Here is a 138,380-nt window from a genome sequence, read left to right on the forward strand (position 1 = left end):
GTAAAGCTATTTTTCTCTGTTATTGGCCTTTAACCAACAGACAAACATTGTTACTCTCAACAGAGGAGAGAGCTCATCAGTGAGTTTGACCCTGAGGGAGAGTCCATGAGCACCGAGTGGAGCGAGCTCTGCAACCTCTGACTAATAGGTTTGCATAACATTGATCGGACTGGCTGTCCATGGAAGAGCAATCTCCGACTCCACACACACACACCAACGAGGCCTGGTTTGCCACAGCTCAACTGCCAAGAGGCTTTGAACTGGGGGTGCCATCTTTTTAAATCAGCCGGCCCATGGCTCTACACGGGCTCTATCATTAGATAACAGCAGCTTTAGAGAAGGGGCTAAGTAGCTGGTGCTGGGGGGGGCAGCACACAGCAGAGAACCAATAGCCTCTTCTTACTGATTATCTGTTACTTAACCAGACAGAGCTAACCTTGTGCCGCTCGGAACCTGCCCAGGAGTGAGGCCAAAAGTTTTGAGGTGAGCTAAGCTCTCTGGCAGCCATTCACCGGTTGAGGATTGTGATATTATCAAGACAAAAGCCAGTGAGAGTCAAACACAGAGGGGTGCATGTTTCCCGTGTTGTGAGGGAACGCTCCATGATGTTTAATTGCCTGCACAACAACTTTTACTTCTTCAATTTGGCTCAAACCATTTATCAATATGCAACATGTTGGTCCTGCCGGCCAGTGGTCATAGACATCTCCATTTTTGCTGTGGGTCTTCCCTGTGTAATGAGAAAAAGCAAAGGTCAGGGGACACGAGAGAGGTGCAGGGGATCTTCCAGCTCTCGAGAGAACATGTCCAGCTCCACACTCAACCTGTGACTTAACGGCACAGGCCTGTGCGTCATGAGCAGCCGACTAATGCTCAGGCTGACTGGATTACCCAGCAGGTGACTTTATTCTCAAGCAGAACATGCTGGGAGTTGCGTGTTGAGCCTCTGCAGAACCATGAGAGAGACACAGGTGTCAACTCTGTGCATGGTCTCTAATGTTGCTGTATTTCAGCAACACGACAGCACCTGCAGGAGGGGAAATCCCATGAAGTTGTCCAGGACCAGTACACGAAAAACAAAAGTCTGAGTCACAGAGGACGTGTTGTTCTTATCACATAATCTGATGTGTTATCAGTCAGAACAATGTCCTGCAGATGTCCTCTGACAAGTTCAGCCAAAATGTGGTTGCACACAAATACAAAACAATACTAACAACAATATTTTCTGAATGTCAGAACATTGCTTTTGCAGGATTTCAGTGTTGAAATGATTATTTCAACATAAATGTAGAACTAAGTTTTAATGTTTGAATATAAAACCAAATTAAAACCAATATTAGATTTTACTCAAGCTGTACAATTTTGTGAATCTTGCACTTTACTTGGGTATTCCCATGTAATGACACTTTATACTTCTACTCCACTTCATTGAAGAGGAGAATAGTGTAGTTTTTACACACACATATATTGTAAGAGTAAAGTGCCAATCATGTTTCTTTAACACAACCTTAACTGTTACAGCCACATGCCTTATTTTTGAGTCTTTAAACATCACTTGCATTATCTTAACTACATGTTTTCCCACTGCAATTTGCTGCTGACAAAAACTACAAGAAAGTAGATGTGACACTGCAGCACAAACACCACTTATAAACCAGCAAAGTCATCTCCATTGTTTTTGGGAGTTATATCTTATCCCCTCAGAGGAGTGGATATACCTCGTCTTAGCTGAATCAATAAGCTGAGTCAGGATGAGTTTGTGGACTTACATCAGCAATCTATTAGAGTCTGAGCCAGAGTTCACTTATGGGCCTTTTCAATCACCTGTCTGCAAACATGACAGTGTGACATGCAACACGATCCAATCTGTCATACTGATGTAACGTGTCGATCAGCAGGAGGGATATCAGTAATGCTACTTGAGTGGAAACAATGACCAAACATGTCTTTAAAATACGAAAAAAAAAAATTGACCTCCTGATGTGACTATCATTTTTATTTATTGATCAGGGAAGAGCAATGACGACAAGATCCAAAATGCTGTGTAATGAAGCAGAGATATAATTGCTGGGTCTACCACGTGAGTCAGCACTTTTGCTAAAAGGCCACCTGCTGTTGGACGCAGCGGCAGATGGAACTGGAGCTTGGCTGGAGATCGGAGCTGGCTTAATGGAGAACTTAATGACTCCTGGCCCCGCACAGAGAGGAAAGGTTACAGCTTCATATATACTGTAGACAGCAGAAGGAGGTATGTCTGGGTGGAGAACAGCTGGTGGAGATCCAGAGAGAGAAGGGGAGGACAGGAGAGGCTGTAGCAGTGTCCATGCGGGAGAGGGGTAAGGAGGAGGTGAGGATGGTGGACACAGGTGTTGAGGAAGAGTCAAAGAACAGAGGGAGGAGAGGAGGAGGAGGAGGAGATAATAATGTTAAGGTGATGAGGTTATGCAACAGTGAAAAACCAGGTAAGCTGTTGATCGGTAGCACACATGGCCATCCCTGAAGCCTTGACTTGTTGCAGGTAAACTCATAAACACACACACACACTCACACACACACACACGCACACACACACGCACTTGCACTAAATATATCAGGGAGTTGTAAGATACAAGAAGAGGCAGAAAAGTGGCCCTACAACAGGTTTCCAGTGTGAACGATTGCAGCTGAATGAAAAGCTGCATTCATGCACAGCAAATGTTCTTTGCAAAAAACTCAAATTAAAACTTTAAATAATACTTTTGAAGTCTACGAAACTACTTTTAGTTCAGATGGTATTCATGCTGCACTTTTCCAATCTTATCCACCAAGTTTACAGTTCAAGATGCATTCTCACACACACATTCGTACAGAGCTTCTATATGCGTGACTGTCTTCTATCACAAACCATTCACACGCTGCCAGTACAACCATCAGGGGCAATTGTGAGCCCAATGTTTAAAAATGATAACACTTACAGAATACAGAGCGGAAGCGCTGGGGATCGAAACCCCCAACCTACTGACCACTGTAGAATATAATGGTTCTCTCAAGAGTGTTGTGGCCTCAGGCTTTTTTAACTTTCCTGTTGCAACACCCTTCAGGAGATTTCATGCTGCAAAGACATGGGTCGATGCGTTAGTGACATCTAGTGGTTAAATTATTCAACTGGTATTTCTACCCTTCTACATACAAAATGATGCAGTCACACAATCACACACAGGTCTTGTTTTTCTTGAAATATCTCATTGCATTCAATCCGCTCCCAGCCTCACTGTGCAGAAGACACATCCAGACACATGCAGTGTTACCACAGGAACTGATAACTCGAAGAAAACTTCTCCCAAAAAAATCAATCAATTGATGAGAACAGCTAACTAAAGGTGAGCAAATCTACAAGTAGAACGTTGTATGAAAACAAAATCTATATCCAGTTATTTATCTGTGAACTGTGTGTGTGTGTGTGTTTAAAAAATTAAACAGAAATAAAAGTTACCACCATGTTGCCATGGGGAAAGTTAGTGAACCATAGTCAGTCTCATGTACTGTCTCTTTATGGACACTGGGATGGTTACTGACCCTTGATCCAAGTCTCAGGGCTTCGTTTCGTTCACCAGTCATTGCCCTGCAGCTCCGGCTGAAGCCAGTTCACTTGTGTTTAATGAATTCCCAACCTCCTCTCCTCTCCATGTCCATGACTCTCTGTTCTGCTTCCAGATCAGCTTCTTATATGGAAGGTCATATTTGAGCATAGAGCAGCTGAACATCTTACTCTACCTGCTCCCTCCCAATCCACAGAGTGGACTCCAGAGTCAGAAAGCAGCACGGCTGAGAGAAGGTGAGAATTTCTGCTACTCTGATGAAAATAATAATTATTTATTGTTTTGTGTTCGAGCTCTTTTGGATTACTTGCACATCAAATAAGCTCTAAGTGTTTGTCTCGTTGTGTAACAAAATAAAATAAATTGACAACATAATAATAATTGAAAACATTGATATATTATCTATCAGAATGAGAAGTCTCTTCTATATCCGGTGTGTGAGGAAACTTTGGGGCTCAACTCAAGCATCCCGGACACTTAAATGGACAAACCTGCACACATCTGTACACCGACTGCAACATAAAAAGGTACAGTTAAATGTATTAATACTGGTACCTCTACCTTTTTAATTTAGCTCTGTTATTGTATTGCTTTTGTTTGTCCTAACCTCATGTTTAGAATTTAAAGTCAACACAATCTCAATTTATTTACACTGTAGAAGAGTCTCAATACTGAATTCAGTCTATGAACTGACAGTATGTGTCAAATGATCACAGTATATTTCAAAATAAAAGCTTTATAGAAAGCTTTTATTTTGAAATCCTACCCCAGAGTACTACTTCCTGGGTCAAAATCAAAGCGAAAACATCAGCGCGTGAGTGTGGTCCGGTTCATTCATAACTTCTGTGGCTGATTTCTCTTTATTCACGTGTGATGTTTACGTGCGTCACCGGATGTCATCAGCACGGTTAACCCCCCCCCCCCCCCCTTTACATTTACTGTTATATTTCAAATGAATTGTCTGATTTTACCCGGGTAGGACATATTGATAAATTATCTCTAATAAACTGGAACTATCATTAAATCTATTTAAGTAAAGTACAGACACATTAAAAATGGACGTATCGCTCATTTCCACCTTGTTTGTCGTTCCTCTCTTCACAGGTTATGGACGAGGACAAACCCTGGGCTCTGATCTCGGAGGTGGGCGAGCAGGGTTTCCTGGAAGAAGTCACAGATGTAATGAAACAGCACTTCCACATCGTCTGCCACAGAGACTTTTCACAGAACCCTCTGCTGTACGGTGATAAAATCCAGGCCGTGTTCGTGTGGAATACTCATCCTGCAGCTGAGCCTTCACTGCTCACCTCATTACCATCTCTGAAGGTGGTCGCCAACGGAGGAGTGGGCATCGACCACCTGGATGTGCCGTACATCTCCAGCCTCGGGGTGAAGGTGACCAACACGCCCGGCATCGTGAGCAATGCCACTGCTGACATGGCCATGGCTCTGCTGCTGGCATCGGCACGGAGGGTTGTTGAAGGTGAGGTCAAAGGTCGACTGGATGGTCAATTCTTTCGTACACAGAGGTAGGTGTTGTAAGGGGACATTCAAAACAACACAGAGACAAAATTAAATGAAATCAATTTCAAATCAGACAGCATGGTTTAAAAAAACCTTCAAATAGAAGGAGAAAGATGGTACTAATAAGTTAGACATAGTGTAAATGTTCCAAATAGTTGAATAGAAATAGAAAATAACATTGATGGTATGATCGGTCAAATGGTTAAGTTAAAGGCACTTGTGAATAAAAAAGTGATCAATCTGGTTTTAAAAAACAAGATCCAAAGTTTTTAAAACTAAAGTACTAAAAACTAAAACATGATATATTTTTAAATTGTCTCTAATTAATAAGGTAATAAATGGATATAATTGGTCTTCAAATGATGGACTAATGTGTGTAATGCATATCAGCATCTGTCATTGATCAGTCAGGTTTAGTTAGTTACTTGATTGCAGAGAGATGTTAAAGACTAGAAAGGAAATTGGAAAGCACATACCTCCACCAAGGCTTATCACCATATTGCATGTATCCATCCATTTATCTGGTGCTGCTTCAAAATGTTATGTCTCCTTCTTCGGGTCGTGTCCCAAAACGAAGCTTCATGGAAATCGGTAAAGTAGATTTTGAGTAATCCTGCTGACAGACGGACAAACGACAATCAAAACACGACCTCCTCAGCAGAGGTGATTTAAGTGTCTCGGCCCTTCTCTTCTTAGGTCACCAAGTAGCCGTCGACCCCAAGACGAGCCATTTACCACTATGCATGATGGGATTTGAAGTCACAGGGGCCACTCTGGGGATCATTGGAATGGGAGACATCGGATACAAAATAGCTCAGAGGAGCAAAGGATTTGACATGAAGATCTTGTATCACAACAGGAACAGAAGGTAAAGGTTTCCAGACAAATCAGTTAATTTAGAGACTTATTTCTTAACCCACTCAAAAATAAATACAATTGTGGAATATTTCATATTTCTAAATTAATTTGTAAATGTATTAAAGTTGCATATTTTGTCTTGAAGTTGTGTTAAAATTATGATAATTTTTCAAATGATAAAATGTCCAAACTTACTAATGCACAACCTTGAGGTATATTACTGCTGACACCAGACATTTAAAAACTTAACCATCAACCTAGTTTTGTTTGTTCAGGAGCGTTGAGGATGAGCGAGCTGTGGGAGCCAGTTACTGTCAGAACATGGACGACCTGCTGAAAGAGTCGGACTTTGTGATGCTGGCGGTCAACCTGACCCCTGAGACCACCGGTCTGATCAGCCACAGACAGCTTTCCCTCATGAAACGCACGGCGACGCTGGTCAACATCAGCAGAGGTGAGGACGATGTGAAGAGACCGAAGACAAACCTATGTTTCGTTATGTCTAACGTTTTATTTTGTGTCTCACTCAGGTCTGGTTGTGGACCAGGACGCTTTGGTTAAAGCTCTGCAGTGTGGGACGATCAGAGCTGCTGCGTTAGACGTGACTCATCCAGAACCTTTACCAAGGTCTCGTCTGTCTGAAAGAACCCACTCACTCACATTAAACATACAAAACTGATGGTTTGGAAATGAACTCCTCTTCTTCCTCTGGTGCAGGGATCATCCTCTACTCACTCTTCCTAACGTGCTGATCACCCCACACGTCGGCACCAACACTCACATGACAACCAGACGGATGGTGCAGAGGATGGTAGAAAACGCTGTGGCTGCAGTGAAAGGCCAACCTATCCCCAATGAAGTCAAGCCAAAATGAGAGTACATCATTTGTCTGAGTGTAGAAGCACTGAATTGTTGGTATTAGGGTCTCGACTAAGAAAAGTAATATAAAAAATGATTAAAAGTAAAATTACTTCCTCGTGTTTATTAATTAAGAAAATTGATTTATCAACTCAAATCACTTTTCTTAGATTAAGTGTTTGATATAAACTAACATCCGTCCATTATCTTTAAGGGTTGCAGGGAATCCTGACATGAAGACTTTAATGTTTAATGTAGATTAAAACTATTTTTATTAAATGACTGTTACAATCATATGTCAAGTTTGTATGTTAACTGTAACACAAAAACACATTCAGACTTAGTTCCTTGATATTTTGTCTTTACAATAAAAACACAATCTGTCTTGTCAGATCCTCACAATTATTAACTGTTATTACATCTATTAGGTGTAGGCCATGTGTTGGAATTTCTCTCAGACATTACTTACTTTTTGTGAATAATATTCCTAATCACATATTCTCTTTATACCACAACTTGAAAACAGGTCTCTCGGTTGTTTATGATCTTTTCTGTGTTTATGACAATGTATCACAGGCCAATATAGTAAGCTAATATAGTAAGTTCAGGCAGATTTAAATTTAACACCTAATGGAAAGACATTGTTGTCATTAAAAATATTTAAGCAGCACATGCATTTAAACATCACCAGCACCGACTCCATCTCTCATTTTATTCAAATATATCAAATGTATCCATGGTTTTATTTTTTTGGCACAACACTCACTTAAAGCATTTCCGATTTGCTAAATTCAAATCACAATCAGTTTACATTTTACTGCAGCCGATAAAATACTGTATTTTGCACAAGTTCTGTATATTTTTTGGCAAATAATTTACATATGAACATGTCATGGTGATATTATAGATGTTAAAACATTTGTATGTATTTTTCAGGATTTAAACGTTTGCTAAAAGACATTTTAAAGATATATACAAGTTATAATTGCAATTGTATTATTATTATTACTTTTATTGTTATTATTTTCTTGACTTCATTAACATGTGCTTCTTTCTTCAGGACACATGAGTTTGAAATCTGCGAAGCTGCAGTTTAGCTGTTTATATTCCTGATTAAAATTTAAAACAAAACTAAATACTATCAAATATATTGACCGCAAAAAAAACGTATTTACAGATGAACACAGGTTGTGAACGATGGTTTTACTATTTCAAGCCTTTATTTGTGTTTTTTTTATTAAAAATATACATCAGGCATCTACAGAGGCTACTAAAGCCTGTGAATCATCAGCAGCCGACGGGGAGTCTAGAAGGACCTCAACACCGGGCATGAAAATAAAAGTGAATCCAGTCTGAAGAACTTGTAGATTTAGTTGATTTATTAAACTCGGTGAGTTTTATCCTGGACGTCGCCATGTTTGTCTCCTCAGATGATTCTCCTCCGTCCCTCACAGACTTCACCCTCGTCATGGTGAGTCAAACATCTGTAGAACATAACGTAACTCATTTATATATATATATATATAAAAACAACCTCAGAACAAAAATCAGTATTTCTCTGGGTAAATGTCCTTTAGATTGTTTTACCAGTGGCTTTGTGTTACAGATGGACATATTTCTACTGTCCCACAGTTTGTCACGTTTGTGCAAGTCATGTAACTTTGATTTCTGCAACCGAGAAACACACGTTGATCATTCTGTTGTTTATTTCCTCAGTTCATATATTAATTGTCTGGTTTTCTTAACAGAAGTAAAGACTAGGGAATATTAATCACAGCTAAGGGTTAAAATGCTGTCAATGGTGATAATAACATTTAATTATAGCAGTTTTAAGGAGGATACATTTTCAGAAGGAGCCCTAAGTGTTAATAATAATTCTAACTACTACTATAGGTTTGCAATTCATGTTTATTCATCATGGATTGATCTGCTAATTATTTTCTCTGGGCATGTTTTAGTTATTTAGTTTGTATAACATCATTAAATATGGAAAAATACCCATTACACTTCACATCGCTTGTTCTGTCCAGACCAACAGGTTTTTTTTTAAGACAATAAAAGCGGCAACATCCTCACATATTTCCAAACTGAGCATTCAAAGTTGTTCCTTGTCCTTCCAGCCGGCTGTGGCTGTCGGTAACGTGGCTCAGCTGGCGGTGGACCTCATGGTGTCCACTCTCAACATGAAACGAGTGGGCTACATTCACACGGACTGTCTGATCCCGATGGCCGGGAACAACCCGTACTCCACCTGCAGAGAAGACGCCGAGGAGCTGCACACCCCTGCAGAAGGTGCCGTCTTTAAGCATCTTTTCACTTGATTTGGATTAAGCTGTTTCATTTGTTGCCGAGCGATGATGACTTTTCATTCTCTCAGTAAATCGTTGTCAAGGACTAGAATAAAAGACTGAATGATGTTTCTTTAACACGTAGATGAAAAAGTCTCAGTGACTGTTGGCACACTTTGAATAAACTGTGAAACAGTTCATCAGCAGCTTTATTTGTATCCACTGACAAGTCCAAAGAATTAATCTGTCTATTTTCTGTCATCCACAGTTTATACGGCGCCAGAACTGAAGTTGGCAGTTCTTCAGATCAGAGCTCCAATCATTCAGGTAAAACCACCGTCAACCTGTTTTTAAAACATATTCATATTATGATCCAAAGCATTAAGATGTGGAAGAAGGTGACATGAAGAAAAAATCTTTACTTTATAATTTTTTTTAGGTATGTTTTAATAGAGTAAACTACATTTCTGTGATTATGTAGTTTGTGTTTCCATAAAGCCATCAAGCTCTAACCTTAATCTTAATTGCAGACAAAATCCAAAAAGTTCCGTCAGCAGATCGTGTCCTGGATCAAAACCAGTGGCTTCTCTCGGACTGTGATTCTGTCCAGCAGCCACGCCTACCAAAGGGATGACCAACAGATGAAAGGGTAATAAAAAATAATATTAATAATATTCTTCACTGCATTTCTTTTCCTTTACAGCTCAAGTCTAATAGACATTGTATTTGTGTGAATTGTAGCACTCCTTTGAGGTACCTGGTCACTCCGTCGCTGCTGAAGGTGAGTGCAGACGCCTTGAAGGAGTTGGGCTGGAGGGAAATGGAGCGATTGCCGGCCTTCCCGGGACTGACGGACACCAACGCAGAGTTGCGCCTCAGCATCCCTGGAGGAGGCATCACCAAAGGACTCTACACAGACAGGTAGAGTTAAAGAGCTGCATCAGCCTAATGGTGAAATTCATACAGACCTCAAATCATGGTTGTACATAAATAAACATAAAGAGTAGAGGTCCAGTAAACGTTTTCTAATTTTACCATGTCTGCGTTTAAGAAGCAAAGAAATACACCGGTAACTGGTGTTTTTCTGTTCAACATGACTCATGGTTCTATGTAATGAACCAGTTACAGCAGCTGAACATGTGTGTTGAGTTGGCTGTGTAGCATTCTGGTGTAATACAATCATTAAATACAGTTATAATAGCACATGAGTTTTGTGAAACAAGATCTCTGCATTAAGTCTTAACTCGTATTGATATCTTTTCACCCCATAAACTTTGAAGAGGTTCATTCCAGATGCCTTTACATTTTCAGCTGGTTATCAGGAACACGTGTTGTTTTCCATACGATGGAGACAAAAAATGTTTTTTTTCCCTGAATTAAATAGATACAAGTATATGTTGTGATTATAGGTTTGTATATATATTCATCTGTGTGTGTTGAATGTTGTGTTTAGTTGTGCGGAGGATCTTCCCCTGGCTGTGATCTTGCTCTTCTGCTCTGAAGGCGACAACATACCAGACGCTTTCACCCTCGTCAACCACCTCAATGACTGGCTCCATCTGCTGGACAACCCTGTAAGTGACACATTGGAGCAAACCAGACGTTTCATACTGCAGTTTTGTTCATTGATCCAATAATCCTCAGTGCAATAAGAAAACGAACTTTCAGCGACTTGAAATTTGAACAAAAATATCTATTGACTTTATTTTACAACTTTAAGATTAAAATATCTAATCATGCGTTTGTCTGAATCCTGTTTCAGCGCCAAGAGCCCAACAAATGGAAGATCCCACCGTCCTGGAGTCTTCTGTTTGGCAGCGGCATCCCTCCTGCAATGTTCTAATTCACTTAGGTTTACTTTACAGCAAGAACGTATTTGTATTTCAGACATCTGCTTATCGAAAGCTTATTGTCTGATAATACTGGACGCTGTATTTTGAGTTACTCAGTCTGAACAAATAACCCGGTAACCCCATATTAAATTTCACACTTATCAGTTTCCTTTATTTGAATAATATTCCTTAGATGTACAAATATTACATTATGTACAGGGTATGACTCAGATGTGCACTTGTGAAATATTGTAGTTTTGCAGTATTTGAAAGTTTTTTTTCTCCAATAAATTTTTTTTAACATAAATCCAGTCTGAATGCTTCACAAAGATAAAGACTTTGTTTGTGTTACGGTCACTGGACCTCGCCTCCACCTACTTAACTGAAAGTGGTTGGCCAGATGCCACATTTTATTCCGAGCAGCCCCGCCTCTCTGTTATTTGATTCCTCTCTACGACATGTTTGACGTCTTACCTCGCGGTGACAGAAAGACAGAAGTGTGATTCATACTTTGACCTTGTGCCGCTGTTTTGCCAAGTGAGTGGTTTTCCGTGTTGGTCGTGTGAGAGGAATGTCCTGCCAGCTCGACTGAGGAACCATAAAATGAAAGTTTGGCTCTGAAAAGGGGAAATCCAACGCCTCATCCTAAATGTACTCAACAGAATACTTGTGTTGATTAAGCTATTAATCATGATTTACTTTAAAAAAGTTAAGCAAAATTCTCACAATATCTAGAAGAAATCCCTGACAGAGCTTTAGTTTTATGTTTTGGCAAATTACCTTACTGGCTTTCACATACAGCGTTTTAGTAAATGCTGTACAAAAACTGAAGTGTAATCTGAAATTGCAATCTTACAGCTTGTTGTGTGCTGGATTTAGCAGAGAGCAGAAACCAACTTAATCACCTTAACTCTCAAAACTAAATGACAGACCAACCTGAACCTTGAGAACCAAGTCTTTCAAACGCCCTTTGAAGGCAGGTCAGAAAATGAAGACTAGCCAAAAAGTCCTTCAATCAATCTGGTCAGAAAACTATATGAAGAGTCTATTGCCCTAAATCTCTGATTGCTGCTTTAATTTAAATCCTTCTTTAGGGATCAAGGTCTGAGGTGCTGCTCAAGACAACATATGATGAGGATTTGTGTTAAAGAAACAGTGAAACAGTTTGTTATATAAACTAGATGATACCAGTTTTATTTTTTGGATTACTCTAAGAGAGAGAAAAGCTTAAGACAAATTCATTTAAAAAGGAGAACGAGTCATCTTTCTACTGTATTCAAATCTGTAACATCGTGTGCCTTTTGTTGTTTTTGTTTTTTACAAGCAACAAAATAAGTCATTTTACACACATCTTTTAAAAAGAACACTATGTACATCATGAAAACATTACACGCCACTGAATTTCTCATGTGGGAGGAGCTTTTCGTTTAACCGACCCCCCCCCCCACTGTGAAAAGCTTCAAGTAATCTCTTATAAAAAATAGAACATTTATCATTTTTGTCTCTGAAAAAGGGTTTTCTAAAAATACACATATGAACACCGTTACAAATTGGCAATGCATAGCCACTGCTGTTATCTGTTCTAATGTTGTCATTGCAAAGAAGCTTAAGATGGCGAGAGACAAAGCTGTAAATAAAAATATTAAAGCCAAAAGAATAATTTCCTGACTCCAGGAGCAGCGAGGGTAGCGGTTGAGGTGTGGGCTGCGTGGGGGCTGGTGTGTTTGTCTTTTTCAAATGTCTGCTCTTCAAAGAATGTTAAAGTGTCAGCTGTAAACAGTTCAGAGAGGAAGAGGAGTTATGGGAAAGCTGTGAGGAGGATGTGGGAGTGACATGTTGCAATGAAAAGGGAGGCTGAATAATGCTGTTTGATGAGACACAAAGGGAAGCGATGGAAAATAAAGAGAGAGGAGAGCTGGCTGTTGAGGTGGAGATGAGGAGAGTGGTTTGGAGTCGAGGAAGAGGAGGACAGAGCTCCTTCAGAGGAGGGAGCTGGAGTTCCCTGCCGATGTTGGCTTTGCTGCCAGAGCTGTAGTCGCGTGGCCACAGGTGGAGGTGGTTAGCAGTCGCTGGTTTTCGCCCTGTCACAAGACACAGAATATTTCAAGAGGTTGAACTAGAGACTATTTTCTACCGAAAGTGTGAGTAAAGCTCAAGAGTGATCAAAGCAACTTGTGCCACAAATCAAGTTAGTGTCAGGGATAAAAACTTTTACCACAGGGAGTGTGAATCTAAAGGATGGGTGGCTCAGCTGATAGCAGGGGCGGTGGCAAAATCCAGTGTCTTAGATCACTTTGTCCAAATCATTAGATTGATTATCAGTGCAGCAAAAGCAGCCATTGTGTTTAAAAAGCAACATGTCACACTGTTCAGACGTTTTCAGATATACAGAAATTAAAAATTAAAAACGTTTCTCTCTTTATTGTGCAAATAATTAGATTGGATTATCCGTAAGCTAAACCAAGACTTGTTTCAGGGTGATGTGGAATGGTTTGTGGAGCTAGAACAGTTAATAAATCAATGAGTCCAACTTTGAGGCTAATCGTTCAAGTCAAATATGAAGCAAATATCTTGTGTGTATTGATCCATGTATGAGCCACTGGCTTTGGGAACTTAAGATGAGCACTGCTGCCTCCTGTACTGCCATCTTTAACTCAACAGATAATGGGGGGAAAAAGTTGTAGCCCTAAATATCAAGCATGATCAATTACAACAAGCAACAACATAAAGTTTCAACTGTTCAACAGATCATTCAGCATATTTAACATCAACAAAGACCCTTACAGACCTGACTATAACTCTCCTTGTGACAATCAAACACCAAAACTTCAATTCAAACTTCAACATCGCCATGCGAAGGATCTAAAGAAACACGGCGACCTCACAACAAAACTGTGGTTAGAGGAACCAGGAAAAACAAAACAGGAACATGCAACAAACCTTAATCAGCTCCAGTTCATTAGAAATGACTGACTGACAGCTTCAACCAGGACAAGGATTTACTCTTGAATGGTTTTAAAAGGAGACATAAGACGCTTTTTCATCTTTTCTTACACACAGATTCTCGTGAGTGATCCAGTCAATACGATAACAAAGCCAAGAGAAGCGAGAGAGGAGTCTGACATTTCTTACATGAGCTGGAAAATCAGAGCAGACTGTGCTTTATCTGGAGGAGGGGTCTTAAAGAGAGGAGCTAAAGACAAGTGTTTCAGACAGAGACTGAATGAGGAGCTGCAGCAACGGACAGAATAAGGAAAGTTAACACTAGAGCAGATAAAACTTTTCAAGTAATGACCCAAAATAAAATGATGACTCTGAACATGAGCATTACATGTATCCTTTAAGGACTTAACTTAATATGATTGTCAAGGGGTCATTAACAATTCTACACTCGGTCTTAGCCACCTGACTTTCCAACAAAATAGTCGTAGTTTCACGTTCAAATCAGTGGCTGTTGGTTGTAAACGTGTTTTGTGCTCACTCACTCAATAACATTCATTTAGAATTGTGCCACCAAATCCAACTATACTGTTTGATGCACAGTGGAGATTAGCATCTTATATTAATCCAGGTGAACCTGACATTTTAGAGCTTCAACAACCATTAGACCACAAATGTACAAACAGACACACACACACACACACACTCACACACACAAACACACCATGCTAGAGTGCAGCTAAAATCGACACACCTCCAAACCGCAGGAGCCAAGCGAATCACAAAGAGAAGAACAAAACCCCAAGAGAAAAACACAACAGACACCGAGTACACACAGGCACACGCACACACCTCAACGTACAAGAGTGGGAGTTCTTTTTAAAAGCTGTGGGCAAACTTCCTCCTCTAAATGTGCTCCTCGTGGTTGTTGTTGCTGTCTCAGAAGGGGGTAAAGATACGCTGCCCCCCGCTGGACAGGCCTGCTCTTGTCATGTGCAGCAAATGCAGCCCAAACTGTCCGAGAAGAACCACAACAGCAGAGTGAGACCTCGTCAGAAACGGTGCAGCTTTGGCTGTATTACTGGAACAACACTGACATGTCACACAACAAAGGGAAGGCTTCTCAGAAGTGACTTATTGAGCAGTTTTTTTTCTTTTTTGAGGTGCAGTCATCAGAAAGAAGTGTTTTCTCAGGTCTGACTTTCTCTAGCCTTTATATGAAAATGAGGCAAATGCTAAATAAGTGGCTTCACACTAAATGAAACAGAGGAAAAAACAGAATTAGAAATAGAAATAAAATGAAGCCTCAGTTCTGCAACTAGCATGATGAGTCATGCTCTGGAAAGTCTGGATTTCCTCTGTGAGGTTAAAAGACTCGAGGCTGGAAATTAACTCATGTCTTTTATTCTTTGACATTGAAAGAATTGAGGAAGACACTTGTCTGACAACAAAAGAAATAGTGTGATGGTGAATGACAAATCATCCTGGAATGCAATAATAACATGATACCTGGTTCACAAAAAACAATAGGAACTGGCTTCAATCCAGAGGATGTAATCACCTTTTTCTCTTCTTTTCTGACTCATTTGTCCTGGGCTTGCTTTGGGGTGTCTTGGCCGTCCCTGATTTAGAGATACTGTCTTCTCTGCGTCGCTTGCTGCAAAAAAACAAACAAGGGGAATGGGTGAAACAGCTCTGTTCAGCAACATTATGACATCAAAAGGAAATGCCCTCCAGGCACCTGTAGGTTGAGAGAACACAGACCTTATATTGAATGACAGAAATGTTGGTTAAAAAGAATTGCAATCTGGATCCGATCTGATCACAGGACAATTTTTAAACAAAATATAAAAAGTGAACTGTCTCTTTCAAATTACATGTCCCTAATGTTCTGAAATAAAATGGCTTTGGCTGATTATCATCAACAGACTGTGCTGAGTGTACTGACTGCGTTGTGCTGCTTTCCAGCTCCTGTTCCTTGCAGGGAGACTGTGCAGGTACTTTGGCGTCCTGCCTGTAGTCTCCTCCTTCCTCCAGCTGACCCCCTCGTTGGCTGCCGTTGAATCGCTCTGTCGGACATTTTGTCTGAGGCTGAGCGGAGAGCCGAGACTCTGATGACGGCTCCTGGTCTTCTCTGGACAACTCACGCCATCGGTTCTACATGGAGACAAGGACATTAAACAGGGAAGAGAGAAGTGTTTTTCTACTGATGCAAAAATAAACACAAAAACATTTCAGAGGGATCCATCAAAGACTTTTAAATTGCTTTGGATAATTTCATCAAATCACACCACCAGATTTGTGTTGACACTGATTAAAACAGCTTACAGTTGGTTCATTTGTTTATTACAAGATTTGGAAAATTCCCTGTGTGATAACGTTTATTTGCCTTATTGTGCAAGATCGTGAAGGTCACATGCTAACAACACTGTAGCTTGAGAAACAGAAATCACTGCTAAGTCAGTTCAGGACAGCGACTCATACAAAACACTATGATCTGAAACTTCCTTATTGACTTCTAACATTCTTGACTAAAGTCAATCAGCCAAGAAAAATAATTATCCTGTGAAGAGAGGCTTAATAGGAAGGAAGGCAATGGCAGAGAAAAAGAGAATATGACAGAGTCCCATTGTCACATTTAGGTTTAGATCATGATAAGGACCTTGTAATATATGAAAGAAAACTACTATACTTTATAAAGACAAGTGGGTGGAACAAAATGGGGCCAAAGGGGTTAAAAAATGACAGTAGCATCAAATTTCCTGGAAGCACATGTAAAACGTGTGTTTCTCTTCCTGTCTTCATCTTACAGGAAATAGTTGAGGGCAGTGACATAAGGCAAAGATGTAAACACGAGGCTGTGGACAGAGGGTATTTTTCCATTCAATATATAACACAAGACATTTTTGGGGACATGAACCCCAGGGCAATAATTGGTTCTTTACTTATGATGCAGGAGGGTTTCACCAAGTTTAATTTAAGAACTGCAATGAATGAAAATGAAGACCTATGTCAATAACAAAAAATGAGGGATAATATGGAGTTCCTGAATAACTAACACTTCCTTACTTGAAGAAGCCTAGTAGAGAATAACCCTCACTATCTCACAAACTACAGGCAGAGACAGTAGGTGTCCATATTCCTTTCCACAGCCAAGCCCAGTGTACTGTGATCAATTCTGACCGGGTTGATGTAGGTTAACAGTTATCATTTCCATGTTACTGTTTGTAGTTTTATTACAGCATGTGGATATCTGTAGCTTTGAGAAGGAAGTACAACACATAGAGATATCACAATTTACACTTACAGCCAAAATATTTCTCATGAATTAAAAAAATGAATGTAACAATGCAACGAAAGTAGCATTGAATGAACTTGAACATATTAAAGACCTACCAAAATGTCTTTAAAACCTAGAATGTAACATTATTTACATATTTCAGAGGCCTAAAATTCTTGAAATTTGTGAATTAAATGATCAACTGATTTAAATACCATGCAGCATAATCTTTCTTTTGCAAATCAACCTCAAGCAAACAGGTTAAACAGAAACTCCATGTGATACGATCTTTTTTGTCATAGGGGCATTCTTCTGTTTGGACATTTAAAAGGTGTCCTTGTCACGCACTGCCCTTTAGCTCTTTGTCTCCCATAAACAAGGTCTTTGCACCTGTAGTTTCTTCAGGTGTGTGACATGACAAAGTACTTGTATGATTGGTTATATATCTGTGTGTGTGTGCTGCGGGTACCTGTACGGAGGAGTCTCCCATAATGTACTTGGCTCCCTCAAGCACGGCCATGTAGGAGAAGCGTAGCTGGTCAGGGGTCTGGATCAGGCCCATGCGGTACTTCCTCATGTCCAACAGAATGCTTCTGATGTCCACTGATGACGAGTCTTTCCTCTTGTCCATCTGCAGAGGACGGCAGTTAAATTTGTCAAACAAGACAAAGTCTCATCTCGAAATATCTGGTGAGTCATTTGTTAGCAGTGACCAAAGTAAAACTCCGGAGATGAGGCTTACCAGGACGAGACATGTGTCGACTAATGAAAAAGTCCCTGAGCGTCCGATTCCAGCGCTGCAGTGCACCACAGCTGGTCCGTGGTCGACACCCAGCGCTCTTGACTCCCGAACCTTGAAAAGGAAGTTTAGGAAGGACGCTGGGGATTCTGGGACACCGAAATCGGGCCATGTGGTGTAATGAAAGTGGTAGATCTCTCTCTTCTCCCCTGTCTGTGAAAGACAAAAAATCCAGAGGTTATATTAGTGGGTAGAAAACTAATAAAACTTAAGTATTTGAAGTGAGACTCTCAAGACTGTTTTTATCAGTACTGGCTAAGGTCAATGAAAGTTATTTTAGAAATGACTGACACTTGAATAAACATTTATGACAGTTTCACTTTCAATTTAGGCGATAAACCAGGCTCTGAAAACCTGACACATCGAAACAGCAAATTAAGACACATGAACTTCTTTCTTGTTTTTCTTCTGATCATTCAGGCATTTTTTTCAGTTAAGGTTTTCTGTTTATATAATTAAAGTATTAATTTAAAATGTAAAAAACCAGGATTGAAAAAGAAGGCATTTTGCAAAATGTTGCTCAGGTTGAAAAATCTGTTTTTCTGCAATATCTGCATCTCATTGGCATTTTCTCACCACCTCCACAACTTTGATGTGTGAGATAGTGAAACTCTGGTAAGTGTTTGTTGAATCTGTCTGAAGGTCACTGCAAGGATGATTTCTGCTCTCAGAAGCCTCAGACACAGGTTTATGTGAAGTGTCTAGGTGTGACACTCCTGAACCATTTCAGTTCTCCTTTGCCACCTTTGCGATTATTTTACAGGAAGTTCCCCTCGTGTTTAACGATCCTCTGGCCTACATGAATATTCTGCAGCTCCAACACTCTGGTGGTGTAGTAAGACTTGGTATCCTCTGACAACAGTGTGACCATGAAGCGTGTGTCTCTGAAGGCCATCTCCCTCTCCTCAGATGTGGGCCAGTACTGAGCACACTTCTCCTGTGACGGGAGAAAAAACAGAAAAAATACAGTAAAAAAAAAAATCAATTGATTGGCCTTTTATTTATAGTTATTTACAACAAAATGTATAGTTACAGTTGCATTTCTTTGTCACACACACTTATGATATATCTATTCCTGCAACCAACACCTCACCATTTAGTGCTTTCCTAGTAAACAGAGAATGAGCAGAGGGTGAGTTCATGAAGGTAAGTCTGTTATGCAACCTCTGCAGGATTGGAGAGCTGGCCTACATAAAAGATCCTCGTGAGGTTAATAACATCATTGGAGTAGGTGCTCTATCTTTCTTATTTCCTTTCTTAAGAAAACACAGTCAAAGAATCTGATTACGCAGCAAGATCCACTCCAGCTGCTTTACTAAGAGTTTTCAGCTGCTCTACACATTGATTGACCCAATCCTCTTTGCCCTGCTCTCTCCCTGTCGGTCTCTCTCTCACACGCACACACGTTGAGAACAGACCTGACGGCCACAGTCAGATTGGCTAAAAACAACATCACGTTTGGTCTTTGCAAACAGCTCTGTCAATGTGTTTATTTGCATACAGAGCGGGGAAGTGAGATCAGATGTCAAGTGGTCACTCAAGTCACATGTAGAGACACGTTCTGATGCCAGGTGTGGACTGACGAACTTAGCGCCATCCACATGTGATCGGATTACCCCGAGATGGATGTTAAACGCAGGTCTGAACAGGTCGTCACATCGTATGATAATTTGAGTAAAGCTGGGATCAGAGTCAGACGACAGGAATTTCGGGCCGATTGAACCTCGACAATCAGAGGAGAAATCTGTTCTGGAGCCTTGGTCGGTACTGATGTTTGGCCCAGATTATATGGTAGTGTGAGGGGTTACAGAGCAGTTCCTAAACCTCCCGGAATGCCCACAGAGTCCTCGCATTTTCTGAACAAAACAACAACAGCCAATGAGAGAGACAGAGACCAGAGCAGCTGGTGTTGCAACTAAGCAACAGTAAACTTTCTGAGGCTAACATCAGCTAGCATACTACTTTTGAGAGATATTATAACTGACAGTTTAACTGACAGTTTAACTGTCACTTGAAGAATAGATACCCCTAGTTGACCTCTATTTGGTTTTATTTATTAACATTAGAAGTTGTTGCTCCAAGACGTTCTCCATTTACATCTGCTTCCCCATGACGTCACTTCAGACGTGAGGTGGTGTGTCACTGCCTCTGGAGAAATTCTCTTAATAATATCCTGTAGTGTGTGATGAAACAATACTTTCTAATCTTGTAGAAGTTGGACCTCATCCTTCTTCCTCAGTCTGTGAACCTGCATTAAAAACACTGAACTCCAGTAATCCTGCTGACAGGATAGAGAAGCTCTGAAATAAACCTTTCAAACTAAAATCAAGGTAACTTAAAAAAAGCTGCATTAAGAATTTTACTGTCATTAGGCAGTAAACTCTGAACAAGAGCCATGACTGTATGAGCATGAATGATAGGTGTGATATGATTGCTGGGGTCTAATTAGCATTTCTACAGTCTCTGTGTGTGGGTGTGTGCACACAAGACAAATGCCAGATGTCAAACCAGACAATAAGATCTGTGTTTTATTGTGAACTTACTGAGCCTTTCTCTATGACCCTGTTGAGCATGATGATCGCCTTCGACTTCTGCTCCCAGATCATGAGCCAAAAATGGCCACAAGTGCTTCTGAGAGGGCCCTGTGAACGACACACATACAGTTTGATCAGTTACGTGACGACAGTCAAACATGATAAGAGTGAACCTAAAAGCCAGTCCTGACAGTTTGGAAAGGTCAGCAGTGCAGACTGAAAAATACAAACCTACAAAACTTCCTGAAAGTTCTACAAGGAAATGTTTTCAGCCCAACTGCCAAAGTGATTTCTTATGTTGTGCATGAAGTCAAAAATACACATTTTGAAATTCTACTTTTTAAACTCCATCATCTCAAACTGCTTTACGTTAAGTGTATGAAACTATATAAAGAAGATAACATCATAAGAATCACACATCCACCAGCTCTATATTTGCACATACACAACTTGCAAAAGCTAAGCACACTCCTACGGTTGCCTTTTTTCCAGTGATGCTGGGACTTGAAATTAATCTGCAGTTATTTTGGTAACAAATTGATTGCTCAGTCTCCACATAATAGATCTGCATGGATGATTGTTATCTCTGACAGATACCCACCAAACTTGTTGGGGGAATGGGGCCTGAGCCTGGGGAGAACACATTTAAATTAAGGCGTGGATTAATTAAGGATCCAGGATTTTTCATTTTCTTTAACAGGCCATTTTTCATTTTTTTCAAAAATGTTCAGGGATGAGCTTACATGTAGATAAGAGTATAATAATTGTTACATTGATTTTCATGTCAAATAAATAATTTAGATTATCAGACCACGTCTCTATTCTGGTTTTATATTTCTACTATTAGAAGCAGACAATCATGTATAGGATTGTTCAGCCTTGGCAGGAGGGATGTACTTCACTTGGTGCTATTCTAGTTATTGCTGGAATAAAAAATCTTGCCTGAGTCAATATGTAACTTCTCTGGGCCTCCTCCATCACCACCAGACTTGCGTTGATGTAGTCGTTGTCTGTGTTCTCCAGCTTCACTCGACTGTGATCGACTGCAGGCGGAAAGAGAGGTTAAACTTTATTTGAGGAACAGTTGTAAATTGACAGAACAGTTAATGACTCAGGGGGACGTCACGTGCGTAAACAGTTTGACCTGTCCACAGATGTTTACTCACATGGACTGACATCTCTGTATCTGTTCCGGTTGCGATTCTCTGGATATCTGGCCACCTTGTAGGAGCACTCGTGGGACTGATTCCTGATATCCTGCAGAAAATAAAAGGAGGGTTTTTAATAGCAGGAAGTCACCACAGGTTTTTCTGTCAGGGGCTCAACTGCACCAATGCACTGGACAAACAGGAAACCAGTCACATCAAGCCCTGTGTGAAATGAGTTTGATAATCACAGTGGAGTGACACAGTTCAGCCTCAGATCTGATCATCACAACCTTTCCCGTTAAGATCCTGCTGAGGAGAATAAACGTTTTAATCTGACGAGAACCGCCAGAAAAGTGAGAAGCTAAATAAAGCAGCTGATCAGAAACAACCCACCGAATACTCAACATTACGACACTGACAACACGGTCACGTTTGCGTTGTCATGTGAAGCAGCAACTTAGAAACATCTCAAACAGACGAGAAACACAAACTTAACAACAACCGTCGCTCGTTAACACGTTACATGACAGATATGGGAGCTAGCCAAAGTGTTAGCTTGCTAAATCAACTGCGCGCCCCAGATACCGACTGTTAGCTTCGTGCTAGCGATGCTAACAGACTTACTAAGTAGAGTATCTGCCACCGGCCCTCGGAGTCTATGTCCTCAAACTCCTGGTCCATGTTCGCGGCGGGGCTGTCGGTGTTTTCCACACGAGGTTAGTGTAGTTATCTGTCCGGCTTTCTACCTCATTACTTTCCCGCAGCGCTCCGGAGCTTTTTGGGTCGAAGAGGCGACGCTTCCCTCTGATAGCGACCTGCGGCTAAACTGCGACCGAGCAGACAAGTATGCGCATGCGCGAGCCCTGGTCCTCTCAACGGCTGTCAGACAGAGAAGACACGAGTTCAACCGAAGAGTCCCAGAGTCTGAGGACAAAGACAAGAGTCCCAGAGTCTGAGGACAAAGACAAGAGTCCCAGAGTCTGAGGACAAAGGCAAGGGTCCCAGAGTCTGAGGACAAAGACAAGGGTCCCAGAGTCTGAGTGAGGACAAAGACAAGGGTCCCAGAGTCTGAGGACAAAGACAAGAGTCCCAGAGTCTGAGGACAAAGACAAGAGTCCCAGAGTCTGAGGACAGAGACAAGAGTCCCAGAGTCTGAGGACAAAGACAAGAGTCTGAGGACAAAGACAAGAGTCCCAGAGTCTGAGTGAGGACAAAGACAAGAGTCCCAGTCTGAGTGAGGACACAGACAAGAGTCCCAGAGTCTGAGGACAAAGACAAGAGTCCCAGTCTGAGTGAGGACACAGACAAGAGTCCCAGAGTCTGAGGACAGAGACAAGAGTCCCAGAGTCTGAGGACAAAGACAAGAGTCTGAGTCTGTGTGAATGGATCTGTATTTATTCTGATGATCTCTTTTTATTCAGATAAATTGAATAAAAAATGAATGTCCCTTTACTGTGTGCATGAGAAAGTACCATCCAATGGCCACATGGTGGCAGTATATCAACCAGTAGATAAACAGTAGTCAAGTCAGCAGTTGCTCTCAGGAGGAAATGGTCCGATTGAGTTTAACAAAATAAAGCACAATTTGATTGAACTCATGGATGCACAGCAGGGAAACATCATTATCATGGGGGGGGGGGATATATATATATATATATATATATATAATCTATGACATGTATCAAGGATTTTTATCAATAATGCCATATGTGCAGGACATACAGAGAATTGAAATTGCGTTTCCCTCTTATCCCCGGTGCAAACAGCATTAAACATGAAATATAAAATATAAGTAAGTAAAAGATATAAAATAAATATCAAAAAATATATACAGGAAAAAAGATATCTAAGAAAAAGACAGTGGCAAATCTAGATGATATAAAAAGTAATTATTAGTAAGTATTATTAACACATTTTCAGTAATGTACAATTTAAAGCATGCATACTTATAATTACATAATGTCCTTGAAGTGACTTTCTGTAAAATGAATTCATTTGGTTTACTTTTACTTAAAAGTACAAAGTATTAAGATCCAAACTTACCTAATTTACCAAGTGAACAAGGGATTTTTTTTTTTTTTACAGTTTTATTGCAAAGTAAATGCTGCTTTTCCCACTGATGTCTACTGAAACCCGGATGCATGTGCGTCTTATTATGAAAATCCAGCCGGAACCGCCATGTGTGCCTCCACGGTTCTCAGCCTCGGTAACAACACTCGGGGAATGTAGCCAGTTCGTCCTGCGAAGTTTCCTGTGACACATTCTTCTCACGGCTCCAGGAGACATGGAGGCAGCGGAGCTTCCTCTGTAGGGGAGGACAGTGAAGCCCGGTGGAAGCTGAACGTGAGTGTTTGTTCAAAAACAAGACATTTAAACCCAGAAGTCGCCATCGTTCGGTGACGAGATCGCAACAAACGAGAACTTCCTCCTCTGCGGGGCTTGACGAGAGGCTAGCAGCGTTTAGCTTCGTTAGCTTGTAAAGTCCCATCGTTGAAACTACAGGGGCGGCAGGAATCCCGCAGCTTTTACCCTCCGCGTGAAGTGTCCGCTGATGTAGACTCGGATCATGTTTGAGTGTCGATGTAATAATGTGATGAGCGAGTAAAAAGCCCGCAGCTCAGCCGGTGAGAAACTCTCTGGGCAGTTCAAGTTGCTCTCTTAGCTCCCTGCTAGCCAAATCTGGTTAGCTTAGCAGGCTAGCTGTTTAGCCAGGTGGAAAGTGTAAACAAAATGTGTGCGAGACTGTGTCGAGCATCAGATGACGTCTCTGCTCAACGATCTTCTCCTTCGTTGTGTTATTAGTGTGATTACTCCTAAAACAAGATGCGTTTAAAGCTCAATGGGTTCTTCTGTTGTTTTACTTGCTGAGATAGAATTTATCCTCTATACCGTCATGTCTTCAGTTTTATTACACTCACGGTTTAAGGATCAAATTCATTATACGTAAGACATGCAAACCTTCTTATGTATTTATTTATTATAATTTTCTGGAACAGGATCGTGCAACTCAGCTCTTATTATTCTTACTTTCATTATGAGTCCCCCATGTTTTAATGCATTTGTCAATAATCATGTGTGGTTATAGTATAATCATGTAATGGTTTAGAAATATTGTACATTGCGAAAGACCAAACGTTTTTATAGCTGCTTTACAAATTCATGACTAGTTTGTTAAAGGACACTTATTAAATGTTTATGAATGTTTGTCATCTATTTATGTCCATTTCATTCTCTTTTTTGTACTGATTAGTGTAACTTAAAAGCAAAGTCTGTTTTATTTAATATACTGTGAATGTTGGTGATGTTGTACAAAGTCAGAACTGTGAAAGCATCTCTCTTTATTAATGTTTAATATGTTATTTATACACTAATAATCAATTAATACTGGTTTTCATTCTTAATGGGGATGAGCTTCATGTAAAAAAAAATATTTTATTAAATTTCTGTCATGACTGTGATTGTGCCGTTGTTAAACTCAAGCATGCTTCAGTAAATTGAGATCATCACAGACAATGTTTTTCTGTTGTCACTTTCATGGCACAGTCAACATTGTTTTTTCCTGAATAGATATCCTATCAACTGCTGGGCACAGTCCGCCTGTATTTGCTGTGTGACTTTTACAGCTTGCATGCTAAATTTGTCCAAGCCTTCCTCACCTGAGCTTTCTGTCAATGAGTCACGATGCTTTGTTTCCTCCTGACAACGTGTTACTGTTTAACTTAACCAATCTCAGCCTCCCACTCAGCGAATGCAACTAAAATGAAATTCCATGCTTAGAAGTTTGGTGAAACCTTTATATTCGATCGAACTGATGTGTCTCACCATGTTTTTCATTTTCACTGCAGAAATTTTCTGCTTAAATTTACTTGCTAATATTAACATATAAGATGACTTTAAGCACCTTATATTGCTTTATATGCTAGAATATAAGCCCAGAATTATATTTCTTTGTATTTTAAATTCATATTTAAGCATTTGAATATACCAAAAAAATGGTTTATAAAACCATCACTGGCTGCCCACCCTCAGCCTGAACTAGTTAAAGGTTAACTGACCTAAATTTGGCGACCAGTTATGCAGGGGCCATTATCCACCTGTACAGAACAGTTCCAATTACTCTTTAGAGTCAAAATGTTTTATGTTAAGCTGTTTTTGTATGATCCAGTGCCCAACGCTCCTCTACAATCAGTGTGACATAGACACACAAGACCAATGGGCTGTGAACTGAAGCAAACATTTGCTTTTTTGCAATAATCTGCAAGCCCGGGTCCTGATCTAGACTTTGAATGTTTGCATGAGCTAGCAAACATTTGTGCACCAGGAACACATCTTTAGTTACGATTGGTCTGTAAAATATGTGCGGTTTTGTTATGTGGGACCAATTAGAAGAAGTTTGTGGTTATCTTGAAATTTTTGTAAACCTTGAACAGCTGCCCAGCCTCAGAGGCAACTAAAGATTTTCTGATTTCAACATGAAACGAGATGACTAATAAGATCAAAAAGCTCTTTTCGTTTCCCACACATCTCTTCAAATTCAAATTTTCTGGTTGAATTAATTCAAACACTTTCAAATCAGTGGCTTTGATTAAACCGTGAGACGAGTACTACTGGTGAATTGTGAATAGCTGTTGGTGTCTCTTTCCTCCTTCATTGTAGGACAGAATGGAGCAGGGCTGTCACCGCCATCACACCACCCATCAGCTTCCTACTCCCCTGCTGTTTGGGGTGAAAAGCCTGTTGCAGTAGAGAGCGTCATGGTGTGTGTTGATCTGAGTGGGGTCAGGTCGATGAGGGCTGATTATTGTGATGTAATAGATTTATCGTTATCTTTGCACAGCTCTGGATGGAGTGGATTCACCCACTACTCTTCTGTCTTATATGAAAATTAATTGAATCTAGCTTTTGGTGGTTTTCTGCAGGCAGGCATTATTCTAAATGGCTTGACTATTCTGGTTCAGACAAGGACAGTTAACCTAAGTCTGTATTGAGCGTAGACCACAGGGAGGTCACATGATGAATTTTCCACTGGGTGATATATATGTCCTGCCCCCTGCATGCTCCTGTTCCGTGTTCTTCATATGTAAAAGACAAACTCTGGACCCAATTTAGCGGACATTTTCCAGAATTCATGTCTGAAAATAGCTTAACATGCAAATGGAATTTCCTCATACAAACATAAATCAGAAGGTTTTATTTCGGTATTTGACATTTAATAGAGAAAATGTAAAATAATAACTTCCTGTTCGATTTGCTTTTTGACATGATAATCAATTTTTTAGTGCCATAAATATTTAATTTGCATCCTCACCATTAGTAACAGTGACATTTGAATAAAACTGTTGCCTCATCGGATACAGTGGAAAAGTACCATCCCCTGCTGGCTCTTAATCTGACTGTTTACTAAATAGTGCTAAAAGCAGCCTTAGAGGTATGCACTCCACTGTCTCCTGTCCCCACTATGTCCAACATCACACATTATTATTATATCGTGGCTGACAGTTGAAGGACTAAACAGAGATTCATTAAGCTACTTGGTTGTTTCGATGTCCCGCTGATAGAAAGTTGGCCTGATGAGTGCAGGCCAGTCTAACGATAACTTTTTATTGCTTTATGAATTTGCTCAGAGGAACGATGCTTTCAAATATTGTAACGGTTTAAAACACTTAAATATTACAGCTAGATAAACAAAATAATGTCAAAAGCGTTTGTTGTCCAGTCTCTGGGCTGTTCCTCTGTACATAGTTGTAATAAATGGATGCATTGTCATGATCAGGAAGTCTGTCCTCCAGCTGGAATGTCAGCGGAAATTAGTGTACGTGATGAACACTTTGCCGAAGAATACTTTTACTGGTTTGAAGTCGTGGAACCCGCTCATTGAACGAGTGATTGCTTTGAAAGTAGGAGTTTGTATATAGAATCCCACCTTCACTTATATTTAGACTGAGGCATTGAGAAACAGCAGAGCAGTTTTTTCTTTATAGACTTCCCACCAGACAGCACTGACATGTTTATTTATCAACTGTCAAATATCCTGCTGAGTATTTGTCACAGTTCTTTATTAACAAAAGTCTAAGCATAATGTTGTGTAGGTTCTATTAACATTTCAGATTCTAGTCATTCTTAAATATCAACTTTGGATTAAGAATACCAGTCTTGGACAGGTAATAATGGGTTTCAGGTCAGCATAAGGTTATATATTTTTTAATGCATGCTGCTATGTCTTCACTGCTGGCTTGTTTTGTTTAAGCTTCAGCTCTCCTGTTTACTTTGGAAATAATAAGCACTGCGTGCAACATTCTTAGTGTGAATATTCGGGAAAGGATGTTTCTTTTGGAGGCAGGCATGTTCTGTTTATGGCTTATTAATAGTCCTAAAAATGTTCAAATGCTGCTTGTGAAACTGGGTTAGACACACCAGCATGCAGTCATAGACCTGCAGCACAAATTGTTCCCTTGCATTTTGGTTATACACCTTATTGTCTCTTTGTGAAATTACAGGCAGTGGAAACCTGGATTTATTTAGTTTTTTGCAGTGCAGGAGCCAACATGTTATTGCTCTGTGGTCTGCAGGGCTAAACTTGTTAAAACCGTTACCACTGAAGACTCAGGTGACACATTTTGTTGCTATTTTTTCCCTCATCCATCTTGACACACAGATTTTAATGTGACTTCTTAAAAACCATAACATGCTGACCTTGCATTGACCTGTCTCTCCAGAAGAAAACCGCCAGTTTAAAGCACATTACACCGGTAATCATGATAATAGCATCAACCGAAGCAAACTCTTTGTAGAGCTGACAGAAGGTTGAAACCATTTATTCTGCTGCGGTAAGCTCCGTGCCCTGGGGTTGTCTCAGGAACTGGGACAACATCCCAGTGTGTGAGCCATGGTTGCATGTGATTGCCCCTGAGCCCTAGAACTTGAATACATGCATGGGCATACACACACAAAGACACAATGACACACTGACCACAGTCACATGGAAAGTCCCACTCACTTATTCGTAGTCAGTACAGAGCTGAGGCTTTTCCAGTTTAATTACTCCTGGGGAGTGTAATTTCACATCGACTTGTGGGTTGCTTGAAATTGCTCCTCAGTCTTGTTAAAGTTTCCTCTCATGCACATGATTTGGTGGTTTGAACTTTTATGATGAGCTTTGTTATGATGTTAAATTATAGTGTGAGGACATCACACTGCAAAGTTACCTTCATGCCTAACCAAACCAAACATCCTCTGGTTTTCTTGGTCATGATACAGCTCAGAGCCAGCATACTCATCTGTTGACTGTTGAGATCATTCTGATGGTATTTAAAGATTAAAGATGTTACCTGATCATCTGAAGATCTTATTTCATGAAGGTTGACAGGGGTCTCATCTACACCGTGAGACACAATGTGTCCAGTGGCATCAGAAGGTGGTTTCCCAGCAAAAGGTCCAAGAACATTTAATGTCCTGAGAAACGATGACCTCTTCATTTCCCTTGGGTGAAAGTTCCTCCAGCACATGGTGATTTGTGTTTCCACAGCGGGGCTGAAGTCGTGTGAATATTAAAGCAACTTATTTAGCTGACGTATTAAAAGCACAATCTTTTTTGTGCAATGCAGATATGGACAACAAAGCCTGAACTTCTGGTCCATCGGATCAAAAAACTCAGGCTGATTCATTTTGATCATTGACGGGCACAAACTAAAAGCAAAACAAAATGTTTGCAGACATATAACAGAGAGAAAACATTATCAGTCAGTTGACATTCAGTGCCGCAAGCCAAAATCAGGAAGTTCATGAGCCTTAAGAAAGTCTGGCCTCCCGAGCAGGGACTTTCTTTTGTTAAGGAGTAGAATCTCCCATGAACTTGATTTAGACTTTGGTTTCTTTAATATAAACTTTGATAGAAGAACTGATATTTCAAAAAAATTCCTTCTCCTCAGGGAAACTCCGATATGTGACGATATTGCCCCAGGGAGCTTGGCTCAGAGCCCTACAACTCGAGTGAAATAATTGAGTGAATGATAATACTTAATTGTCTGGCACATCTTAAGTTTGTCTTGTATCACAGCAGCAGCTTTTTACAACATAAAATACAAGAATTTAGACAAAACCTACTAAGGATACATACATTTATGAAGTGGATTCAATTGAGGTGGTGGATCCAGTAATTTCTTCACTTTAACATGGTATGATAGGGCATAAGCCTTGGCAGAGGCTTGCACTTTTCAAAGTGGCCCTCTAGGTACTTTTCGGATCGACTGGTGCACGAAAGAGTGTTTCAGTCTGACACTGTTAAATTGTGGAATCCTGTCTCTTCGGTTTAATGGTAACAATTCATATTCTCTGTTCAAAACATGATTATTCAACAGCCTTAAAATGTTAATGTGGTATCCTGAGTCATAGCGTTTCTCAAGGGGTTTTCCAAAAATCTTTGACCAGCTTTTCATTTGGCTTTCAAAGGCAAACTACTTTGTACCACGTAGTATTACAGTACTGTAAGACGCTCAAAATGACAAAAGTAACAAAACAAAACAAAAGAATTTTCCTACTCGCTCCAAATGACCTCAGATACTTTGTGGACGACAGATGGCCAACCGCACCCAAGTATTTGTATGAAGATAGCTTTTTTTATTTGGAGTTTTATTGGAAGCAGATGCACTCACTGTCTGATGTATCACCTCGTGGTTCCTCCATCGCTGAAATTTCAGATGTGCTGACTTCGGTTTTCAAATGTGACTTTGAAACTTTCAGAGCCATTTAAAACATTATTCTTTACAACTTGGCTTTGACGCTAATGGCTCGATGAGATGCAATTATGGTTGACAGGCTTTTTTCTTCAAGTTTATCTTTAGAACACAGTTAACTATGCACATTCCTCCAAGGCTCTTGGAACGACGAGGCCAACTTTTTAGTTTTTGTTGTACACGGAACACATTTGGGTGTAAGATCAAAAGATGAATGTGAATACAAGTTTAGAATTTCAGCTTTTATTTCCTGGAATAGTTGATGCAAAAACCAGTATACAAAGGGTTAACATACTTTCATCTCATATCTACATCTGTGTTACATGATAGGACAAATAGATATCTTCCTTTTACGCTGGCGGCCATATTTAGAGCTTCTCAATTGTGTCAAGAGGCAGTTTAGATGATCACATTTTACAACCAGCATCAGATGGACTCTCGAGTGCACATCAAGTGACCACTTGTGATAAGATCATGGCTCGACAGAAAAAAACAAATTAACACTCAGCTAGATAAAAGGATTGAAGTGGCATTTTGGTCCCTCAGCTTTGTCTGAGTTGTTTATTACACTCTTAAATATGAATACGTCCACACTTCACAGACCAGGCGTCAGACTAAAGGCCTCTGGCTGTGAAGTCCTTTAAAGAAAAAAAAAACTCTTAACACAGAAGTATCTGTAATTAAAGTTAACTGCTGTCTACTTGTCCTCACGAGGAAAGAAAAACCGCAGGCAGTCAGACAGGTTTTTAGGTTATGAGACTGAGCCGTTGCAGGATCGCTGCCCCTGTTTAGATTTACTGTCGGTCACCTCTTGGTTTCCTTGGTGCATAAGCAGAGAGAGAAGTCGGATAAAGTGAACATATTAAACATACATGAATGTTTAGAACCGGCCTAAAAAACAGACAGGTATTACAAGTAAAGTCAGTTATAGTTTTCATGCGTCAAGCTTTTTTTTTTACAACTGGAATCTTTGTGTTGTAAAAAGGATGATGCAATTTATTTTCAACATCTGTTTGGATTTTATAACCTTGAAAATGCACTTTCCTCTGTTCAGTGGTCTTATTGGCTAATTAGACTAACTATTAATCCTGAACCTGATTAAATTCACATATGCTGCACTTTCTACATTATTCTTGGCTGTAGCTCAAGAAATCCGGGGTTGTGTCCCTTTCCGAAACGCAATTTTTTTTTTAGCAGGGAATTTGTTCGTCAGTAATTGAAAGTCTGTAGTATGTCTAGTGTGGATGTATGTCCGCACTACAGAAACTCTGCCCTCGCAGATGATGAGTTATCCTGAAGGTTGTTCACATCATAAAATACGACCATGTGGGAGCACTTGAGTGTAGGTGCGGCCGCACAGCTGTGGCCACATGTGAGATCTATCGTGGAAGATTTTGACTTGTTTTGTCCAGCACTTGACTAACGCACACTCTGGGGAAAGCCTGCAGTTGTGTATGCAAGCAGGCCAATATGCGTACATGGAAGACATGACTGAACAAAGTGTTTGCAGTCTGCAAAAGCAAACTAAGACGAAGACTTTGCTGATTAGATTATTTCATATCTTAACTGTTGTATCCTCAGGAGATTAGTTGTTTTTCATCCTGAAGAACAGGTTTTGAATTTTACTTCCAAATGTTTCTGTTTTTTTAGCAGCACATTAAAACTTAATGCATTCAGCTGTGGTTCGGTATCTTATTTTCTGTTTTTCTTCTGTTCCTCTCAGGTTGGTGTCCCATATCCTCGCCCCTTCATCACTGTGGTTTACACCTGGGACAGACCATACCACGTTCTTCAAAACCTCCTATACTAGCTTCAAGCCGCTATGTCCTAGCTAACAGCAGCCCCACTCCCTTCCCCAAACACCTTGTCCCTTCAAACCCAATCCCTCTCTCCCCTCCGCTGTCCCACATCCCCTCTCCTGATGTGGTAATTTCTGGTGCTAACACAAGCATAGCCCCTTCTGGAATGATGAGCAGCCTGCACCAGCAACATCATGGCAGCACAGGCTCAGAGCGAGATCTTCAATCCGCCACCTCCTCTGTCAGCCTCCCTTCCATTAGAAAGACACCCAAGAAGCGCCGTCTGTCCCTACACACGCTGTTTGGTCGGCGGCGGCGGCCTGACCGCGACCCCAAGCGCAAGTCCAGGCCTCTGCAGACTGCAGCTGGAGTGGACGGTGTTGTCAGCACTGAAATTGTGCAGTCAGAGACTTTCCAAGATAAAACCTCAGACCACTCTGCACCAAGCGTAGCGTCAACTTCATCAGTGTCCGGGTCGACATCAGAGCTCCTGGAGTGCCCTCTGTGCCTGCTGCGCCATGGACGTGACCGCTTCCCGGACATCATGACCTGTCCCCACCGCTCGTGTGCGGACTGCCTGCGACAGTACCTGCGCATTGAGATCTCAGAGTCTCGCGTCAACATCAGCTGCCCTGAGTGTTCAGAGCGCTACAACCCCCACGACATCCGCATGATCCTGGGAGACAGAGCCCTCATGGAGAAGTATGAGGAGTTTATGCTGAGAAGGTGGCTGGTGGCTGAGCCTGACTGCCGCTGGTGTCCTGCCCCAGACTGTGGGTAAGAAATTGGATTATATAGTCCAGTCAGGGACTAGAATATTTGAACAACCTGCTCTTTACATAAAAAAGTACTTTCAAATATGATTTATACCAAGCAACAAAATGTACATCTATTTATTTAATCTATTTGAGCCAGTTTGCCACAAAGGTTTCAGGTCTGTGAGATTATTTCCACAAAATCCTTCAGAATCTGTTTTCCAATTACCCAAGATGTACTTGATGTTCTGATATGACCAACACACGAGTCCCAAAATAACAGTAAGCAGCAGCATCAAGGAAACTCAAAGGCTGTAATCTGTTCTCTTGAAGCTCATCCTGGCTTTTGCATTGATGCGTGAGTTATAAATAACTCATAGAAGTGAGAGAGCTGCGTATTCTGTCAGCCGAGTGAGTCATCCAAAACAGATCAGCAAGTGAATGACAAAGCGATGTCGTCATACCATTTTTGTACTGTTAATAGAATGTAGAGGGATTTTAAATACACAAGTATATCTAACGGTAATTCTGGGCTCAGACGGAGTTTGAATAGTGAAACATAAAATGTCATAAATAAGCATATTTACCAAAGTGGATAAAAACTACTGGATGTGAGTATTTGTCAGTGTAAATAATTGACTTGAGGTGAAATGACGTTCTGCTGCATGAGGGTGTAGTCGTTAGCGCTGTCATCAAAGAAAACTCCCTGTTTTGATCTTGGCTCGGCCGGGGTCATTCTGTGGCGAGTTCTCCCAGTGTCTATTTGAGATTTCTCCGGGTACTCCCAGATTCCGAAGACAGATTGGGGTTTGTTTAATTAGAGACTCTATATAATCTGAAGGTGTGAATGTGTGTGTGAATGGTTGATAGATAGATGGATGGACAGATAGATAGATAAAATGAGGTTCTGCATAGATTCCCTTTGCCACTTGATAAAAAAATACACAATTGACTCACTTGATACTTTAAGTCAGAAATGATTTATTTCTAACTAAGACTCTTTCACATGGAGGTGACGGTGGGGGTCAGTTCAGGGTCATGTGTGTTTGGTAGCGACACAAAGTTTGCTCAGAGCGGCCTCAGCTGAGGCTGACATAACCCATTCTCTGCTCAGTAGGTCACTCTGCTTCATGTTGCCCAGTGTACTCGAGCTGCTCATCCACACTTGCACCAGTCTGTGTGTTTTTTACCACAGGCGCTTGGACTGCTTTAATTAACACTACATATGTATTCACAAGTGCTGTGGTTCAGTCGTCCACTTTCCCTGTGTAAATGATGGCTGAATTCAGAAATGGTTTTACCCTTCACTCCCTCTCATGGCTTTGTCTCATCAACACTGCTGACCCTGTCTGTTAGAAGAATGGCTCTTTCATAAGCTGGTTCCAGCTCTTCTTGCTCTATTCCTCCAAACAGTTCAGCTTTGGCTCCCGGCCACACTCTCCACTGCTTAATGCTCTCGCTGATGATTCTTGTGTAATTGCACTCGCGACTTATTGGGCTTTGTTGTTCAGCTGTGCGGATATTAACTCCCAAGAATCCTCTGCATGAAGAAAGAAATCATATTTATGCACAGTCGAGTCTTGACTTTGCAGTGGTGTCACACTGTATGAAGTTGTTATGTTTTGGGGGTTGGCAGAAATGTAGTTGTTACACTGGAATATATGTGGGAAAACACCAGATAGTTTTTACACCAAAAGGTTCACTTGGAAGCTCTCCAGTCCAGTTACAACTGTCAAAACATTTGCCATCAGTTTGCTTCACCAAGGTGTTACTGCAGACTGTCTGGACTAAATGTTTTGAGCTACAACACACACAACATCCCCTGTACTGGACTGTCATATGTAATTTATCAGGGTGGGCACTGTGGAATTATGATTTAATATTAATAAATAGAAATAAATAAGACAAGATAAGAAGAGATTATGTTGAGTAAACTGATCTAAACTACCATCACTGATACAAGAAACCATGAAAACCAACAATATGATGAATAATGTTTTTATTTCTATCAGAGCATTTTATTTACCCCGATCTTACTTTTGTTTTATTAATTTGTTCCAGAGGAAGGAAGATACCTTGTGGTTGGAACCTGTTCAAATAAAATAAAAACATATATTTCGCTTCACATGCACCAAATCCCCTTGCCCAAATTTAAATGACCAATTCCTATGGATTTTATAGCACGAAGAACTGAGTAAAAATTCAGCACTTGACTTCTCACTCCTTGAAAAAAGTATAATTGAGTTTGTGTGATTTTATAGATAATATGAAATATTACGTGATGCATGGTCCAAGTCATGATGATGGGTCATGTTTTCTAATATCTTTTCTGAGTCACTGCTGACACACACTACCTGTTCTGTCTCACTGTTGCTTGTCTAGTATCACCTGAGCATGTCTGTTTGATTAAATACTTATCTCATTCTATGCATGATCTTTACCCTGTTGTGTATTTGTACATGGGTTGATGAACCCTCGTGTGTGTGTGTGTGTGTGTGTGTGTGTGTGTGTGTGTGTGTGTGTGTGTGTGTGTGTGTGTGTGTGTGTGTGTGTGTGTGTGTGTGTGTGTGTGTGTGTGTGTGTGTGTGTGAGCTGATGCAATCATTTCTATTTGTCCTAAATCATTTCCGGGGACGTCGTGGTGACTTGAATAAGCAGCTCTGTGTAGCTGTAGAAGTGAGGATAAGTCAATTTAATTCATAGCTGTAGATTTTGTGGTGGAGCACACAGTATCTGAGTGGATCAGATGAGGGCTTCATACACACACTGGGCCTCCGTCTCACTATAGAACCGTAACAAATTGTCCACTTGATCCGTCCGTCAGTGTTTGTTTTTCCTTATTGCCCGGTTCTAATTTTCCCATGATGACTCTGCCGTGGGAGCCTGAATGGCCACAACAGCATCAGGGTTTAGCTGAGGTTTGCACATACACATTATATTAATAGAGCAGGTGCTCCTCAGTCCTTCCCACAGTATCTATGGTGTTTGTTTCAACAACATAACTGTTAATGTCTCATTTTATCCAAACCAGTGAGACACAAGTCGCTTTATGAGTCAGCAAGCGAGAGGAAAAAGTTACTGCCGTTCATTTTATAGTTCAGAAAGTAATGACGTACTTTATGTGAAGCAATAATAGTGTGAGGATATGAAGGACTGCTATAACAATGGATTTTTGTGGTACCTGTTTGTCAAGCTGTGTTACAGTTTGTATGCTTACAATAATAAATCAGTTATTGGAAATACCCTCCACTCTGTCCTGCTGTGTGGTTTTCAATAACAGCTTTTCAATTGGCGGTTGTAATGATTGATGAGCGACACCATGGTTACATGCCGTCATGCAGAAGTGACTGTGCCCGTATTGATTAACTGTAACAGAGCTCATCATGGAAAGTGTGTAGCAGCTAATTTCCTGTGTTTATGTGACAAACACATTCCTGACAAACTGTCATCAACTGTGTAATCTTTTATTTATTTGAGATATTTTACCCACCCAGTTTAATCCTCCTGAACTGTTCCTGTACTTGTCATTTTACCCCTGCTGACCCCTAGTGTTGTGCTGAACTACTACACCCATGCACTCCTAGCAGCAACTATTTAAAACCTCATTGTCTGTATTGTTCCTCTCTCAGCTATGCAGTCATTGCGTTTGGGTGCGCCAGCTGCCCAAAGATCACCTGTGGACGCGAGGGCTGCGGGACGGAGTTCTGCTACCACTGCAAACAGCTGTGGCATCCCAACCAGACGTGTGATACGGCACGGCAACAGCGGGCCCAGCACCTCCGGCTGAGGAGTTTCAGGTCCTCGTCCCTCAGCTACAGCCAAGAGAGCGGAGCTGCAGGTAGTTTAGAAATAAAGGCCCTTAAAGCAAATAGACATGGACTAACATGGCCAGTTAGGAATTTAGACACATAAAAAATAATACCTATATTATACTGTACCCTCAGCTCACCGATCACACTTATCACTCATAGTGATGCATTAAAGGTTTCACAGTACACACTATGCACTGTAAATATCACCAAAGATGCTGCCTATAAAACTCTTCTCATCCTCTAGGTGACGACATCAAGCCATGTCCTCGGTGTGCCGCCTACATCATCAAGATGAATGATGGGAGCTGTAATCACATGACCTGTGCTGTATGCGGTTGTGAGTTTTGCTGGCTCTGCATGAAGGAGATCTCTGACCTGCACTATTTAAGGTGGGACAAACATAAAGCTGATGAAAACTGCCTTTTTATACCTTTTACCATTTTAACAATAAGTTACAGTGTATAATATACTCTCTCACACATGCATGCATTTCTGTTTCTCAGTTTTCCCCTGACAAATCTTCTCCTCTCTTTCTCTCTCTCTCCATCCTCTCAGTCCGTCAGGCTGCACCTTCTGGGGAAAGAAGCCCTGGAGCAGAAAGAAGAAGATTCTGTGGCAGCTCGGCACACTGGTCGGAGCTCCTGTGGGTATCGCCCTTATTGCCGGCATCGCCATCCCTGCAATGATCATTGGCATCCCAGTCTATGTGGGCAGAAAGGTGAGAGCTACCTCCAGACAGCGTAGGAATAACATCCACACCAAGAGCAAATACCTATAGATAGATTTTAAAGATCAACTCAAGTGGGTGGCTGATTCAACACCACAAATAAAACACCAGCAAGTGTGAATCATATTGTGAGAATTGCTTTCACTGCAATTTGATGAACGAAAGAATACAGAATACATCTGAATTTACTGGGTATCACATGTGAACACATGTTCAACATGGCAGATGAGATTGTGTATGTGTGTATATAATCTTAATCCAGTTTGTTATCAAGCCATATATCAGTTTTAGGATGTGAGAAACAAATTGTTTTTTAAAGACATGAACACTATGATCTTTTGTTGTTTCAAAGTCATACCTGCCTATTTTGTGATTTGACCCTTTAAGGCAATAAACACATGTCCTCCCCTCAGATCCATAACCGCTATGAGGGCAAAGACATTTCCAAACACAAGAGGAACTTAGTGATAGCAGGTGGTGTGACGCTGTCTGTGATCGTGTCGCCTGTGGTTGCTGCCGTCACTGTTGGTAAGAAAGAAGTGTTTTTGTTCTCTCTCTCTTTTCCCGCTTGTGTTTCTCCACCGCACCATCTGTTTCTCAACTCAACTACTACTAATGTCTTCCGACATTTTTTACTGTTTGTTAAGAAATATGTTGTAAACTGTACTTGGAGTTTTACAACTGACCCACAAGGAAACTTTTAAAGTGAGTGTTTACCCTGTGCTGTGTAGGCATCGGTGTTCCCATCATGCTGGCTTATGTCTATGGAGTCGTCCCCATCTCACTGTGTCGGAGCGGCGGCTGTGGCGTGTCAGCTGGCAACGGCAAAGGGGTGCGAATCGAGTTTGATGACGAAAATGACAACATAGGCAGTGGAGCTGCAGCCACAGGTAAGTTTACTGAGTCTGACAAATATACGCAATGAAAACATGTTGGGTGAAAAGAGAACTGCAAATACTTATCTGCTTCTATACATAGTTGTTCTCTTTCATTCATAAACATACATTTCCTGTAGACGTGTGACCTTTTTCTTTAGGTCTAAAATAAAACCTGTATCTGGAAAACACCAAGAGTTTTTAGCAACCAGGAGTTTTGGTATGTGTTTGCAGTGGCATGAAGAAATACACTTGCGTCCGCCAACGCCCTTTGTGTGCTTATGCAGATTATTCATAGCCCACAAAATGCCAGCAATGATGATAAGCAGATAAGTGTTGGGAGTCGTGTGATGGTGTGAAACGAGTGGTGTCAGTGGTTTCTCCTGTCAAGCGTGTGTTTGTCACCATCAACCTGGCGGCTGTGTGAGGTCGAGCCCCCGTTGCTTACTTCGTAGGTGCTTTAGAAAAGAGACCAGGTTTCTCACAGCTTTTCTGAATGATAATTAAAAATCCACGTGAAAGCAGAGAATCTGACTGTTTTCAGCAACAAGGTGTGAGACACGGTGGCACTTAATCACACCTTAGAATTTATCAATCTGTTGTTCCTGGGCTCTCTGTAAAGCCTGTGAAAAGTCATTGGTGAAAGTTAAAAGAATAAACTTTCATGAAAAAGATTTCATGTGTCACGCTTTGATCAGGGTCTGTGGCTTCATAGAGAGGTGAAGTTATTTTTATCAGATACACCAATCTGTGAATTAAATGAAATTACAAAATCCCTTTTCTGTCCTTTCCTCCACAGACACGACCTCTGTGGCAGAGACGCGGCTCAACAACCCCAGCCTTGGCGATGGTGCGAGCGTCGGCGGTCTGACGGGCCTGAGCCTCAGTGTCAGCGGGAGCCACATGGAGCGCTGTGGCATGAGCTCCGCTCAGCGTGACAACATGAGTGACAATGCCAGCACCACAGCGCTCGCCGGGACCAGCATCACTGGCAGCCTGTCTGGCAGCTGCTACAACAGGTGATGGACTGAACCTCTATGTCTCTGCCTGGTTCTACTTTTTTATGGTTTAAATTACAGCCACGAAAATTGATTGAATTATAAACATGCGCTTGATTTTGATCCGGACAAATGTTATTATATGACTAATAATTTCATCTTTAAAAACTAGCCTTTACGAAGTGGGTCAAATAAATACAAGAAACCAAAACAGTAAAGACAACAAGCAAAATATTACATTATCATGTTAAGTCATAGACAAATAAAATAATACATAATTTAAATGTTGGAAAGAGTGAAAAAGCATATTTCACTGTTCATGTTGTCTTTGAGAGTGTATACATATGTAAAAAGTATTAATCATTTTGTTCTCTCCCCAGGATGGAGGTGCAGGCTGATGTCCAGAAGGAGCGCTGCAGTCTGAGCGGAGAGTCGGCCACCGTCAGTCTCGGGACAATCAGTGACAATGCGAGCACAAAAGCCATGGCAGGATCCATCCTCAGTGCCTACATGCCTCTGGAAAGGTTGGTCAGAACAGTGCTGCCGGCACAACAGCTACAGTGTTAAAAAATCCTTGTCTAACCTTTTTTTTATGTATTTAAATACTGTTGGTTAAATGTGATTGGTTTTCTTTTGCAGAGATAATAGTCTGGAAGTCCAGGCAGACGTGGAGTCCAAACAGGAGAAGGTGAGACACTCCAGCGCCAGCAGTAGCCTGGATGAAGCTAGCTGTAGCAGTAGTACCACTGGTCTCAAAGGAGCTAGCGGTGGCTCGTGCTCATGTCCCTCCACCTGCTGCTGCGCTCAGCAAGACAACCCCTGCTGCCCCTCACCTCCCTGGTCGAAGGAACCCTCCACGCTGGGGGGCAAGAAGAGCAAAGGAAAGCTCTGGAAAAAAGCTAGCGGCAGCAAAGGAGAACGAAAAATGAATGAAACACAAGGAGATATGGATGCTCAGCTCCTGGAGCAGCGCAGCACCAACTCCTCTGAGTTTGATTCGCCGTCCCTGAGCGGCAGCCTGCCCTCGGTGGCCGACTCGCACTGTAGCCACTTCTCGTCAGAGCTCAGCTGCTCAGACCCAGAAACCTCAAGACCAGCTCATCCCCCCTGCTCCGCCCCCATGGACCCCCACTCTCATCACGGCGCCACCGCCGCCTTCATCGACGTCACCCTCACGCCCATGCCTGAGGTGGAGAACGACCGCCTGGAGCACTATCCATCTCAGAGCAGCCACGTGGCCTTCACGCACCGTCTGCTGTCTGCCTCTCCACCCGCTTCTCCAAAAGAGGGAGGCAGCGGGACGTTTCTGTACATCAGCGAGGAGAGCGTTGGTGCCGCCATGGACCCTGAGGTGGAAGAGAGCGTGAAAGAGAGCAGAAATAACACTGCAGCAGAGCCAGTGAGCCCGACGAGGAAGCACTGTATACAAACAGACATCTGAAGCATCGTCACCACTGCTCGCTCAGTTAGCCTTATCACCTAATTTCACTCTTAAACCGAAGCAGCCGATTCTTCTACGGAAGCTGGTGGTCGATATTATTATACAATATTTTTATCTGCTGCGGAGGCAGAAATATTACGTGAATGTGAGACTGTACAGTTACAGAGACGTTTGAGGTAGAGAGAGATTTGTGAATAACAAAGTGAACAGGAGCACAGTAAAGTCAAAGCAGGTTGTTTTGTGCCGTTGAGAGGCACGGTGTGTGAAGCTGGAGCAGCAGGTTCTATAGGAGGTAGCACTGAATGTAAGTGGACAGGTGTAAAGCAGGTTATCAAGGTGGTGAGATACTACAGGAGGCTGTTAATCTACCAAGCTAGTCCTTGGATTATTTTCTGAATCCAGCCTCCAGTTTCTATCTGGAGAGCTTCAGTAAATATCTGATATTCCTAGCAAACTGAGCTGCTATTATAAATAAAGCATCACCTTTTCTCCTTCTTCACGCCTGCAAAAAAACCAGGATTCCCTCCATGATTTTTGCTTGAATCAGGGAGGGAGACGCCATCACTGTGGTCCACCGCTGTGCCACCGCTTCATTCTGTGACTTCTTAATGGTGCGAAACACCACAGGTTAAAGAATTGTTCGATCCTCCATCAATTCGAGCGTCTAAACCTGAACCTGAGCGGGACCAGTCCGTACAGTAGCATATTTTATTTTTCCATAATCATCTATAAAGAACTGATTATTATTATTGCTTTTGTTTTAAAATGTGACCTGTGTGTTTTAGCTCTGTGTGTTTGCTTTATTTTCCATTTTGGGAAAGTTGGTTTTTAATGTTGAAGCCCTGTGTTGGGTCCAGTAAAACTTTAGTAAAATCGGGCAGGTATTAAGTTGAAAGACTCAAACCGTAGCCCTTAATTTTTATTTGTAGTTATTTTTTAGACTGTCTGAAGTGGTAAAAAATATTTGTGGTTGCATCTGTGCAAATGTAACCAATTTTTCACTACATTTATTTTTCACTGCCACTTTCATTCGAGAGGTGTATTCAAAAAAAAAGTCATTTTACATTATTCCTGAGAAATGCAAAAAACAAACTTTATGTAGGTGTAGCATTTCTTAAACATCACTTAAACTGGAACACTGTCCAAACAATATGTATTTGCAATAATAAAATAAAGCTTTCAAGATGTGGCTGATCAAAGAAACACATCTACACTTATTTCCAAAAAAGGTTTCTTGTGCCATGAGAAACTCTTCTTTAGTATGAGAGCACATCCATCTGTCAGTGGTTTAATCTTCACTAATGAATGTACAGTAATAATGTTACAACTTTGATTCTCCCTTATTAACATCTGAATCAAAATATTATTTTCTAAATCAGACCTCATGGTCTTTTCTTAATGATTGATGCAAATAATTTTGTATTTGATATTTGTTGGACCTACAGTGCCTTTCAAGGGGGAAAAAAAATCCTTTGTATAGTGTTTTTATTTTCATCTAAATTCCTCGTTCTGTGTGTCTTCAAATGATAAACATAAAAATCATAAAGAGTATGAAAAATTGGAAAATGTTTGAAAGGGCATAAAACCTGGTGCTAAATACCAGAGACTGTGCTCAGACCACTGCAGTGGTGGTATCTGAACGTTTTCCATTAAATCCACTTTAATACATGATGAGTTAAGTCCATGAGTCAAAAAGAAAAGACACAAGTTGACCTGATGATACAGCATTGGAGTAAAATCTAGTTTGGGGCATCACTGTAAATTTTACCACCAAAATGTGTTGTTAATTTTTCGGAACAATAATTTGGAGAACATTTCTCTAAAGTAGCCAAAGTCTCAGAGTTGATAGAGGCAATAAAACCTTTTTAACCAAAGCAATCAGCAGCGTGAGGTTAACTAAACTACAGCTTGTGTTCAGCCGCTGCAGTAAAGAGCTGATTATCTCCGCCCCAGCTGCAGGATATTCCCACTTTATTTATGTTTATGAAAACCAATGTTTGATTCCTGTGAGTTTTATATTATTATTTGAAGACGAGTGCCAGGTCTATTTTTCAACTTGGTCAAAATCAGCGTATGCTATTTCGAAAAGTATATATTTCCTAATTATTTGCTTTGTAATGTGCATGTTAATGCATATTCTTAAACAATAAAATCCTCAATCAAGCTTTGTTGTCTGTTTGTTCATTTGGACAAAGGATTAGACATTCACTCTTCACTCGGCTGTGCAGAATTACTGTTGATCTAAGAAGTTTAGATTGAGCAATTGTGGTTTAAGGAAAGAATCTTATCAGAGGAGAGAAAATCATAAACGTAACTGTATTTATTTTGACTCATTTCCTTTTAGCTGAACATTTAGTGAAATCAGAATTGAGTGAACTTTAAATAAGAAAGGCACATTAAAGCGTACACATTGCACTTTATTATTTACATCTGCATTCCAACTATTTACATACAGTACATGCTTTTACATTCCAAGAAGCAAGACAAACAATGTCTGGAACGCTGGAGCCTCACGTCAAGTGTTTTCATTTCTATTAGATTTTTATGCTTTTATTTGGACAACAAAAACAAGAAAATGAGATAAAGCCAGAAAGTTTAGGCTGGACATGAAAACGTCAACATAGAAAGCAGACGTGAAATAAAAGCTGTGGCACGTTGTGCTTTAAAAACATTCACACTTGAAAACCTGCTCCCTCACACAGGAGATTTCAATTGTAGTTAATCAGCTGCGACACTGGGCGGAGCTTTGTTAACTCCAGAGTGGATCAGGTACAGTGAGCGTTAACAGGAGGAGAAGCGTGTCTGTGTGGGGGCCTTTAAAATGCAGTCGGATCATAGAATGTACATAGAGATGGACGACATGACAGCCTCCCAAAACTCCCAAATTATCTTAATTACCCCACCTCCTCCATGTTAGTCGATGGAACATGGACCAAACTTAAAAAGTCAAAGTACACAACAAATACATTTTCTTAAAGATGTGTTCGGTTGTTTAAGGTAGTTCCAAGCTGATGTGTGTTCAAGTTTTCATTTTTCCAGTAAGTTTGGTTTTAATTAGTGTTTTTAAGCCAATAAATTAAGGGGACATTTTTTAACTCAAACTGAAAGAGCAAAGCCAGACTGAGGGTAAGGGGAGAAAAAAAGCTACTTGAGACAATATTGATCGAAAATGAGGACATTCAGCCAATTAATGAAGGAATGAAGTTCAGTTAATTCAGACTGAAATTAGCCTCCAAGGAACTTAACGCTCAATAAACTTTAAGGCAGAATCCCTGACTTCAGCCACTTCAGCTTCAGGAGTTTAACACTTTTGCTTGGAGTGGAATCAATAGTTTGGTTCTGTAGAGACGTATATTATCACTGTACAGTTATTTTCCTGTGATGTTCTTATAGGATTGTGAATGAATACAACCGAAACATGTTGCTTCTGTCCTTGTTGGAGCTGGGAGGTTGAAGATGAAGCAGGAGATTAGTCAACATTCACAACTGAACCTGAGACCTACGGTAAGTCTTACAGTACACGAGTGCACATTTATCTAAAACCAGTAAAGCGACAACCTCTTGATTGACTTATCACCGAGCGTATGCACCGAGCTCCTAATTGATTGGATATTCTAACTTCAATGACTATTTTACCATCTTATAATTCCAGTTAAGTCAGTGGTTTGTGGTGAGTTGTTGGCTTGTCTTCTTAAATTAGCAGCAGATGTCATAATAATCGTAAACGGTGACATGTCTTAAATCGTAGCTGGAAGAGTTTGAACCCTGGTTACAAAGAGAATGTACCAGATAATGACCTGCTGACCTTTTCCCATCTTTCTGGGCCTTCAGTATCCTGACGATAAAAATCCTATATTTTGTCATGATCTCAGTGAATCATTTTGAAACCAAACACAACGTCTTTAAAAACAATTCAGAGCAAAACTTTCTTGGCGTATTTCATCCCAACCGGTAGAAATCTCAATAAGGCACTCGTTAGTACACACTCTCTCTCTTTCCTCATTTGACTTAAACAAATAACAGTGCTCTGCAGCCTGGTACATGAATCAGTATGTACAGTATATTACATCATAATGAGAATGGTTTTATAGTGCAAGCAGGTCAAGTATTATGACATTAGCCTTTTTTTTTTTTTAACGAAGCTGCCCTCATTGCGTAAGGTTGTGCGCTCAGGAGTTATGGTGTGGTTTGAACACACGTTGCAGATGGTGCAGAGCTCAGTGGTTGTTCCAAGGAGCCTGTCGTTTCTGTTTTTCACACGTCTTACTCACTCGGGTTGATGGCTTTAAAAGAGTTTTTCTTCCAGAGCTGCTACAGTGCAGTGAGCGTCCACACCTTCATTCCTTTTCCTCTGCATTGATCCACAAAGGTCAAACCTATAGAGGACATCAGCAGAAGTTAGCCTTCCTGGAGGTTTTGTTACCTTCACCAAGGAGGTTATGTTTTCATTGCCGTTTGTTTGATTGTCTGACTATCAGCAGGATTACTCAAAAATAACTGAACAAATTTCCATTAAAGTATGTCGAGGCATGTGGCGTGACCAAAGGAAGAACCAGTTAAATTCTTGAGTGGCTGCAGATATTTTATTTCATTTTCTATAACATGGGGAGATGAGGCCTTAGCCATGCTGCAGCCATGCTGCAGGCATAGACTCTCCGAACACCTTCTAGTTGGTTGCTCGTCGTGAGATCATGTGTAACACACTTTAAATATGACCTTGTCTAGTGTGGGTTGTGGTGAGATAAATGTCAGAGCTACCAACATTAAATCCAGCCAGCAGTAAAGAAATGCAAATCACAGCTCTAGAAGTGTGTGTGTGTGTGTGTGTGTGTGTGTGTGTGTGTGTGTGTGTGTGTGTGTGTGTGTGTGTGTGTGTGTGTGTTAATGGCTCTCTCACCCTTGGTGTGTTTGCATTGCTGTCCATCAGACTCTGTCTCAGTAAACTTGTCACCGCTTCAAGCTCCTGCTCAGCCTCCCGGACATTTGGATCCATCTGGAGGACTTCCTGGAGGTCGGTGCTGGCTGACAGATAGTCCTGGGTTTGTGACACACAGAGAAAATAAATTAAGATATACTTAGATGTGCAAACGCTTCTTATCCAAAATCTTCAAAAGAAAAAGAGGAGTGACAGGCACCTGTAAACCTTTATGAGCCAGTGCTCGTCTGTAGAAGGCTTTCTTGTTTCCTGGCTCCAGCTGCAGAGCAGAGTCACAGTCCTGTTTGGCCTCTTGAAAATGATTCAGTTTCAGGAAGCAAATGGCTCTGGAATCAAACAGTGCAGTGTCAGGATTTTGCTGCAGTTAATGATATGTAGGACCAAGCTATATATGAGCTATCCCACACTACAATTTAAATGTCTTAGTCAGAAATCTATGCTATTAAAATGAGACTTTTCACACTCACACAAAATGTACTTAAATATCTGAATATTATTACATTGTATAATAATATTTTTGGGCCTGGTATAAGCCAGATTTAAGACGTTAACTGGTATCCTGTAATGCTCTACCTGTCACACACCCATACATCCTTGTTTTATTTATATGTTCTCTATTATTAATGCCTCAATCTGCAAAGTAACAGACGTCTTTCTTATTTGCAGGAGTCTATAATTAAAACTACATCCACTTCTCAAAACACAATTCACATTTAATTTTTGATAGACTTGTGTCCAGGGATCAACCAATTATAAAATGAGTGATAAAGTTGAAAAGGCTTCAACACCAGGGTGCTTTCCTTCCTACCTGTTTGTGTAGAGAGCACATTCGTCTGGTTTTAAGGCGAGACATTCACTGTACTTCTCCAGAGCCTCCTGAAAGTTGCCTTTCTTCACCAGATCGTTGCCTTTCTGCTTCAGTAAAGTAAACTGGGACTCTTTTTTTCTGACTGTTGAAAGAAAAATGTATTAAACACTGAACCCGCTGAGGGAAACTGCAGTGATATAATATTACTGTCTGTATAACAGTCAATATCCCTTTGATTGATCAAAAACAAATGGCAAGATGACAGAACTAGAAGCCATTAGAGGTCATGGATGGATAAAACATCAGGAGAAAATCGCATCGGATGCATTTGTCTTTAAAAGACGTTTCTGGCATCAGTTCAGCACACTGAGTTTTTCAAAGTATCGTCAATAAAGCCATCAGTCAATCAGCAACCTGCTCACGGAGCTCTGCACTGTGCTGAGGAAGCCAATACGTCCATTGAGTTGTGGGGGAAACACACACACACACACACACACACACACACACACACACACACACACGCACGCACGCACACGCACACCAGGCACTTAAACACCAGATCCATATGGATCTGTGTGTGAATACTACACACAGGTAGTCCAGGCCTAGCCTTTATCAATCGACCCATTTCTTGATATAAAGTCTAAATTATTTATCCAGTAAGACAAGACAGCTGACTCAACAAGGTGTGAAATGCTGGCTCATGTTAGTCGTACACACAGTCTGACAATAACAACACGTCTGAGACTTTCCATTCCAGAAAATAAAACCCTTGAGTTACAGTTCAACACTGCAACTGTTCCATGATAGTCAGTATTTCCAAAGTGTGCCTGTTTACGAACAATAAAATAAAACCACACACTTGTGGGATGTGAAATAAGTGGCGACAGAATAAGCCTCTTGCTTTGGCAAAGGGAAGGTTTTACTAAAGCAGGTATCAGGAGAGCAATATAATTTTAATAAAACCATCAGCTAAACCTCGGTGCTGTGTCTGTCTGTTTAAAGCACAACAATCTCCTGCATCAGCTTTAATCAAGAGAGCAGCAGAGCTAATTAACTCAGCTCCTTCCTTGGTGTAATTCTACAAACAGCCAATCAAGAGCTTCACCGTTGTTTTATGGGACCTATGCGGAAATTATTTTAATTTCATCCTCAATCTTCCTCAGTATTGTTGTTTGGATGGTTCTTTTTAAATGTTTTTATATGAAATATTATGCCTTCCACCGAGGAAGTTATGTTTTCACCTCTGTTTGTTCGTTTGTTGTTGATGGATGGGACATGGGCTAAGAAAAAGACAATCAAATGTTGACATGCGGCGAATCCCCCACATTTTTTTCCCTTTCATTTTTCATGTCACTGATTTCAGGGAATAATTCAACAGCTGGGTGCTATTCTGATATCTGTCCCCTGTATGTGCTAGAGTCCTGAGGTGTGTATGTATATGTGTGTCTGTGTTTGTCCTGTCCTACCAGTGTTATGATTTAAAACCTGTCTTTGGCATTTTGGGTGGTTAATACAAATAAGATGTATTTGCTGGTGTGTTTTCTGTTTTTATAGCTGTATACTACACTGTGTATATTTAAACATATTAAATATATATTATATAATGTATGAGACATGTCCTCTGGTCTGTGTGAGCAGCCGACAGGAAACCTGACCTGGATTGTTCCATTACAGCAGTATTACGCTCTGTGGAGATCGCCTTCCCCCTCTGCATTATTGATTGATAGTCCACACACACACACACACACACACACACACACACACACACACACACACACACACACACACACACACACACACACACACACACACACACACACACAGTTACTCAGCAGGGGTGCCTTCACTTAGAGTTCATGACCGACTTCTGCTGCTGCCTTATGATTCCATAGTTAAATGCTATCGTTTAAAACAACCCTGAATTCAAAAACTACAAATTATTTCATCCACATAAGAAGAAAAATAATAAACACACAAACCAGAAAATCACAATTATATAGAGTGAATGCTATAATTGCTTATTGTGTGCTGTGTACCATACATTTGTGAATGACTGAAGGGAAAACGAGGAGGTTAACACGGCCTTAACAGATGGTCACATTTAAAGCACATGTTTATGTAGTTCCCTGGAAGTGATGTCACTCACCTTCGTCCTGTGCAGCCCTGGCGGCTCGAGCCTGGGCCAGCTCAATGCTGACTGGTTTCTGTCTGTGCTGCTGCTGGACAGACAGAGGGACGGCAGGGATCTGCGGAAGCTTCTCTCTCCACTCCGGCCCGTCCTCCTCGATCAGCATCTTAGTGATTCTGGCAGAAAAGACAAGGAGCGCAAAAGATGAGCACAGGAACGACTCAAGTGTTGGTGAATGTTTGTGTTGTACTGTATTAATGCTGGGTTACATGGTGTTTCTATACTTGACGAATGTGCGCTCGTCTTGTTTCTGAACGTGTTGCCTCAACACGGGGCTGCAGCGCTGTGGTGGCCCACTATACAGACTAAGTGGCAGCCATCACTGCTACATGCGAGTGTAATCATTCATTTGCTTCAATAGCTACTACAGAAAATAACAGACTGCCCCATTTCAAAGACCTAAATGCAGCATTATTTGTGGTCACAGTGAGGTTAGGTTAGCCCTGCCCTCCCCTGCCCTCCTCAGCTGCTTTCTTTTCCTTCCAGGGCCAGAGTTAGAATATATATGTTTTCCTCTACTGTAGCATAGACCAATTGTTACTCACCACTTCCTATGATCATTAATGCTACAGCAGCCGATTTCAGGAGGAAATTCAGATAAGAACTGCCACATCCACAGAACCAAACAAGATAATAAGATTTTCAAGGATCATTAATTATTTCCTATGGAGACCGGTGTAAAAAATTATATATTCAACACACGCATGTCTGCTTGGCCTACTGAAGGCAGAAATTATGTCTTGAGTATGATTAATATTATATAAGTGAAATAAATGAAAATGCAGTGCAAGCTAAAACAGAATGTGACATTATAATGTGTTGGGGAAAAACACAATTGCCACTTTTGAATAAACTCAGAAACTGCATCGTGTAAATAGCTCCTCTTCTTTCATAAGGTTACATAAGGCACACGAGGGTGGTTCACTGTTAAGCTGACTTGAGCTGACCTGTGGACGCTGTCATGAGCCGCCTGCACCCCGGTGTCCATCTGCAGGACGGTCTTATAATCCACGTAGGCCTTTCTGTAGCGCTCCACTGACTCATAGGCCATAGCCCTGCGCAACAGGGGCTTCAGAGAGTAGGGCTGCAGCTCCAAAGCCCTAAGAGGATCAGAAAGACACAGAGACAGAGGATCAAACCCTCCATGCCTGCACAGGTGTGGCTGGGATGATCTGAAGCTTTCCATTCATAAACATGTGAGGGAGTGTTTGTTTGAGAAATTCCTGAAGCCGTGGAAGTGAAAAACAAACTCTGTTGACCCAAAACTATTCCATGAACCATTTATAACTATTAAAGATTCTGTGGAAATGCTGAACAATCTTCTGCTTGAGCTTGTGGCTCTGAGCTAAGCTCTGGTCTGTGATAATGCCACGGCGAGGGCATTGTAAACTAATTACAAAGCAAATATCCATTTTCTTCATGCACAGTAAGGATCTCCTGTCTGCTATTGTGCAGTGTATGGAAAAGCTAATTTAATTTATATCAAGTTCTCTATATATTCTTTTGTGAGGATAACGTGGTGTGAATGATGAGTTTAAATCAACAGCAGGGTCCTATGTGAGTAACATGTAAGTAAATGTAATAATGAACTCGTCGACATTTAGCCTTTCCAAACACCGTTCTCCATTACTTCTGAATGTAAACAGAAAATATAATTATTGTATAATTATATAAGAACTACACAGAAAAGCAATGTCTGCAAACATGCAGGAATATATGCAAATGCACACACACACAGAAACACTGATCACGTACTTGGTGCAGTCCTGTATGCAGTCTGTGCTGTTTCCGTCCTTCAGGTAGCAGGCAGCTCTGTTGGAGTAGAGAATACACACGTCTTCTGGACTATCGATGCCTGGAGGGGAACAAGCACAACCACTCAACTGAGAGACCAGATACAAAAAGAACACATCTGTGATCTGTCATCTGTGAGCTCAGTGTAAAACACTGTCTAACAGCTTCCCATGTGAAAGTAAAGATAGTATCCACAGCAGCTTGGACCTGGAGCTCCTGGCTACAGTGAGGTCAACACAAACAGTTCCATTTAAAAGCATTAGACTGTTCAGAGACGCTGAGAGGGGGAATGGTAGACACATGAATGGATGTGTCCTTCTGGCAGAGTCATTTTCTTCTCTGACCTTTCTTTCCTGAGCCTCCATTGCAGTTTCACAACAGTTAGCAGAGCATCAGTCACTACACACTGCTTCAGTCTGAAAACGAACATCAGCAGCGCTCATACTGAAAAAAGCCAACATCACACATTGTTGTCGGTCAGTCTCACCTGAAGCATCCTTCTGTGACATCATAATAGGTCTCCTCTAATTGTTTTGTCTCGGGTGCTGCCGAAGAAGCCATGACTCTGTGTGTCAGCTGTGAGACTAAAAGTTGGCCGCTTGTTCTGAAGCATGACATTCAATCTCACCTAAAAGCTCCTTGCTCCAACAAATGAATGGTTCTGTCTTGTGCCAACAATCCACTTCAATCACCAATGACCCCTCGTGTGTTAGATCATGTTTGGCTAAAAATGAAAGATTACCAGCTGTCCAAACAGACCTGTGACATATCTGAGAAGTGACATGCACATACTATGCTTCAGGTATTACATAGGATAGAGACTGGGTACATAAATGAAATTGTGCAGCATGGCAGACACTGACATGATGTGTTCATAACTGTGGATTATGGAGACAAATCACAATAATTCAACAATAATTCCCTTAGAGAGCAGATGTATACTGTAGAATAATCATTTTTTAAAGTAGAACATTAAATATGCAGCTGCAGAGATCTATTGATGACAAATCAACAGTTTTGATGACCCGACAAGTCATTTTCTAAGTAAAAGGTTCCATTTCTTTTTAAACCTCTATGATTAAAAAAATAACTGCCATTTTTGTACTCTACCCTAGAGCAAACTTTGGATTTAGAATAAAAAAATCATCATATATCAACTATGTTCTGACACTGTTTGAGCCTAAACTATTATTTGTGTAGTTAAAGGTTCAGTGTGTTTTACGTCCAGATGTATTTGCAGAAATTGAAAATAAAATAATCCTAATGATGTTTTCACAAGTGTTGTTTTCTTTACCCTAGAATGGACCCTTTAAATTTAAATTCTTTATATTTACCTCAGGAGCAGGTTCTCTCTACGGACACCACGATTTTTCTTACAGAAGACCAGACTGGACAAACTAAACACCTTTTGAGTTTTATGACAACTGAAGGCTGCAACAGGTTCTCCTTCATGTTTGGAAGGGGAGGGTGACGTGAGGGGGAATTCAGCTGCAACATGCTACTCCACCACTAGATGTCACTAAATTCCACACGGAACCTTTAAGAAAATAATAGCTAGTTGTAGACATCCACATGCTATTGACACGGACAGTCACCGTGTAATTTAAGCTTAAGGTTTCAAGATTTTCCTTCAGCGCACATGTCTGAAGGTACAGATGTGTTATAACCACATGAATACGTCTCTGAGGAAAACAAACTCATATCTCCCCCACCTGCTTCAGCACATCCATTAATAGCCTGTGTGTACTTTTCCAGGGCGTCTCCGAACTGTCCGTGTTTGAAGAGGTGGTTCCCCTCGTTCTTGAGCCGGGCCAGGTGAGGAGGAAGGGCCCCGGCAGGAGCGTCCAGGTAACTCGTGTCCACCGCAGGTCTGTCCCGCTCCTCCTGCCCACCGGCAGGGTCGATTCCCCTCTGAGTGCCATTGGCCACCCCCTTCTGCGGGGCTCTGTGGGGGTTTCCCGTGCCGCCTCCGCCCCGGCTCCTCGCCCCGCTCCCCGCCGAGGCCTGGTCCGCTCTCGCTGCTCCGCTGCCGGAGGGTTTCTCCTGAGCGTTCCCCATGGCTGCTCTCCCTCCGCAGTGAGATCAAACTCTTCCTGCTTCTGCCTCAGAGCTGCAGCTTCATCTGAGGCTGTGCAGGGGATTTCTGCCGGGACCGCCCCCATCGTGACGCGTCACACGTGATGTCACGTGGGGGGTTGGGGGGGGCGATGCAGTGCTGCAGCAGGACGAGTCTGATGGAAACACAGACTGTTTACATGGGTCTGATGAGTCTGATGAGTCTGATGAGACTGATGAGACCTATGGATGGGACAGATCTGATGGCCCTAGCAACAGGCTTATATTGTTTTGTGTTCTTTTATTATCATTAGTGAAGTGAAATAAAACGAATATTCTCTTTCATGAACAAGCTTCTCTTCTGAATACAGCTCACTTTGATTGGCCTTTTTCATTGTAGCTTCTTTTAATATTTGTCTTAGCTCATGAGCCTTTTTTTTGTCCACCTGTCCGTGTTATTTCCTCTTTCTAAAGCACTTCCTAACATTAAGACAAATGCTAAATAAAGTTTATTATTTTATCATTAATGTGTATCAGTACTAAAAAAAATGATGGGTACATCTTTGGGAAAAGGACAGTTGTACATAACACAATGGATTTGTGGATTCACTGTGCGTACTTAGCACAGAGCAATTAGTTGGAATCACCTGTTTTTATAAGAAATCAAAATGGCTGCTGTAGAGAAAATGCAGTTGTTGGAATGAATCATATAAATAATGTTAAACTCCAACTTGTGATAAGTCTTTGTCATTGAGGTTAGTTTAACAAATTCTTATATAGCTAAATGTTTTAGTATGTTACTTAAATAAAGAATAAGGTTTAGCTAATTAATCCCTGTAAGCACAGATTCCGTGGGTATGGCTTGCCATCTGGTGACCTGTGTGAGCACCTGTTCCCAAAGGCCACAGATTCAACTCTTCCGGGTAAAGAATTGCCTTTGGACCCATGAATCCATTTTATAGTTTTGTGTTATCTAATATACCCCAATAATAATAAATTAAATAGAAAAGTAAGATAAACTCTCCCTTCATTCAAAAGCACAACAAACTGCTGCTTCCATAATGACCTTGGAGTTCAATCAATATCTCACTCGTTTAAACATTTAATATATATATATACTTACATATGCCGTGAAAGGTTATATTTTTTGCACTGTTGACTGCATTCGTTTCTGTGAAGTATTTGTATAAACTGCCACTGAATAACAATTTGACTCTTCTGCCTCAAAACAGCCAATGGTGGCTCTTTAAGTTCAAATTAAATAGTTGACAAAAGTTGATTGAAACTCAAAAATTACAAATTTTAACACAAATCTTCATGGCAATGAAAAACTAAAAACGTTCATTGTTTGAATGCTAACTTTAACAAACTTATTTCATGTTACCTCATTCAAACTATTGGCGAAAGACCACCTAAATACCCCTGTGCCTCACTCACTCTTTCCAAGTGTAAAGAAAAACCTTCACATATCCACTTTCTCCTGTAGAAACGTGTTGGTGCAGCATGGCAGGAATTAACAGAGAAAATGTACAAAATTGCATTTTAAAATAAATGTGTGAACCTAATAGATTTTCCACATCATTCAGAAATACAGTCTGTTTATTTACATCCAAACAAACTACAAAAGTTACACACAACAATAACAAAACAGCTGATCTCATCTTCTTCACCTGGCATCAAAAACAACCACTGAAATCAGAAGTTAAGGAAATGTACATGTTCTCAGTTCATACACAAACACACACAAACCCACACACACACAGAGAGAGACATTTAAAGGATACATCTCTTTGTCCTCTTCTTATACATGATCCTGTAACCGCACTCCCTGCATCGGATTGGATCACGGGCCTTAATTTCATTTTCAGTGTGACACTCTGCAATTTCAGACAGAATAATATTAGTTAGAGCAGAACATTGCTGAAAAGATGATTTCCAAAGCACTTCAAATTGCTTCACATCTGAATGGTGTGAAATCAATAAACCTGCTTTGCCTTTACTTGTATGAAAACCAAATGTTGGTTCATCCAGTGTGGGCAGAGCTGTAAGCGTGACATTAACAACAACATCTGAATTCATAGCAACTAACTGGAATACATGGACCTTAAAGTACTAATGAATTATGAAGTAAGAATGCTTGTAAATATTAGCATTCGGTCCATTAGTACGGTAGTGATGGGTCAGTTCTACTATAAGAGTAGAACAAGTTATTAGAGTATGTATTTAGTATAGTATGTAGCTGTAACGTTAGCATGTACTGGTAGAAAACGTACCTCCACATATGTAGATCATGGGCTGCTGCTTGGGGGGTTGCACATCTTTCGGTGCGTCCATTTTTGATCCTATAACACAACAAATGTACGATGTGTTAGCATCGTCACAGCATGCTAACACAGAAACGGCATGGTTAGCTTAAACCATCACAACCGGAAGTCCTAATGAAACACAAGGGCCTTTAAGACATCACAAAAAGTCTTGTGTGTGAAGAGAAAATGATAAATTCGTGGAAGGAATCCACAAAAAAACATTTCTCATTGTTTTAATACATCAACAGTAGCTGTTTACCTCTTTCCCTCACACACCGCTGCTATGTGCGCATGCGTACAAGCGTCCAGTCGACCTCCAAGCAAAGTGGACTGTGATTGGTCAGAAAGCACCTCTCCTCATATATAGCATATTATTGCTTCTGTACAAAACAAAGCCGACATTGTGGATATAGAACAGATCAACGTGTATAACAGTAGTTTTTATATGGTCTATTATTGGTTTATTATTCCAGGATTCTAACTCTGTGGACATGGAAGCTGCGGTGTTTCTGTTTCGCCCTCCGGCCGGACAGGGGGCGCTGTGGTGAGACAGCATCCCCAGACGGCCCATCATCTGACGGACGCTCAGCTGGCCCTCCACCACTTTTTCACAACAGAGACTCGGTGGACAATGTTCACATCGTGACCAGTGGCCCCCAAACTGTTCGAATTCACCGCCAGTCCTCTGCCTTGACATCATCTGACGCTGTGCGACATGGAGCCAGCTGCGCCCAAAAGGTCTGTGCTCCTTCTGCTGGTTTAAAACGCGTCTACCGACTAGCTAAATGGCTAACGTAGCTGCCGCCGCTTAGCAAGCTAGCCTGATGCTAACTTCGCTTTACCGGTTTTCTCTCAAACTTTCCGTTAAAACGACCGAACGGGTTTAACGATCCCATTCCACCCAGATCGCAAACAACTGTGTTGAAACTTGTTGTGGGTTTCAGGCCTGTGTCCTGGTGTCTGTAACTTTTATTGAGCAGTTTGAGCTGTGGTCTTTTTAGACATGAGTCAGAATCATGTTATTGCCGAGCAGGTTCACATATACAAGGGATTTGCTGTGATGTGTTTGTGCAAGTATAAATATAAAACAAATTAAAAAGGATACGAAAGTATCAGGGGAGGGGTTGTGAAGTGTCACACACAGGGACAGAACCTCCCTGTGGGACTCTTTGGTTTACTTTTCCCTGTCATGTGTAAACTGTTTGTCTGAATTTCACTAAACACCACAGGAGCAGTTTCCAATAAAGAGGAACTGAGAGCTGGGGGAGTTTGTGTCTTGAACATGATCAATGTAAAATGTTTTTCCTAGTCTGTGCGGTGCTTTACAGTGTAGACTTCTTCACTTCTTCTTTTATTTTGATCCACATTATCTTCTGGCTGCTAACTGATGGTCCAACAAAGAGTTTCACTACTTGTTTTTAGTTAAACTGTTAAACAGATATTACAAGTGATTCGTTTAAATTTTTACAGCAAGCTGAAAAAGCTGAGTGAAGACAGTCTGACCAAACAACCGGAGGAAGTGTTTGATGTTCTAGAGAAACTTGGTGAAGGGTAAGACGATGCTGTCATGACTCACTTCCATTTTAACATCTTTTGACTGAAAGGGTTAAATTGACCTCTTTTGCTGTGTATGGCATGTTGTTAATATTTAAAATTTGTGGGTTTTGTGTTTAGTTCCTATGGCAGTGTGTTCAAAGCCATTCATAAGGAGTCAGGCCAGGTCGTGGCCATTAAGCAGGTTCCTGTGGAGTCTGATCTGCAGGAGATCATCAAGGAGATTTCCATCATGCAGCAGTGTGACAGGTGGGGTGATGAACCAGATTTACCAAAATCCCTGCATTTATGACATATATATGTAAAAAAAACTCATTACCCTGCAGCATTAACAGTCATCTGTTGTCTCACTTCTGCTCTTTTTGTCTGAAACGAAACTTTGTCTTCTCTTTTGATAATACTGTGTTTTGTGTTTACTTCTAGCCCTTATGTAGTGAAATACTATGGCAGCTACTTCAAGAATACAGACCTTTGGATTGTCATGGAGTACTGCGGAGCTGGCTCTGTCTCTGACATCATCAGACTGCGCAACAAGACGGTGGGTGCTCACAAAGTTACAAGTTCTAACTGCCTCTGTGTTCAGTCTGTGTGTGTGTGTGTGATATCTTTTAGAAAGAGTATATGAAGTGATTTATAATATGCAGTATATTCTACATTAAGTAAGTTTAATATAAGTAACATAGGACACATGTTGACATCAACCACATTCTTATCCTCAGCTGACAGAGGATGAGATTGCCACCATCCTGAAGTCCACTCTGAAGGGTCTTGAATATCTCCACTTCATGAGAAAGATCCACCGGGACATCAAGGCCGGAAACATCCTTCTTAACACTGAGGGACATGCCAAACTGGCAGATTTTGGAGTAGCTGGACAGCTAACGGTAACGTTAAAATTCATGTTGCTCATTCACTGGTTTTGTGAACCCATATGAGGTGATTGATAATTTAGTGTATATTAATTACAAAAGTGTCTATTTTCTCTCTAAAGGACACCATGGCGAAGAGAAACACGGTGATTGGTACACCATTCTGGATGGCACCAGAGGTGATCCAGGAAATTGGCTACAACTGTGTGGCTGACATATGGTCCCTGGGTATCACTTCTATAGAGATGGCAGAAGGAAAACCTCCCTATGCTGACATCCATCCCATGAGAGTGAGTGAAAACATAATTATAAGAAGTGGGTCCCAAATCTAACTTTTTCTGTAACCCTTCCTGACTGTCTTGTATATTCTCCGTGTGTTTCTTCAGGCGATCTTCATGATCCCCACCAACCCTCCTCCAACATTCAGAAAGCCTGAGCTTTGGTCCGACGAATTCACAGACTTTGTCAAGAAGTGTCTGGTCAAGAATCCAGAGCAGAGAGCCACTGCAACCCAGCTCTTACAGGTTGGAGGAAGATATACGCACACCTGCAGAGAAATAAACATATATAAGCTCTGGGTGTACACCCTAAAAGACTTGATACTGTAGAAATATATTTATAAAACACAACTAAAAGATGTATAGGTATGTGTATTTGTTATCACTCAATAGTAACCACACAACAATCTTTTCTTTTCTTTTAACATCCAGCACCAGTTCATCACCCAGGCTAAGCCAGTCACAATTTTGAGAGACCTGATAACTGAAGCCATGGAGATGAAAGCTAAAAGGCAGCAGGAGCAGCAGAGGGAGCTGGAGGAGGAAGATGACAACTCTGTATGTATAACGAGACTCTGTTCCACTCAGCGTAACCATGAGAAAGCTATAGTTGTGTATGTGAAGGCTGCGAGTCTAATTGTCTTGTGTCATCCAGGAGGAGGAGACTGAGGTGGACTCTCACACCATGGTGAAGTCAGGCTCAGAAGGTGCAGGAACCATGAGGGCCACTAGCACCATGAGTGACGGAGCACAGACCATGATCGAACACAGCAGCACCATGTTGGAGTCAGACCTGGGCACTATGGTCATCAACAGCGATGATGAAGAGGAGGATGAAGACCAGGGATCCATGAGGAGTGAGCACACACATTAATTATTGGGAATTACCTAATTGGAGCAGAGATTAGAGAAAATATACAATAGTTCCTTAAAAATAACAGGATCATTCTGAGACGGGGGAAAAGTAACAAAATCTGTTTGTACGAGATAAGGAAAGAGGACTGAGTGCTCAAGAAAGGAGATATTTAAATGACTATAGTAATCACATTGACACCGTCACTCTATTTATGGAGACTCACATTCTAGCACCACAGAGTTCGAAGCAGTCACTGTTGTGCTTGAAAGGAATCTGCTAGAGAAGGCCATGATGCAAAAATAAGACTCACAGAATGGGTTGTAGGTCAATGAGGCATCCATATGTCTGTTTCTGAAAAACAATTAAACACGTTTGTGTTAAGTTTGAACTTGATCCTCTTTATCCTCCACAGGGCACGCCACCCCCCAGCAGCCGATACGTCCATCCTTCATGGACTACTTTGACAAGCAGGACTCCAACAAGGCAGCCCAGCAGCAGGAGAACTACAACCACAACCAGCCGCAGGAGCAGCCAGGCTACCACATTCAGTCCAAAAACGTCTTCCCTGACAACTGGAAGGTGCCTCAGGACGGAGACTTTGACTTTGTGAGTAATGTCTTCCATGAGCCTTTTGTGGTAGGGGGGTTACTCATAGTGGAAGTCGGTGTACAACAGTGGTAAAAATAACAGAAGCATTAGACACTAAATACGACTCATCTCTTTCCTGTCACCCAGTTAAAGAACCTGGACTTCGAGGAGCTCCAGATGCGTCTGAGTGCCTTAGATCCCATGATGGAGCGGGAGATTGAGGAGCTCAGGCAGCGCTACACGGCCAAGAGACAGCCCATCCTGGATGCAATGGATGCAAAGAAGAGACGGCAACAGAACTTCTGAGTGATCCTCCCTGTCACCTTCACACCCGGGACTCTAAAAGCCACAAAAAACACAAAACGTACGTCCTAATGACTTGATGGGACGAAGATGACTCCACTGACTTTTTTTTGAAGTCGACTGCTGTTCTGACATAGTGGCCTGTGACTGAAGAGAGATGTTTCTTCTTCACTCTGGCTCCTGGAATCCACACTAACAAGCCTCTGTCCAGATGCTGTTCCTTCAATTTAAATCTTAATTTAGTTTCTCCAGTCTTGTAAAGTTGTGTCTCCTAAATGAAGCTCAAGTCTGCAGCCAAAGAGAGAACCAAGTCTGTTGATTACACATCCGGAAGTGAAAATTATTGATTTCACCTCCTCTAAAGAAATGTCCCTTTCACATCTGATAGAAAACCGTCTTGGGGAGTCAGCATTAAAACAAAAGAAAGGACAACCAGGCCAACACTACACCAAGCCTTGTTAGCAGCAGGGGCGGTGGTGTAGACAACAAGTGTTCTTTTTTCCCTCAGACTTTGTAACTGTAAATATAACATAGAGCCTAGTTTGGAAATACCTGCAACATAAAGCTATGGAGGTTCATCCATGACCAAAGACAATCAAGGTGATGCTTCAGTTGAGAATGCCTTAAAACATATTTGAAACCTGGTTTTCAAAATAAGCAATGTAGTGAAACAACCAAGTCGTCATTGGTGGTTGAATACTTCCTTTCTTGGAGATGAGTTGGACTCTGCAAATGTTTGTCAGAATGGACAGAGATGACAAATCATTTGGTGAAGAGTAGATCGTGTGTTTTCACTTGTTTTGTGGACCAGAAAATTCTAAACTTATTTCAATATAGTCTTATTATCATTATTTAATTTTGTTGTTTTTAAATTTGATGTTCTGGGCTTCTTTATCACAGCCAAGTCGGTCTATACTGATGGATACCATGGATCTTAGTGCCTCATAACTCACACCTGCATCCTTCTGGCACACATCACCCACTCTACGTGAATTTAAAATCTACAACCTTACTTAACGGATGGTTTTTTTTTTTAATGCAAGGCGTTACAGAAAGTCAGAAGAATTATGATTTCCCTACAAGCTTAAGCATTCCTAAACAACGACTGTTTTATTATCAGTGTGAGCTGTAACAGTGAAGAAAGCAGCCAGTAGCCTGCTGTTTACTTTAGTAAAAAACGAGCGGCTGCACCAGCCTCATATCTCCAGTCTGAGTTTCAGACATCAGATCATTATTATATCCTTTTGCATTAAGATCATTTCCCTGCAGCTTATCCGTACGTATGTATCAGCAACTCTGAATATGATTTCCTGACATATCGAGTGTGTGGTGTCATTGATGAAGTAATGAAGATATGTTGCTACAATTTGTATTACAGACAAATATTCAGCGTGTTCATCGACTGATGTGACATTGCCCCTTTGTCAAATTATAAGAGGTTTGTATGATGTTAAAGCTAACTTCATTAGCTGTAATGCAGAAATGCCAATCATAACGCTACATTGAGTAACATTTTTTATTTAACAGTAACATATTTGGCTTGGCTCGTATCTCGGTAACAATTCTTAAAAAAACAAGTTCAAAGGTTCTGATCAGAAACGGGGATGTTCTCCTTTTTGCTCTAAAATGTTTTTTGATTTTGATCCTAACCAACCTATCAAACATTTGTTTTCTTCATGAAGAAATCAGGTTTCGTGTCACTTGGTTTTGATGAGTCATGCTAATGCTAATTATGACACTTTGAATGAATCCAGACTGTCATCGTCTGCAGGTTGCTGTTACATTTGAATGTTGATAATATGATACTGTTCTAAATAGACCTGTTACACTGTCTTACTGTGTCTTATATGATGGACAATGAGGCTGAATGGTTAAACACATGAATCTCAATCACCACTATCTATTAATGCTCACGTTTGAACTTGTTATTTTTCTGCTTTAACATGAACCTCTTTCACAATACTCATTAATATTCTTGCCATTGTTTTCGTGAATCAAGACTACAGCATATTGGCAACACAAGCATTCACACTATTTATTTAACGCTTCAACCTCTTTTTTTTTCGTGACACTGGTTTAAATACAGAAGCTGATTTGACTGTTTCACATTTTGACCCTCTGTCGGATATATTGTGTGTTAGACTATGCATGTTCATAATTATCTTTGCTCTGTAGTGGAATGCTCTTATATTAACTGCACAGGTAAGGAGTATTGTTTATATGGAAGATTGATTATTTTCACAGCTTTTAATTATTGAATAAAAAATATTTGCTCTGTAAAAAAATGAAAAGCCCAGTTTGAAACATGACATTGTTCAGAACTGATCATGTTGTGTATCTAAAAATCACTTCTTTTTTTTTTTTAACTATATAGCAACATGATTTTGTCTTCATTTATGAATTGAGGTTTAGGGTGGAATGTAAGCATTTCTGTTTGAACCACTTAATTTATTATGTTTGTAAGACTTTATAACGTTTTGAAAAAGTGCAAGAAATAATAAAAGTTACTTATAGTTAACCTGACCTGCAGTGGAATGTTTTTATCTTATCTCTGAATTCATACGTGGAGACTTGAACATCTAAGCTCGAGTGGTGCTCAGTGATTACCTGTGCCAAGGCCGAACAATTCTACACACGATTGTCTAGTTTTGTAGAATAATGAAAGAAAAGAAACACATGAAACATATTTACTTAGCTGTTTCTCTTGAGAAAATACACATCACACAGTAAAACGTGTTAAAGTACCCACCCTGTAAAACTACTACAGAAGCACATGACACCGGTTCTACCGTAACTCTCTGAATACAAACGCACCTATGTTTTTCTGTTTCCACGCTGTTTCCTCCAGGAATCGCCTACAAAAAACCCTGCGTGCTCCTCCCAGCAGACATTGCGGCAAAGTTTATGTCAGCTGTTCCTTTTTTGTCCCTGGCTGTTCACTTAGTTGTTGCACAACACGACCTTCGTTCATTGCTTCTCTCTGTGGTGCAGCAAGAAACCATCAAGAAACATGTCTGCGCTCCTCAGAAAGACCATCAACACCAAATCCGCCCCGGCAGCCATCGGTCCGTACAGGTAGGACCAGATTATTAACATGTGCTTTAATTGTGCTCACAGCGACACGTGGTGCGCAGAGAGGTTTGATGAGCCCGGTGTGTGACCAGAGCAGGGGCGGATCTCTGTGATCAATAAACTGACCAAGAGCCAAAGTTGAACTTGGAGCAGCAGAGCAGGAGAAGAACTGCAGAGAGGAAACATCTGTAGAAACATCTGTAGAAATCTCAGAGAGGAAACATCTGTAGAAATAAATATCTGTAGAAATCGACATCTAGAAGTGTCAGAGTAGAAACTATGGCATCTCTCCGTCGACAGGTTCCTTACACACCTAAAGCTCCAATCAGACAGGGAATATACAGGTAAGAATCAATCTGCTCTGAAAAACTGATTCTTATCTGATATCGTTACAAAATACCGTTTCGGTTCGTAATAACTCAAAACATATGTTTCCCGTTTTCAGAAATCATAAATGAATGTTTAATTCCTGGTCAAGTTTAAGTTTTGTTCTTTCATTCAATCAGAGTGAGAATGAAGGGGTGTTTCTGCCGGGACCAATAGGCTGCCAGGGGGCGGAGACAGATCAGACTGAATTCAATGTGCTGACTTGTGATCGTCTGTTGTTTTCAGGGGGAACAAATTCATTCACTTTCATTAACTTCAGACATTGTTAAAGTAAATGAATGACTAGGTGAAGTAAACATGATAGTAACAGTAATGATAATTACGTAGAACAAAATATATATATTATAATCTGTACTACTCCAGCCCCATACACTGTGTATTTACTAAGCATAGCAAGAGAGTACTGTTATACTAACTGACAATTATGTAGACATCACTGAATCATTCCTGAGATACACTGAACATTGCAGATAAATTAGCGCTACATCTTTTATCGTGTGTCTCCTCAGTCAGGCGGTGGTTGCGGACAGAACCGTGTACATCTCCGGTCAGCTGGGGATGGATGTGGCCTCAGGTCAGCTGGTGGAAGGAGGAGTCCAGGCCCAGGCCAAGCAGGTGAAGCTCATAGAGGCTGATGATGATGTAGTAACGATGAAGCAAGTGGAGCCAAACAGCTTGAAGTACAATAGAATCCTCACGTGCTATAATACTGAGAGGATTCTATTGTACTTCAAGCTATGTGGTGCTACTTGCTGCAGATACTCGACTCAAGGTGACTATACGTCACGTGAGCATTGTTATTATCTCTGTGAGAGTGGAGACGTTACATCTTATCCCAGCGTCAGGGTCGGGAAACAGGTTGGCACCTCAGAACTCAAGAGATAACATGTTTTAATCAAACACTTCACGGCCTCTGAACCGCACAGAGAGACAGACCTTTGGTCAGACATAATAACTGTAGACATAAAGTTTCTTTTTTTTCTTTTTCATTTTCATTCTTATGGCATATGAAATGATTTAAAATGCCACCACCGAATAAAAACATAGACAGAGCGTCAAAGATAAGAATGTGAAAGTCCTCAGGGTGGATAGGAAAGGATTAATCTTATTAAATTAACAGATTGGCTATTATAAATAAAGAACATGGAGATGGTTCGAGTATTGATTGACCTCCCTCCCCCCCTCTCACCCCTCAGGCTCTTATCAATATGGGGGAGATCCTTAAAGCTGCAGGTTGTGACTACACCAACGGTGAGATTTAAATACGACCTGACTGTTTATGTGTTTGACTGTTTTCACCAAACTAAACATGAACTCTTTTGTTTCAGTGGTGAAGACGACTGTGCTGCTCGCTGACATAAATGACTTCAACAGCGTCAATGAGGTCTACAAGACATGTGAGTAAATAATGCTATGCAACAAAGCCGATATTAATAGATGTGCAATAGATTTTGGTTTTCTAACAACTGACTTGTTTTCTTTTAATTACGATCTTCTAAATATATAAAAGCAAACACATGGGGGCAGCATGTAACCAGGGAAGACCTGCTGTAGTATCACTGGTCCATCATGTCAACTTCACAAACAGCTTTTTTAGCAAAGCTTGACAGAGGACGTTTAATAAAACTAAGAGTTAAATCATAAATCTTGCTCTGATTTAAAGATTTGTGACGTTAAAATAAACCCACCATTATAACAAACTTATATATTCTAATGAAACAATGTAAAAGCCTGTAATAATTCCAGCGGCACGCTCCAACCATCCTACCTGTGAGCCGATGAGACGATTCACTGGCTCATATTCCACTGACATCTCTCAGAAAATGGCTGCTGACAGGTTTGGCAGTCAGCTGACAGACGGATTCACTCAGCTCTTCCTCAGCTGGACGAGAGCAGTGTCCTCCTCACGCTTGGCCCGCTCATTTCCTCCTGCATCACAGCAGACAGGTGTAATGGAAGCTGCGGTGCCCAGTGAGTTGTAAACGGACACCCGATGTGCGGGCCCACGGGGGAAACTCGACCCCTCCTGGCGAGCTTTGCTGCGCGGACCATTGCCTCTGTTACAAGGCCCGAGCTCGGTCTCTCCTCCAGACTCTACTCAACCCTAAACCACAGGCAGGGAACTTTCCCTGACCCTGATAAGAGCAGAGCACACGTGTCCACAATGATACTGTCATGTCGACTTAGAGATTTCAAGCTGCAAGTTAAGACTCACACCTGCAGCCAAAGTTTTGTCTGATCACTTGTATTTCAACCAAAAAACCTAATATGGAAATGTATTTCTCTTATAAAACTGAAGTATGAACTTAACAACTACAACCATAGGCATAGCTGTATGTAATATATAATTAAACACAGTTTTAATAATTCAAACATTGTCTTTCTAGGTACAGATCCACCAATTACAACTGAAACCATCCTCATATCCTCTTATAGTTCCACTTAATCTAATCTAGTGCTTATATATTTGTTTTGTTTTCTCTCCAGTTTTCACCAGTAACTTTCCTGCCAGAGCTGCTTACCAAGTCGCTGCTCTCCCCAGAGTGAGTACCAACAGAACCTGTGTTATCAGTTCAGAGCTGCAGCACCCTGTGACCCCGTTTAGATCTGCTATTAACATCTGTCCTGAGTGGTGCGATCACAAGTGGTCAACGCTAAGGGCATGTCCGAGTGCACCCGAATGTGTCCGGAGGTCCGATCACTCTGACCACATTCGTCGGTCGCCCGGGGCGCATGTGACCACATAAAACCGTTTACACATCTGATAACTCAAACAAGGTGAAAACAACAGGAATGATGGCAGTGGTGGGTTATTTGCATACAGAACAGGGAAGTGAGATCCAATCACAAGTGGCCACTGGAAATGCATTCTGGAGTAAGTAAAGCAGCAGACCCTGTTGTCAGTGTTTCTCTGTCTCTGTCTTCAGGGTGGACTGGTGGAAATCGAGGCGGTCGCTGTTGTCGGACCTCTCTCAGACTCCTGACTAACCGGCCCCATCACAAACAAGTTATAGACCAACCGCCAAGTGGACTAAGAGTTGTGCTGCTGAGGCCTCGTATTTCCACATGACACATAAAAGAAGTTCTGTTGTTGCCTCTGCGGCTGGTTGACTGCAGCAATAAAGTGTTTTTAGTATCATATCAATGGAAAACTACTGATCTTCACATTCAAATTCTTACAACAACAGAAAACTTAACACCTTACTTGACTTTAGATTCTGGTTTAAGGTCATTTCAAACTGTACATGAAACTGGTTTAATTAACTCACTTTCTTTAGTTTTGTTCCATTAAAACATTGGAAATTAATTCAGTTTGAATTAATAAATGACCATGAATTTGTTATTCTCACAATATTCATATTTTCTTTAGCATAATAAAAAAGATACACATGATTTCAATTTAAGGTGGCTCTTTTAATTAATTAAGTCAATAGCTTATGACAGATTTCAGGTTTACTTTCCAGAGAGAAATCATGACACATCAGAAACAAAACAAAAAAACCCTCTCACATTAATCAGTGCTCAGTAAACCTACAGTGTGCCAGCTCTTCATATTCGTTGTACAATCAAAGCCAGCAACTCAAATGCTCAAATTATTATTTCATAAATCAAATATACTTTTGGCTTTGGTTTCAGTAGAATTACATAATTTAGTAGAAAACTAAAGAATAAACTCTTCAGGTTAAAGTTAGATTACAGACTATTATAAATGTCTATACACCTAATAAACAGTTTACTGAATAATTTGATGAAACACACTAAGTGCTGCAGATCTGTACAGGTTACGAGCAGAAATACAGGAGGGGGAAGAAGGCACAGTGATGACTGAGGAACCCTGACTGAAAGTGGTTATCGCAGGGTCTGCATCTTGGCAACAAGGCGATGTCTGTTTCACACTCACATTTACGCATTCTGTCACTAATATATTCGAACAAGTGAAGAGCTCTCCAGCCGATTAATCTCTGCTGGCATCCACATTGTACTTCACTCGATGGGAGCTGGAAACAAAAAGAGGGAAACTGGTCAGACTGTGTGTGTGTGAGACATTGTTAAAAGTGCACATATACTCACCTGGTGCCTCCTCAGGTTTCGGGTCTGAATCAGTCCCCGTGGCCTCTGGTGCTTTTTCTGTTATGGAAGATGCACAACAAAAACAAACGTGGTCACATTTAAAAGTGTGGAGCTCAGAGACTGAACGAAGTCGAATGTTTCATACATCCATCCAATGTACTTCAAAGGGGCCAAATGTATGTGTCCTCCGCCCATGCATGATTTCAGTAAGATGCACATTTGAGTCATTCCTCATTTACCATTGGCTTTATAGCTTTATTTTGAAAATTGCTCCTTAAAAAACCTTAGAAAACACAAAAAAAAAACTTCAGTCCCAAATTCCAAAAGATTTTGAGACCACATATTGCAGACTTGGGACCTGGACTGAAAAGTCACAGAGCTGAACGTCTCCTTAAGCAGAAACATTAATTAATCAGCCACGATTAAATCCAAAGATGTGAAATCCCAGCGGTGAACAACAAGTGAAAACATGCATCTCTCATTCAATCACATGCTTCATTCTCAGTTTTTCCTCAAAGGCTTGTGATTACAGATTCTTTAAAAAAAAACAATGGATCCCATCCCTGACCGCTAACACATCCAGAAGTGGATGCAGTGCCATGTCGGGGTCTGTTAATGTGACACCTGATCCTCTCTCTCCATTGGCTGTGAAATGGAGGCAGGGAGGCTCAGCGGGCCTGACATCGCTCGTCGCCGGCGGCAGCCCAGTATGTGTTGACATGCTCCAGTTTCTCTGTGGACTCCAATTGCACCTTATTGACACACACCAGTGACAACAAAGTCTCCACAACACACACACACACACACACACACACACACACACACACCTTGCACTCTCCGCAGTGGCCACTCAAACAGGGCTGTGGTCAAGCGAGTCAGGTTGGACACCGAAGGGGGTCGAGATCAAGTGAAGACAAAGGTCAGCGAGTGTCCAAGTTTCAACCTCAACAAGAGTCTGTCCCTTGGTAACAGATCTCTCCTGGTTAAACAAAGTGTAGCACACAAGGCCATGTTTTCCATTTATGTCAGGGACAATCAAACAAATAAATCATGTGAATCATGGGATCCCAGAAACATCTTTTGTCTCTGATAACATGTTTTTCTCTGCTGCCTTTAATGAAAGTTACACTTGATATATTTTACATATCAACACGGCCAGGAGGAAAAACATACCAAAAACAGATTTTCAGATAATCCTCACTCACTCAAACTCAATTAGAAAACAGTGAAATAAAATAGTACAGTTCATAAAATTAAGAGTTTGTTCCATTAATTCACTGTGACCTGATGACAAGTGTGATGTGTTGAGGCTGCTCCTTGATCCCAACCAAATCATTAAATGTGTGACTTATAAACACATTCCTGTGGCCACTGGTGTGTTCATTAAAGGACAAAGTTGCGTGTGTGTGTGTGTGTTGTTGGATACCGCCTGGTTACCGGCATCGCGGTGATACCAGGGAGGGTCGAGGAATCAGACCGAGGGGACGTTCTGTACCTGCATGGTTGGCAGCCTGTGTTCACTGTGTCACCGTGCAGGAGGCAGAGCGGTGCTCAGGTTACTGCTGGTCAATGGAGACATTTGGTCCCTAATAAGTTCCTCTTCCCTCAGTGGGACGCTTGATTGTTTTATGGCTTTGGTTGCAGGTGCAGATTTATAATGTCAAGAGAAAAATAGCTGAATCTCAGGTGGTTTCAATGAAAGTCATTGACCTTGCTTTTCAGTTCACGCCAACCTACCGTGCTCTGGAGCTGCAGCTGGAGGTTCTGAGGAGCTCACTGGCGTCTCCGTGGTGCTATCTGCTGCGGGTTCTGTTGGTTCTTCTAGTGCTGGTGGATCTGCTGGTGGTTCTGCTGGTGCTGGTGCCTCGGCAGGCGGACTGGCAGATGCAGCATTAGCCTCCTCTGCTGCTGGTGGAGCTGCAGATGTGGCATCCGCAGCAGGTTCATCTGCGGCGGCGCCACCAGCAGCCGGGGTTTGGTCCGGGAGAGTTTCACTGTCCTCTGCTACATTTCCATTCTTGTTGGCTGTCATTATGAACACAGTATGAACACAGGACATGAGCCAAACAAGACAGTTTGAAACTCAGTCAGATTTATCATGGATCTAATACTGCAGTGAAATCTTCAGAATTCGTGAATAACACACGAATTCTGATAGATGAATGTCACTTTCTAAAGTTCTGCAGGCTTTTGTGGATTGTAAGATTATGTGACTCAGATATTTTCATAGCATGAATTCTGTTGTGTGCTATAATTTAAGAATGTGGTTAATATAAAATAACTTTATCTGGTGCCTGTTGATGACTCATACAAGCCTCCGATGATTGTACTCCAGTCTCTAACCACTGGACCTTGCACAGATTCCACTTTCACCCGAATAGAGGAGCTCATAGCATTGTGTGCAGTTTCCTGAAAACACAATTATACCTGTATATTCCTGAAACAGCTGAAGTATAAAACATATGCTGCTACTTGTAGTGAAAGTGAGAACAATGGCGTAAAGAAACAAATACTAGGAGCCAGACAGACTTAACAGCGGCTCTGTGAACATGTTGCTGTGTGTTATATACTGTATACTAAGTAACACTTCCTTCCTTCATAAAGATTTGAATAGGAAATATTTGCATAGATCTTGACTTTTTTTTAAAGTTGCATGAGGCAAAGACAGTTCCTTTAAATAGAAATGATGTCAGGAAAAGATGAGTGACTTTGGCAACGTGGACATCTGCAAAAGATTCCTGTATAAATTAGACATCATTTCCAAAACTGGAGCATTTTGCAAATTTGCCACGAATTTCCTGCAGCAAGGCTCCCTCAGTAAACACTGTTCTTAAGCCTGTCAGTAATTTAACATTACTATGATAAAAACTTTTTCAGTTGTGATTGTTAAGAAGAATTAGTGGATCAATGTTTCAGCTGAAGGTGCAGCTGACTAAAGGCCTCCTCTCTTCAAGTGTTAAACTATCTACTTCCTCAAAATGAGGTTAATAAATGTCACCCCGGAAGTGACAAGCATCATTAAGAAAAGGAAATTAGCCACTCGCAAATAGAAAGACACATCCTGATAAATTTGCATTTGACCTCTAAGACAACAGCGACAGTGTCACTAGGTTTAAGCTCTTTCCATCTGGCCACAGATACAGTTTCCAATATGAAGGTCAATTAGATAGGAAAATAATTTGTCCCAGTTGCCATTGGCCAAGTTATTGTGATGCTAATTCATCGAGACCCAGCAGTTGATGTTCTCATGTTCTTTTAAGTTTTTTATATTGTATATTTTGTCCATCTCTTGTGTTCAGCAAGATGTTTGTGTGGGTGTCTGTGCTTCAAATTGACCAAAGGAAACAATAAAGACATCCTTTATATTATTTATCCATTCACATTAGTGATTCACCTTTCTGGAGGTCAGATACTTGTTCTGCTTATTATGAAAGAACTTAAAGTCACATTTATTGACGATTCAAACAATGGATTACATTTGCCCATCACTGTATTTACCAGTTCCTCCTCAGCACCCCAGCCGGGTCCATCTCTAACCCACAACAACCAAGGGGTGCCTAAAGTGGCTTCTCCATTTCCTGTTGAAACTGTAGACTGTCATCAAATCTGCCTTCATGCCACTGTCTCGCTCAGTGGAGGACGGGGCCAGAGACCAGTGTTAAACAATGGCAATAAACTTTCTCGTCCTGTCACTGTGGAGCCGTGACTCAGTGAAAATAAAGAAGCCAGATACTGTGCCCAGAGGATTACACTGACGTTCATTTGCATGCAGACTGTATCAGAGAAGTGATCACTACAGTATAACAGAATGGATGATGCAACTCTATATGGAGGCAGCAGTGAACTTCCAGGACCCCAACCTGTTAGCGTGTCATTCTTAGCATCTACTGCTTTTATCAATACATCTATTGATACAAATCATAATAATCATAAATATAATATAAAATAATCATATTAAATTCCATCAAACCTTTATATACATTGACATATGTGATATAATAGTGGACATTTTGATATTATATTACATATGTAGCAGCCATACACATCTCTATAGTGCAACAAGGAAGAAATACTGATAATTTCACATTATACAAATTATTGTATTACTTTACATACAATTTGTGGCTCTATTGAAAGTCAAAAATAAAGTTTGGAATAGCTTCCACATATATTTGACGGCATGATATGATTTTGACAAAGTTAATAGTCCCTAAAATACTTGTTTGGCCAATTAACATATGTTTGCAATAAATGGTACCTGTCTGCATTGATGTAATTTTCCAAATATCCAATTATGATTATATGAATTATTTTTAAAATATGTGAGTTTAAATCTTACGTCACCTATGGTGCTGGTTCCGTTGCTCTCCTCGGGCTTCGCACTGGGTCGAGTCGTGTCCACAGCTGAAGTTTGGGAGCTGGTGGAGCATCCCATCCTGTCCTGTGCGCACAGAGGACTGGATGGAGAAGTTCAGAGTGCGGAGGTGAGGCTGGAGCTGCGTTGGTGACGTGGAGCATTAGATATCTCTCTCTGTAAATGGAGAAGAGTCCCAAACTGTGGCCGGTGAATCCCCTGGAGGAGAATCCCTAAAGACAGACTGGTCGTGCCGTCAAATTCCTCTATCCTCCTGCGCGTAATTGCGCACCGTGGAGCTTCCTTGTCTCGGACGCATGTTTCAAAACAAGGTTTTTGTTGTGTTCTGTAACTTAGGCTGTTTCCAAGAGGCTGGCGCAGGGACGAAAATACATTATTCAGTCAGTGTGTGTGGCGGCGGCCTCCTCTTGGGGCGGAGAAAGTGAAGCTGGCATTTTCCTCACCACACCAAAGGAACACATGAAAGCATGGCCAAATGTTTCCCTTGAGCATTAATCTTAATCCAGAGTTAATTGGGGAGGAAACTGCCTCACAATCAGAACCACAATTTCCACTTGTAAGGAAAACCCCTGCATTCATAGTCTCACTGAAATACAAACGATAAAAATAACTTGCATCATCTCAAGACCCCTGGTACAGATAGATGAAGTAAATACTCAAATACATAATAATACATATTATGTTTGTGTTGTGGAGTGGAGTCACCAAGTTGTATTAAACTCAAGTAAAGTACAAAACCCTTAAAACTCCTCTTACTTTTAAGATCTAGGTTTATATTTTACATCCAAGCACGTGATCACATGCAGTTAAATAACTCGTCTGCCTGCAGCCTTATCTCTTCTTTCATTTGAATGAAGCTTTGAATGCAGAAGACTCAGATAAAACCTAATTTAAATGATTTTATTTGCAGCCTGTTGTTTTACAGCTGGAACACTTCTACACCTCTCGCTGTGTGATTCCCTCACATCAGTGTCAGTGTAGTTTTGTGAGATGAGTCGGTTTGATCGACTAAAACATCCACTCACGTGCAGCGAGCGACCTGCGCAGTAAACCTCTGCGCAGCTCCTCCGACCACATACCGCCGCAATGCACCACGGTCCTTCCTTTCTCTCCGAGGCCATATTGGAGTATTCTCACCGTAAGACGAGCTCTGCGTTTTCTCAATAAAACTCACATTTCCCTGCTTGTTCTCACTCTGTGTTTTCAGCCACACGTTAACGAAAGTCTCCTCCTCCCCTCCCTGTCGCAGGTTGGCCTGTCCGGACTAAACCGCAAACATGGTGGCCGCAAAGAAGACGGTGAGTGTCTGGGGGGGGCTCGGGCCGCGCCGCACGCTGCTTCACGTGGACTGGAGTATCTGTCATGGGCCTGCTAGCTAGCTAGCACCGCGACAGTCCTTATACACTATCACACACTGCTCGTATTTAATGTGAATTGTTGAATCGCCGCGGCTGTAAATATTTAAAGCAACATATCGCTGCTGTTCTCTCTCGTTGCAAATCCGCATGTTTTATCTGATCTAAGCTAACTAGCTAAAACCAGCCGCTAGCCGAATGCTAGCAAAGTAGCAAAAGTCCAACAAATGCTCTTTAAAAACTTCATCAACACTCTACCCTCGTTCTGTCATTTGTTTTGTCTCCGATGTCGAAGAGGCTAACGTTAGCCGTGTAGCTCAGGTGTTGACCCTGATGAATGTGCATCTCCTCCCGTTTGTCCAGAAAAAGTCCATGGAGTCCATCAACTCTCGTCTCCAGCTGGTGATGAAGAGTGGAAAATACGTGCTGGGCTACAAACAGTCCCAGAAGATGATCCGACAGGGGAAAGCTAAGCTGGTCATCCTGGCCAACAACTGCCCGGCCCTCAGGTCAGCAAAGACACACTCCAGCCCACAGCATCTGAGTTTGATGCATGCAGTCAGTCACTGTGTTTAATGTTGGACACGTGTTTAAAGCAAATGTCCGCCTGTGTTATATTTGTAACATCACAGGAGCTTTGTCATAACTCATATTCTTCAAATGTCCATGATCTATAATACAACCATACTGTCATTGTTTAAAGTTCAGGTTTCTCATCATGTTTGTGAAATAATCATCGACATGTGGCTAATAACTGTAGAATTTGGGTTCAGAATCGCCGTTTGTTCCATTTGCGCTTCTCCACTGCAGGAGGTTACAAGCCTTCAATAGAAAAGTGTTTGTACAAGGTCGTGAATTTCCTTGTTTTACTTACAGTAAGGGTAATTTGAAGATGAGTCTATGTAGTTGCTGATGAATCAACTTACTTCTGAACTATCCCGTGCTTCTGCAGTGGTCAATAGTAAAATAATGAACGCTGTGAGAGATTCAAATGTTGTTGATTCTGGGAGTTGCCTTGACTTCGGTATTTACATGTCTCACAACGACCAGGGTTTCAAATCATTATGTGAACTGATTTTTATGGATTACAGAGTTCGATGTTGGTTGAACCCTAAATAATAATAAAAAAACTTACATTATCATAAAATCGAAGCTTATTTCAGAATTTCTGTGTCAACACATTAGTAGAGTGTTGTTTCTGTACTGTCATATCATAGCTGTTCAGATTTTTAAATATAACTCTTTGGCACATTGATGCATTTCATTTGTGTTTTCTATCTCTTGAAATTATTTGTATCCCCTAATGTGTATTTGTTGCTGTGACTCACATTTCTTTTACCTCTCTGCTGCCTTCAGGAAATCTGAGATCGAGTACTACGCCATGCTTGCCAAGACCGGTGTCCACCACTACAGTGGAAACAACATTGAGCTTGGCACAGCCTGTGGTAAATACTACAGGGTGTGCACACTGGCCATCATTGATCCTGGTGAGTACCTGCTGTTGAACACTGTAAGATAAGTGCAGCCTGTTTGGTCTTTGACACTTTAGGGCTAAATCAGAATTTCCAATGCAGTGGGTCCACACTAGGATATTAAAAGAGACTAATGGGATGTTTCTGACACAAGCGTGTGCCAGTCACCGTCTGGTTGCAAAAATGATGTAAGAACATTAGCTTAGGGCTACGAGTCCCAGTGAGACTCATTGACGCGACTGAATAGCAGCAAAGAACTCACTGACAAACCAGAGCTTCCAATCCCAACACAATGTTTCAGTGATCTATTTTAGACTATGCGTTTCTATCGTATAAGCATGATCGTCATAAAGTGTACTATACAAGTGTGTGTATACATACACACTTTCAGCACATTATGTATATTGTGCTGACCTCGTGTTGACCTGTTAACTTCTGTTTGTTTGATTAGCTGCTTGCAGTGAAAGCAGTTATGTGAATCATAATAGATGAAATCTTTGCATCATTACCACCAGAGATCAACCAGATTCATGTGATAACATCTGTTTTCACAAAAGCTCATCGCACCTCAACAAATGAGACTTCAATTTTCATATCATTATATAAAACACACATTTTTATTTCCTGAGCGAATTTTTGCGCCTGTTGGACCTGCTCACCAAAGTGGTCCACGGCAGGACTAGTGTTTCGCTAGATGAACGCCAGTCGGAGCGCTCGGTTGAGCTGCCAGTGTTTTCTGGCTGGTTCACAAATGCTCCGTTGGTGACACTTCTTCTCATGATGTCAATATTAGCTAATTGAATCAAGTAATTGAATTAAGTTTTCCTGCGTATATGATCATTTTATTTCCACCAATTGACTGTTCATCTTTTCCTCTTCAGGCGATTCTGACATCATCAGGAGCATGCCAGATCAGCAGCAGCCACCTCAGTAGAAACGTTCCCCCGCCCCGTTGTCATAAATAAAGTCGGAGTTAAACGGATCACGCTGGTGTCGTTTTTATTTCTGATCAATACATGAATTCCACACACGTCTATCCTGCCTTAGTCCGCCAGAGAGCAGCAGTGTGCTCCTACTTGCCTACTTAGCATTAGAGGCCTGTCTGAGGGATTTCCTCTCCTGCAGTTGTTTACATCGTGAGCCTGTTGACAGAAAACAGGCAGTGATGGGAACTGAATTTTAAACAGCAGAGCTTTCTTCAAAGACTTAGCAGGATTATCAGTTCATGTGTCGACCATCGTGATCCGCTCCACTCGCTGCTTATCACGTTGGCAGAGTTACACAACACTGATATTTGAGAAAGTGGTTTTTTTTTTTTCTCACTTGCATAAACCATGGGGATGACCCTCAACTGTGTAGTCAACTGCCTGTTGACTGTAATCGAGTAAGGACACTTTCAGAGGTATTAAAGGCTTTGAAGGGTGACAGCCGCCTCTGATGTCCTCCGACGTGTGCTTGTGTGTGGGGATAATATTTTTGTGTATGGACTGATTAGCCTCTAAGAAACCTAGAAGCAAATTATCTTTTTTTTTTTTTTTTTTTCTGCTGATCAAATCTATCACAATCAGTTCTTTGATCAAAGTTGAATCAAACATTTTAAACAAAAAAGTGTTTTAAATATCTTGTAATCTTTAAGTATGACTGTTACTCCATTACAATGCAATTTAGTATAGAATTGTGCCTTTTTAACGCTTGAATATTTATATTGTCATAATCACATCAGTGTCGTGGACACTTGTTGGCTTTGGACTGAAAGACTTGTTTATACAACTAGTGTTGAAACTATAAGACTCATGACAGTGATGTCTGATATGAGTTAATACCAAAACCGTCAGATTTTCTCTCCGACAGAGGACGGGACATCAGCCCAGACGACTTTATAAACCGTCCATCATCCATCGAGTGGTTTGGCCCAGTTTTTCCACTCACTGCTCCCCCTAAGCATTTTTCTTGATTCCCAATTAAATCGAATGAAATCATCCCTGATGATCTGGTTCATGTGCTGCAGATTCCCCCCCGCTCCAAATAAGGGAAAATATCTGAAAATTCTCCACACTGTACCTTTAAAAAGTCCTTTGAATGGCATTTGATTTGTCTAGAGGCGCTTGATTAAAGTTTAGATTAGTTGATTGAATGATAGTTATTGTTTTGTTAAGTTAAAATGTGTGTTAAGCAAAATCAGAGCAGAATCTTAAAAATTTAACGACAGATTTAGCCTCAAATGTCCTTTCACCATCACCCCCCTCTTTTTAAAATTCTGCTCATTGTGAAACCTTCTCTCTGCCTGCATCATTAATTCCTGCAAGAAAAAAGGGATGAGTTATGACCCACTTGTTTTGGGTTTGTTAGTTTATCCCCCCCCCGGCCCCGTCCCACAGGCAGAAAAGTAGGTGAGCGTGTCTGTCTGATCGCCCACTTCAGGTCCAAGGTAATGCCAGCCTCCATTTTGAGGCGGGAGGGTAAATCCTCTCTGATCTGCCAGCTTGTTCATCCGCACAGGGCTGAGGGAGGGATACTGAATCTGTGTGGGCAGCTGGATGCACACACGCCACCATGAAAACCGAATAATCATAAGCTGAAACTTTGCTGTCTCTATCATGTCTTCTTGCATGAATGGTTGAATTTCCCATGTTTTAAAACACTTGTATGCACTAGTTTACCACTAACAGAGAGAATGTCTGAATAAAACATCACTACACTGGTTATATGATGAGCTGGGATGAATTTCTTGGCACCAAATGAAACAACTCAGCTCTCGATGAGCACCTGTGCTCAATTTCAATTGCGTTAAATTGTTCCAGTTTCAGGATCCTGGTACTGTAAATGCTGTTGATTCTTTCAAACATAACTCAATAAATAAATCCAGCAGCAGAACCAGGTTAATTTTGCTTTTTATTATTCAGAGTTGAAGACATGAGCTCATCCAGATCCAACAAGAGGTGTTTGAGTGGAAAAAAGATGGACAACAGTCTGAGCGATTCTAATAAAAATGAGGCATCAACCATCCGCTCGTCCAGATGAAAGCCTTTTCCATTTTTCCTCTAAACTCGACATGACTCCAATCAAATCTGTCAAAGCTCTGCAGCTTTTCAGCCACATCAGACAGTGTAAATAAAAAAAAATGTTTTGGAAGCTTGTATCGTCCAGACACGGGGGGGCGGCTGATTTCGTATTAGAACCACTTAGCTGGGAAAACACAAACATGTCTGTTTGTGGTGAGCTCACGCTGACTTTAAAGTGCAATTTTATTTTTCAGCTTTGTTGGATTTGCAGAAGTCATAATTCACACAGGGACACTCATGAAGGGGCCAACAGAGGGCTACATTACCACCTACAGTATTAGTATCTAAGAAAACTACTTCATGGTACATGTATTTCCAGCTCTAACATGTTATTAAATGCACTATTGCATAGTTACTTATTTTTTCTGTAACAAACTACTTGGGAATTATTGGAAAGAACATGGCTATTATTGGTTCCATTCTTATTTCTAATAATACTCGACTGATTGCCTAAATTGTTCCAGGCAAAGCATTTGCGCTGTTGACTAGCTCCATATAGTGTGAATAGATTTTGTGCTACTATGCAATGCTAAATCAATGCTTTAGATCCCCATCCATCATCACCAGCACAGGATGGACTCAACATGATATCACTGCATGTGCAAAAAATGTGTTACTACATATGAAGGGAGTTACATCATAAAGCCACATACAGCTCGCAGGCAAGCGCACACACATTTTAACATACACACGCACACAGTCTCTGCATGTACAGCAGCACGTCACGCCGTCTTTATAGGAAAATGCCCTCAGTCCAGCTAAGTTCAACTCAAAGATCCGATTACAGACCATAATCAAATCAATAATCAAACCAATAAAGACACAGTCAATGCTGCAAGGACACATGTTCACACATGAATGTTCACACATGAATGTTCACACACTTCTTTTTCAGGTGTATTGCCTCTTTTTGGATGTGAATGTGTCAATGTATGTATTTATGTCTGTGAGGGTTTCCATTAAGTCTCTTGAGATCTCGGAGAAGTACACAAAAACGGGCAGGAAGGCAAACTGGAATAGATCGTGACTGAATTCAGGTGAACGAGGTTTTCACTGGCAGTCGATGGGCTACAGATTTTTACAGAAAAGCGTGTTACATGGGTACGAAAGGAAGACGTCGTTATTGGTCGAGGAACCTTTTCCGATACGATGTCCTGCAGGACAAACTACATCAGTACACAGATGATATTTTAACCACAACAGGACAGACAGCCTTTCGCTACTCACTTCTTTTTCTCTCCGTTTTCACTGTTATACAAAAAAAGTCTTACAAAAATACCCCAACATTACATTCAATGAAGGAAATTTGTCAATTTCTGAAAAAAGTGCTCTTGCATAACTGATCATGTATGTCGCTTTCCTTCTCGTGCTCTCTCTCTCTCTCTGCACCATCTCTCTTCAGGTAGTTTGTTTCTATACAAAGACCACGAGGGAGATTCACAGTATCGGGGGTTAACAGTTGGTGGCCAAGACCGGTGGGTGCACGTTTCACTCAAAGAAAAGTGCAAATTAGGTTGGGACAGAGTGTTCAGGGGCGTGCAAGAGTTTCGATGCTGCCAGTTAGCAGCTGCCAAGAGGGAGGGAGGGGAGGGTGGGTGATGATCAGGGGGAGCTGTTGGTCTTGAAGTCACTGTCCTTGGGAGAGGACAGAGGAGAATAGAGGGGAGGACAAAACGTCACAACAGGTAGGGTGGTGGAGGGCGGGGCACAGTCGATGGCGATACTGGCTCAGCGTCACTAATCTACAATTGGCAGGAATCCAAGCTGAAACCAGCATCTAAGACATTGTTTCTCCTTGGTTTTACAACATGTTCCAGGGTCCTACTGTCGGAGAGAGATGTGATGGGTGTTTGGAGGGGTTGTGGGGGTGAAGGGTCCAGCGGCGAGGACTTCACTCATGCCTCCATATACTGGGGAGGAGGCTCCTTGGGCGGAATGGCAATGGCTTCTTCATACGGTGGCAGCAGAACCTGAAATAACAGAAATAAAGGAGGCTCAGTCCAAAACAGTGAATGGTTGGAAACATTGAACTATCCTCCACAAATTCATTCTATCTCATAATGGGAATTTGTCAGGGATATTGCGCTAATATTTTGGGAAGTGAATACAATTTACAAAACAGTAATAGGCAGCGATTTCATACTTGGCCTTAAACCTCATTTATGCTCAACGTTAGATATGTATATGTGTAAAAGGACGGAGCCTTCTGTCTGTATTCAGGGTTAACAGACAGGAAGACAGACAAAATGGTGCAGTACCACCAGTAATCGTAGGTAGGCAGTGTAGGTAGTAGTTCAAGGAAGAAATGTTGTAAACAATGGTTTACAACTTAAATGAGTTTGTAAGAAACTACAGGAATCTATAAGACATCATCCCAACCTCGTCCACTGTCGACGTGTTTGTTGTTGACTCTGCGATGGATGTATTGCTTAGCAACCACGCCAACGTAAAGGACACGTGGAAGCATGTGGGCAGTGACGTATCTCTGTTCATACGTTAAGGCAGCATAAATGAGCCTCTAGCCATTGTTGCATGTTTCCCCCTGATTAATTCGAGCTCTTTATACCTCATCTGTATAGAATAAATTACTAAAGGCAATACATACACACACACAGGCCAGGCTATGTTCAACCCTAGCAAAAGTCTCTCTCTGTAAATGGTGTTATAAAACCAGCCCTGCTGCTAATTCAGTGAGAGAGAGAGAGAGAGAGAGAGAGAGAGAGGGAGAGAAAGAAAGTGAGAGAAAGAAAGTGAGAGAGAGAATATTCTCGGAGGGGATAGAGCCAGAGAGGCCCGGCAAACACATCACAGGCTGGATTTGAAATGAAGTGGACAAGCAGACTATTATGTAACATGTCCAGAAGAGCGAGAGAGGCAACGGACAGAGATATATTCAGGGGGGAGGAAAGTGATAGAGAGAGAGAGAGAGAGAGAGAGAGACGACCCTTGTGCATTTTAATGGCATTTATATAAAAGGGGGACAGATAAGCAGCTGGGTAACTTGATGTACGATGCTGTAAAAAGCCATTTAGACACACTGAGGGATTTCTAATAGTAAAAATAGATGGAGCGCTCTATTCATTCACCACTGTGTGTGTGTGTGTGTGTGTGTGTGTGGAGGGAGGGAACACCATGATAAAAACATAACGTCACTATTGAGGACAATGTGAAAGCTGTTTAAACTGTTAGATGCTGTTTTTTTCAAGAAATTTCTCTCATTTAAATCCATGTAGCCGGTGCTGCTTATTGGTGGATTTAAAAATCTTTCTGACTTGTATTTTATTACCTTTCATCAATTTTGGGGCTCTGTACTCAACTGCTCATCCACATTAATTTGTTGAGAAAATCCTTAATTTTAAAAATATTAAAACAATAAATGATACAAGGGTTAGGGGCAGATTGTTTTCATTATAAAACCCACTGGCACATACCCAGTATTTGCTCAAAGGCCATATGACACACAACATGATATCACCTGCTGGACTAGCTCCTGCCCTTCGTGTCTATTTCGTGAGGTGAAAAATACGTCATCAGTGAAGCAGGGCCACGGCAGCACAAGGACGAAGTGACGACAGAGGGTGTGAGACAGATTAATGTCTTATGTATCGGTTGAGGATTACAGACGGACAGACAAATGGAAACCGTGACTGTGTTAAAGCCTCTCAGAATCCCAGAGTTAACGCTGAGGGACGGAGGACACCGGGGCTCTAAGCAGCCGGCCAGTCACACCTCCGGACGACCTACAGCACTGTCCTGAACCAACAACACTTATGTCACGGACTGACACACGACTGATGCAAACTGCTCAACAGCAGAATCCAGAGCCTCGACTAGACTGCACACACTGTAGAGTCTATGCTATTCTACCACTTATACACAATAATTTCATTTACAACATTGTGATTATCAATACAACTCCTTAAGTGATGTGTAGGATTTTAATGAGTCAACAAATAAAAAATGTTATACATTTAATCACTTTTACTATTGAGTGACTCATGTAAAGTCGACCAAACTGGACGAACAAAACACCTTTTGAGTTTTATTACAACTGACGGCTACCACAGGTTATTTTTCACGTTTGGAAGGGATTGGTGAGGTGAGGGGTATTCAGCTGCAACGTGCAACTTCACCACTAGATATCACTAAATTCTAAACACTGAACCTTTAAAATGAAAATTCTCTCTATTTTTCAAATCTAAATTGCTGCTCTAAGCACAGTTACAGCTAAATAAAATGATGATGTACATCACAAGTAATACCTACCTTGTACATTTAGAGGTATCAACTCATTGAACTGCAATAACATACAAAAGTAAATATGGTCTATATTTTAGTATTTTATCATCTGAGTATTTTACGTTGGGCCTAGCATTGGCTACATGTGTATCGATGTTGGGCAAATGCACTTATATTAAGATCCGAGGATCGGAGAATATTCAGTGTGTCCTTGAGGTAAGGAGCGGGCGGGTGGATGAGCGGACTCACCGTGGTGTCGTTCGTGGTGACATAAACCAGGACCTCCGTGGTGCCCCTGCCGCTCACATATCTGTAGCAGTTCCACACACAGCCAATCAGATAGGCCTGAAAAACAGAGGACACACAATGACCTTTAGAAACAGCGTCTCCACTTTTCATTATGATCTCATCCATTCATCAAGGTTAAAGATGATAATGATGATGACAGCAGACATGCAACATATGAATAGTTCATAAAAGCTCCAATATGTCAGCTGCATGCCAGGCACGTAAGGACTCATGGCAATTCAATTGACTTTCAAAAATCAGGGCATTTTAATGAATGGTCCAACCATCAAACGATTTACCGAAAGCTACTTATCAGGCATCTCTTGCTTCACTAAGGCTGTCCGCACTGAGGTTGTCTGAGTTGGCAGAGGAACAGGAGGTTCATTGTGCATATGTGTGAGCAGCCTGCTGAGTCGGTACCTCTGCCAACCGTAAGAGCAACCGACGGACCAGGAAGCCCAGTGGACTGCTAACGAATCACTTTACCATCTGCTGAGCTGACCTCTTCGCTGTGACACCAACTCAAAACTGAGGTTAACATATCCACGACAGTATTGTACGCACAAATGCAGCTGTAAAACAGAATACGTAAAGTTGATAATACATATAAATGTTTATGTCATTTTAAGGCACGAGCATAACATTGTTTTTTGTTTTTTCAGTGAAATAAGATTTTCTATGCAATGTTCAATAATATTGTTTGTCAGAGCAGTTTTCAGACATGAAAAAATGTTTGTCTTTCACATATGAAGGACACAGCAGGATATAGTCCAGGTCAAACGTGTTTACGACACCAGCAAATTGTCCATAACATTCAGACGAGGGGTGGTGCCTGGATAGAGGACACAGGAGGCAGGAAATGACGCATAAATCGTTAAGAAAATATGTTATTTTGTTCACTTCACATTTGTGTTTTTACAGTCTCACCAGAAAATTTCAGGAAAATGTTAAGATTTCAGTACATGTCTAAAAGCAGCTTACGTCAAACAGTTTCTCTTTTTATTCATCCAAGCTTCCATTGATTTTATCAACATTTTTGTATCTGCTTTCTGTTTCTACCCTCTTTTGTCTTTCCAGCTCTCCTTCTTCCTGTCTGTCTTCATCTGTCATTCATGCCAAATGCAGTTGAATGGAGAATTTTGGCTCCAGCAGGAACTTCAGCAGGTGCTGCCTCTGTGCCGAGAGCTCAGTGCGTCCTTCAGCAGATTTCAGATCTGGTACTTTTCCAGGCGACTGACTCAACTATCATCATGAAAAGGACCAGGATAGGAGCCAATAGACTGTATATGCAGCGCATCGATAAATATGGGCTTCTATTGATTTCACTTGGCAAATGTCAAGATAACGCTCTGAGCAAGAACGCATCTACATATCTGTGATATTGAATTTCAGAGCAATGTGCAGTTAAATGACCCCACATACACACACTGTGCAACAAAGCTGTCTGTCTGAGTCATGGCAGTTATAACTCTTCTCTCTCTGTGAGTCCAGCAGTTTGTCTTCCAGTGGCTGCTTCCCATCATAAAGCCTGGCTCTGGATATCTGCCGAGAACATTTCCAATCTGAGCTCAGAGGAGAAACAACTTGATTTGATTGTACAGATGACTGCAACTTCATATCCCATCTCGTCCCAGAGCCCCAGAGCGGAGCTGCGCCTGGAGAACCATCCATGCATTAAAGGGGAATTAGCTTGACAGGAGTTGGTTTCCTGTTGTCCCCGACCCACTGCTCTCTGGCTGTGTGATAATCTCATGACGAATATTGATAATGGAAATGTTCGCACTGGCAGAGTCATTATACACACCATATGGCTCGTACTGCACCGAGATGTTCTCAGTTTGAAGCTTAATTGCTTTAATCACATTGCAATATAATTAGCAGATCTATGAAACAAGGCAGTTTTATATGTGTTGCATATATCCTTATATTCTACAAGTTTACATTTTTCTATGCATCTCTACAGTGTTAGACATCAGTCACATGGCTGCATAACATTTAGAATTCTGCCTTGCAGTTGTATCTTGTCAGTCAAGTTGCAGTTTATATTCATGATGGTCCAGACTCACAATGTATTGAACAGTTGGAAGGACTTTAATGAAAGTTATTATCATAATTAGTGTATTATAATTAGCACAATCTTTTGAGTTATTGCTAAAAATCTTTTTTGTGAGGTCAGCTTGAGATTTGACTATCAAATTCTAATCAGTTCATCTTTGAGTGCAGGTGTATGTTTGTATGAAATGTAATGAAATTGCCTCCATATGCTGCCCTGGGAAAAGCGTGAAGTGAAAATTAAAAACCATAAACTAATCATTCATCAGTTATATCATGTTCAAGATAATAGGATGGATATGAGGTGATGTTGGCCTTTGACCTCTGAAATCGCATCCATTCATCCCCGTGCTTAATTTGAAGAAATTCCCCCAAGGTGTTCCTAATATTACGCTCATGGGATGGATGCAAAGAAAAATCTGCAAAAAACATAACGCCTCTGGCCTTAGCTGTCACAGATGCATTAGAAAGGCCGACACTAGGAAGACTGGGAGAACCTGGAGTGATACAGGGATTCAGTAGGATTACCTTGAAGGAGAGGATACAGCCAATGAAGACGAGGACTGCAAAAACTAGGCACATGTTGTTGGTGGACATGATGTCCTCTTTGTAAGGGAATGTCCCCGGCTGAAACAAGAGACAGAGAGAGAGTGATGAAGATTAAATCTTAAACAACTAAATAGATCTGCATAAAAAAGACCTGTGTTAATGACTTTCTTTCACTGAACCAGCAAAATATCCTGAGTCTGATTTGTTGCTTAACCATTATCACATTCAATTAAAAAGCAGTAAAGTCTTTGTTGAACTCGAAAAATGTTTTGCACAGATGAGATTGACATTTTATTTTTCCCATTGAGAACAAATGAAGCCTCAAGCCTAACAGGGTGTATTATTTGTGAACATGTGAAATGGTCCTCACCAGCTGCTGGAGGTAGTCCTGCACTGTGTTGGGATAAACCACCACGCTAATGGCTACCAGTGTGTTAAGGGCAAAGTCGAAGATTTGGTAGCAGAAGAATGGAATGATCCAAGCAGCATGTTGCTATAAAAGGAAAGACAAATAAGAAAAATATTGAGAAACTCAAAAAGCATACACTTCTGTTACTGATCATTGTCAGACCAATGATTGAATTTCTCTTGTTTATTTACCTTGTAAGCACCGTACGTTGCCATGCCACATATGAGAATCATGAGTAGGGATATTGCAGTAGCTATGCAGATATCTGCAGAGAGACAAACACAACAAGGTGAAGGCAGATCATCGGGGTTTACCAGTGAAAGAAAAAACAGTAGGAAAGTAAAACGTCATTTCACAGGAACCTTGAATCCACTGATGTAATCAAAAAGTCTCTGTGAGGACATGGATTTATACAAAACAAAGCACCCTGGTAACCTCACTATTTTTAGCATCCAATCTGACTCGGACAAAACATGCTCGACACGTGGCTAATTGTTATGCAAGGTGCTAAATTTGACAAAAATACAACACCCTTCTCAGATTCACATTACAGCTGTGAAAAAGACTGATGAGGCCCTTGCGGCACTCGGGACAAGATATTTATATGTGTACAGGTTGGTGAAAATGACCCCACGTTACTGCTCATCAGAGTCAGTGCTTGCTGTGGAATAGGTGTATCTCCTCTATTTTTTCTTAACCTGAAAAAACAATTTACAAAAGGACTTTTGCAAAACTCAAAAGAATGAATGCAACTACGCTATCTAATCAAGACAGTGGGTTTTCCATTACACTCACAAAAGTTATTATTGCAGCTCATACTGTGTTAAGACCCAGGAAATGACGGTACCCTTCAATCTTAATCCCTTTTCTCTCATAAACAACACATGTATACATAAATGCCCTGCCATCCATTTCACCCCAAGTTTTAATTTCAGGATTTCTGTGCATCTAATTATAGCGATATAATAACACATAATAACAGCCCATTTCCATCCATCCCCTATGTTTCACTATGTTTGATCGACACTGCACAAGCGACAACGCTGTCCGAGGGCGAGCCAGTCAAGATGGCCGTTTTAATCCGATGGAGAATTAGAGCAGTCGTTTTAATCAGAGTAGCCAGTGACAGGGTCTGTGGCGTTCCAGAGGCGACTGTGATGATGATAGCCGCCAGAGGGTAAGCACTGAAAATACACATGGAGGCTGATTTGTTCTTTATGGTGCTGAGCCTACTCAGCTATGTCCGTGCTGAGAGCAGCATTCTGGGAAAGGACGTAGTGGGCAGAAAAGAGAAGGTGATTTTAAAGACGCTGAAACACATGGGCTACATGGACACGCTGCTCATTTTAATGACCTCTCTCTGGATATACCAAAAGAATATTCTTATTGAGTCATGCAATGAGATGATGATGAATGATGCTGACACTGAGATTAAATTATTCTATTATTTGCTTCTGCACTGTTGCCTGTACTTAAATAAGTAAGATGAATCTGAGCTGGAAATAAATGAAGACACCATAGCAAACACCAATGTCGGACTGTACACATACTAACTTCTGGATTTATGTTTTCTTTTTTTATCTTTTTCTATGCAATTATTTTAATTATTTATTAATCTGTTGAGGATTTCTTGAGTAATTGATTTGTTGGTTTGTCAGTAACTTATTAGAAAATAATGAGAACTCCCAATAACAGTTTCCCAAAAAACAGTAATATCTGTAAGAAAAATAATTAGTTTTTTTTACCAGAGATAAGGTCCAGACTCATGTTTAGCACTCAATAATCAGAAAAGTTGCTGATTTATTTTGTGCTGACAAATGGTTTCATTAATCTAAGATAACAAACTGCCTTATTGAGGACATTTAACATAATCTATCATCCCGCTAAATCATTTATACCAAGCTGGACATGTGACAATGAGGGGATTAGCTGCACTCACTTGCATCGTCCATGACATCGATGTCAGTTCCCAGCTCAGAGCTGGTAAGGTGGTAGCGGTACTGAATTGGGTCGTTGAGTGCCGACAACAAGATGAGTAGGACCACTGCATTGATGAGCTGTGGGAAAACATCAATATAAAAAAAATGCATAAAAAATCAATATTAACATTATATTTCACAGTAAAGCCCAAAGCCCATCTATTACCCATCATCAAAATCTTGGGTTTAATATTTTATTAGAAATTCCTTTTGTGCATGTGGCATTTGTTAAATCAAATAAAAGACAAACCTCAAACAAAATACATACAAAGATCGTATTAGTGCAACTGTGGATACATGTAATTTTGTTATTGGTTGTATTTCTGTTTTCTTTTTTTAATTTCACATTTACTTATGAATAAACTGTAAAATATTAAGCCCTCGTTACATCACTTTATCATAAGGGTTAGAGAACCACATCTGAGGAATCGCTGTTGTATATTTTTAACATATACATCATCTGATATATCAGTTCTGTTTCAGAAACTTTTTACTCCCTTATTTCAGTACCAACGATCCATCCCCCCCAAAAATCCATATCAGTAGGGCTCTAGAAAATAGTGAAAAATACGATCTACTATTTAACAAATCCAACGTAACATTTAATTTACCTGGTTTATTGAATTAAGAACAAAAAATAATATAAATGTATAGAGACACTGCTGTTATTCTGTGGTGTTGCTACAGGGTCATCTCAGCCTTTATCCAATAATTATGATAAGAATAAGAAAAAGATCTCATGAGACTGAATGAGTCTTGTACCTGTGTGATCTTTACATTTCATCTCTGGAGGTATTCCTCTGTTTTATCAGACCTCTGCTCACCCTGGGTCAGAAAGTCACTAAAGGTCAGGGATTTAACAAGCTTACTGAACTATGTTTAAAACTTTAGGTTATCCCGTGGGTAGAAACAGAAAGGTAACTCTATATTTAACCTCTACAGATGTAAGACAAATCAAACAGAGAGGTTTTTACATTTCATCACAACAACAACAAAGAAATCATCTTAAAATGGAAGAAAACACCGTGAAGGCAAATTGGGGATTATAAGATATGATATAAAATAATAAATACATGAGAATAACCGTGAGAAATAATGAGTTATTCAGGTGAAAGAGCAATAAAGACAGGCTGCAGGTCACAAGTGTTATTTTGATGTAGAACAGAGGACATTGCTCAAAATGGCAAATGAGAGCAGAAAAACAAAAAAACAGCAGCAGCTAGCTAACTTAGCTTCTTTTCGCTTTAAACTCAACGACAGCTCGTTCTAGCATCTTCCACAGCTAGTGTCACGTTTACAGCCACTAACTTAAAATGTACGAGTCTGATACGTGGGTGATAAATGTCGAAAAACGCGACTCACCATGTACCATATTCCCAGAATGATGGTGCCCGTGCGGACATGGCAGCAGAGGCAGCAGCTCGTCGAATACCACCGGTCCCACGGCGAAATCATCTTGTCTCTGTTATCCTGCTACGACTTGACAGGCTATTTCATGAAGGCTGCCGAAAATTCAAAGGTTCGAGTCAACGACCAGAGAGAAGAAGAAGAAGAAGGAGAAGAAGAAGAAGGAGGAGGGAATGTCTGCGTCCTTGGTGCGAGGAGGAGCGGCCACATCCAGCGTCTGTTCCCCCGTCACTGAGAGCGGACTCCCCGCGAACACACAGCCGTTAATCTGGCTCATCCCCGGGTCATGTGACCAGCGGAGGGTTTAAACGGAGGGATGGAAAATGTTTCCTAAAATCAACATGTCGGTGATTCTCTCTTTGTCTCAGACTCAAGCTTTTACCTTTGTGTTGTTCATAAAGCAGCTTTTTAAAGTTTCCTCCATCATGCTGGGGAAACTGGAGGGTTAGGCCAGGGCCGGATAAACCTCCCGATGAGGGGCAAACATTTGTTGTTGGGGCCCCTCTGAACCATCACTATACAGTTCCATTAGTTCCTTAATGAGATTCATTCAATGTATGATCAATTACTTTGTGCACATATACTAATAAATGGTTAATTCAAGACTGGTGCACGCATAGGAGAACGTGGGAGACCACAGAAAATGACAGATTTAACAGATTTTTAATTTTAAAATCATCAGAACACACACATTTGCAGTTTGTAGGAAACAATTTCACAGTGGCATTCGAGAAAAGTAAGTGCAAGTGCAAATGTAAGTGCGTAAGTGTAATAACTGAAATATTACGATAAACCAATAAAAGCAGACGAGAGTCACATGTCACTATGGATTTAAACACAGCACTTACCATGTGAAGAATTTGCCAGTGGAAGCAGTTTATCTGCCCCCAATGTAAAACTAGGTCACCACTCAGTCAAATTTGATTTATTGGAACTTTGTCTGGAACTATGGGAATGTGTGACCTTCAGTAGTTCAGCAGATGCACATGATGCATTTTCCTGCATTCATTTGAGTTATATATATATATATATATATATATATATATATATATATATATATATACACAGACAATCTGGGGCACCGTGCTACTCCAGCATAACAAAACTGTGCACTGTGGACACAATGGTGGGAGGAACAGGGAGTTAATGGGGGCGTCCTCACAGGATCATTTCACCGCGCTCCAATGCAGCTGCTTGAAGCAGGTGACAGCCTCTTAAAAGTCAGCAGATTGACCAATCGGTATCTAGAACCAGGTGATGAGGAGTCACCACAATGATGTAGATTTCCTCCTCGTTCAAAGATTGATGTAGTTAATTGCAGCATTAGAACAAGAAGCCGTCTCTGTGAATATAACCCACGCCCGGCCTGACAGATGGGCCAGTGACCACAGCTCTAAGCTCTGGTCTTTGGACTGCATCATCGACACATAGGAGATTTTCCTCCTCTGCCATGACTAAGCACTGACCAGACTGTCACCTTTTTAAATGCTATTTGAAGAGCAGATCTCATGGTCCAGCCTTAATGATTTCCCATACTGCAGCTACAATGAGCATTTAAATTATCAGACATAATAGACATATTTACGTAAATATACAGAGGGATCTGATGTAATGACCGGAAGTACAAAGCCCTATAATCCTTTTTCCCCCAAACCTGCTGGCGAACAATAAATCCCACAACCAGCTTTGGGTGCACAGATATGTCAGTTTGGCTGTTTAACGTTACCACGCTCCTCTGACTTGTTGGAGGACGTGACAGTCAGGGATTATGTGGGTTTTAGATACAGCAACTTCAGATAGATCTTTTTTTAAAACAGCATTAGCGAGTGATTTTCATAGCAAGGCTTTAAGTGACCACAGTGCCTTCATTACAGAGTGACCTTCATTATTAATACATCTGCCTTTCATGCACTCATGCAAGAAAAAACACTGAGTGCAACAATCCATGAGCAATGAAAAAAACAAGCGTGATATCCCCCTGAAGTGAGGGTGAATGGAGAGGGAACCAGAGATTGTGGGAGATTAAAAGCAGATAAATCCGAAATGAACTGAGAGATGAGAGAGAGAGAGTTGAGGTGAAGGAGGGGCACATTGACTGGGGCAGTGGTTTGGCCTCGGGATGGGTCACTGTGACCGGGGCCGAGCACAGGCGTGGCTGCTGACACAGATTTGCATCACAGCATACAGTGGATCCCCGTGGTATTAATCAGAGATTTAGGATTAGTTTGACAGAAAACATGAAAACAAAATGTCAGAGGACAGGAAGACAGCCCCGCTTCATATCAGTGTTGGTCGTGATGAATTCCGCTAATAGAACATGCCTCTAATTATTACTTGAAGGTTAGTTTGGCATGAAACCATAATTAAGAATGTGTTAATTCATCACTGTTCCATCAGAATAAAAACACATTTCATGTAAGTAGCCTGAGGAACACTGCTTGTTAGAATCACTGTCATTAAACTAGAATTATAGCTGTGTGGTTGTGTCTCCTCAAACCAGAGCAGTTTCAGTGGATATACATTTTTTTCCAGACTCATGAGGTCACTGGGACCTTTGACCACTGAAATCTCATCAGTTCAGACCAAAATCATTGATCGACAAAATCTAATCGGTCCATCCTTGGGTCCAACTGAGGGCTTGCACCAAATTTGAAGACATTACCTCAAAATATTTTTGAGATATCATGTTCACAGAAATAGCATCAGCATACGTACTAACAGATGGAAAACCCCCGAAAACACCATGCCCCTGGCTCCAAGCTGTTGCCAAAGTAAAGGCATAACAAGTCTTACATAATAGGAATGGAGAAATTACATTCAAATAAGCCTGAGAAAAAAAATCCCCACCTAAAAGGTCACTTTCTGTTTTGTTTTAAGTAATGAATTCAGTATCTATACCGCCTATCCTTTGAGGGTTAGAGATACATGCTTCAGTTATAAAGTATATAAACCGTTGTCCCTGAGAAACAAGAAGTACAAGCCTATGACAAAGTGATATTAAGCATTTCTGATTTATTTTTCATCTTTACCAAACAAACATAGAAATATCATTTGTATCTCCTCAATAAACAAAATCATTCACAAAAAAAGACAAGTATATAAATACATTGATTGGATCATTTTAATAATCTGTAAAAATCGATCAAAAAAGAAATGCCTGAAGCCACACCAACAAATCATTTTATTCTATCAGGTCTACAAACAATTATGTACCATGGCCAGCTGAGGCGCTCTCCCTACCAACAACAGACTGCCACAGAAAAGCTGCAATTTGTCTCCTTTGAGAAAGCTATTACAGTATATACATTGAGTGGTAAGCTATCTCAGGGGCAAGTATCAATAGTTAAAGCAAGAGATCATTCATTGAATTTCATGTAGAGAAGTACTATTATCAAAGTCATGCATGATGAAATTACTCCTGACATCAAAACTTGCAATTAGATGAAAACTATAAAAAAATGGACGCAAATGTTATACATCTACAGATTAAGGCAATGGAATTACAGAAAATTCCTTTTGTATACGTGTGTGTGTGTGTGTGTGTGTATGTGTTTGTTGCCTATATCCAACTTCCATGTGGAATTAAAGCTGCTCCATATCATATCTCCATGTAAGTTTTCATTCTCAATTTACATCAAGAAACATTTTACCCCTGTCAAAGCCAAAAAAGTTACAAGTTTCACATTCCACAGAAAAAGGTAGTAAAAAAAAACAAAAACCAAACAATTCCTTGACATCAAAAGGAAATCAATGCAGCCTTTTGCACAGTGCAATCACAGAACTGGAAAAAGCCCTTACAATCTGTACATATGGCATGGCTTTTTCTAGCACGAAAAACCGGAAGATTATATCTCTAGAAAACTAGAAGAGAGAGAGAGAGAGAGAGAGAGAGAGAGAGAGAGAGAGAGAGAGAGAGAGAGAGAGAGAGAGAGAGACAGACAGACAGAATGCAGGAATGAGCATTAGATCTCTAGAAAAATCAACGCACAGTCTCGTCAGATCCAGACAGACAAGCTCAGTATGGTAAAAGTAAAGGGACAATACTCTGCTACTGCCTTCTGGGATCGTCCCATTACTCCTGAACATTAGGTTACTGTGCCTCCTAGTGGTTCACGTCAGTAACTGTGCTCCTGACTCCTAGAGACCCAGTGTCAATCCAGAATCAGTGATCTGATGTGTGACTGATGGATTTGTACTTTTTCAGCTGTCAGTTTGTTCGGATTTGTTATCACAGTTTCACCAAAATATGGCTAAATACACAACCGGTGCTTTGCTATCCCTAAAAAGACAGAAGTGTATTTTATCACAGTTTGGCAAAACTGTAAGTGTTTGAATCCAATTATTATCGTTTAGAAGTGATTGTGTAGAGTTTTCTGTGGCCAAGATAGTTTTTCAACCGGTCCACAGTTGCCATTCTTCATGAAGGAGCTTTTACAAACTTAACAGTCAACAGGCGATAATTTCTACTAAAAGAATAGATATCCATGAAAATGAATTTAAAGGTCAAGTTTGGATGTATTCTAAATCTTTCTACATCATGTGTACATTAGAAGTGTTGAGGATGGCTGAGAAAATGACTTCTTCATACAAGTTGTGTCACAATATATTTGAGAGCCAACAAGTTAATAGTCTAAGCGCTGTTAGGTTCAGCCAAAACTGATAGGAAGCCCCCAGCAGTGATCACATGAACAACCACATGATCACATGAAGGTTTTTTACCTGTATGTTGTCCTGACAACAATCCTACAACAACCAGGAAGAATCCCTCTGCCAAAGCTCAGCAAGGAAAATATATCAATTTGGCTCATAGTAACTTTGCTGAAAGCTCATATTAGCTTTGGGTCAATGGAAAAATGCATTTTTGTACAGTAAAGAGGACCGTGTCTCATAGTTGCTCAGTGATGGTGTTACATCCTGGCCAGAATGAAGAGGAGGGATGATTACAGTGACCAAGAACTGTCAAAATATGTACAAGCTTGTAAACTTTGTATCACAATAAACCTCAGAAAACTCACAACCAACTATTTAAGACGGATCTGAGACTGAAGTATACATTTCAGTAATTTGATATACGGGCTGCAACATGAAAAACAAAAACAAAGTGCAACATAATGGGGAATAAAAATTGATGGTTCTCTTTAAAATAATAATTAAAAGAAAAAACATGTTTCTTTTTGGATTAACAATGATAAACACCTTTGATGCCTTTAAAAAAAACCTACACAAACATGTACCTACACTGCGGTGTCCTGAAACTCCACTCTGGCTGCAGTGTAGCAAATAGTGCAAATTAGTTAAGATTTCAGTCCACAGGACCAGATTTCATCACTACATTTACCCAAGCAGGTGATATCTACTGTTTATTTTCTTTTTTGTTCAGGTAACTGGTAAACTGTTAATGTAGCTCAGAAACAAATTCTGTACCTAGAAATTATTGCATGTGACATATTCAATAACAATCGTTTGCATATGTTTTTTTTTTTGAACCTGTGATGTGACTTCATGTTTCTCTTCTGACTTTTTTCTTCTGCGAAGGTTTCGGAGGCTCTGCGATTTGCTCGGGAATCTCTGCAAGAAAATAGAAAAGTTCAAGTAAAAATTCAAGTTATATCTAGATCCGTCTCCAAATAAATCCTATAGAACCGACAGACATAACTAACGGCGAAGTGGAGACATCTTTATATACAGTCTATGGATGGACCATTTCTTCCCCTTTGTGCTGTTTTTCTACACAGACAAAAAACTGATTCCTACTCAGAACTGCTGAAACCTACTCTGAGAGGAGGATATGCTGGGATTCTGCTTTTTGGAGGCGGTCACAGGAAGCTCTTGGGGTTTGGGCGCTGCATTGACCAGGGGTGCTGGGCTCACCACCTATACACAAATATATGAAATGACATTCTCATTAAAAAGGGCAAATGTCTCCAGTGCAGCAGTTTTAAAATGTACTCCCACATATTAATCTGAGAGCTTGATGTTTTGTTTTCTTACCTGAGCCTCAGATGCAGCCTCCTCTTCGGCTTTCTTCTTCTTCTTCTTTTTCTTCTTGGACTTTGCTGCTCCCCCAGAGGGATCCTCTGCATCCTTCTCATCCTCGGATATCTGCAGAGACAAAAACAGATAATCAAATATTTTCAATAAAAGAAAAACAATATCTCTAAGTTCTAGGGAGAGAAAATGGCCATAGTGGATGAATCAAGTAATTAAGAGGTGCATTAGGGATTGACACTAAAAATGCAATTGCTAAAGCCTATCACATGTCATCAGGAGTTTTAGGCCAAGATTAGTGAAAGTTTGAATAAAAAGGGATGTGGAGGCCCTGAAAATAGAGCAAGACCTTGTTGGGGGCAGGCTGTTCCTTCAGTGGAGCGGATGGAGTCACCAACACAGGAGGCTCTTCATAGTTTCCCCAGTGCTCTGCTGGGGCATTCCAGTCAGAGGTGGAGTCCGCTGCTGCCGCTCCATCTAGAAAAAACATTACAGCAATAAACAAGATGGAATTCAATCACGGTGCTTGTTTAAGAATTTGTTGTATATAGGATGGACTTTTGAAACACTTACTGAAACCAGACCATTCGTCATCAACATGTTGGTTGCTCGCCCACTGCAGCTCAATTGAATTGGATATTGGGGCTACGAAAGACAGAGGGGGGGTAAAACCATTAAGACAGCTGAGACAGAAAATAGAAAAGCAGAAAAAACACTGATAAGATGATAGAGCTGGCAGTTCATCACAATGCGAACCTGAGGTGTTGAGTCTCCGCATGGAGAAGGACACTGGGTTGAGGTCAGTCTTTATCCGACCATCAATGCCACTCCATGCTGCTGGCACAGGAAAACAGAATGAAACACATGTGGTATACAGTCAAAAGAATGTATTTGTTCTATATGATATTTTATTTTTAAACTGTAGACTTTCAATGGCTCCACCATCTGGTAACATACTCACAAAATTTTGGACAAGAATGATCAACTTATCAATATAACCTCAACGTGCTTTTTCTTGCAATGCCACATTGGCCCAGTAGAGGGCTCAGTGGGACGGGGTATTCTATATAACTGATCTCAGTGAAATTAAACTCATGAATTAATTGAACTGAATTTCCCCACTTTTAATTTCAGCAGTAGGTGGCAGCATTTTATTGTGTTGATGTAGCATATTGACACATTCATCTTTACAGCCAGACTTACATTTTAAAGCCACAACAGTGAAAAACCTCAATGCTCTTATGTTTGTTTGAATCTGCTGCTGCGGTTACTGTTAATATTTGAGATGCAGAAAGGTTCTGCCCATGTGCTACCTTGCGCTTCCTGTGTCCAGCGCTGGGGCTCAGCTGGGCCCCTGTAATGCGGAGCAGTGGGCACGTTCCTCCACTTGGTTCCATCCATGGCACCCATCTGACCCTGAATCTTCAGAGAACTGTCGGTCCATCCTACACCGTTAACTGAAGGCTCCTCTCGCCAGCTGGAGGACACTGAGGTGGCAGGCATACAGGAAGACAGGGAGTCAGACTGGTGCGGTTTGGTCAAGTAGCAACAACCTTTAACTTTCAACATTGTTGAGTTTAAATTATTGAAAGACATTAACAAATCAGTAAAAGGCAGTCAGGGAAACGGAGAATACCTTTACCAGGCCCACTGGCTGTATCCACCTTTCCAGTGGTTCTTGCAGGTAGTGATTCTGGAACAAAGTGTGGGCAAAAACATTTGCTTGAGTGTAATTCATCATAGCCAGATAATTGTAGATTTTGACTATGAGTAAAATAATCTATGTCTACAAAACGTTCATGAAATTGAGTTTTTCAGGCATTTTAAATGAAACTACACGCAAGCTTTCGATTACTTCTCTAGCCTTGTATACAACACAAAAAAAACATTTCTACCATCTACACACAGTCACAATTCGTTAGGTGAATACCATGGTTTCCTCTGTGCTTCTTGGTGTTGGTGGAGGCTGTGGCTACGGTTGATGTCACATGGGTTTTGGGGGCATCCACACCCCCTGAGCTCCCGGAGTCCTCAGGGCCCTTGTCCTTCCTGCGCTGCTGCCTCTTCTCACGGTTACTGACTTTGGTCTCCCATGCACCTGGATGACACACAAAAGAACAACAACTGGTTAGATGTCTTGGTGTGTGCAGGGGAAAGAAAAATAAATACTTTTTATAGTTGGATGCACTTTAGTTGTCATAATTTAACAAGGAGCCTTGCAACAAAAAAAAACCCGAATGATACTTCTTGTGAGTAAAACAAAACTGACGAGTTCAATTATGCAGGAAATACTGAAAACATGAAAGACAAACAGGAAATAACTACGCTGTCAGTTTCAAAATGAGAAGTTGTGAAATTTCCCCAACAACAGTTGAGTCTTACCATCATCTGGTTCCTTTGATTCATTTGTAGAAACATGCTGAGCTGGTCTCACTTCCGTCTTCAGTTTCTTCTTGTTCTTTTTCACCTGCACAGGGGCCTGCACCTCATGGACCTGGGCAAAAAGACAATAAGCAATTTGGTTGTGCACTGATAGAGGGACTTTAGCTATATTACAACAATAGCGTTATTGTTTCATAAAACATTAGGACATTAGGACAACTCAGGAAGATTGAAAAAGGAAAAAAACAAACACACCTTCTCTGTCTTGATCTTCAGCGACTGCTTTGGAACCACCTTAGTCACTTTAACTTCAGCTACAGTCACTGGCTGCCCATTAGACTGAGTCTCCTGTCGGAGGAAGACACGACATCTGATAAACAACATGATGTTGATGGCTTTTAATTTCAAGATGGATTCTAACACTATGTCTGTCTGCAGTGTCCCTCACAAATGCACATTGAAACTGCCACATAAACAAAAGGAAACATCAACAAGAGCTCGGCCATAAAACAATAATTAACATAATAAAATATTCATCAATAGCAATTTAACGATTGATTTGCAAATCTTGATGTTTTTGTCCATATCACCGCCCAACTTCAACATTCTATCCTAACTAAAAACTGCAATAAGATCAATTTTTGAGAGCGACACCCTCGACATGAACTACTGAAATAAACACACGACTGTGTGTACAACTGATTTTTGAAAGTCACATAATTTCGTTCACAGATCAGTTTATTAATCAGATATTATTGTCTGGATCATGTATTAACCATTTTTTGTGCCATTGCTTCAGTAAAATTCTTCATTCTTGTATATTTCTTATCGTCTTTGATTTTAGACTTTGACTCCGAACACGTGCTGCCAGTGGTTTTTATTTTTAAACATTTATCGAGTTGCTTCTCGTCTGAGATGTTTTGTGAAGCTAGTTAGCGTTAGCATCCGTTTCCAAACAGTGATTCGCTGTATCCCGAGTCTTTAATTTTCCGCAGTGGGACTAATTAAGGATAATCTTGTCTTTACTTAAGTCATGAGTAAGTACACCACATGACTGACCCTGTGTAGCTTAGTATATAGCGTGTACCAAAGCGTGTAGAAACCCTAATGATAAGTAATAGTGTCTTAAATAGCTAGTTGGTTAGCTAGCAGGCTATCTAACGTTAACCCTGGAGTGTCTTTGTGTTTACATGTCAGAGGAGGAGATGTGTAAATTGAGCGGACTGACTGAGCTCTTCCTTCAGCCTCCATTGTTTCCAGCCATCGCACTTGTTTCGTTTCAGTCTCACCGTGACTCGACAGCTTGTTACCGCCGCCTGCTGAGCCCTCTCCCCCGGTTTCTTTCTGTTCCTCCTCTTCGGTTCTTCTGGCTTCGCGGCTTTGGGCACACTGGCCTTGACGGGCTCGCCCTGGCTCACCGGGGCTCCTCGCTTCTTCCCGGCGAGCGCACGGCCACAGACGGCGGCCCAGGACAGCGCTAGCAGCAGCAGACCCGCCGCGGCCGTGGACAGGACGACCCACGTCGGGTACAGCTCGGGCTTCAGACCCAGGTCCACCCCGAGCTGAGCCTGGAGGTAGCCTTGTCCCGACGACAGGAGCTCCTTCAAACGGCCGGAGAGCATTTCGGCTTTTTCCAGCGCGAAGCCTCGCAGGTCCCCGGCCATCTTTCCAAATTACGAAAATGCTAGCTAACTGTTAGCTACCATAGCCTGCATCCGTATGCTAACGGAGGAGTGGCTAATCCAGTCCGGTTATTGAGAGAAAGATCAGTAATGCTACAATTAGCATTACATCAATAAATATAGAAGCACTGAAGCCATTTTAAAGCCTGGATCTCTAGAATGTAGCTCAACCACATTAATAACCAGTCATCAAAATATGAAAACAAGTGGACTGAACAAATGATTCTTTCATTTTACAAAACATTTTTATTGTACATTAAAAATGATAAAACATTTCACCATAGAAGCCAACACCCCAGATCTTAAAACTCCATAAAAAACAATCTGCATAATTTCCACCCTCAAGCAACAAGTGAGGTATGAAAAAATGAACCTCACTCATTATTTAGATTTAACTAAACCTGAACCGTACCAAAGTAAAAAAGAAATCCTTTAATTTACAGCCTGTCACCAGAACCACTTGGTTGACTATATTGGCTGCTAAGTATCCCAAGGTGTAATTCTCAATCCCTTCAAAATGTATGTTTAATCTGTTTTTTTACTGCATAAAATAAATAAATAGGTATAAGGTAATATGTTTGTAACAGAACCTCAACTCAGTTTCAGAAGTCTGCATCCAGTGTGAATTTACAGTCCAACATGCTCGACATGACTCCAAATCTCTGATACTCGGCCACTCGTTTCTCAAAGAAGTTGGTTTTCCCCTCCAGCGAAATGGACTCCATGAAGTCGAATGGATTTTCCGCTTGGTAAACCTTGAAAAAGAGAAGGAAGTAAAAGTTACTTCACAGTATTGCACATAGTTTAATCAAAAATAGCATGGTATAATAATGTATGAAAGGAATCGGGTCCCTCTGCATTAAACAGAATAACTGCCATAGCGTACAGTATTGAAATGAGAAATTAGCATTTGACTTCCACTGCATGGCGATTTAGAAAGAAATTACCTTATCAAGTCCGAGATCAGTGAGCAGCCGGTCAGCCACAAACTCAATGTACTGTTTCATTAGACAACAATTGATTCCAATGAGATCCACTGGCAGGGCCTCTGTCAAAAACTCCTGCAACACAAGACATGATGGTGATGGTTTATGTACAGATACTATTAGTTAGGCTGCGTTCATTTATTACACTACTGCTGATTTACTTCATTACCTGTCAGCAGTGACAAACTTGACAGTAAGAACAAGCATAAATGTGCTGCACACTACAATCCATGAGGATTATTCTTCCAAAACTACCTGCTCAATGCTAACAGCTTTGGTGATGATGTCCTTGACTCTGTCCTCTGATGGCTTTTTCAGCAGGTAGCTGTACAGCAGGCAGGCAAAGCTGCAGTGCAGGCCCTAGGAGACACATTAATACACGCATGAAGATGACTGATGTTAAAACATACAAGTTCAACCTTTAACTGTTTGTATAACTGTGATGGCTTTTACATCCCAAACTGACCCAAGGGCAGCTCTCCTCCTGAGTTTAAACAGCAAAATGTGGAATCAAAAGCTGAAGCAAACATAATTAACATAACAGGAGCTGTGAATGCAGGCAGTAATAACACCACAGCAACCTCTAACAATAGCTGAGGGACATGAAACCTAAATACAGGTGTATCATGTTAAGGTTCAAATGAAATCCCAGTTTTAATTTATGTGTGACCATATTTAATGTAGCTTTAAGATTCATTTAAAAAGTATAGAAAGAATTACGTAAACTCCATACTGCACTGAGTAATAAGTATTGAGTTGCCTGAAATCTTTTTGAGATATTTCTGTACTGCCTTCAAATTTTAGCGTACCTTTTTAACAGATTGGACAATGTGTCTTTTAGTTTGTGAATTCCTCTCACCTCATCCCTGCTGATCAGCTCATTGGAGAAGGTAAGCCCAGGCATTAAGCCTCTCTTCTTCAGCCAAAAGATGGCAGCGAATGAACCGGAGAAGAAGATTCCCTCCACAGCAGCAAAAGCCACAATTCGCTCACCTGTTGGCAAAAAGTCCAACTGTCATATATATTATATAGCACCAATAAATGAGAAGATCCACAAGGCCAGTGTTGTCCATTATGTTCCATATATGATACACTGATTTTAATCAGTCATGCCTTCCTTACCAAATGTGGATTTGCTGTCATTTATCCACTGTAGGGCCCAGTCTGCTTTCCGTTTCACACACGGCATGGTTTGAATGGCATTTAACAAGTAGTCCCTAAGACACATAATTCATTTTAAACATTTAACATTACTTCAAAACAGACATAAAAACACAGTAACTATGTAAACTATTACAACTATTGATGTGCAATACTAAATCATAATGGAAACATTTATTAACATAGAATATTGTCAGACCTCTGAAGGCGCAGAATAAAATGAATGTAAAATATTTCATTGTATGGCATAAAATATTAAATCCTTCTGCTTCTTATACCAACGTGAATTGTCTGTTGATGCCTGAAATTGTTGTGGGTACTGCTACAGCTGGGAATGCAACAGAAAACAACCACAGTGTTGTAGACTTATCCTGTGATCGACAGGTGCAAGTCTCTTACAGTTTGTTTTCAATCTTCAAAAAAATAGATTTATACAAAGAGAAATTGTCTGTTTGTGGTTTAACACTTGCTCGATGTTGCCAAAGGCTGACACATATAATCTTTGCCATCAAGTGGTTACTGAAAGGAAAGAGAGTAAATATGTTCTCATTAGACCTTTTTATTGAAATATTTTACAATCTGCTCTTGTATATTAAGTCAGAGTTCATGTTTTCATACAACATAGAACTTTAGACAGAACCACTGCACCACCACTAGAAAGTACTGGCCCAATAAGCCACTGACCTTTCCTTCAGGTCCCTAATGTAAGTGTTGATGAGCATGCTGTACATCTCCGAGTGAACAGTCTCTATGAGGATCTGGAAGCTGTAGAAGGAGCGAGCTTCGGGGACCTGCACCTCCTGGCTGAACCTCTGCACCTGTTTATTAAAACCAAAATGCGTCATGCAAAATGTTACCCTGGCACATCACTGAATGCAAAATACAAAATATTAAGTAAATCTGACACTTTTGGTGGCGTGTGACCTTGGTTCATTTACTGCTATATCGATTTGGCTTCCAATACATTTAACTGGTAGTTTAAGGAACATCTTTTGCTCTTTTTTTCAAACACCTCTCTCACCAGGTTCTCATTGACGATGCCATCACTGGCAGCAAAGAAGGCAAGGATGTGGGAGATGAAGTACTTCTCTTCTGGTTTTAACCGGTCCCAATGCTGCAGGTCTTTGGATAGATCGACCTGAGAGACCCAACATGAAGAGAAAATCAGTTATACATTGATAACAAGCTGTGGTGGACAATCAACTGGGAGTAAGCTCTGGATTTGTAAATGCAAAAATGTAAATATGATGGGAGGATGCCATATTCAATTTTGTGTGGTAATGTATCTTAAAATTCCAACAAAAACTTTATTATTCTTATTTTCCACTAACAGCAGGTCAGAGAAACGCTAATATCGCTTTACCCACCTCCTCCACCGTCCAGAAAGAGGCTTGTGCCTGCTTGTACATCCTCCAGATTTCGGGGTACTGGATGGGGAAGATGACAAACCGTCTGGAGTTCTCCTTGAGCAAAGGTTCCTCCTCTGTCTCTGAACCCCTCTGGCAGCCTGCACTTTTATCTTTGATGTCATTCTGCACAGAGCCCGAACAAAAACACACATGTTAAGATAAGATCATCCTTTATTATGGGGACATTTGCAATATTGCAGCAGCAAGTAAGTCATAAGTAACATGCAATACCTAAGTTGTAGTAGTAGTAGTAGTAATATATAAATACAAATAAAAGCATACACATTTAATTGATATCCACCCGGATGTGTTTTCCTTTTAAATTTACATTGTTAAACTGGGATTAGTTACTTTAAAGTTTAGACATGTTTCATGGACTGTACCTTTAATCACCAGAGACGCTACTGCGCATGCGCGTGAGTCTCATAACACCCACAACAAAAGGCTGTGTAACATTCACATCGTCAACACGGTGATTTCCCAAAGTATTAAAAACACAAGCAACTGTCGCGTCACCTTCCACTGACACGTTTCCACGTTCTGTCTGCTTTTCGAACGGATGTCGTGTCGTCGCCACACACATCACGCACGAGAGCTAGCTAACATGAAGCTAGTTTGACAGTGACGTTGGCCCACAAACCTTCACTGTGCAGGACAATCGTAGATTTTCACTAAGTGACAGATTCAGCTTCTGTCAACAAACTGTTCAGTCCTGTCAGATACGATCGGGATTCTCTGTTTACGCTCCTCCGTCCGAGCTACGCACGGTGCCCGGCTGTGTGGACGGGGTTTACCTTTTGCTGGAGATCGTCAGACTGAAGGTTTATATTCATCAGAGCTTTTTCCTGAGAGCTTCTCACCGTCGGTGTCATTGGAGCTGGGGTCGGTTGCTCATGCAGCTGCAGCTCAGTCGGTCAAACCGTTTAAATAGACGCCCACTGCGCAGGGGAGCACGCCCCTAACGGCCACGTGAGATGCTGCACTCAACAATCACAAACTGCATGAATAAATAAAAAACACCTGACTAGAGTTTACACTCATTATTTGTGACAAACACAGCATCAAGTCATCGCACTGCAGAGTTTAATGGTTGAACTGAAGGATAGGCAGCTTTTCAGACAGATCTCTGCAGATCATCCTGACAGAGGGGCTGAGAACGCAAATGTCCGAGTGAGAGCCTCTGGACTTTCTGCAGCCAGCTCCCCAGTAACAAGTCCACAGAATGTCCAAAGGAGCTGGTGTGAGGAAAGAGCAGACAATCCTCAGCAGGATTCACAGCGAGCGAGTGGGCATGTTGATGAAGAAAAAGACGAATACATATATCTCAGGATGAAAAACCAATGCAATATACACAGACACTAATAAAGATGTCAAAAGTAGGTGACATGGGCAAATGCTGGTGTCTATGTGGTGATCTTCACAGCAGAATTTAATCGTTATGTATTGCCTCTGCCTGAACACTAGAGATTTCTGTGTTGTTGTGAACGGCTCAGAGCTGAGAATCTCCTGCTGCACTGTTGGTGTGTGATAGGCAAACTCCGCAGAAAGTTCAGACCCAATTCTGCAAACGTAGTTCATGTCTGAAAACGGCTTCAGAAGAAAACGCAGATATTTGTCTTCGAAAATAAAGACACGACAGCAGTAGTTCAAACTAATAAATGTTTTTTATTGGACAGGGATGTAATTCGACACATCTCTAATACAAACATAATGTTTATTGATTTATTGTCAACGTGGAGGAACTTTCAACGCAATTCCTTTCATTTTCAAATATTCAATTTAACTTCACCCCAGTGTGGATTCAGGGCCACATGTCAATATGCGTGAGAGCTACACCGGTATGTTATGTATCCCCAACCGGAACACGTCGTTTGTGCAAGCCCAATTGTCATTCTGGTTCTTCAGCATGAACACTTGATGGAAGGCCATTGGAGGATGATCATCTATCTGTTGTAAAAAAACATGAGCACAATGGTGAGAAAACAAGCTGCAAATGGGGGTGTGGTTTGACTAAACTGCCGTTTATTATGATTCACTTTGCCTGAAACCCTTTCTGCACAAAATATAATCCGGTTTACACATAAACCAGAACCAGTTTTGACAATACTGTGTAATCTTTGTTTAAATGGAAATTTTCATTTAAATGCGCACATTTTCATGCAGAGCCGCTTCGCATTTTTAAGACTTACAATTTGACTTGAGACATTTTAAAACCAATGTAAGTTCTGGTTTTTAGATAAATTAATTCATTGCCTTCTCTGTCTGCAAATAAAACATCAATCTGCATTAAAGTACAAATAAAATGTAGGTTTTCCATCAGTGCAAAAAGGTGCTTTAAATTCACCAGCTTACCTGTAACTGTCCAAACACCATTATGAGGATGCAACTGTCTACTGTGGGTTGAAAATCTTGTCCTGTGATAATGTGCTTTATGTTCTTGAAAGGCAAGTTCTGTGAAGTGGAAACAATGCAGTTATTATTATTTATACCTAGAAACCAAAGGTATTTGCTCTGAAAGAAAAAGGTTAATCTAAATTTTACCTATATAATAATGAAGACACTTAAAGGCACAAGAAAAAAATGACACTTACTATTAGTTTGTTTGCAATGGCTTCCCTCCCGAAGAAAGTTGTTCCTTCCCACGTCAGACAAGCAGTAGTAGACTAAGAGAAAAGTTTTACATCAGACAGATTTTTGTTCACAATTTGGTTTGCAGTAAATGTTCGGGACATTGCAGACATTTAGTGCAACACAGACAATACTTGAATGCTTGACAGTGAAGAAACGTACATAGAGATCACCCAGGAGCATCCTGTTGGTAGTGTCAAACTGGGTGTAGTATAATTGGACAAAGCCTTCTCCAATCCTTTGCCATAATTCTGTCTCACTAGCCATGTGTGACGCTTAAGATCTGAAAGAAGGAGCAGAGCAAACCGTTCAACGAACCCATCAAGATGAAAACTTTCTCTTATTCAAGTTTTTTTGACAACCCCTCAGTCACACACACACACTTTCGTCCACATTTTGGTTGATTTGATTTCTCTAGTCGTTTTCAAACATGACCTGCGGGTAAAGTCCGGGGAACTGAGTCTGGAGTTTACCAAGTTTCACACATGCACCAGGCAGCGGGAGGTTCTCTGAACAGAGGCGTTCTTGGTCCAAGAAACAGCAACAACTCCTCCACATTATTCAGGTCAGAGTTGATGCAGCAGCAGAGGCACAAACTGCCTTGACATCTTTGTGGGTGTCTTCTGTGTATGTTTTTTCATTTTTGCGTCTTTCGTGTGTTAGAAGTGTCATCAACCTGCTCTCTCGCCCCTGGTGAATCCAGCAGGGGATCCTCTGCTAGGAGGCCAGGTGGAGAAAGTACCCAGATAGAAATATAAGACATGGTCTATGCAACATCGATAAAACTCATTCCATCCATGTTTTGACAGATGACACAAACAGCCAACGATAATGAGAATAGCGCTGCGCCGAACCATGGCTGGAATAGAGTTTCAGCAACGTCAGGTTAGGTGGAAGCACAGAGCGTAGGAGTAGCAGCAGGCAGCAGCCCACGTGCTAATGTTTGGGCAGCAATACCGAAGAAGACACCCCAACAGACAACGCCCAAGGCTACAAAAACGAGGGCATTGTTGAAAACAGGGTCAGAGATATTTTGGCTATTTAAAGCCTGACAAGAAACAGAGTAGCGTGCACTGCCAATTGTGTTGAAAGCATGTTCCCACAAAGAGGTAATGCCACTAATGTTTTCTACCACCAGAATCCGAAATAGTGATTTGATTTATATCGTGATGTATATCGATATTGACTGATGTAAAAAAAATTATCGTGATAAGATTTTTTCCCCCCACATCGCCCAGACCTACATGAGTTGTGTGCAGATCCACATAAAAATCCAGGTCTAGTGAATTCCAATGTGGTTTCATACTGCGCTGTGGGGACTTGGTGGGCGTATGTTCTTCCAATTCTATTAGTTACAGAATTATAACAGAGTAAAGCTCAGACTAAAATCTTGGCTCACTTTAATGGTATCCATTATATAAATACAAGTTGCTTAATGAATGTTCACAAATCCTATTAATATGAATGTGTATTTTCCTGGCGAGCTTCCCAGTCACCATGGCGGCATTAAAAACTTTGAGATAACCATTGAAATGAGTGTTAAGAGGTTTCTGATTCGTGATTTAAACAGACCACCCTGAACTTAGACAAAACAGATCTCTAACTTATATTTTCCGCATGTACACAATCAGCTGTTCTCCTGGGTAAACAAATGGGGAAATGTATGACTCAATCACTGGATAATTTTTCAACCAAAAATTCCAAATAACTTTTGGTTACATCTGCTCTAATGGATTTTTATCGTCACTGTCATGTCGGGAAATTTTAATTACTATTATTTTTTGTATTTTATATTCCATGTTTAATGCTGTTTGCACCGGGGATTAGAGGGAAACGCTATTTCAATTCTCTGTATGTCCTGCACATATGGCATTATTGATAATAAAGTTGACTTGACTTGAAAAATATTACAGACGAACAGTAAAAGCAATCTGAACACACGATCTGTGTAATAGGAAAATGTAGTTGTCGAAAACCCGATGAATGGAGAAAACAATCGGCAGTGAATCTAAAGTCAGCTGCAGCTCCAGCTTTGCTCCTGCAGGTGGAGATCACGCCAAATCCCAAATACCGTTACGAAGCTGAGGCTGGAAGAGTCGACGGCGTTGTTTTCCATGATTTGGCCTCATGGACGTAAACTAGTGTGAACGGGAGCTCGGTTGAGATCGGACACATTGATCCGGGTTCATCGAAACGTGGTGTCACACTGGTTTGGGGCTCAAAGTGTTTCGCGGCTGCACACGGCACCGCCATAACTTAGCAAGCGACGCAACTTGCGGCTAACTAACTTTGCTGTTAGCACGCATGTTAGCATTCCACCCGGAAATGCGATAAATACCCTCGTTAGAGTCGCCTCGGTTAAACCGTGTCGCTACGGACGTGAGTTGTAATCATCAGCCATGAAAAGAGTTGGATTCAAACGGAGAGGGTTGTTGTGTTTGCTTACTTTGGGGCAGTCTGCCGGTTCGTCAGCGTGGAGACAGATCCAGACAAACCGAGGGCGACGAGGTTCCCGCTTCCTCTTAATTATGACGTACGCGTGACATCGCCTACAAACTGACCAATGAGGGCCCATGATCCCTGAGAGAAGGGTTGCCCCGAGTCCTGCCTGTCAGGAATCCGCAGGGTTTCAGAAACTGTCTGAAACTTCCACCAACGAGATCGATACCCAGTTTACAGTTCACAGCACATGCAGACACAGAAACACATGCTGCAAATTGCGAAAACGACAACGGAAATGTTTCCAGAGGACCCACAAAAAAAAGGTGATGAGCAATAAAAGACCAGCCAGCCGACAATATGTAAACCTAATTTCAAAATCCTCCAACAAGAAGGCTGTTAGAACTTTAAATATCTTTAAAATCCTACAGTATATTTATATGATTTATATTTATATTGTACAACACCCCTGGCTTGTTGGTTTGTATATTCCTGTTTGTTATATTTACAACCCCATGTATACTTGTTTTCTTATTCTGCATAAAAAAGAAAATTCATAAAGCAGTGATCTACAGCCATGTTCATCTCTTTTTTGGGTCCTCTGGAAACATTTCATTTTTTCGCAATTTCTTGTGTTGTGACTATTTGCAGCACACGTGTCGTCAAATTGATGAAGTTGTTTTCTATTTGCATGTGTTGAGCTCTCTCTGCCACCATGAGAGATAGATAGTGTTTAGGTTTGTCAGTATTAGTAGAGTATCCAGGATTTATACTCAGACTCAGGGGTTAGGCTACCTGTAAGACCTAACTCAGCACTAGAGTCAGATTAATATAAACTAAAACAAAAAACTCCAAGACTGAGTCAAAATAGAATAATAAAAAAGTAATACACACAGAAAAACGACATCACAACGATCACAAACACAAAACAAACTTCTCATATATAAATCTTTAATGATTATTTTAAAAACGTGAACCAAAAGCAACACTTAAACGAAAACATCTTTATTTTGAACTATTTTGGCAAATCATGAATCAAATAACGAATCATCGCTGATTTGTTGAAAAGAGGAAGGGCCACTTCACACCTCTAAGGTGAGATTTTTTTCTACATTTCCTCCAACCGTTGTTGAGAATCTCACTCGCTCCTTCCAAACGTTGATTCATCTTCACATAGTCCGACTCGTGAAACCGACACAACTCATCAGTATTGTGCTTTTTCTTCTTCTTCTTTTTTAAAAGGTGCCATCAAAGATGTAACCCTAACATCGACGAAACAACTGTCATCCAAGGCCAACATTGTCAGGCTAATGATAAAGGGAAATCTTCTGAAATGGAAGACATTAAATGCTTAACTGGTTGAGATCGATATTGCTTGGGGAGAGCAATAAGATGCTGGAAAAACAGATTAATTCATAACAGCGTGCAGGCTTTTACAAATACTATAGTATGAGGAATGTAAAATATTAAAAAAGCTGGGTTAATCCTCCGTGTAATAAGTTTTAAGATCTTTACTGCCTCCTATTGTACCTTGTTTACATTGGGACGACTTTGACCTCCTGACTTGTCACATTTAACAACGGACACTTTCTTCACAATTACTGAAAATAGGACTGGACAGAAATAAGACCCATATAGGCACTTTATAAAAACCAGTTTGCTACAGTTCAGTGTTTGTTGCTGCCAAGAGAACCACACTCAAAATCTGCAGTGTCTCCACGCACTTGACTTCCGGTGACTTGTTCAGAAATGCTGCTATTGCTGTGTTGAGGCCGCCACACTGACAGATCCACTTGCGATGGATGGCAGTGAAAGTTGTCTCTACAGTTTTTCACCCAAACAGGCCTCTTGAGGTTAGAACCAAGTTATGTGTTGAATGTTCTGGCGTGTCACTGTTCTGGCTGTGACGTGAAATAATCGTCTGTCCGGAACACGCTGGGGATTTCTTGAAGCTGATGCGGTGCTGGTCTTCTCGGGCTGGCCGGTTTCTGTGAACGAAGGGCACACAAAATTAATCTCAACTGTCCACCAGCACACACTGGAGTGGAATCAGGGGCAACTGCTGAGAAAAACTGGTTTGTTCACAAGGCGAGGGTCTCAACTATCAGGCTACATCCACACTACAATGTTTTAGCTCTAAAAAATGTCCATGTTGCTATGTTGCTTGTGTTGTTTTAGTTTTAAAACTCCAGGCTGCATTTAAAGGTTCAGTGTGTAGAATTTAGTGACATCTAGAAAACATCACAATGATTATTTTATATTCAATTTCTGCCAAAAATCCCTTTCACCTAAATCTTACACATTGAACCTTTAAGCATGGACGGACACATGGTTCTTATCAGTCACAACTTAACTACCAGATGGATGTAAAACGCTATAAACACTTACTTTTCAAATTCGTCTTTGGTCCAAGAAATCCCTGCTCTTACTTTTCACCATTGTTGTTTCTTGCTCGTATTATTTTCTTTAACTATCGTGCACAACGATTGGTGTTTGTGTTCAAATTAAAACATATTTGAATGGATGTAGCCTCAGACCTGTTTTACTTTGCATAAGAAAAGACAGTTTCACACCACAGTTCACTATTGATCCCAAAACCACATTAAATTCATCGATACAGACAAACTGTGTAAAGCTGCAGATTCACCAGCTCTTACATTTAGAAAGCCTGGGACGCTCATTGTGCGGAGGATCTTCTTGAAAGCACCTGGTAGTGTTCCTAATTCTCCCTCTGCCTGCGTGACCTGCTCCTCCATGGCGTTGACGTTGGCCCCGACCATCTTTACAAAGGCCTGTCGACAGCAGAGCAACACAGCAAAAAGGTGAGAAAATCTTAACTCTAGGCAAAAGGATATTGCACCAGGAAAATAAATTCAAAATACTGCCACACATGTAAAACAAAAGGCTTAAAAGGCCACTTGCATATTATGCCCAGATAATTTCTAAAAATGCAGAAAGAGAGAAAATACTTTTTTTTAAACATATTCTCTGTATGTACACTGTGTGTATTAGTTTTTATTCCATTCATATCTTTTATATTTCCTTACACTCTGCTGATGTAATATTGCAAATTATAGCATTGGGAGACTAATAAAGGATTATCTTATCTTGTGTTAGCTCAGCAGCCTCTGTCTCAGTTAGCTTCTCAGTGTGTGTGGAACATTATTACATATCAAAACAAGAACCTCCCAAGTCCAGTGTTTATTTCCACTACTGACAGAAGAAAACAGGAAGTGGTGAGTTCACTATTTCTCTAACTCTCTCCTCTTGTGTGGAGGAAATCTAATATATCATATTACATCACATGTTTCATTAATTTCACAATTGTTGTTGGTGTAGTTTCCTTCACAGGAGGATATTTACTGGATAACGTGTATTACCAAAGCAACAAACAAATCATTTTATACAAAAGCATAATTTCACTTTAACCACGATCACTTACCTCTAACTTATCAATTCTTCTGTATATTTGTCTCATTTCATCAGACTTCTGCTGGATTTGAGGTAGGTTTTCATTCACTATCTGGGAGGTATCGTTACGGATCTGGAGACAAAACACCAAAGAGTTACAAGAGACAAATATACTTCTCGTTTGGTTCAAATCAGATCCAGTGCACCCATAACAATCTTAATAATAATAACACCTAGTCTTTCAGTGTTACACAGCCTGACCTAACTTACCATATCCAGCATTCCAACAAACTCATCTACTCTCGTCAGCATTTCTTCCAAACTCTTCTCCAAACACAGGATCTGGAGGAGGAATCATTGAAAGAGAAGAAGAGGTTGTAAAATGTCAAACACATACTTGCAAACTATGTGGAAACTAAAGCTGCTGACCACACACTGAGTCAAACGAGTTAAACCTTGTGTGACTTTCTGTGCACTTCAAATCCAGCCCCCCCCCCCCACACAACGGTCCTTAAATTCTTTCAGCTCGGCCAAAAACACAGGGAGCTTTGTCTTCTTACAGAGTCAGCTCACTCAGTGTCTGCTGTCATGCATATCCACTTAATGTCAACTCATGAGTGACAGTGAGCCGGTCATCATGAGTAGAGCTTAACAAAACACATTCAGTACCTTCACTCTCCCCAAGCAGTCCTGTTTTTATTGTTATTCATATTATTTCAATGGATTTTGGTCCATATGTCCTGCAGCCCTTTTCCAGAGGGAAGGTAGACAGTTAGAGATGTGTCATTCCACAATCTGGTTCTCAATCATAGCTTACAACTGATCTATAAAAGATAAGGAAGTGACTTATTAATCATAAATACATTGATTAAAGCCTAAAGAAACATCTGTAATTTGAGGGTCACATCACTTCACTACAGTTTGGTTTCCTCTAACTTTCCTCCATCAGTTGTTAAATTATGTTAACTTTAATCACAGTTGATGTAGGTCTACGCCTTAAAAGCCAGATTAATTGTTCAGATGAATTAAATTTGTATTGATTTTGGTCCTGCAGAGGGAAGATGGTTGAATGGAGACAGGAGAAGTAGTGCCATGCTGAGGGGGGGATTTCGCAGTCTGGCAACCCCAAAAAATTGTTGTCAATAACGGCGAGTGAAAGTGAGCAGCACCGACCTCCTCTCCAGCGGAGGCCCTGATGTAGGAGGAGTAGCTGAGGGCGGTGTGTCCCAGCTCCTCGTCGTCCTGCTCCGGGTCGTCCCGGCTCGTCGTCCCGGGCTCCGCAGCTTCGTGGAGGCTCGGGCTCTCGGGGACGACGTTGGCCGCGGCGCCGAAGCTGGGGCTCTGCGACACGGAGCCGCTGCTCAGGATCTCGCTCACCATGGACAGGCTGCTGGCACTCTGCGACACGATGCCGCTGTCCCGGCTGATCTCCGCACTGGACTCCTCCAGGGGGGACAGCAGGCCCACCCTGTCCACCGGACGATGCTCCATGTCTCCTCTTCCCTGATCTACTGCTGTGTTTTCACCGCGATGTCAGCTGACGCGTGTCACGTGTGCTGTGAAGACGACGGTGCGTCGCGAGGGTCAAAACAGTGGAGCACAACAAAGCGCTGAGAAAAACACAGTCAGTCCACTGTAGATGATATGTCCCTGTTTATTACACGTGTGATTAAAACATGTTTCTGAACCCAGACTTTATTTGAACGGCACCTTTCACTCAGTTCAAAGTGCTTCACAAGTGACACAAATTCACAAATACAAATACAAATGCTGTGATTAAAATACCAGCTTTAATAACGATAAAATAATAATAAAAAGACAAAAGAAATGATAAAAAAAACTAATACCATAATACGAATAACGTTGATAATGTTATTGTTTATTTCTGTGCACAATCAATTGTTTTGTTTGATGGATCAATGTATTTGCATTTGAATATATTAGATTTGTATGCATAAATATAAATATATAAATAAACAAACAAAATACTTTTGAAACAGGAGAGGCATGATGATGTGTCTAAAGGTTCACAGTAAGTTTGACGTGTTTAAAAAAAATAAAGCTTAATCTCCATCAACCCAAAAAAAAAAAATCACTATTGAATCATTATGGCAAATTAATAATCAACAATAAAAGAATTGCAAATGTGATTATTTTTGTCACCCTGATGTTCATTGCCTGTATTGCACAATCTCGGCCAGCAGGTGGCAGCCAGAATCATTGCAGTGGATTTGATTTGTGTCCACAGGTCTGATGAAGAAACACAAACTATGACTTTGGTTAAAAATTGTTTCTATCGCCTTTAAGTGCACAGAATATATTTACGTTTCCTGTTAACTCAGTTTATTTGGAGAGAAGAGGCAGAAATGAAATCCTCTCAAATATGTATGTGGACATCGTAGAAGAATCACATGGGAGGCATTCAATTATCTTAAAAGAAGTTTTTTTCCACTTTAAACTTAACATTTTCGTAGTTTAGATGCAGTTTATTTTAATTTAATTTGCCAGATAAGAATCACTTATCACCGAGCATTTCCTTCATGTGCAGGTCACCACATGATTGACAGTCACTGATAGCAATGACTAATAATGTGACAGACAGGGTTTCAGGTCTCCCACTGAACCCACAATCTGCTGCTCGGCGGTGCACATTACAGCCGAAGCAGAGCAGCTGGATGTCGATGATGTGTTCTCTGTTAGAGCAGCGTCACACGCTGGGTAAACACAACAGACAAACATTCATTAGCAGAGAGGTGAAAGGAGTTTGTTGCTGCTGAAGGGCCTTTGACCCGCGACAGAGCTGCATTCCTCCTGCACGTCCAGGTCGGATGCAACGGCTGCAGCCAACAGTCAGAGGATGATAAAGACCAGTGTGTCTGAAGAAAAGTACAATTCTACCTTTAAATTCTCCATCGTCACTTTCTGATGTCTACAGTGAATCATTCTGTGTTGAAACTTGACCTCCATTCAACCTGCGACAGGCATGGGCTTGTTGCATGAAGCTGCAGATCTGCATATCTGCAGCAGGTTTAAGGGACAATAAGAGACTCTGATAAAGCTTTCGATTGCCCTCAACTGTTCACCATCTTGAAATAATCAACCGTAAATGTGTTTGTTTGCTTGAACTGCAGAATGGCAGCGACTCAGTATTTTCCAGAAAGTCACACCCTTGAGGGGAATGCATTATCATAAAAGATGTCGTGAAGCTTATGACATGTTTTACGGTTTTGAATTCCCGTCCTCCAGATGCTGCGGCTGGTAAAGAAGACGGATCTCAGAGTCTGCCAATGATTGTAGTGAAGAGCGTCTGACTTGTTGTTCTGAGGGGTTGAAACCTAAAATGCTTGTTTGGACAGTTTTCCCTCTAAAACCCAGTCAAGCTGAACTGTACATTTTATTCAAGTAAAGCTGAACCCACTGCATAATGTTTGCTACCAAACTCTGGTGAAACAAATTCAATTACATTCCATTTATACACAAACAACAAGCTCTGAAACTGTAGATTTTATTTGAAGTAAAACTATGGACTGTGTATAAAGATGGACGATGTGTGTCCACTTCCTACACCTTTCCAGAAATGAAGCCCAAATATCCCAGATACAAGTGCAGCCATTGTGCAGCAAGTTCAACACTTTAACATACAGCTACCTAAAATAACAGAAACCATCTTTGAGAAAAAGATTGTGTATTTTGACTTTGGTCTACCTTTCATCCATTAACAAAGACAAGGCGGGTTTATGACTGTACTGCAACCAGTCAGCAGGTGGCGATCTGGACATTTTGGTTTCTCTTTGGGGGAGCAGTCATGTAATGAATCTTTATTAACAGTCACTGGGATAAACTGAGACAAACATAATCCTACTTTCTTCTATCAATGAAAAGTTTCTATTCACTTTCTTAACTTAATCATTTTTTAAAAGTCACAATATGTAACTGAATATTTTCTGATTAAAAAACCTTGAATTCCCCATTGTGTGGTAACAAACACAACCAAAAAGTAAAAGTACTCTGGTATCAAATTGATGTATCTCCAGAATCAAGCAAACTATCTATATCCAACAGTTGTGACGATCAAGAGGTCTTGTAATAATCACGATTAAGAATCAATAGCTTTTTAATTACATAATTCAGTTAACAATAGATTGTGAGACAGAATAATTTATTGGAACAGATACAAGGATTTGATCACAATCATCAATGCATAAAAGAACTATTAAAAAAATCATACTCTACACAGCATTTATCAGAATATAAGAAATATAGATTTACTCTTTAAAAACATCCATAAGAAACCCCAAGTTGGTCCCAGTAATAAGAATGAAAGGTCTTTATAAAAGTGGTCACTAGCAGGAGATGTCGTTCAGAACTATCCGATACAGTGGACTCGCCTAAAAACAGTTATTTGATCCGATGCTTATTACATACATACGTACAAGTTTTTTCATTTTAAGACAAAAACAACCTTAAAAATACAAGAAATATATACAGTTTCCTTGTTTCATGGCTCGCAACTTCCTATTATTATCTTGTAAAAACAAACAGAAGTTACTCGACTTAAATCGGACAAAACCCACTTGTGCTCATATTTATCCGCTTTCCAGTTTGAGTCTCTGAGCAGTTTGGGATGTTTATGTCTCTGAGCGCGTGTTTGTAAGTATTATAGGGTAATGACGGTGCCATCCTCCTCCACCCCTCCCCTGGGCAGCGCAAGACTGTGACGTGGGTCCGTTTTCAGGGAGCTGAGGATTTTGTGCAGGCTGCCGTTGCTGTGGCGGAGCGCTGGGTTGCTGCTGTGATGCGGCGGCTGTACGTGGTGGTGACTGTGCTGGGACTGTTGGTGCAGGCTGTGCTGCAGGTTGAGGTCTCTGTGAAGCTGGTAGCTAAGGCTGCTGTGCTGCTGTTGGTGGTGGTGCTGCTGGTGGGACCCTCCGTTGAGGCTCGGCTGGGAGCGGAAGGAGGCGGTGGAGACTACCGATGAAGGGCGTGTGGGAGGGCTGGGAGGTGCAGCGAGGCCTGGAACCGTCGTTGGCGTCTGCTGGTGTGTGCGAGACGCGCTTGATGCCAGGGAAGCGTTTGACCTCTGAGACGGCCGCTTGATACTGCTCTCAATGACAATATCGGTCTCTTCGTCACTCTCCAGGTCGTCTTGGTATCCGTGTGCTCCTGAGGACGCCGCTCCCATGGAGGCAACTGACAAACTTGGATATCCAGTCGATCCGCTGCTGTCAGATGACTGGCCGGAGCTGCCCGATATCCTGCTGCTGCGGACCACGTTATTGCGCTGGTTCACTGGCTTGACCGTCACGATCAGGTTGTGGCTGTTGGCGATCATCATGTCCGTTACCTGATCCAGGGACTTCCCGGTCACTTCGATGCCATTCACCTCCAGCACCTCGTCATTAACCGCCAGCAGCCCGGTGCTTTCCGCCAAGCCTCCGGGCACCAGCCGGGATATGAAGATACCGGGGACTTTCTCCAGCCCGTGTGGTGTCACCCGTACGCTGGTTCCATCTCGGATGTAAAAACCCAAGGGTTTGTCTGACCCGTGGCGATAGAGTCGGACACGACGGTGAGATTCAGGGAGGATGTCCACATCGATAATGGAGGAGACAGGCCGGAAGTCCTGTGGCATGCCGATACGGATGTGTGGCCGCTTGCGGTTGATGTCGTTGTTGCGCAGCGCGACCACTGCCTTCTTCCTGCGTGTTATTGTGTTGGTGCCAAAGTTAGCATAGTCGACCTCTTCTGCAAAGAAATAAAAAGAGACAGGAAAAGGTTAGCATTAAGTATTAAGGTTTGTCTTTCATGTGTTACTTGTTTCCAGATGCAGCACAGAGAGAAGAAAAACATCTAAAAGGTATAAAAGTCTGAGAGAGTCACAACAAGCTGACAACATAAAGGTTTCCAAAGTTGAACTAGAAAACCTGTGCACACAAACGTGTTTGCCTACGTCTTTAAATCAAACCACCTGCCTCACAAACTCAGGAACCTTTGCTTAAACTATACACAGATGTACTTGAAAAGAATTTTCCTGTGAGAGAGCTGCTAATCATTTATACAGATTTCATTCCACATGTGACATTAGCACAGTTTTTATTATTGAAGCCATAAACAAGGCCCTGGTGCTCGCTGCTTTAGTCCTTAACTGGGTCCCTTTAGAATGACGAGTCCAACCTATGCATCAAACATGACATGTGAGCATGTCAACTACAGTATATTCACACACTGCTACTACTGAGATGCAGTGTGTGTGTGTGTGCATGTGTGTTTGTGTAAAATGCTGAGCGTGCAGAACATTCCTGCCTGTGCTGACAGAGGTGACCCACCCTTTTGCCACCAGGCAGTAGACCTAGGGATCCCCAGTGTGCCTTCATGCACTCACCCACACAGGCACACACATGTACGAACACAAACGTTGTAATTGACAAAAATAGGGATTTTACTCTCAAGTTATACGACAGGAAAACTATTCAATGCTCCACTAGCTGAACCAGTGAACTCGAAGAAAAATGAGACAAAACACGGTGGAAAGAATGAGCTGCGAGGGAAGATCGGTGGGGTAAACACAGTTCAAGCACGATGTTTCCAACCAGAGATTTAGAGCAATCAGTGAAACAATGAAAACCTTCATGGAGGAGATCATCCTCACACTGAGAGACTGACGTCTGAGCAGCGTATCAGCTGAGATGGACATGCATGGCCAAAATAAACAAGGGAGGATTGAGGCTAAAATATTCCCTTAAGGTGTAAAACTTGAGGGGAACTTCCATACTTCTTTGTTATTGTTGGGCATGTGTGCTGGTGTAAACAGGAAGGCACGGGACTTAGTAACAGCCTGTCTCCTACACACGTCAGCAGCTGTATCGTTGTAAAATGCAGAATTCAACTGCACAGTCGTCAGCAAAGAAAACAGGGTCAGCAATGATTATACATGTTCTACAAGGTTGATGTCGGTTGTTGTCTTCTGGAAGGGGGTCATGTGATAGGAGCCTGTCGGGTTAGCGAAGGCTACGTCCTGACCGCAAAGGCTCAATCATTGAGTGGCTGTGAGTGTCTACGTCATCGTGTCCAAACTGCCTGTCCAGTATCATGGACGCCAGGTGAATCCATGGCAGAGATGATGCGTTTTCAAACAAAAACACCGAAGTGAGGATGTAGCATAAGATGCATGCATTCCTTGAATTGTGGTAGGACAGAGAAATATGTGTGTGTGTGTGTGTGTGTGTGTGTGTGTGTGTGTGTGCGCGCTCCTTGATTAAAAAATAACTTCATAGCTCTCTAATCTTCCCCTCTCAGGCAGACAGGAAATCTGGACACAGCGAAGCCTGATGTGACAGGAAGTTAGGGTCCCCAGGCGGGAGCATCAGCTCCTAAACTTCCATTGCAAAAATGATGAGTCATCTTTGCCTGACTGTGTGGGACACCTGCTTTATAAAAATGATACTGTGTGTGTGTGTGTGTGTCTACTGTAATATTTGATCCAGTCAAAGTACACTGTGGAGGGAGAGAACATTTAAACAAATATGGAGACTCGGAGCAGAGCCAGCTGGCCACTTGTCCCTCCGGCCTCAGAGGAGTGCGCATGTCTGCCATGCGACTCCCTACACAGTGCTGACTCATTAATATACGTCGTCTTCCTCCACCACCTCCTCTTACAGGTCCTGTGCAGAGTGTCGACTAAGCAAGAGCCTGTTTAATTATAGCTTTGGAGAAGAAGTGAAGGGAGTGTTGAGGTTCTGTTGGACATGGTGGGAGTTTTGGTCTGTGCACAATGTCCCAGTGCAAGTCCTCAGAGTCAGGTTGTAAGAAGCAGATAAAGGACTGTAAAGCCGTTTTCAGACAGGCCTTTCACATATGAAGAACCCAGCAGGTGACTGTCTGGGTCAGACGTGTTTAAAACAACGGGAAAATGTCAGCAACATTCAGGAAAGGGGTGGCGTGTGCGTAGAACATGCTAAAATCCCATGTTTTCATTTACAGAACATACACCTCTTTTTCATCCTGAGATATTTTAGCTTTTTCCGTTTCGTGTTTGTGGCGCGTTACAAACGTCAACACTGCCACTCGCTTGCTGTGTATTTTCCACCCAGATATTTTATAAGGAAGGTGGCGGGAAAAGTTCTGGAAAATGTCCGGAGCAACTAACTGGGTCATTCGTGTTCTCACCTTCAACTCCTCCGGAAAAATGTCTGAACTTCGATGTATGTCTGAAAGCAGGTTTTGTGAAATAGAGATTGATGCCTCTGCAAAAGCATCTGAGCATCATCAAACATATGTTATTCTTCATTTTCTACACATGTTGCGGCAGTAGTTGATTTGATTGAATCCAGAGGAGGCATTTGCAACAGGGCTGGAATTTCAGCCACAAGTGCAAGTTCCGCTGATGGGAACCATATTGAAGGGGAGTTGCAGCAAAGTCTCCTTTCAGGTCTATGGTGAAACGCCCTCCCTCCTTCCACACCCTCACCTCAGTCCGAAACCGACACGCAGCCGCACCACATCACCAGTGTGTTTCAGTAGGAAGGATGATCTTTCAGTCAGAAATCCTGTGTATGCAACTATAATTATGCTTTGTGTGTGTAATGTCTCACAGCTGTTTTGCCAAATCCCATAAGAAGGTTGTGTCAGTGTAATTTGTTTAAATAAAGCTATGAATACAAAGGCATGGGGTGAGTTTGAAATATACAATCAACTAGGAAAACTGCATTTAAAATAAGTCTATGTACAAACTCTTCCTCAGTGGTGTTCAATTAAAAACTACAACAAATTAAAATAGATATCTTACTATATATATTTATCTTTCTGAAAGCAGAATTTTAAGTAAAAGGACATGAAAAGAGAAGGCGATGAGCAAACCGACTGATACTCATCAGATATCACCTTGTAGGGACATCCGTCACCTCACTTAAAAAGTAGCTTCCATTCTTCCTGTAACTATTTATATAATCACATAGTTTGAATGTGAGTTGCAGGTAAAGGAATGAAGAAGGTATTCAAATGATGAATACCACAGCAGGTGGAGCAGGTTCACATTCACGAAACCCTGAAGTCATTTTCGGTTTCCCAAAAGATAAGATAACCTGTTATTAGTCCGACTGTGGGGAATGTGTCACAGCAACAAAGGGAATAGTTAACATAGACAAAGTAATAGGTAGATAGAGACACAATATAAACACAAGGAAATACATGAACATTTTACTCAGAGTAAAACCAACAAACAATTAAGATGCATTTATTCAGCATCTATTCTGGTAATCGATGGATCATTTAAGTCCTATTCCAATCAAAGATGCTGAAGAAAGAGAACACGCCTCATTTTTATTTTTTTTTGGCATCTTTGGGTTTTTACTAGTATTTAAGAAACCTGGACATGTCACTTTGGGTTCTGGGAAATTGTGATTGGCAGTTTAAGCAAGAAAATAACAACTACTTGGAAATAATTCTATACGGTTGAAACTCCTCATATTACCCTGGTAAGTAAAACCACAAGAACACATGGGATTACATTATTTGGAGGTGCCACACAAATAAAAATGCTGAGTCATAGAAGCAGACTGTGCCGGCGAAACCCTCTGTCTGTGTCTATGGGAAGTTATATTCAAAGCATTCATCAACCTGAAAAGTATTTTCCCCATTGCAAAATGACACATTATATGTTCTCTGTTACTGATGCACATCAAGATGAAAAAATGCTCAATAAAAGTTTCATTCAAACTTGCATGTGAGACCTTCTGTAGGCATTTAAGTTTACATAAGTGCAGTCTAAGATAATTACTTTAAACCGCAGATGAAACAATCTGACAAATTACTTCACAGAAGTTAAGTTAGAATGAACTCTCAGGTGTCCAAGTTTTCTAAACACACACACAAACAGATTGTACAGCAGAGCTAGACTAAGTGGGCATGTTCCGGCCGATCACACAAAGGTTATCGTAACAACTCCTGACAACCCTAATCCCGGCTACACTGAAGCATGATGGGTAAGCCGATGTGAACCCGTTGATCAAAGCCCATTGGGTCACTGCCAGGCATCTGCAGGCTCAACAGCACCTCGCAACCAAAGCCTATTAGAAAAACTCGGTTCAATTAGGTGCTACTCAGTGTTTCCACATGGTTATTTACTCTCAGATGTGATTTACTGATCACTGTATAGAATATATAACACGGTAGATGATGCACTTTTGCTGTGCAAACCAGCTGTTTGCGTTTATCCTAAACTTCAGTTTGTTCTTGGGGAATTCCACTAAGACTCCAGCTCATAGTGATGCAAATTGCTGACAGAGACGGAAAAACATTCGTTCACTTAAATCACATTAAACGTCTGTGGTAAAGAGTATCAGCGAGGGTAATGCGAGAGCTCTCACATGGCTCCGCGGATAAAGAAAGAAATTGACATAGGGATTTTCAACATTGCCGTGTTTTCCAGCCTTGTGAGTGTAAATGTGCAACAGTGACACAAAGCAAGGTGATTTATTCAGGAACACTCAGGCCTATACCAGAGAACACCAGCGAACATGGCTCCAGTGTGCAGCCCAGTGAAGGTCAGGGGGAAAAGATCAGAGGTGAAAAGACGGCTTCTGGGTGACTTGTACATTCTACTCTCTGTTGGAGTGTCTCTGTGTCTGCATGACAGTCGAGGAATGTGGGTAAATGTAGTCGGAGAAGTGTCCATACAAGTTGAAAACATTCAGCAGACGGCCATTAAACTTAACAGGATACTGTTAAAGTAACGGGTTCCATTACTGGCATATTGATAATCTTCATCACAGCCACACTTTGCATCAACTTTAATGAAAATCTATCAGACAATCACATTTAAATTAGTTGGAAAACATAATACGCAGCCTGCTGGTGTGACACCAGTGCATTCGGGAGGATGAAACTGGTTTCTCTGTGATCCCTGGTTGCTGTCGAACACCCCATGCCGATTTTAAGCTCACAAAGCAAAAGTGGAAAAATAGCCTTTGTTCCTCCGCGGCCCACCTCTAGTTAAGCAAAGCTGTGAAAAGAACGCCCTCTTAAAAGTCCTACTGCTTTCCATCTCCCATAAAAAAAAGCAGGAATCTAAAGGGTTTTATGATGAGCCATTAGGGCCTCCACACACTTGTTCCTGGCAGCTCTTCTTACATCCACCGCTGACTCAACACACAACTGTAAACACAGACTCGAAAGACGACAGAAATGGACCAACCCCAGAAACACACACTTTGACATGTTGATACTGTATTTCACATCCTTTCTATGCTTTGTTTTATATAAGTAATATACACAAAGATCAACACCAACATTACAGCCGTGTCTGGTAATAACAACACGGACCTTCACACTAATGATATTTGAAGAGGTGTTTGAGTCCGACTTCATGTGTGATATTTCACACAGGACTCTGTGAAAGTTGGCACTCCCCATGTTAAGTGTTTTTTTTAGTATACCTGTGTTGGCAGAGGGAACAACACGAGCTGCCACAGCTAACGGCAGACTTTATATTCATCCACTGGAGATTAGCCCATGTTGTGTCAGTAGATCTATCATGTGCCTCTGTGCCACTTCACGTGTATTAGGAAGGAAATCTTTGTGCTTAGTGGACAGTCAAATGGAGGATAAAAAAGATACTGCTGAAATAGTATACCCTTTTATTTTATTAGCATTCAAGAGTATAAAGTCATGATATTATGAGACTAAAGTTGTGAGGCTATGAGTCATGTTAGAGGTGGAATATCGAAAGTTCAACCTGTCGTGTTAAATCAAGGAATGTGGAGCATCTTGTCAAGTTATATTTTAGTAGAGGATCCACAAATAACATAATAATTCATCTGCTGGCTCATCAGCTCCACATCATCATATGTATCAGGACTTTGAAAAGATTACGCAAGAAACTATATCTGTGCTGAAGAAAGAACCACACAGACTTGGAGGATGTCTGTTTAGTAGGAAGCAGATTGGTTCAAGATTTTGGATCCACCACTGCAGTGCACCGACTTTCCTTGCTGCCTAATTTTTTTTTCTTTTTCTCAAAACATTATGATTTCTATCTCAATAAATTACAGCCTTCTTCATTTTCTTGTAATATTACGACTTAACTCTTGAAATCTCAGACTTTTTGCTCATCAATATGATCCTCATACTCAATATTCAATACTGTTAATCAGTTTTAAACCCTGTCAGTGAAGAGCCTTGTTACTATGAGCATGTGAGACTTGGGGTGAAGGCGACAACATCAACACTCTGCTAACAGCACCCAGGGGTGTGACCGGTGACCCTGCTGCTAATGATATTTTTACCCAGTGATACGACCCAGACACCAGCAGTGCAGATGAGGAACTTTACAGCCAGACGCCTTCAGAGAGGCAATAACTACTGTGGTGACAACAGCCCATGAAGAAATCTACAATACACTCAGCCATGGAGATATGAAGCAGAGAAAACTAGGCTCCAGATAAACTTAAGGGAGACTTCACTGGCTATAACCATCTTTACTGTACAGACATAAAAGTGCTATTATTCTTTTGTCTGAACTTAAGCTGCTTTCCTGTATGTACATAAGTCCTGAAATCTTCTGGAGGGGCTGTGTGTAAAAAAGCAAATATCCGACATATAATTGCTCTGGACAATTTCCCCCCAAAATTCCTTTAAGTAGTAAACTTCCATTGCCATCTTCTCTAAAAGGCTAAAAAAATATGTGGAGAATGCACATTGACCAAGCTGTTAAAAGTTTTTTTTTTCTTGGGGCATGAAAAGTTAACATGTTTGGATTTTTGTTTTAACGGGAGACTGATGTTAAATTCATCAGTTCACTACAGTATTCTCAAACTACAGCCTCCAACCTCTTGGCTTGTTTCTATGTCTACAGCATATTCAGCTACAGTCCATCTATGCCAGTGACATTCCTGCACCCCAACAACCCCCCCCAGGCCCCCATCACTGTCTCTGGCCGAGCGTGACAAAGTGCTTAGTGACAGGAGAGACCACAATCACTGGTGAGAGAGAAGAGTGAATAGTGCTCGACCCTGCTGCCTTTTGCATTAGGTCACTGGATGCTGTGGCAGTGGGCTTCATTCCTGGGCCCCACAGACGTGCACACACACAAACACACACATACACGCACACACAGCTGGCAGCTCCTCACTTTCAAAACCACCAGGAATATGGCACAAAAGCAGAGCGGGATGAAACAGCACATGACAGAGCAGCGTTATGCAGGAGAGGCAGCCCATTAAAAACAACGCTGACAGTAGCTGTGCATCCAGCGAAACATTTTGCATTTTTGTCCCGTTTGCATTAGAAAAGACAGTTTAATGAAATGCAGGATGCTTTGTGCTGCTTTCTTCTCATAGCTTGGGGTCAGAAATAGCTGGTTTTCATGTCTCTCCAGTGGTTTTACACAACAGATCCAAATAAAGAAAAAATGAGCTGAACTGCACATTTCTACGTCTCCTTCCCATGTAATGGAGCTGCAGTGAATAATTTAAAAAAGGCTTTTCTCATCTAATAAACTACATCTTAGCTGCCAGGTCAGATTTTCACCTTTGTTAAAAAAAATAAAATGCATGCACGGAGGCCCCTTCCAATGGGACGTACATGTAAAAATGTATCGGTCGAATCAAAACAATCAGTATTCCTGGACGTCTTGTCTCTTCCGCATTGGGAGACGGCTGGGAAGTCAATCTGTGTGTTTAGGGGGCGGCTCCTGCCAAGACGTTCGGCTAGTACTAACATGGAAAAAGAATCCAGACAGAATAAAGATGAACTTTTTTTTAAACATCCAAACATTTTTCACATTCTTGGAGGGGTGGTGGAGGCAGGGCCCGGGTGGAAATTTGGAGAAGCTTGATAAACGTACGTGGTTACAATCATCGACTCCTCCTCCGAAGGTCGAGGAACTTACTGGAAGTTTCTGCTCTTGTGCATTATCTGAAAAGTAAATGCTTTTCAAATGAGGCACTTGAGAACAATTTACAGGTATTTGTACTATTTTTACTAGGTATTTGTATTGGTACTTGGGGTCTTATAGGTCTTTTACTTTTGATACTTCTAGCCCAGTTTACTAATAATTATTATTTAGATTTACCTAAATATATTCTGAATGCAAGATATTTTTTGTAAATATTCTGAATACTGTTAATATCTGTTATTTCCAGAGAGATGTTAGAAGAAAAAAGAAAAATCAGATTAGAGCCTTGATCATCATTTACAAATCATTCATAGTCATTCAGTCTGAATGTCTATCATATGACACATGAATAAAAATAGAGAAAAAACTAGATAAAAATCTTGGGGATCACATCAACCACAACGCCTGTCAACAAATTCAAAATTCCAATTACTGGAAGCCGCTACTCAAAACTCCCTCTGTGGTAGTTCCTGCCATGATGAAACAGACTCACAAGGTGAAAGCAACACCAACAACGCTGTAAATAAAAATGGGATTACAAAAACTGAAAGAGTGTCAGGGGAGAGTCGGGTGAAAGTATCGACAAGAAGAGAATGAGACAAAACTCGAGCTGGGTATCGCTCCGCACACTCCTTCAATCCCTGCACTCATTTCACTAACAGTCAGTGCGGCACACGGGGGCCGGGCTGCACATCTGGGACAAGTTAAATGGAGCTGCCTCGTCTGCTCGGCTCTGGTTTGGCTTGGTGTGTGTGTGGCGGTGGGGTGAGGAGAGAGTTTGAGATTCGCTACAGGTATCACCATCCTCCACACACACAAGACAGCAATAAAGTGTTATCGTGACTTTACATAATCGTCCATTCATTGCCTGTGCTCACCCTAGCTCTGGCCATATCTACTACCTGCCTAATCCTAACACTAACACACACACACAGACAAGACCCCACACAAAACCAGCACACACACACACAAACTGTGGGGCCGAATCACAAGGGGGGGGCAGAGGTTAAGACGGACGGGGGAGTATTTAAAGAAGGGAGAAGGAGAGTGCATGTGCGTACGTAAGGAGATTAACCTGTGTTTGTGTGTGTGTGTGCTGACATATGACAGAGGAGGGGAGAACATCAAAGAGGGAGGACGAGGAGAGCGATGGAGTCGACAGCTCTTGCATTCCTCAAAATGAACAATCTACACGCCATCAAGCCCCCCCCCCCCCGACCTTCAAGGAAAAAATGCTGGTGGGGGGTTCTCAAACCCTTCCTGCTTCCTCCTCCTTCAACTACTGCTCCCGGTTTTAATGCAGCTGCCTCTCTGCCGCAGCTCATATGCATGTTTCCAACAAGGAAAACACATGCTGTTGATTTAAGTTCCACCAAGTCTCAGCTCCATCTGGCCCACAGGTACCAGGGCTGCCTGCTCTGCTCAGTACCCATGCAAAGATATAAATAAACATCCCTGTGGAACACAGCGTTAATGGAAATCTTGGACTCTTTACCTAAAAACAGCCATGATACGGGGGGGAGATTTTCAAACTGAACAATGAGTACTCGAGAGTGACTCATGGGTAAACATCAAAATACTTTCTTGCAGCCATATGAGAAATAATATAATTTACATGCATTTTGGCAAAGAAGGGATGAGGGGAAACAGAATCTGGCAGTGTTGTGGGTACACAGGTCACAGCAGCAGACTTGGACGGGAGTCACTGCCACCTGTCTGGCCGTCTGCTTGTGTGAGAGTGATTAAAGTGTGTGTGTGTGTGTGTGTGTGTGTGTGTGTGTGTGTGTGTGTGTGTGTGTGTGGACAAACGTAAAGATAACACACGCAGAATTGCTCTTGTTCATCCATCCTGAGAGCTCCAATCACAAGTGATCAGCTCTGAGTACGAGTGTTTAAACATGAAATGAAAATGTCTCCTGTGACCATTTGTGACTGGATTTCACTTCCCTGCTCAACATTTGTGGTTACGAACCAATTATGTTTATGAGTTTACAGATGAATCCAATGACAATGTTTGTTTGTTTGTGTGTGTGTGTGTGTGTGTGTGTGTGTGTGTGTGTGTGTGTGTGTGAGAGAGTCAGCAGGGGCTAAATGAATCAATGTGTACAGCTATGAAGAAATATAATTTAAGAAAAGCATCAGTGAATGTCTGTGTTGATATTGTGGCTGAGGTCACAAACAAATCAACACATGGACGCTGAGCTTCAGCAGATCAGAGGACGTCAGCTGAGTAGTCGGTCCTTCATATGTGGCCCAGGAATGATTTGCATTCATGCAGTGAAAATATTGCGGCAACATACGCCGCAGACGACTTCCGAATGTGGTCTGAGTGATCGGATCTCTCGGTTCTTAGTTTTGATGGGATCCCTCAGGACCAGGTCTTAATGCTCCTCAAACATGAGATGTTGTTTCCTCACAGCCTCTTACTTTCAATATTCTTCTCTCATTCACAGCCAATACAAAACATTTAGAAATCATAATATTCACAATCACTGCGTAAAGTGTCAGTTCCTCTCCAACACTCACAAAACTCAACAGAAGCTTATAGCAGCCTTCATCAAATAATGTTTAATGAGCCCCAGACTGAAGGGATTTGCCCTCAATTGGATTTTCTTCACGTTGCTTAATGAAGAGAACAATGTTTATGAGTCCTGTGTGGATATTATTCATCTGTGCCCACACTGTTCCTTTGCCACGGCTTTTTGAAACATTTTATCGTTGAGAAAATGAATAGACCCATCCATCGTTTTAGTTAGTGTTTAAATTATTTGTGTTATTTAAATAGCACTGCATCTAAAAACGGGCCAAACCGACAGGGAGAGCTAAAAATAATGAATGTAAGGAGGACGCAGCGGCTGCTGTGGAGGGGTGGGGGAACTGAAACGTTATAATACTGTATAAACCAACTGATTTGAACTAAACCACTGTATTATTTGCTGCATGTAGCTGTCGAACAAACTATATTTGGAATCACAAATATAGGAACTGACACACCTAAATACTGTAGTTATATGACAGCATTAAACATAACAACTCATCATGCTGCTCATGGGCCAGTTTTAATTTCATTTGTACTAAACTGCTGGCTTTGAGGGAAACAGAAAGAGAGAGACGGGGAAAGGGCGAGACTGTGTCTGTCTTCACAGAAGGTGTCTTGCTGAGAAGGTCTTACATCAACCCACAGGAAAAGTGATCCTTTGTTATGAAGCTGCCTCTGGAGACATTCAGCTCATTCACACCACAGGCAAGAAAAATAATCCATCCCGTTGCAACTCGACTTATGAGAAGCCAGAGAAAATGTTATCTCTGAAGGCAAATGAGATCACTTTTTGTTTTTATCCTTACCCAAGCAGACAGATACAGTCACAAACACACACACGCTTCTTATTCTCTTGGCCCTTACCCTAACCTTAACCATCGCAACCACATGTCTAACCCCAACAATAACCCTGACATTCTTGGCTGAATTTCAGGCTCTTGCCCACTTTTGTAGTTGATCCACTTTGACATGACTATTCTTAATCCTCTGAAAGGGATCCAGCATGAGTTTTGCCCAACTATGTGTTGAACACTGCCATTAGTGCAAGCTCCCTCACTGACCTCTTTTCAGTCACGAACAAGGGTCAGTGAAAAGCCCCCTTCCGGCCTCCAGGTGAGGGCCCCCCGTTCCCTGGAGATGCAATTGGGCAAGTCCTTTGCAAGCCTGGACAGGCCCCATTCCCATCCTCCCCTGCACCTGAAAACACCAACACCCGCTCTTGCACAACCACACAGCATAACAGAACACTTCCTGTGCATGGTGACACATATCCTTGGTTCTTCCTGCTCTGCTCCACTGACTCCATTTGTGATTAACTTTATCAAGTCTCTGTGCCCCCCCGCACACACAATATTGTACTTCTATCTTAGTGAGGACACTCATTGGCATAGTGCATCCTCCAGTCCACTTCACCTGAACCATCACAACTAAATGCCAAACCCTAACAGCAAGTCTTAACCGTCAAACAGCTCATTGAAAGTGGGTCAACAAGTGAGGACCGACCAAAGTTCCCATAACTTCTAGACTCAAATGCGTCCAAACAAAGATATCTGTTCAAGCATGCACAGGTTTATGCAGCTATCCAAAACCTTATCCCCAACCAGGGCCTCAGAAACTACGACCACGCTTTGGTCCCCGAGAGGTTTACAGCTCTAGACAAGGTCAGTGTTTAAACTGGAAATGGCCCTAAAGAGGCAACAAAAACATGGTCACACACGCACACACTGTCAAAACTGTCTATGGGAGACTTTCCACATGAGCTGTCAGTGTCCATTGTTATGGTCTGTCTATGGGACACAGTTCATATCAGCACACAAGAGTTGGGGCTCATTCCTCCCCTCCTCCATTCTCTTTCCTTCCTCTCCCATCCTGAACTGCTGAGCTGGCCTGATTCGAGCACCAACTCGGGGGAGGGTGGTACGAGGGGAGGGCTGTGTGGGAGAAGGGGCAGCGTCTCCTCACGATGCGTTGTCTATTCCTGCCAGACATTTGTGAGTCACTTAGAGAGCTCGCAAGACAGCTCGTAAAGGGGCTTTGGGTATAAAAAAACTTAACTTATGAAGTTTATTAAGGGTAAGCTGAATATACCAGAGCAGCATTCATTTAAAGTCAGGCTCAGTGGCAGACAGTAATCCAGCCAAGTCCACCTTTATGTGACTATGACTAAAAGGTATGCAGTAGGGTTTTTTTTATAATAAAAGTCAGAGTTACTCACTTTAAGTCCTCCTCACACAAAAAAAAGAGACATACTCTAATATACACTATGACTATTTTGCCCAATTTCTTTAAGCATCAACAGTGAGCTGATGCTGAATCCTTGATCTATTAATTAAAAGTATTTAACAAAATGCAGCCGAGGACAAAGTGCAGTTCTAAATTATTGAACTGCTCATTAAAGATAATCCGGCTCCACAGGAAACCAAAGTAAATGATTAAAACCAAATAAACAAAGGCCAAATGAGAACTTCTCCCAACAGCAATCAATAACACCGTGGACAAACCTCGGATTTAGACGTGTGCTATAGATCCTCTTTGTGATTCACTTTGATGTTAAACTAATTTTCTCGTAGTTACTGTCATGCTCATTGCCAGGTCTGGTGATTTGTCACAGCCAATCATAAAAACCTCTGGCTTCATTGTAGCCAATCAAAACACTGAAGGGCATGTTGAGGCTGAAGAGCTGCCAGACTGGTGCAGGGCCTGACAGCTTGTCTCATTGTTTTAGCCTTGTGACCTATATATGGCCGTACTTCTAGCTGGCTGTAATTGTTCTTATAATTCCTCGAGCATACACACACACATGCACACACACACACAGACACACACACACACACAGGATATTGTTGCATAATCCACTTCACCCCCATCGTCTGGAGATTAATATCTAGAATTAGTCATTTTCAGCCGTTAGAAAATGTAATAACTCTTACATGCAATCCCCCTTTTTTCCACTAAAAAGCAAACAGAATGGCCTCAGATTTTGTCAGTGTGGCACGGGGAGATATTAGAAGAGCAAACAACCCTAAAGGAACAGCCAACTCCCTCTTAGCAAATGCACACATGTACATTCAGTCCCCAACTTCCACTGAAAAAAGACAATTCTTCATCAACTAAAAAAGTACTTAAAAGGGTAACCTAGAATAGCACTCAATAGTCAATACGATTCAATAATTATTCTGAGAAATCAAAGAAAATTTTGAAAATTGCCTTGAAAAACATTCCTGGATCCACTCTCAAACGCACCACAACCCTAACCCGCTTTAATGCGTTCTTTGTCGACCCATATCACATCCTTCTGCCAAGTTTCGTAGTAATCCATTAGATCTTGGTTACAAACAAACCAACAACCAAAGTAGCGGACAGACAGATGCAAATCAAAGTTATCAAAGTGTGTGAATATAACTTTAATTTGAACACATTTTATTAATTTGTGTATTACCAATTTCAGTGTAGGGATCCGGAGGCTCCAATGACCAAAAGCGAAGAAAAAGTCATATAGTCTATTTAGACCAAAGGACACAGTCAAAAGTTAATGGTACACTTGTACACAGCCTACACCGGCCATGTTTGCACAGGCTTTTATGTTAAGTGGATTTAGTTCTGGATGGCTCCTGCCTCAGGGAGAGTGAGCTTCAAATGGGGGAAAATAAATGACTTCACATGGGGTCGAACCCATCTGATTGGTTTCAGGGGACACAGGGTGTGTTTGTTTGTGTTTGCTATGTACAGATTTATAGCACATGAGTCATGAGCAGCAGCAGAAATATGCACAACAGAATAATTTAAAAGCATCAAAATTAGAAGGGATGATATACTGTATTTAAAATTGCATTAACTAATCTCTATAGGTGAGCTATAAACCGTTTGCACGAGCTTGTTTTTGTAGCCAAGACACAGCTAACCCAAAGTGAGCTGGGTGGCTCGAAAGCCAACCTTGCCAGTGGTGAGTGTGTTTGCTGCAGATGAGCTGCCGAGAAGCAAAGTCAGTCCCTCCTTTGTAATTATGGACTCCAAAAATAAACCCTTTGCAGAGGCAAGGTTGATGGTGTACTCGCTGGCTATCATGGTTCGACTTGCTTACGCCAGAAAGCTACATGTTGTTTCTGAGGTCAGAGAAGCAAGAGATGTGGTGCCGGTTGTTTGGCAGATAACAATCCAAAGTTTTTAAAATGTAATCAGGAGGGAAACAGATCTCAAAATTCTTCATGAAAATAAACATTAAACTCTCTGGTGGAGTTGGACAATAAACCAAAAAAACACTTAAAACCAGACTGAAACAAAACCCGGCATTTTTATTTGGTTTTTAAGAAACCCTGTATGCTTTGAGGAAGCACGGAAAACTTGGATTTCCTCAGTGGACACAAATCCTTTGCTCAAACTTGTTCACCACATTAGCATATATGAATTAGTGTGTTTTCAGATGCTCGAGCAGAGCATGCCTGGCCTTGTCCTTCAAGTACAGCTGTAATTAAATAGGAACTGCAGTGAGCAGTCTCACGGCGATTCCGTCTCTGCACAAACCAGCGACTCCTCCCTCAAAAACCCACTAACACCCACCCAGCGTCCATGCTCCGCGCTCCCTCTAACCCCAAATCTACACCCTCTTCCCTCACTTTGCTCATGGCTCGGTTCTAAACTTGGCCTGGGAATTTTCCACTGCATTTCCTTATTCAACCAGCTTCAGCATTGTCTGGACTATCGTCTTGGCTTAAGGAAAACCATGCCATTACTGTTATTAACCATAAACCAGTGATATTAGATATTTGAAGCAAGCTAAATGGAGAATCAAAACCCATGCCATTGCTTTTTTTTAAAAAACGTAGTTTTACTAATAATTTGAAATGTTATGTCAATGTTCATTTAAATAGGGATCAATTGTGAAATGCAATAGAAAGGTTCCAAAATAAGGTGAGATAAACAACTGTCCTGTGAAGTTAAAACAGGAGTCCAACAAGACCTGCTACTTATTTTTGTGACAGCTTACAAACAAACACACAAGGACCAAAACACACACACACACACACACACACACACACACACACACACACACACACACACACACACACACACACACACACACACACACACACACACACAGTTGGAAAGTCTGGGTAGCACATGTCACAGGATCTCGTTCCAATTTCGAGCCATAAAGCAACAGAAAGAAATAAAGGCCCTGAAGTATTTCAAACTTGTTTTCTGTCTTTGAAGGTTCACGCTGCTGAGGAGTGGCTGCAGGGCTGCAGTGCTGCTGCTGCTGGCGGCTGAGGAAGTTGTTTGTTTGTCCCTGAAGGACTGGCTATATTCATCACATCCAGCATACAATTTCAAGAGCCTGGGCCCATTTAGATGCAGCGTGAGGTCAGTTTCAGCCACTGAGTTTTTTTGTGAATCTGAGCAGTCATAACAAAAAGTTATGTCAAGATTCTGAGGCATTTCGGAATTGAGACCAGATGTGTTTGTTGTTCATTTTTTTTACCAATGTGAAGACCTGAAAATCTCCCCTCAGGAAATCTGCACACAAAACACTGGAGAAAACTTTTTGGCTTTTTTGTTGGAGGGATGTATTTTCTACGAACCCATCACTTTTCTGTCAAATTGTGATAAAGCAAACCCACAAAGGACACATGAAGTAAAAATACAAAAATATATTTATAAAATGCTCATCAGCAGTGACAAACAGATCGGAGAAGTCCCACGACACAGACACTCTTGTCCCGCCATGTCTGGAAACTTCATTGTGGGGGAGCGGCTGCTCAGTTCAAAGTGGGGTCGTAAACCAAAATGAAGGCAGGGACTTAGGAAACACAAACACCAATGTAGTTTTGCCAAACACAACAGCCCTCAAAGGTTTAATTAAAACACAGGACCTCCTCTTCTAGGCCTCAAGAACACAGAGGACTGAATGTGTGCGTCAGCTGTGACTTTTGACGCATAAGAACATGTTCTAGATACTATTTTGTGTACCTGCTCTGCAAGGATACGCTTTGTTAAAGTTCAAGCAGAAGTCTGCTGTGGTGCAGCTACTGTAAAGAAAATCAGTGCTCAAACACATAAGTACAAAGTGGATGTAAAAGAACAGAGTGTGTGTGTGCGTGCTTGTATCTAGCTACATGGGTGTAGACTCGTGCGCACTCATGCACAAGTTTGCCCCTTTTTGTGCTGGCTGACATTATTTATGGCATCGTCCAAGCTGGTCTGCAGTGTGTCTTCGCAGTCAGAGGCAGTGCCCCGCCGGACACGGCTGCTGCTGCTCTGTCCTGCTCCTGGCATCTTCATCACACTTTAACTACGGCTGGCATTGTCCGAAGACAAGCAGAGAAAAGGGCCACACGCAGGTTTTATTGAGAAGCCCACACACAGCACCTAAAAAAAAAGGTTTTATGGCACAGAAACCTTTTCTGATAGAAACGGGGACAAACTTCCTACACTCACTAGCCCTTAAACACCTCACTGGCCTGAGATGAGGCTTTTTCAAAGGCTTTTCAAATTTTCCCATGGTGCTGCCCCCCTGAATGTAACCCAGATGTGTCGTCAAAGCTCCAATAAAAGGCTTTTTGTCTCTCACTGTACATGACATTTGGCTTGTGGCACCTCTGTTTGCACGGGCTTCCCCTCTTGCTTCCCGATTTCCGTCGGCTCAGATTGCAACAGGAGGATAACAGCCAGACCACTGGATGGAGGTGGACTGAACCTGCCCACTCATCCCTCCTTACTTTTCTTCCTTCTCCGAGCCTGTCTGTCTTTCTTACCGTCAGGCCGACTCCCCACTGTCTGCTGTGGTTTTCTCTTCCTCGCCCTTTGACAACTGAGCAATGCCTGAGCTCAGGAGCCAAAAGAGTGAGCAGCTACCTAAAACAGCATTCCTGAATGCAGACCAGGGTGATCAGATGGAGAGGTTGTAGAAAACAGGAATTGTGCACTTTCAACACAGTTTACAGGAGAAGGGAGAGCGCAGACGGGTGGAAATGAAGACGACAAAAGCACAAAAAAGGGGGAAAAGAGACAGAGATGGGTTTTAAAAAAACAGCTGCTGTCTCCTTTGAGGAGCAGCAGGTAGCGTGTAAGCCCGGTTGTATCACAGCGAGCTATTTCACTAAACCAGCTCCATCGTTGCACGGCCTGCGGCAGCTCTTTGGAACCAAGCACAAAGGTAGATAAAGGAGGCCTCGGAATAACGGGCCACACTCAAACTCACTGACTGATGGTCAGTGAAGAGTTATGCAAGCACACTACAGCAAAGCAACACGATCTGCTGGTGTGAGGAAACGCATCGTTTCTGTCCAACATTCACCATTTTAACATGGCGACCCTTTCCTCTGATGTCACAGCTCAAATACTGTTATTAACATTGACTAATGTTAGACTGCATGTAATCGAGCTTGAAACGTTAACTGTTGGTGTGGAATCTTTTCACCCGACCTCACAAATGCTCAGGCTAAGTCAGTGATGTTATGTGATATTATGCTCACTGGAACATATTTCTGTGTAACGTTCATACAGTTTACATCCAATAGGAAAATGAGCTCCAAGCACTTAAGCATTGAATTGAGCATTTTGCATTGAACGTTGGATTCTGGTGCACTTTACTTTCTAAGTGTGTCCAATTTAAGAGTCAGTACAACTTCCTCATTGTGTCATGTGCCAGTATTCTAATGTAGGCTGTTGTCTAATATGTTGTTTCATCTTGAAACATGATCCAATGTCCATGCAGATTTAAACCACTCATTGACTTGTCATTGGTTGATTAGCGAATTATAAAAATGTATCAGATTCCTGATGTTTACATGACATAAAACCTGGATCACAGCAGGACAACATTATTCTCAACATCTGCTCTGAGCGTCACAACAAAGGAAAGGCTACCGTGTGAAAATGGTGAATGGTGCTTAGCCGTCGAGCTGGACTGCAAGATATGAATCCACCAGCATCTAAAATGCAAGTGAGCCAAGACAAAACATAAACAGCTGCATATTCTCATTCAGATTTATCTACACCAATCAAGTGATCTATTATAATCCAGTGAGTGAGGACTAAATCAGCTTTGTGAGATTTGTTTGGGATAAAGAGTCAATGCTTATTACTGAAGTGGCTCTTTTTATTTTCTACATGGATCAGTGGGGTCACAGCTTTCACCTACAGCTACCATGACTGAGCACTGGCATGTTGACACATCTGCTACACGATCCTCCCATCCAGTGAACAAGGCGCGCACATGCGCGCGCACACACGCACGCATGCACACACACACACACACACACGTTCTCAGAAGCCCTGTGGTGTGAGAGTGGCCAGATGTGCTGACAGGATTCATCCAGAGAGAAGAACAAATCAGAGACCTGTGGGTCTACAATGTACAATGGCTCCTTTATGCATCTATATGGAAACACTTTCACTCTTTGTAGTTGTGACACAGTAAAAACTGTTTGTACCCTCTGGATTCTGGATACATTTATAAAATCCAGATGATGACCCATAGCCCAGAACATGAAATAACTGAAGAGTAACTGCATATGATAAGAAATGGGAAAATAATGGGAAACTAGTAGTAAGAAGTAAAACAGTCAAATACAAAGTTCTATCATCAAGAGCACAGAGCAACATTAGAAAATAATTAGATGTCTGCTTGTAATTTTATTCTTTTAAGAAAGGAAATAAGATTTTATGAAAACTAAGGGGGATGATGTTCAGTAAAACCAGACAAACAAATCTAACCAAATGTCCTCAGTTACAATCTGGACTGTAACGTTTCAGGCATTTGGCCGTGGCAGTAGAGTTTCTGCTTCACATATGGCAAACCATTTCTTCCCTCCGCCCTATTTTATCTCTTTTACAACTGTCTGGCTGTTTCTAATTTTAACATTAAACAACAGACTGAATCATTAAGAACCACATTCCATGCAAAACTCCAGAGAAAACTTAAAAGTGGGTTGAGGGGGGGGTGATGGTCGAGCAGAGCTGCTGCTGCTGCTTCTAGCCGGAGTGACTCCGTAGAAAAAGAGGTCAGGTCAGGTCTGGGTAAGGTCAAGCTTTTAGCCGTCAGCCATGTTCCCTGACATCTCTATCCACACATCACAGCCCCAAATACAACTTCTTCTAAAAAGATAGAAGACTGTTCTAAAGTGTAATGACAATTTTAGTCTCATCCACGCATTGTCCAGTCTGGAGGTCTAAAACTTTCAGTGAAAATGGGCAACTCGCATCACGGTCCAGACCATTAGGTTAAAATGGTCTAAAACCATTAATGAATTTTTCACGTAAATGATTCCACGACGCAGCATTTATTATACTGCTGTACCTAAATAGTTTTAAGGATAAATAACACCTCTCTGTTCACAGCCCGCCAAGCTTTGCTCTGTTAACAACACACTTACAATTTAACTGAAGCAAGAAGAGAAAAAGCAGGAGAGCCAAGTGTGGAAAGTAGTTCAGTGCAGACAGTGAAGGGAGCCATGGAAATAGAATAATACATTTCTTTGATCTCCAAGCAACTGTGTGATCCAAGTTGTTGAGAAACAGCGCTAGTCTGGACGTCTGCACTTTTAAGCTTTAACTGGTGTTGCTGCTGTTACATTTAGCAGTTTTTTAAATATATTTTCTCTGCAGTGCCACATCTCTCTTTAGTTTGGCTGCTGCTGATATCTGGTCCTCGAGTTTTCACAGGTGTGGAGAGCACTCTGGTTATGCCTGAGCTGCAAAAAACCCCAGCACTCCGCATGCTAGATATGAAGCCGCACAGACTCGACCTTGGCCTCCTCTATTTATTTAAACTTTTAGCCCTTTGCCAAACAGGGGTCTCTTCTTTTTGTTGAAAGTTTAGTCTGTGAGCAGGCCACTGGCACTGTCTACAAAAATAACTCTGTGCTGCAAAAACAGGCCAGTGTTTCACTTGGTTGAAGACCTGTTTGTGCCGACCATTAATGTAATTACAGGTAAAATTTTAATGAAATTCAAACACACGTACTTATCTGAACCCTGGTTGTCTTTAAATGTACACAGAGGATCATTGCCGTAGTGTGGGAAATTAGAAGTTACGCTTGAATATGCAAAGTTTGCCAGCTGCAGTGACCTTCATTCACAGGTCACGTTCGTCCAAAACAGTTGATTCATGGAAGTAGATAAGATATATTCTCTATCATGTTTTTACTACTATCAGGGACCATCAACGGGGAATTTGCATTAGTTTGCACCAGAGCCTTCACAGTAGTTTTCCCTAGATAAACACACCATAAACCTTTGACACAATTTCAGAGTTGTATATTCAGTCAACTCCGTACGAGCATTCACATACAGCAATTTCAAGGGCTGAAATGCCCATGTGACCCAAATCTATCATCAGCTGACCACACATGACTAAACAAACTACAATCACACATTGGAGCAGACCAGGAGTCCACCTCCACGCATAGAGCTGCTCCACCAACTCTTCTTTCACCACAAATCTTTGATGCGCCCCAGTTCTTGCCGTCACTTGCTCACCCCTCCCCCACCTGATTGTGTGAGAAATTTTGAAGTGTCCCAGGACCAAACTTCCCTCTGTTCAGTGACTACCCTCCCCCCATCTGAACGAACAGATACATTTAACCAAATTTCACATATTTATACAGAATGGCTCTAAGAGGTATTATAATGAACTGGATTTTAACTGATGCTACAAAATTAAGAAAAAAAGTTTACCCTTCACACACATGTTTTTTTTTTGTTATTTTCATTCAGACTGACTAGTAAACCGACAGCTTTGCTTTACCACTCAGCTTCCTCTTCACCACGATGGTCTGGTCCAACTGCTTATGCTGCACCAACACGCATGGCCATCTCAACAACAAGACCCTGAGATACTTAAAGTTCATCGCTCTGGACAGTGAAGAGAGCAATCCACGGTTTTCTGGCAGTGACGATCCATTTCTTAAATTCTACCACCTCCCCTATTTTTCTTCTTTTTTTAGAGTGTGGCTCTAGACGTAGGGGGTGGAAGGGGTTTCAAACAGTTTTCATGACTTCTTACCCTTCCTTAACATAAAAGTACAGACAGGTACCGACATGAGACGTATGCTGCACGTGTCATTCCCTAATGTTATTTACCCAGCAGGCGCTCGCTAAACAACACTGTTATTTTCTCACTTTGTGCATGTTGATTCCTGCACAGCTCAGTGACTCAGCGAAGATATGTTTTCTCTTCATCTATTTACAGATGAGGGTTTATGGTTTAAGTTATTATGTAATTTATTTAACAGAGAAAGGATTTCTTCCACTGTCGGCACATCAAGAACAGGAACCATCATTTATCTAGAAGAGACAGTTTCCGAACTAATGGAATACACCACTAATGGAGTGAAATACTGCAGCTCTCCAACTGCAAAATTATAAACTTTAAGAAGTTTTATCCATCAATTACACCACTGCCTCTAATTCAGTTATCTAGATCTGGCAACTGTCATGTCTGTGTGCAAAATGCATTAATGCATTTCAATGTTTAATGATAGCGAACACTTAACCAAGAAGTAAAATCAGCCCAGAATATGATTATGTACAGACACAACCAGGAATAATGAAAAGACAAGAAGGAACATATTCCAAAAGGGGACACAGACATTGTTGCAGTAAGATCAAAACCAACAGTTTCAAAAATGTCAGTGAATTTCCTGGTTCGAAATAAAAAAACAACACAGCTGCTTCAACTTCCCTTTGACTAAAGAGTCGTGTGTGATCATACGAGCTGTGAGGCTGTTGTATATAGCTGGGAATAAACCACAGCTTTTAAAACCTCTATTCTGCAGGTGAAGGTCACCATTAAACAACCTGCCAACTTTGCCCACAGGCGGTGACATCAG

General features: G+C 41.3%; 16 protein-coding genes across 29 annotated transcripts in view; 6 read left to right on the plus strand and 10 right to left on the minus strand.

The window, feature by feature from the left end:
- Positions 1-2,500: 2,500 nt before the first annotated feature.
- Positions 2,501-7,511, plus strand: LOC109638797 (probable 2-ketogluconate reductase). Of its 4 annotated transcripts, XM_020101929.2 has the most exons (9): positions 2,501-2,518; positions 3,246-3,359; positions 3,694-3,814; positions 3,988-4,105; positions 4,683-5,061; positions 5,799-5,970; positions 6,236-6,414; positions 6,491-6,587; positions 6,678-7,511. In XM_020101929.2, the coding sequence occupies exons 4-9, from the start codon at positions 3,989-3,991 to the stop codon at positions 6,832-6,834; spliced, it is 1,101 nt and encodes a 366-aa protein (XP_019957488.1). In that variant the 5' UTR covers positions 2,501-2,518; positions 3,246-3,359; positions 3,694-3,814; position 3,988; the 3' UTR covers positions 6,835-7,511. The 4 variants fall into 4 exon arrangements, with proteins under 4 accessions (XP_019957488.1, XP_019957489.1, XP_019957490.1 ...); XM_020101930.2 differs by lacking the exons at positions 2,501-2,518; positions 3,246-3,359; positions 3,694-3,814; positions 3,988-4,105 and adding an exon at positions 4,353-4,392; XM_020101931.2 differs by lacking the exons at positions 2,501-2,518; positions 3,246-3,359; positions 3,694-3,814; positions 3,988-4,105 and adding an exon at positions 4,379-4,553.
- Positions 7,512-8,095: 584 nt separating this feature from the next.
- psmg2 (proteasome (prosome, macropain) assembly chaperone 2) lies at positions 8,096-11,245 on the plus strand. Its single transcript, XM_020102011.2, has 7 exons — positions 8,096-8,289; positions 8,939-9,110; positions 9,375-9,433; positions 9,637-9,755; positions 9,848-10,027; positions 10,560-10,680; positions 10,869-11,245. The coding sequence occupies exons 1-7, from the start codon at positions 8,233-8,235 to the stop codon at positions 10,947-10,949; spliced, it is 789 nt and encodes a 262-aa protein (XP_019957570.1). The 5' UTR covers positions 8,096-8,232; the 3' UTR covers positions 10,950-11,245.
- An 857-nt stretch (positions 11,246-12,102) lies between these two features.
- ptpn2b (protein tyrosine phosphatase non-receptor type 2b) lies at positions 12,103-22,572 on the minus strand. Of its 5 annotated transcripts, none has more exons than XR_011239518.1 (11): positions 22,264-22,572; positions 21,658-21,748; positions 21,434-21,534; positions 20,501-20,599; positions 18,757-18,894; positions 17,901-18,110; positions 17,628-17,789; positions 15,827-16,035; positions 15,440-15,535; positions 14,741-14,892; positions 12,103-13,019 (listed from the first exon to the last, which is right to left on the minus strand). XR_011239518.1 is itself a non-coding variant. In XM_020102009.2 (10 exons), exons 1-10 carry the CDS (start codon positions 22,318-22,320, stop codon positions 12,998-13,000), a joined length of 1,185 nt encoding a protein of 394 aa, XP_019957568.1. In that variant the 5' UTR covers positions 22,321-22,572; the 3' UTR covers positions 12,103-12,997. The 5 variants fall into 5 exon arrangements, 2 of the variants coding, with proteins under 2 accessions (XP_019957568.1, XP_019957569.1); XR_011239519.1 differs by having other exon boundaries at positions 14,731-14,892; XR_011239520.1 differs by having other exon boundaries at positions 22,386-22,503.
- A 1,244-nt stretch (positions 22,573-23,816) lies between these two features.
- Positions 23,817-42,942, plus strand: rnf19a (ring finger protein 19A, RBR E3 ubiquitin protein ligase). The gene is made up of 10 exons (XM_020101998.2): positions 23,817-23,982; positions 32,095-32,947; positions 36,555-36,763; positions 36,982-37,126; positions 37,293-37,455; positions 37,878-37,992; positions 38,196-38,354; positions 39,139-39,358; positions 39,718-39,861; positions 39,977-42,942. Exons 2-10 carry the CDS (start codon positions 32,337-32,339, stop codon positions 40,776-40,778), a joined length of 2,568 nt encoding a protein of 855 aa, XP_019957557.1. The 5' UTR covers positions 23,817-23,982; positions 32,095-32,336; the 3' UTR covers positions 40,779-42,942.
- A 232-nt stretch (positions 42,943-43,174) lies between these two features.
- On the minus strand, positions 43,175-52,734 carry spag1a (sperm associated antigen 1a). Its single transcript, XM_020102035.2, has 8 exons — positions 52,220-52,734; positions 50,469-50,568; positions 49,661-49,813; positions 48,672-48,829; positions 46,523-46,664; positions 45,914-46,040; positions 45,676-45,813; positions 43,175-45,154 (listed from the first exon to the last, which is right to left on the minus strand). The coding sequence occupies exons 1-8, from the start codon at positions 52,563-52,565 to the stop codon at positions 45,149-45,151; spliced, it is 1,170 nt and encodes a 389-aa protein (XP_019957594.1). The 5' UTR covers positions 52,566-52,734; the 3' UTR covers positions 43,175-45,148.
- A 1,409-nt stretch (positions 52,735-54,143) lies between these two features.
- Positions 54,144-55,249, minus strand: polr2k (RNA polymerase II, I and III subunit K). The gene is made up of 4 exons (XM_020101961.2): positions 55,128-55,249; positions 54,836-54,904; positions 54,347-54,439; positions 54,144-54,251 (listed from the first exon to the last, which is right to left on the minus strand). Exons 2-4 carry the CDS (start codon positions 54,894-54,896, stop codon positions 54,229-54,231), a joined length of 177 nt encoding a protein of 58 aa, XP_019957520.1. The 5' UTR covers positions 54,897-54,904; positions 55,128-55,249; the 3' UTR covers positions 54,144-54,228.
- Positions 55,228-61,834, plus strand: stk3 (serine/threonine kinase 3 (STE20 homolog, yeast)). Its single transcript, XM_020101970.2, has 11 exons — positions 55,228-55,606; positions 56,339-56,419; positions 56,543-56,671; positions 56,846-56,960; positions 57,142-57,306; positions 57,414-57,581; positions 57,678-57,815; positions 58,002-58,127; positions 58,225-58,426; positions 58,838-59,031; positions 59,161-61,834. Exons 1-11 carry the CDS (start codon positions 55,584-55,586, stop codon positions 59,317-59,319), a joined length of 1,500 nt encoding a protein of 499 aa, XP_019957529.1. The 5' UTR covers positions 55,228-55,583; the 3' UTR covers positions 59,320-61,834.
- Positions 61,835-62,195: 361 nt separating this feature from the next.
- Positions 62,196-66,168, plus strand: rida (reactive intermediate imine deaminase A homolog). 2 transcript variants are annotated; one of them, XM_020101972.2, is made up of 6 exons: positions 62,196-62,391; positions 63,285-63,390; positions 63,972-64,026; positions 64,104-64,172; positions 65,263-65,318; positions 65,703-66,168. In XM_020101972.2, exons 1-6 carry the CDS (start codon positions 62,327-62,329, stop codon positions 65,757-65,759), a joined length of 408 nt encoding a protein of 135 aa, XP_019957531.1. In that variant the 5' UTR covers positions 62,196-62,326; the 3' UTR covers positions 65,760-66,168. The 2 variants fall into 2 exon arrangements, with proteins under 2 accessions (XP_019957531.1, XP_019957532.1); XM_020101973.2 differs by lacking the exon at positions 62,196-62,391 and adding an exon at positions 62,524-62,732.
- On the minus strand, positions 66,169-72,969 carry LOC109638821 (brain acid soluble protein 1). Its single transcript, XM_069515788.1, has 5 exons — positions 72,835-72,969; positions 71,191-71,807; positions 68,584-68,871; positions 66,847-66,903; positions 66,169-66,773 (listed from the first exon to the last, which is right to left on the minus strand). The coding sequence occupies exons 2-5, from the start codon at positions 71,279-71,281 to the stop codon at positions 66,760-66,762; spliced, it is 450 nt and encodes a 149-aa protein (XP_069371889.1). The 5' UTR covers positions 71,282-71,807; positions 72,835-72,969; the 3' UTR covers positions 66,169-66,759.
- rpl30 (ribosomal protein L30) lies at positions 72,246-75,030 on the plus strand. Its single transcript, XM_020101974.2, has 5 exons — positions 72,246-72,359; positions 72,471-72,519; positions 72,940-73,085; positions 73,933-74,063; positions 74,930-75,030. Exons 2-5 carry the CDS (start codon positions 72,499-72,501, stop codon positions 74,980-74,982), a joined length of 351 nt encoding a protein of 116 aa, XP_019957533.1. The 5' UTR covers positions 72,246-72,359; positions 72,471-72,498; the 3' UTR covers positions 74,983-75,030.
- Positions 75,031-76,922: 1,892 nt separating this feature from the next.
- laptm4b (lysosomal protein transmembrane 4 beta) lies at positions 76,923-88,303 on the minus strand. 3 transcript variants are annotated; one of them, XM_069515786.1, is made up of 8 exons: positions 87,989-88,235; positions 86,587-86,704; positions 84,839-84,912; positions 84,609-84,731; positions 84,218-84,316; positions 81,599-81,694; positions 81,377-81,407; positions 78,924-79,080 (listed from the first exon to the last, which is right to left on the minus strand). In XM_069515786.1, the coding sequence occupies exons 1-8, from the start codon at positions 88,079-88,081 to the stop codon at positions 79,061-79,063; spliced, it is 654 nt and encodes a 217-aa protein (XP_069371887.1). In that variant the 5' UTR covers positions 88,082-88,235; the 3' UTR covers positions 78,924-79,060. The 3 variants fall into 3 exon arrangements, with proteins under 3 accessions (XP_019957471.1, XP_069371887.1, XP_069371888.1); XM_069515787.1 differs by lacking the exon at positions 78,924-79,080 and adding an exon at positions 80,579-80,613; XM_020101912.2 differs by lacking the exon at positions 81,377-81,407 and having other exon boundaries at positions 76,923-79,080; positions 87,989-88,303.
- A 2,722-nt stretch (positions 88,304-91,025) lies between these two features.
- On the minus strand, positions 91,026-98,221 carry mtdha (metadherin a). Of its 4 annotated transcripts, none has more exons than XM_020102029.2 (12): positions 97,693-98,221; positions 96,659-96,751; positions 96,404-96,515; positions 95,952-96,119; positions 95,658-95,714; positions 95,335-95,508; positions 94,778-94,855; positions 94,595-94,666; positions 94,371-94,498; positions 94,025-94,135; positions 93,808-93,907; positions 91,026-93,601 (listed from the first exon to the last, which is right to left on the minus strand). In XM_020102029.2, exons 1-12 carry the CDS (start codon positions 98,065-98,067, stop codon positions 93,534-93,536), a joined length of 1,536 nt encoding a protein of 511 aa, XP_019957588.2. In that variant the 5' UTR covers positions 98,068-98,221; the 3' UTR covers positions 91,026-93,533. The 4 variants fall into 4 exon arrangements, with proteins under 4 accessions (XP_019957588.2, XP_069371885.1, XP_069371884.1 ...); XM_069515784.1 differs by having other exon boundaries at positions 95,664-95,714; positions 97,693-98,172; XM_069515783.1 differs by having other exon boundaries at positions 94,778-94,858; positions 95,664-95,714; positions 97,693-98,172.
- Positions 98,222-98,311: 90 nt separating this feature from the next.
- On the minus strand, positions 98,312-102,596 carry rrm2b (ribonucleotide reductase M2 b). The gene is made up of 9 exons (XM_020101905.2): positions 102,436-102,596; positions 101,600-101,764; positions 101,254-101,370; positions 100,917-101,050; positions 100,194-100,288; positions 99,931-100,064; positions 99,327-99,431; positions 99,033-99,146; positions 98,312-98,840 (listed from the first exon to the last, which is right to left on the minus strand). Exons 1-9 carry the CDS (start codon positions 102,511-102,513, stop codon positions 98,688-98,690), a joined length of 1,095 nt encoding a protein of 364 aa, XP_019957464.2. The 5' UTR covers positions 102,514-102,596; the 3' UTR covers positions 98,312-98,687.
- Positions 102,597-103,286: 690 nt separating this feature from the next.
- LOC109638802 (nuclear transport factor 2-like) lies at positions 103,287-106,900 on the minus strand. The gene is made up of 5 exons (XM_020101941.2): positions 106,716-106,900; positions 104,432-104,552; positions 104,233-104,304; positions 103,994-104,092; positions 103,287-103,588 (listed from the first exon to the last, which is right to left on the minus strand). The coding sequence occupies exons 2-5, from the start codon at positions 104,534-104,536 to the stop codon at positions 103,472-103,474; spliced, it is 393 nt and encodes a 130-aa protein (XP_019957500.1). The 5' UTR covers positions 104,537-104,552; positions 106,716-106,900; the 3' UTR covers positions 103,287-103,471.
- A 742-nt stretch (positions 106,901-107,642) lies between these two features.
- On the minus strand, positions 107,643-111,741 carry bloc1s4 (biogenesis of lysosomal organelles complex-1, subunit 4, cappuccino). The gene is made up of 5 exons (XM_020101903.2): positions 111,293-111,741; positions 110,390-110,461; positions 110,151-110,252; positions 109,366-109,500; positions 107,643-108,696 (listed from the first exon to the last, which is right to left on the minus strand). Exons 1-5 carry the CDS (start codon positions 111,608-111,610, stop codon positions 108,598-108,600), a joined length of 726 nt encoding a protein of 241 aa, XP_019957462.1. The 5' UTR covers positions 111,611-111,741; the 3' UTR covers positions 107,643-108,597.
- A 2,474-nt stretch (positions 111,742-114,215) lies between these two features.
- Positions 114,216-138,380, minus strand: part of pard6gb (par-6 family cell polarity regulator gamma b) — a 32,820-nt gene continuing 8,655 nt past the window's right edge. The window contains exon 3 of the mRNA XM_069515789.1: positions 114,216-115,864. Coding sequence (XP_069371890.1) covers positions 114,777-115,864 — 1,088 coding nt within the window. The 3' untranslated portion in view covers positions 114,216-114,776. The remainder of the gene's footprint in view (positions 115,865-138,380) is intronic.

The sequence above is a fragment of the Paralichthys olivaceus genome, chromosome 20 (genome assembly GCF_024713975.1).
Source record: "Paralichthys olivaceus isolate ysfri-2021 chromosome 20, ASM2471397v2, whole genome shotgun sequence".
Taxonomy (NCBI): domain Eukaryota; kingdom Metazoa; phylum Chordata; class Actinopteri; order Pleuronectiformes; family Paralichthyidae; genus Paralichthys; species Paralichthys olivaceus.

Excerpts from the sequence above, each read along its gene's own strand:
- LOC109638797 (XM_020101929.2), top strand. The coding sequence starts at position 3,989 with ATGAGAAGTCTCTTCTATATCCGGTGTGTGAGGAAACTTTGGGGCTCA. Across the intron at positions 4,106-4,682 it reads ACCGACTGCAACATAAAAAG|GTTATGGACGAGGACAAACC; the intron begins GTACAGTTAAAT and ends CTCTCTTCACAG. Across the intron at positions 5,971-6,235 it reads TATCACAACAGGAACAGAAG|GAGCGTTGAGGATGAGCGAG; the intron begins GTAAAGGTTTCC and ends TTGTTTGTTCAG.
- psmg2 (XM_020102011.2), top strand. The coding sequence starts at position 8,233 with ATGTTTGTCTCCTCAGATGATTCTCCTCCGTCCCTCACAGACTTCACC. Across the intron at positions 9,111-9,374 it reads GCTGCACACCCCTGCAGAAG|TTTATACGGCGCCAGAACTG; the intron begins GTGCCGTCTTTA and ends TGTCATCCACAG. Across the intron at positions 10,681-10,868 it reads TCCATCTGCTGGACAACCCT|CGCCAAGAGCCCAACAAATG; the intron begins GTAAGTGACACA and ends ATCCTGTTTCAG.
- ptpn2b (XM_020102009.2), bottom strand. The coding sequence starts at position 22,320 with ATGGACCAGGAGTTTGAGGACATAGACTCCGAGGGCCGGTGGCAGATA. Across the intron at positions 20,600-21,433 it reads GAAGTTACATATTGACTCAG|GGCCCTCTCAGAAGCACTTG; the intron begins GCAAGATTTTTT and ends TGTCGTTCACAG. Across the intron at positions 17,790-17,900 it reads TCGACACATGTCTCGTCCTG|ATGGACAAGAGGAAAGACTC; the intron begins GTAAGCCTCATC and ends CGTCCTCTGCAG.
- rnf19a (XM_020101998.2), top strand. The coding sequence starts at position 32,337 with ATGATGAGCAGCCTGCACCAGCAACATCATGGCAGCACAGGCTCAGAG. Across the intron at positions 37,456-37,877 it reads CAGTCTATGTGGGCAGAAAG|ATCCATAACCGCTATGAGGG; the intron begins GTGAGAGCTACC and ends TCCTCCCCTCAG. Across the intron at positions 39,359-39,717 it reads TCTGGCAGCTGCTACAACAG|GATGGAGGTGCAGGCTGATG; the intron begins GTGATGGACTGA and ends TTCTCTCCCCAG.
- spag1a (XM_020102035.2), bottom strand. The coding sequence starts at position 52,565 with ATGGGGAACGCTCAGGAGAAACCCTCCGGCAGCGGAGCAGCGAGAGCG. Across the intron at positions 48,830-49,660 it reads GCTCATGACAGCGTCCACAG|AATCACTAAGATGCTGATCG; the intron begins GTCAGCTCAAGT and ends CTTTTCTGCCAG. Across the intron at positions 45,814-45,913 it reads TGGCTCATAAAGGTTTACAG|GACTATCTGTCAGCCAGCAC; the intron begins GTGCCTGTCACT and ends TCACAAACCCAG.
- polr2k (XM_020101961.2), bottom strand. The coding sequence starts at position 54,896 with ATGGACGCACCGAAAGATGTGCAACCCCCCAAGCAGCAGCCCATGATC. Across the intron at positions 54,440-54,835 it reads CATGATCTACATATGTGGAG|AGTGTCACACTGAAAATGAA; the intron begins GTACGTTTTCTA and ends CTGAAATTGCAG. Across the intron at positions 54,252-54,346 it reads TAAGAAGAGGACAAAGAGAT|TGGTTGTTTTTGATGCCAGG; the intron begins GTATCCTTTAAA and ends TTCTGATTTCAG.
- stk3 (XM_020101970.2), top strand. The coding sequence starts at position 55,584 with ATGGAGCCAGCTGCGCCCAAAAG. Across the intron at positions 55,607-56,338 it reads GAGCCAGCTGCGCCCAAAAG|CAAGCTGAAAAAGCTGAGTG; the intron begins GTCTGTGCTCCT and ends AAATTTTTACAG. Across the intron at positions 56,961-57,141 it reads TCAGACTGCGCAACAAGACG|CTGACAGAGGATGAGATTGC; the intron begins GTGGGTGCTCAC and ends TCTTATCCTCAG.
- rida (XM_020101972.2), top strand. The coding sequence starts at position 62,327 with ATGTCTGCGCTCCTCAGAAAGACCATCAACACCAAATCCGCCCCGGCA. Across the intron at positions 64,173-65,262 it reads CAATGAGGTCTACAAGACAT|TTTTCACCAGTAACTTTCCT; the intron begins GTGAGTAAATAA and ends TTTTCTCTCCAG. Across the intron at positions 65,319-65,702 it reads AAGTCGCTGCTCTCCCCAGA|GGTGGACTGGTGGAAATCGA; the intron begins GTGAGTACCAAC and ends CTCTGTCTTCAG.
- LOC109638821 (XM_069515788.1), bottom strand. The coding sequence starts at position 71,281 with ATGGGATGCTCCACCAGCTCCCAAACTTCAGCTGTGGACACGACTCGA. Across the intron at positions 68,872-71,190 it reads CAACGGAACCAGCACCATAG|CCAACAAGAATGGAAATGTA; the intron begins GTGACGTAAGAT and ends TCATAATGACAG. Across the intron at positions 66,904-68,583 it reads AGCTGCAGCTCCAGAGCACG|AAAAAGCACCAGAGGCCACG; the intron begins GTAGGTTGGCGT and ends CTTCCATAACAG.
- rpl30 (XM_020101974.2), top strand. The coding sequence starts at position 72,499 with ATGGTGGCCGCAAAGAAGACG. Across the intron at positions 72,520-72,939 it reads TGGTGGCCGCAAAGAAGACG|AAAAAGTCCATGGAGTCCAT; the intron begins GTGAGTGTCTGG and ends CCGTTTGTCCAG. Across the intron at positions 74,064-74,929 it reads ACTGGCCATCATTGATCCTG|GCGATTCTGACATCATCAGG; the intron begins GTGAGTACCTGC and ends TTTCCTCTTCAG.
- laptm4b (XM_020101912.2), bottom strand. The coding sequence starts at position 88,081 with ATGATTTCGCCGTGGGACCGGTGGTATTCGACGAGCTGCTGCCTCTGC. Across the intron at positions 84,317-84,608 it reads AGGACTACCTCCAGCAGCTG|CCGGGGACATTCCCTTACAA; the intron begins GTGAGGACCATT and ends CTCTTGTTTCAG. Across the intron at positions 81,695-84,217 it reads GCTGTATCCTCTCCTTCAAG|GCCTATCTGATTGGCTGTGT; the intron begins GTAATCCTACTG and ends TCTGTTTTTCAG.
- mtdha (XM_020102028.2), bottom strand. The coding sequence starts at position 98,067 with ATGGCCGGGGACCTGCGAGGCTTCGCGCTGGAAAAAGCCGAAATGCTC. Across the intron at positions 96,752-97,692 it reads TAACAAGCTGTCGAGTCACG|GAGACTCAGTCTAATGGGCA; the intron begins GTGAGACTGAAA and ends TTCCTCCGACAG. Across the intron at positions 94,499-94,594 it reads TGACGAATGGTCTGGTTTCA|ATGGAGCGGCAGCAGCGGAC; the intron begins GTAAGTGTTTCA and ends TGTTTTTTCTAG.
- rrm2b (XM_020101905.2), bottom strand. The coding sequence starts at position 102,513 with ATGACACCGACGGTGAGAAGCTCTCAGGAAAAAGCTCTGATGAATATA. Across the intron at positions 99,432-99,930 it reads AGCTGATCAGCAGGGATGAG|GGCCTGCACTGCAGCTTTGC; the intron begins GTGAGAGGAATT and ends TGTGTCTCCTAG. Across the intron at positions 98,841-99,032 it reads CTGATCTCGGACTTGATAAG|GTTTACCAAGCGGAAAATCC; the intron begins GTAATTTCTTTC and ends CTCTTTTTCAAG.
- LOC109638802 (XM_020101941.2), bottom strand. The coding sequence starts at position 104,536 with ATGGCTAGTGAGACAGAATTATGGCAAAGGATTGGAGAAGGCTTTGTC. Across the intron at positions 104,093-104,232 it reads CCATTGCAAACAAACTAATA|AACTTGCCTTTCAAGAACAT; the intron begins GTAAGTGTCATT and ends TCCACTTCACAG. Across the intron at positions 103,589-103,993 it reads TGGTGTTTGGACAGTTACAG|ATAGATGATCATCCTCCAAT; the intron begins GTAAGCTGGTGA and ends TTTTTACAACAG.
- bloc1s4 (XM_020101903.2), bottom strand. The coding sequence starts at position 111,610 with ATGGAGCATCGTCCGGTGGACAGGGTGGGCCTGCTGTCCCCCCTGGAG. Across the intron at positions 110,462-111,292 it reads GGGCCTCCGCTGGAGAGGAG|ATCCTGTGTTTGGAGAAGAG; the intron begins GTCGGTGCTGCT and ends TTCCTCCTCCAG. Across the intron at positions 108,697-109,365 it reads GCGTCCCAGGCTTTCTAAAT|AAACCGGCCAGCCCGAGAAG; the intron begins GTAAGAGCTGGT and ends CTTCGTTCACAG.